Source organism: Delphinus delphis, chromosome 7 (genome assembly GCF_949987515.2).
Source record: "Delphinus delphis chromosome 7, mDelDel1.2, whole genome shotgun sequence".
Classification (NCBI taxonomy): Eukaryota; Metazoa; Chordata; class Mammalia; order Artiodactyla; family Delphinidae; genus Delphinus; species Delphinus delphis.
In genome coordinates, this window is record NC_082689.1 from 5,631,499 (window position 1) to 5,775,096 (window position 143,598).

A 143,598-nucleotide genomic window follows, 5' to 3' on the forward strand; every position below is an offset into this window, starting at 1 on the left:
TAGCTGGAGTCCATCCCTGTGCCCCTCACCATTCCAACAGGGACTCTGTATTGGAATCCCCTCAAACCGGTAGATGCCAAAAACTGGTAAAAAAACAAAATACACCAAATTCCAAAACATGTCCTTGATCAGGACCTGTAGCTCAAGAGAGTTTCTCGTGGCAGGGAACAGAAATGCCTGCCCTGTAGTTGTTCTACACGCTCCCCGTGGGTGAGGGGTGGGTGTGGCAGCAGTCACAACAGTGTTTCTCAAGTCTTTCTTTCCTACAAAGTCCCGCGGGGGATTTTCAACATTTTTCACAAAGATACCTGGATTACTAAGAAGATTTTTTACATTGTTTTCCTTTTAAAAAATCTTTCGGTAGCAGTGCCTCATAGCTCTGAGAATACCAACCACATTGCTCTATGTCACTGTTTAGTGGGGACAGGGTTCCCGAGGCGCAGACTAACTTGTGCTCATCCCAAGAGTCAGACAGATTTGGGCATGTCTCTGTGGCCTCTGGGCTGATGTCACCAAGGTCATGTTTGTTGAGAGCCTTGGAGCTTCCTGGGAGGTACGTCATCTGAAGGGGAAGAGCACAGGGTGACCCAAAGCCAACTCGGGAGGGGAGGGGCCACTGTGACCCAGGACAGTGTCTATTATACAAACTGCTCAAGGCCCAGCCCATACAGACTCATGCCTGTGTCTTAGAAAGAGAATCTGGAAATTAAGAAGTGAGCTAGGAATGAACAGACTTAACGTTCCACTAAACTTCTCCCATTCTGCAGTGTGGACCATGACAGGGACAGGATGTAGAATGGGTGGCTTTGTAGCCTGTCCATCAGTGAGCTGGAATCAGGGGCTGACATCTCATACCTACCTGTGGCTCAGAATGTGGAGACAATTCCTAGGAGCTGTGCATGGAATGGTTTCTGCATCAGGCAGTTCAAAGGGCTTGAGGAGAAGGGCAAGCCAAGGAATAGACCAGAGATGACCAAGGCCCAGCAAGGAGACCTGGCAAGGAGGCAGGGAGATGAATCATGGAGGACTCCCTTGACTCGAAAACTAAGCAACAAATAACACCAACCAACTAAAACAGACGGCTCTCATTTCTCAGCTGTCGAAGTGGCAAAGATAATTTAAAATGATCATTCCAAGGGGCAGCTAAAACCATTAGGGGAAGAGTTAACAGGCTGACAAGAGCTGATGCCTTTCATCTACCTTAATGTTGCCAAAAGTGGGGAAGCTAGACATCGTGTACCCCCTGAAGCTCTGCAATAGGAAGGTCTCAGACCCACCTGAGAAGTACTATTGCTTATAGATTGAACCTGAACCCAGTCGAGCCTTTAGACCTAACTGCCCATTCACAGCAAACGGGAAGTTGAGAAGAGATTTAAATGATGCCCCAATGCGTCAGCCAGCCAAAGCCAGAAGTGAGACATTCTGTTGGACAAGTGACCCGGAAAATGATCAGATTGTTTCTAAGAAATAACTGGCATGGAAAAACCAGAAGAGGAGGTAAACTGTTAAGATTACAAAAGAATTAAGAGTCATATTATCTGAAAGCAAAGAGTAGGGCAAATGAACCATAAAGGCACTTCTGAGACAATCAGGAAAATTAAAGGTAGATTGGTTATCAGGCAATATAAAGAAATTATTGCTAATCTTTTGGGTGTAATAATGGTATTTTGTGTGTGTGTTTAGCCTTGATCAACTATTTGGTAGAGATGAACACTGGAGTATTTATGAGTGGAATGATATGCTATCTGACATTTGTTTTCAATACTCCAGAGTTTTTTAAAAAGCTTTAAGAGGTCAAATGAAACACAAAGAGTAGAATTTGGGTGAAACGTTGACGTGAGTGATGAGCTCAGGGAGTATGTTTGAGATATTTTCATATTAAAAGATAAAAAGAAATTAGTTCCTCTGGATTGGCAAAGGCGTGGAGAATTTTTTTTTTCTTTTTTTTTTGCCGTACGCGGGCCTCTCACTGTTGTGGCCTCTCCCGTTGCGGAGCACAGGCTCCGGACACACAGGCTCAGCGGCCATGGCTCACGGGCCCAGCGCTCCGCGGCATGTGGGATCCTCCCAGACCGGGGCACGAACCCATGTCCCCTGCATCGGCAGGCGGACTCTCAACCACTGAGCCACCAGCGAAGCCCTATTTCAGATCTGTATTATCCAGCTTATCAGTTTCCTTTGGTTTTATCTTCTATTTCTCTCTTCATTATGTTCTTATTTTCCTTAAAATTCTTAAGCATATTTATAACAACTGTTTTAAAGTCCTTCTCTGCTAATTCCATCATTTCTTCATTATCTACATCATTTCTGGGTCTGTCTCCATGACTGATCTTCATCACGGTGATGTGTCACATTTTTTCACACCTTTGCATGTAGTGAATTTTGACTGGATATTGGACATTGTGACTATTGCATTATTGAATGTCCAGTTTTTTGGGGGTTTCTTTGGTCTTCCTTTAAATAGTATTGCAGGGTTTTTCGGCAGTCTGTTAAGTTATTTTTGAATCAGATTGATATTTTTGAGTCTTGCTGTTAAGTTTTTAATGCCAGGTTTAGAGTAGCCTTTACTGTCGGGCTAGTTTTATCTATGACTAATGCATGACCTTCCCGAGCTCTTTTCTGAATGCCTTGTACGTTCTGTGAGTTCTCTCCACTTGACTGGTTGGCACTGTGTGAGGTCTGGAAATGGTTAACCTTACAAACCCCCTAATAGTTGTTTCCCTGACCTTGGAGAGTTGGTCCTATGCAGGCACGTTATGATTTTCACCCAGAGACTCAAGGGCACGGAAGGAGGCTTCGCAAAGAGCGTTTTTTTCTGTGTAGCTCATTCCACTCCAGTGCTCTGCTCCACAAATTCTGGCCTCCTCGGCCTCTCTGAACTCCCATCCCTGATGCTCAAGTCAGCGAGATCTCTACGACCTGCTTGGATTCCCTCTCCCTGTGCTGTGGTCCAGAAAGTGCCTCCCGGTGGAAAGCTGGGGCCATGGTGGCATTCACCTCCTTTGTTTTCCTTCTCTCAATATCCTGCACTGACACACCGACTTTGGTCCAGTGTCTGAAAGCTGCCGTTTCCTGTATTTTGTCCAATTTTCTCGTTGTTTATGGTAGGTAGGCAAGTTCAGAGCTGGTTACACCTCCTGGCTAGAAACAAGAGTCCAACTTTATCATTTCTTTTAAAAAAGTCATATAACCAGTCTAGAAGCTTCTTCTACAAAATGAACCAAGACAGAAAGGAGATCTAGTCAAAAATAGAATCAGTGTTTTATGTCCAATATGAGGGACACCGAAGGGAAGAAGTGACCATGACTCATTATTTCTTCATGTGTTGTCTTTAGAGGAAGAAAAAAAAAAAGTGGACGAACGAAACAACAATAAACCAGAATAGGAGAGGGAATCAGTTCCTATATGCCTGAAAGACTTTTCAAGAATTCCATCCTTAGAATGAATAATCAACAAGCTCACTGGTTAAAAACAAAACCCAAAATAGAAACAGACGTATCCTTTGCTCCCCAGCCACTGACCAAGAGCAAGTCCGGAAGACTCGGTCTACTACCCACATATAATAGTATCTGGATTCAACACATTGCAAACTTGCATTGATCTCCACGGCAGGCACAGAGGGCTTTGAATTTCCAACAACAGTGCTTGAGTGGAGAGGTGTTGGTACAAAACCACTTTTACTAAGATTGTGAATTCAAAACCAATGAACCTGTTCGAGAGCAGTCAACAAGAAGGGAGGATGAACAGTGAAATGCCCACTCATTTTCTCTTTAGGAAACTCCCCACTCTCCTCTCTCTCTCTCCTCTCTCTCTCTCTCTCAAGCGCTCAGGTGCAGGGCAAAGCAGGCTTCTCTAAGTGCTGGGAGAGTGGTTGGCCTGGTGGAGATCACATCTGATCTTCCAGGGTGGAAGTGGGTTTTCTAGAATGTGGTTCAGGCCAGCCAGGGGGATACGAGCTAGCCACAGCCACCCATGTTCGCAGCTGCAGCTGTATCGCCAACATTCTGAGCTGACCTCCTCATGGACTTCCACTTGTAACACAAAGAATCAAGTGTTTTCCCTGATGTGAGGTTCAGGTTGACTTTGCAGAACTCAGGCAACATTTTGTCTTTCTTCATTTAACACTGGATGTGTATGGATAACTCAGGAGGAAAAAGCAGCAGTGGAAAATATTTGTTTTGCACAGCCAAAGGCTGGTAAGAGCAGTTAAAGTTCCTAAGTTTTTCCAGGAGACTAAAAGGAACTTCAGCTGAGCTCCTGTTGGTCTATGGCAGCCCCTCTATTTTGGTGAAGTTGAGCTGTAAAGTCACAGGCAATGGTATTCAAACCAGACGCCTGTAGGCAATTTTCAGAAACGTGCCGTACATTCAGATCTCTGGGTGTAAAATTATTTTTATAAAACGTGATGGCGGTTTCGTTCCTTTAAGCAACTCTAGGCACGACAGACGATGCTGCTTGAAAGCGACATTAAAAATGGTGCAGGAGCCGCAAGGAGGTTGGCCGAGTTCTCCAAACGAGGGAAATTCTTGCTCTCCGGCTGGCGGCGGCTGGCTGTCTGCCTTTGGATATAATCAAAGCACGCAGCCCAATTAATTCTGTGTTCAGTTCCAATTTTGAGCTCCGTAGGGGCTGTCAGACCAGACCATCCGTGCGGGAATTCGGGTGGCTCAGCAATGTGACCCCACCCCCGACCACCGCCCCACCCTGTCCCGTCCCCAGCAGCCCTCTCCCCTTCCCTTCCTTTCTTCCTCCACAAGTGTTTATTGTGCAGCCAGGGCTGCAGCGGGGAGCAGAGCCCCGAGTCTCATGGGGTGCAGACGTCACGGAAACAATCATATTAGAGAAGGTGTAATTACAAAGTGAGATCAGTTCTCTGGAGGAAAGGGTCATGGGTCTAACAACGGAAGCAACCAAGGCTAGGGATGGAAGAGCATCTCTAGGACACGCTGGGGAAGAAGCTCCCTGGGGGCGGGGCAGGAAGGAGACGATGGAGAGAGACCTGTCTCCAAGGAGGGGACCCCACGCATGCCAAGGAGGCGTCAGGGAACCGAGAGCAGCTCCCAGATGTGATTTTTCAGGTCTCAAATGTGACCCTCTGTTCATCCTGTCCCCAAAGAGTTCTCTGCTAAGGTATAGCACTCTATGGCCTGACAATGCGTTATTTGGGTCCTCCTGAGTCTGTCCAGATAAGGAAATTCTGGCTGTCTCTCATCGGAGAGACCGGAGCACCTTGAGGAGAAGCTATACCAGACACCCAGCACATGTTCGTGGGCTGACTTCGCCCATGGCACTCACGGCGCCTACATTTTTTTCCCGGGTATCTCTTTAGTTTCGTGTGCCGCTCCCACCGGGACATTTTAAAGATTCACAAGCTGTCGTAGAATGCTTCGAAGTACTCTTAAAGCATCAGACTACATGAAATCTACCTCTACAAAAACATTTTAGAGCCGTGATAAACAAAGAATATTTATGTTAAAGAAACAGGGATTTAAATTTATCCTCAGAAACTAAATGAAAGGCCTGACATTTCCCAAAATTACAGCTTTTGAATTACCTTACAGTTATTCCTTTGGGTGTAGAGAAAACATAAATCAAAGGTACTTCGGAAGACTTAAAACATACCAGCATGTGTCACCATGAAAGAGAAGCTATGATCTGAATTCGTTCTCCAATAATCTCTCTAAAAGGCTGAGCAAGTATCCATGTATTTTGAGTTTTCTCTTCTGGAAACAAAGACAATCTTACTCTTTTTTCTTAAGCTGTGGGGACTTCTGTAAGGATATTACACTCGGTATTTTTTCCCTCATGTGTTATATTTTGAGCCAGACACATCTACCATGTTCAGGACAACTATTATATAGTCATAAACAGGAGGGAAAATTTGAACACTGTATTTTCCAGTAGCATCTCTTTAAAATACAAGGTTTTCAAATGTAAAGAAAATGGAAGTTTCCCAAGGGAGAGAATGCTTTCAAGTTTATATTCATACTTAGTTTCTGGTGAAATGCTACCATTAATTAGTGGGTGCTTGGCCTTTGGAGAAACACCACATTGCAAAAGTTTCTTAACAAAACGTCCCCCAAAACAGAGAGAGAGACGGGCAATGGTAGGTGTGATCCCAGGAGGCTGGCTGTTATCCTGTGCGGAGAATGCTTTTAGTTAGAATTCGAGGCATCATCATAATGTCAGTATTATTTCCTTCAACTCAAATTCTGTATCACTGTCTGAACAGTCACTCTCTGTGCTTTTATACACCCGTTTGGTCATTTGGTCCAAGACCTACATCTCATCACTTCCGGCACCCAGTTTTCTTCCATCAAAATTCTTCGCGGGTGATCCACATCATTGCCGGCCCGAGCCCCAGGCGGAGGGTCCTAGCTCGGAGGCTCATGACATCTTTTGTTGATAACAGAGGTGCCCTGGAGAGTCTGCGCAGAATTGGAACTTTGGCTGAATCAGGCACAGGTGGTTGCTTCATTTACTCTTTTCTTGTAGGTCTTTTTTTTTTTTTTGCGGTGCGCGGGCCTCTCACTGCTGTGGCCTCTCCCGTTGCGGAGCACAGGCTCCGGATGCGCAGGCTCAGCGGCCATGGCTCACGGGCCCAGTTGCTCCGCGGCACGTGGGATCTTCCCGGACCAGGGCACGAACCCGTGTCCCCTGCATCGGCAGGCGGACTCTCAACCACTGCGCCGCCAGGGAAGCCCTGTAGGTCATTTTTATTAAAATGTATTTTGCATTAAACTTATAAGCTTAACTCGCTAAACTCATAAACCTTCAACTTAGACGGTGCTGTACGTCAATTATATCTCAATAAAACTGAAAAAGAAATGCAGTTTGCTTCCATCAGGAATTTTTCCCCACGTCCCAAGCTGTGTCATGCACTTTTGTTGGAGTTACATTGGAATAGTTTAAAATCATATGATATTCAGCTTTGACTCTAATGGCATTAACGGATGCAGGTCTGTAAGTTACAGCCCCAGGCTGTACTTTCACAATGAAAGTATGAGGCCGGTTTTCAGGCCCAACTGACCGAATAATGCATGCTTGCTACTTCACGGTGCAGGAATAGGTCCAGACACACACGCTCCCGTGCATATGTACGGGCTCCACTTGGGGTCGTGCAATTGGCACTGGTCCCTATTCCTCCATCCTATAACAGGATTTCTAGTTGGTTTATGGTTACACGACAACCAATTAGTGAACAGAATGCTCCCCGCACCAGGCTCCCTTATAGCTGGGCGGGGGGCTGTTTGAGTGTGCGATAATGAAACACAAAGGAATTCTACTGAGTGCAGTTGCCAGGAAGGTTCTTGTTTCCCTTGCGAGAAAAAGACAACCGGCAGATCCCATACCCTTTGCCCTCTCCCCCTCTTGCTGACTGGAAAATGGACCTGGTACCCAGAGATGCAGCATGAAGCCACAGCCTAAGGATGGTTGTGAAGGGAGATGAAAGTCTAGTTCCCTGAGCTTGTGCATCAGCCCTGGACCGTGCACTCAGCCTGGGAACTGGTCAGGTTAGAAAAATAAACCCCTTCTTCGGCATAGCCGCTTTCCGCCAGGTTTCAGCTGCATTCAGTCGAAAGTGGTCCCGGCAGACTGATCGAATGATGCATGTCATATATGTGATGTGCACGAGATGCACTTGCTAGAAACATCCGGGAAGGGCGTGCCCTGGGCGTGGGTGGGCTTCATTTGACCAAGGCCAGTACCTATGAGTCCCTCTCATACTCATTAATGCTCTGCATACGAGAGTCTTTTAAAAGGACATCGCCTTTTTTTCACAGCCTCTAGGCTAGTGGTTCTTGAACTTTGGAGGTCATGAACCTGTGTGAGAATCTAAAAAAGAAAACCTCCGGACATCCTCCTCGGAGGACACACAGACCAAAGTAAAGAAAAAATAAGCGCACCATTTGAGGGTTTCAGAGAACTTCCTAAAACCCATCGAGGGGTGCTGGCTGCAAACGTTCTGTTCTGTTCAATCAGTTTTGATGATCCCTCTCTAAAGGCTGACCGTGCTAATTAACAGGATGCTAATTAGGTACTTGTCTGATTTTTAATTTTGCAAATTGGGGTATTCGTTTTATTCCTTGCAATTTACTAATTCTAAATTATTCTCATTTCATAAATCATTATCTATAGCAAAAAAGAAAAAAAATCACTGGTACAGCGTAGGAAATCAAATGGCACAAAAACATATACAATGAAAACTGAGTTCTTCCCCCAAAGGCAGGACTCCAGGCCCTAGCAACCCCCTGACGGAGCTCCTTGGGTGTCATTCCAGGAATGTTTTGTGTGTGACTTCCATAAATGGGCGATTTTATAGTCACTGTTCTATTTTGTTTTCCACTTAGTGTATCTTGGAGATCCTTTCACACTAACTATTATAGATCTGCCTATTCCTTTTAATGGTCGAACAGTATTCCATTGTGTAAGCGTACTGTGATCTATTTAACCACCTTGGTACTAATGGACATTTCTGTTGAGGCAGATTTTAAAATCACTCTTGGTTCAGCAGGCTCTGTGCTGTCTCCATGCCAGCCATGGAAATATGTGGAGAGAATACAAACTAATTACATCTGCTTAACCGAAGGAAATTAAAGACAAAAAGCCTGTTACAAACCCCTCCCCACTTTTCATCACGTCCATGTAGAACATTCTGAAGTCAGAAATACAATTTTTGCTCTTTACCACTTTCAGTTATGCAAGTCCCCGTTTCCTCCTCTTGCTGGGGTTTTTGTCTCACAGGAAAACATCACCTGGGTATGGTAGGAATGGGGTTCAGCAAAGACCTTGGAGCCAGACTGCCTGGGTTTGAATCTCAGCTCCACACTTTGTAGCTATGTGACCTTGGGAAAGTTACTTAACCTCTCTGTGCCTTACTTTCTCATCTGTAAATGTGGATAATAATTTTACCGGTTGCACAGGGGTGTCAAGAGGATCAAATGAGTTACAATCTCTGAAGTTCTTAGGACTGTGACACACAGAGAAAGCGCGAAGTGTTGGCTGTTACTTGTCTAGGTGGCCGTGGAATAAAACTGAGGGGTCAGTGGCTTCTGCAGTGGTGGTGTTGCCCACGGTAAGGAATGCCTGGAGCCTGTCTCAGAAGCCTCCTTGACCTCTGGCGCAGAGGCCCACATGTGTGCTTGCACACTTGTGCACACACAAGTACACCCCACACACACCGCCCAGGCCCATCCGAGGTCTACTGAGCCAGGGATGGCGTGCAGGAGGGAGGGACTTCTGCAAAGTCCTCCTGGGGACCAGCATTAACCAAATGAGAGACTGTGCGTCTGCCTGCACGGTGCCTCCCACGGGGACGGGAAATCCCTACAGCCCTGGACATTAGCCCCTGAATGCAGAACACGGGGTAAGGCCCAAACCCCGGCCTGGCCTGGGGGGCACAGTGACCAGCGGGGAGAAACATCACTGCCCCTGATGAATAGGAGGTCTGAGAAGGCCCATGGCTGAGCACTGCCCCATTTATTCCTCCCATCGGGGCCAGTCCAACAAGCCCTAGAGACATCGTTCGTATCAGAGAAGCCTCCCTGAAAATAACTGCCTGGATTTTAATTAAGGTTCAGCAGGAGGTGACTGAAAAGTGGGCCAGTGAGGAGAAGCCAGGATGCCCAGGAGAGGAGTCTGGAGCCAAAGCTGGGAAATATTTAGAAATCACACAGCGAAATCCATACCCATCCCCTCCTACTCAGATATCATTTACATTTCTTTTCTGTCTACTGTTTTACCATGAAATGAAAAACTGAGCTTGTCCTCATGCTTCAGAGCACCCAAGAATCAGATGGAAAGCTTGGTAAATACAGATTTCCTGCACAGGTCCCACAGCATCTGACTCAAAAGCCCTGCGAAATCTTGGAATCTGCATTTTTAATACAGACGAAAATGCCTGCTGGAGAGGCCTATTCAGGTGGTCCGTGGATCACACATAAAAAATCAGGCCAGAGCTTCCCTGGTGGCGCAGTGGTTGAGGGTCCGCCTGCCGATGCAGCAGACACGGGTTCGTGCCCCGGTCCGGGAAGATCCCACATGCCGCGGAGCGGCTGGGCCCGTGAGCCATGGCCGCTGAGCCTGCGCGTCCGGAGCCTGTGCTCCGCAACGGGAGAGACCACAGCAGTGAGAGGCCCGCGTACCGCGGGAAAAAAAAAAAAAAAAAAAAAAAAATCAGGTCAGTGGTCACAGCAATTACGTTTTTAAAAATGTCCTTAAATAGTGGAGTTATTTCATTTTCTCAAGGTTACCAAGCTGGTACCCACTTCACTTCCTCCCAGAGTCGTGGATCCAAACCTATGGGAATCCCAAATAATAAGGATATTTTAGCTAGAGCTCTGTTCTGATCTGATTGACTTGCAAAATACCCAAATAAGAGTAAATATTATAAACCTTTGAATAATGTATATATTTTGAAGGCATTTTGAGAATACTTATACTACTAAACCACCTTGTTTGAAGCGAAATATATGAGTACTGTGCAAAGTTCTTTCTTTCAGGGACAGAGTGCTGCCTGACACATCCAAGGTATCCAATCATACTTCCCGCAGAATTTTGGAATATATCACGTCACAAACAGAAAATGGAGTCGCTTTTACTTGGATATGAATTTCGGAATGCAAAACCAATTTATTTTTGTTTTGACAGTTTTAGATACATTGTGCATGGCATCGTGACACCAGCCATCAGGACATCTCTATGCGTTTTCCACAAAGCTAATATTTGAAAAATGATCACTGTCGCCCAGGTCCTGGGAAAAATACATAAACCTCCAAGGTCTGTGTAAATTATTTCTAACTAGGTCAAGTGCCCTGAGTCCCTCAAGACACATTCAGCACCTTTTCTGTCTTTCATTTCTCAACTCATCTACCACCTAGAAAATGTGATAATTAGAAATATGTAAAGGTGTTTTGAAAAATGACTTGCAGAACTGGAATATGATTTTCCAAATTATTTTAACCCATAACTGTTTTCCTATTAATTCACTAGCGGCACAAAGAATACACCTTCCTACAGCACTTCCCTCCACGCGCAGGAGGTTGCATTTGTACATTTCAATCTCACATGTCATTAAGCTGACTTGGCAGCGAGGATTTTACTATAAATTCTGCAGATGTTGATTCTAACCAGGCTCCGGGTCAAAAATGAAAGTGACTCGGTTCTCCAGACCCCTTCTCTTCTAGGATTCCTCAGAGTTGCCAGGCAACCACCCTGCCTGCTTGACTCAGGTGACCGTCCAGGGAGGCGGCTCACCTGAGGCTGCAGGTGTTGGCCTTGTGTACCCACGCCTGCTATTCTCACCTAGGTGTGACCATCCACACCTTGGGTGTGAACTGGTTTTGCGCTTGGAGTGTAGAAAAATAGGCTGTTGTGTGAAAGATAAAACAAACACTCTTTTTTTTTTTTGTCCTAAAGTGTGAGCTTCCGCTGAGCTGACCATATGTAACGTTATAGTGGAAAGACCAGTGAACTAAAACAAGTAGAGATAGAACTTTCTAGAATAAAATCCAAAATGGACTCGCCACAAAACTTACATTTGTTTGTTTTTAAACATCATTACAATGACACACAGACCTGTTCAGGCACTTGGTACTTGGCCTCCATCCTCCCAAGAGAATCGGTCAGCAGTGGTCATTGGGAAGTTGTTTATTCAACAAGTCATTCATCCAAGAATGTATTGAGTGTGAGTGTACGTTTCTCGAGCGTGAGCTGGACACTGTCGCATCTTCCTTGCCCAGTGTACAGTCTGTGAGGGCACAACAAGCAAACACACGGCTCTAACACGGACAGATTCGGGTTATATTTGTGGTAAGGGCAGAGGGCTGGCACGTGGGCTTGCGTTTTCTGGGTTCCACGCAGAGCAAGCGTGTCCTCAAGAGGAGGACAAACGGACCACCTGGAAAGCATAATAAAGCCGCTAGCTCAGTGAGGTCGAAACAGCCACAAGAGCAAAGAGCCAAGGAAACAGATAGTTCACCTTGTATCTCCCTTATTTGTCCAACGATCTGAGTCGGGAGCGATGCACGGGTGTTTGTCATCAGCCAACATTGTACTTTGCAAGAAAGGCATTAAAACAACCACGACAATTTACTATCTTTATCAGTTGCCCAAATAAAGGACAGTTAACACTAAAAAGGCTTAATCTCAGCATGAGGGAGCATGATCTACTTTCTGTAAATCTGGCTTTCATGAAAGCCCTCCGGGCACTGTCCTCATTCCTCTCATTTTGGGGGGACAGGTGGAAGCTTAGCAGGGCCAACAGGAACCTGTGCGCCAGCACCTGGGAGACACCCCTTCATTGGCCGCAAGGGTGGGGGTTATGGGCATGGGTTTCTAGTTCACAAGGACCATGCTGGCGGCTGGGTGGAGGATGCGCTCAGGGGGCGGGGCTGGGGTTGCAGGTACAGGGAGAGGTGATGGTGGCCAGGACCAAGGTGGAGCCCCGGAGAGAGAGGAGAGGAAATGAGGGGGCGCGACCCAGAAGCCTTAGAGGTCCATGTGGTGGCACGGGTGTTGGGAGGGGAAGCCCTGTGGAGGGTGTCCGTTCAGGTTTCCACACTGTCTGCTCCAGCTTCTCACTGGCTTTTTTGGTCTAAAATATCTCAGTGACACCTTCCATTCTTCTGTTTGGAGCCTAGAACCGCTCACCCCTCACTGCTCCCCAAGACAGCCACGTCCTCCACAGCTTCCCTCCCCGACCACGATGCTTAACCAACCCCTCCCCACTTCCCAGTGAAGCCGTTCGTCGACGCCTGGGACCCCCCAGTCCTGACCCGCTGTGTTCTCAGACGCCCCTCTTGGCCTCGCTGCGCGATCAAAAGCCACACCGAGTCCATCTCCCCCTTCCGTCGCCCACACCCTCCGGCCCCTGACATCCAGGGCAGTGCAGGGGCTTGGGGACCCCGGGCTTCTCCGCGGCTAATCCGACCCACACCTCCTGTCCGGGTCTGTCACCTCCTCACCCCAATCCCCCAAAGCCTTCCCTTCCCTCTGGGTCTAACCTGGCATTAAGCCTGCACACGACCCTTCGTAGAGCAGCGTAAACCCCAGCGCCTCTGAACCCCTCGCTTGTCCCCAAACTTCGCCTCATCAGAGGCCTTCCAGGCCGTCCTGATCTACACCCGCTCCTTCCCCTAAGGTCACGGTTTTCTCAGTGTCCCTCATAGCGCTTAACCTCCACCTGACCTCACACTGAACATTGATCTAGTTTACCGGCTGTTTCCCCGCTAGCGCGTGGGCTCCATGGGGACACGGATTACACCCCCAGGGCCTGGAACAGTGCCGGGCAAACAGAAGGTACTCAATCAGCATCTCTTAGTAACCCCCTTCCCCTGCCCTTCCAGAATCTTTTCAGGATTTCCCCTCCACCTTGGGGTTTCTTCTCAGAACCCCCAAATATACAGCCACACTCTCATTCAAAGCCCCGTCACCCAACAGGCTCCCCGCTCCCTGGAATTCTTTCTTGGTCCACTCTCATGACAGTGCCTCAGTCTCCCTTGAGTGTTGAATATTTGCCCCTGCTCTGGGTTACAAACTCCTGGAAGCCCAGGAACTGACTCCTCTCCCTTGATGGGTCGCCCTTGAGCCTCTGCGTGCCCATGACGGCACCCAGACCACATATACCGACGAGCAGCCTGCTGGCCCTTCTGCCAAGCTGCCTGCATCCCGCTGGGGTCCATGCTGCTCCCTCAGTTTTGGTGGTTCTTTTGCTGTCCCCGAACTGGAAATTGCCTTGAAAATTGTACCATATACATATGACATGAACATAGATATTCTTGTATTGATAAAAAGTAAACCAATTGAAATAGAAAGTTGAGAAAAATGACTTGAGATATTAAAAAAGTCACAGACACAACCAGCTAATTTCTTCCAGTTTTTCTTCTCCCCTGTTAGGTACGCTATTGGCTCAGAGAAGCAAAGCTTTAAAAAGACTATTCTTGCCAACCTGGAGCAGAAAATATTAATACAAGCAATTCAAACAACAGGTATAGCAAATCTTGGTGATTCACTTTCCTTAGTAGGAGTTTTTTTTTTTTTTTAAATAAGGGAAAAAATTGCATCTTTATTTTCATGAACTTTTAACTGAACATTAGCATTTCCTTCAAGTATGCATGGAAGCAACGAACCTCTGTAATATTAGAAATTCCTGTGATTTTGTAAACAACTGCTAAATCTCAGATATTTTTATGCCCATTAATGTTTTTGCAGCTATTGAAATCCTCATCACTACCTGGAGCTTATGGGGGATACGAGACCTGCTACTAGACAGCGCTATTTGGCACATAAGGCACATCACAATTTTAAAAAATCTTTGGGTAACTGTGTGTAAGAATAATTGCTTTCATTTGTGATCCCAGGTCACGAATGCACATCACTTGATGCATTTATGTGATTCTGAGGTGTCTACAGACTTCAACAAACTGTCAAGGGGGTCATGGCACAAAAAGAGTTGAGAGCCCTGAATCTCACTCCCTAGTTTTCATAACCAGACCCTGGGGGTGCAGGGAACTGGAGCTATAACTTTTTTCTTTCACATTAAAAAAATTGTGGTAGGGCTTCTCTGGTGGCGCAGTGGTTGAGGGTCCGCCTGCCGATGCAGGGGACACAGGTTTGTGCCCCGGTCTGGGAGGATCCCACGTGCCGCGGAGCGGCTGGGCCCGTGAGCCATGGCCGCTGAGCCTGCGCGTCCGGAGCCTGTGCTCCGCAACGGGAGAGGCCACAGCGGTGAGAGGCCCGCGTACCGCAAAAACAAAAACAAAAAAAATTGTGGTGAAATGAACATAAATTTACCATCTTCCTGATTTTTAAGTGGTTCCCCCAGTTCAGCAGCGTCAAGCACACGCATATTGCTGTGTAACCCACCAAGGATGAGCTCTCGGGTGGAAACGACTGGGTCTTAAAAAAGGAAAACTTTGTCTGTATGTTCACTGTACCTCAATAAAGCTAAAATTCCAAAAACAAACCCAAAAGGGAAAACTTTGGCTAAGTGCAAATATTTTAAATACTCCTGATTTTAGGGAAACGGCCACAAAATAGTGATGCCCAGCGTGCACACACATCCCGCCAGAGATCTGTGAGGGCAGAGTGGAGACACCCGTCTAACCCTGACCCACAGCCAGGCTGTCAGTGAAACTGCCCCGGCTCTGGCTTTGGGCATTTGCTTCTCAAGCAATGGCCTTTACGCCGTTTCCTGCTTCTGATGTGGCACGGCTGGGGGTGGACAGAGCTGGGCGTTGGCCACTGGGCCAGCTGGGCCTGTTCGCTTTCCCTGAGTCTCAGGGTTCCCATTTGTGAAACCAAGGTGGTCCGGGGGGTTAAAGAGAACCAACCCTTCATAGAGCACTGGTGCTAAGCAAAGCCTGGGCACTTGGCATTCCCTTTTGCCCCAACATTCAGGTTACTTGACTATTTAGGATGAGGTCATTTCACTCTATTCTATGTAAAACTCAATTTTTATTACAGCAAAAACCAAGGTCCAAATATACGTTGCCCTTGCGCCAGGAAATGAATCACCAGGGCGTGTCATTGTTGCTGGCGTGCACTCCATTGAGTTCCAGCCCTGCCATGCTTTTCCCTTTGAACTCTTTTTATTTATTTATTTATTTTGCGGTGGTACGCGGGCCTCTCACTGCTGTGGCCTCTCCCGTTGCGGAGCACAGGCTCCGGACGCGCAGGCTCAGCGGCCATGGCTCACGGGCCCAGCCGCTCCGCGGCGTGTGGGATCTTCCCGGACCGGGGCACGCACCCGTGTCCCCTGCATTGGGAACGCGGAGTCTTAACCACTGGACCACCAGGGAAGTCCCTGAACTCTTTTTAAAATATGAACTGGGTTTGATGCCTTCACTGCTGGACAAGTTCCACTTATTGCTAACACTGGTTGTAAACCCAGCACTAAGCCCATCCTACGCTCCAGTAGCCAAAGTCATCCACGCTCTGAGACGCATTCTTATGGCAGAGATACGGGTAGCTCCCTCATGCAACACTCATTTATTGCACAAAGCTCTGGGGACTCAGAGACGAGTTTAGACACGGTCACTGCCCCAAGGAGCTCAGTGTGGCTGATGAAGGAAGGACAGGTGTTTCACCTCAAGAAGAGCCCAGGCAAAAGCAGGGAGCTCTGAGAAGGGGAGATAGTCAAGGGACCTCTGCAACTGGGGGTGGGGAAACCCAGAGCTGACTGCACAACGGGCACTAGGAGTGTCTCTGGGTCTTCCTTTGTGTCCCATGGAGCGGGGAGGAGCCTGGGCAGGTGGACTTAGGTGAGAGGGTGCTGGAGTAGCTTGGCCATAAAAAGGAATGAGAGCAGAGACACCAAGCAGAGGTCGTGAAGTCCAGGCATGGCAGTAGGAATGGTTGGAGGACCAACTATGGGCTGCGGGGATCTGCAGACCAGACCCCTGGAGGGGAGGGTCCCAGGACTAAAACGGGGCTTGGCGGCTGTGGCCAGGTGACCGGAGACTACCTGAGGGGTGAGGTCTTGGTGACCACAAAGCAAACGATCTGGTGCACGCCCCATCTGACGTGACTGCTCAACAGTCAGGCGAAGGCCAAGGCAGGAACTGACCACGCGCAAAGTGGCCCTTTTCCTGGGAAACCAGAGCACAGCTTTTTTCAACGAAGTCTTTCTTCTGAATATGTGGTCCTCAAAAACACCTACAAATACCATAACTGTATATGCCAATTATTACCATTATCAATGTCAAAATCAACATCAATAAAGGACTGGAAATTTTAACCAAGCTTCTTGGAGTAGCCTAGAGAATATTCAGTACAAGTAGAAAAGTCGTTCACGTTCAGACTAGTAGTGGCCAATTCCGGACGTGCGCAAGCCAAGGAAAGCTAGTGTGACTAAGTTCTCTTCATCTTTACCTGACATCATCCAGGTGTGAGCGGGATGTCGCCCTTTTAAGAGCAAACCCGTCACCCCTCCAGCTTTCCCGTTTACAGCAGTAATCTGGGAATACCGGGACCTGAGATTAAAGGGATGCTGGCCGCCATAACGCCACAGCCTCCAGGGCCTGGAGGTAAACTCTGGTTGCTGCAAGGAAAGCCTTCAAAGGGGTCATTCGGGGACCTGGGCTTTGCTGCCTGACTCTTCCTCACCTTTAGGTCCCTGGAATTCCTTCTGTTCAATTGGGACAGTGGAGGGCTGCCCGGAAGGTTCTATGGGACCGGCCTGATGGCGCCTGTATCACCAACACTCATGTGCCACTCGCTGAGTCACTCGGCCACACTTACTTGCAAGGGAAGTTGGAAAACACTTGAGCTGTTTGCTCAGGAAGAAAGTAGGTTTGGTGACCTAGCCAGTCCCATCCCAAGTAGTTTCCCCTTTTAAAGATTTACCTTCCTCTGCCCCTCTGACTTTTGCATTAACCTGGGCAGAGACCTCCAGATACTTCCAGCTGGATTCCTTCCCTACCTTCCCCCAAGCAAGCCACATGCAAAGGCCTTGGAGAAGGAGGCGGGGCTGTGAGTTGAACGCTGTCCTTCAAGATCTGTTGGAGGTCCCATCCCCCCAACCTGTGAATGTGACCTTATTTGGAAATAGTGTCTTTGTAGAAGTAATCAAGTTAAGATGAGGTCACACTCAATTCAGGTGGGCCCTCGTCCGTGACTGGGGTCCTTAAGAAAAGAGAGGTTTGGATGCAGACACAGGGCAGACGGCCAAGCGATGCCTCGATCTTGGATTTCTGGCCATCGGAACCTCAAGAAAATACACTTGTTATTTTACGCCACCCGGTATGTGGCACTTTGAGACAGCAGCTCTGGATTAAAACCTCCACTTCTGCCACTGGCCGTGCAAGTCAGTCAACTGCAAAATGGGTGTCAGGATACGGCTGGCGGGGCTGGAACTGAGAAGCACGGAGGGTACAGGTGCACCCCGAGGTTCTTGCTTGTACAACACGCCCCAGGCCCGTGGTGGGGAGGAGGTGAGCCTTTTGTGGTCCCTGTACTCTCTCTCGGTGCTGCAGACACCCTGTTCCCCAGGTCTGCCTGGTCTTGGGCTCACTGGTGCCTACTCAGCCTTTGGCCTTGGGTTCAAGTTACTTCTCAAGGGGGCTCTCCTTAGCCCCACTCCTCCCTGCCACCTGCAGGTGGGGCTGGTCTCCATCAGTTGCCCCCCTACCCTCATCCTGTTCTCTCCCTGGGCTTGGTGAGCGCAGGGCCCGTGGGAGTCCGGCCTGTTGTAACCTGATGAAGATGCCCGGCCCTGCCCGGCCCTCAGCTGTGGATTGTGGGTTTGGGATTGGCCAATTCCAGGTACACAGGACCAAGAAAAAGGAAAGCCACCCACTTGAACCCTTTGGGTGCTCTAGGCAACACTGATTCCCATTAGTTAGTTGATGACTGAGATCCCTATATTTCAAGAACAATTAAATCAATAGCAAGAAAACAGATACCCACTAAACCAACTGTCACACTGTCACCTAGGGGAGACCGGGTTGGGACGGAGCCATGGTTCTATGCAGATACTTACGCTAGGTTTTGTGTTTTATTAAAAGTCTGGGTGCGTACGGAAAAAAAACACACACACTTATGTTAAAATATCCAAAGAAAATTTACTGCAACTTTCGTAGAATTGAATTTGTGCTACAAGACATGTTGCATAGGAAACTATTTAAAGCCCCTGAGGAAAATAATCTCAGTATTTAAGGTGCGACTGGTTTTGTTTCTTCTTTGGGGAAGAGTGAGAGACGCTCTCTGGGAAGACTGAAGGCGGAGAGTGAAGAACCAGTACGTAAGGTGATTTCGTGTGATGATTTGGGGGAATTGTGTATCTTGGTTCTTGCAGCATAAAACGTGTAGTGTTTTTTTTTATTGTTGTTTTCTAGTCAGTTGTCCTTCCGTATTTGAATCAATAGATATATAAGGATGTTTTTTTTTTATTGTTGTTGTTTTCTAGTCAGCTGGCCTTCCGTATTTGAATCAATAGATATATAAGAATGTTTTTTTTTATTGTTGTTGTTCTTTTCTAGTCAGCTGGCCTTCCGTATTTGAATCAATAGATATATAAGAATGTTTTTTTTATTGTTGTTGTTGTTTTCTAGTCAGCTGGCCTTCCGTATTTGAATCAATAGATATATAAGAATGTTTTAGCCCAGTAAGGGATTTACATTGATTATACTAAGTAATTAGCATGTTTCCAGAAAGCAGATTTAGAGAATGAGATGCCAGAACCCCAGATGGCCCAGTATCACTCACGTAAGCACAGCGCATATCCTGGCCCCTTCCTGGGGATCAGCTCTATTGATCTGCCAGTATTTCTTCCTCCCTGTCCCTCACTCCCTTCCGAGATGCACGCACAACACAACTGTAGAATTCAGCGCAAGTTGATCTCCGACCATCAAGGTTATCAATGCAACAGTCCGCCAAGTCCCAGATTTTATGTGGGAAACATTTTCAGACGACCTTCATCCTGCACAGATAATCTTCATATTGTTTAAAAAAAAGAGATTCCTCTATGCTATTTATTTCCAAAGAGAGACGGGCACACCAGGAGGGGAGAGGGGTTACGTGTTAGGTGGAATGAAGTAGAGAGTTTGGCAAATGGCAGCAGGAACCTCTGGACGTCAGCGTAGGGTGTGCTTGTGGTGACGTTTTCTTCGTGCCCAGAGGAGAGGCTTCGAGCTCTGCAGCGAGCACTCCCCTGTCCCCGGGGAGAAGCAGGACCTCTCAGAGCTGCAGGGGCCGCCTCTCTCCACGTGGCGTAGCTCTTTTTTTGGATTAAGGGCACACAGGCAGGGGCCGTAGACAATGCCACCTGCCCGCCGCCTTCTCATCTCAAGCGCACCCAATCGCTCCTGCTGGATTTCACTCCTCCTGCTAAAGCTCAAAAACGCTTCCCCTGTGCTGTGGCCGTTCCTCTACTGCAACGCGAGGCCACGGTACAGAAGGTAATAAAAATCACAGGGAATCGCAGGCCTAGGACAGCCTCAGGGAGAAGGCGCACGGACCACACTCATTGACTGAAACACCACGTTTCCTATTTGATTTCTTTTCTTTTTTACAAGTACAGAGGCAAAAAGGTCCAACGTCTGAACGAGTGTCTTTCCGTGCTAAGTGTTGAAATGCAAAGAGAATCCGGCAATCAGAAATGCCCCCATGACCCTTAAATACATATATACATCTGTAACATAATTTAAAAAGGTCTTTATAGAACATAAAAACCTCAACAGTATCTGCCCCTATGAAGTATTTTCTTTTTCTTTTTTTTTTTTTTACCTTTATGGTCCATTAAAAAATTAGATACCACCTTTCTCGTACGCCCCCCCCATACTTTAAAAAAAAGTTATTTAAATTTATACTTAACAAATAGAAAGCTATTTGATTGGCAACAACCTGCAGTAGAAATTCCCTCCAGGTCTCTCCCGTGACAGAGGAGGCGGGTGGAACATCGCGTGTGCTCGGTCCTGGGTGTGGGTCCAGCCAGGAGGGACCCTGGGTCTGTCTGAGCTGACCTTCCCTCCCTCCCCAGTTCTAAGTGCCCGCCTGGGCATCCGGGGCAGACAGAGGGCACGCACCCCAGGGCAGCCCTCTGGGAGGGCGTCAGAAGGTCGCAGACCCGTTCAAATCACGAGGTCGTCGTGGTCCACGGGACTGAAAGCGGCCGCTCGCAGGATGTCCAGGGAGTTGACCATGATCAGGGTCCCTGTGAGGTGTTTCCAGCGCTTGGTGATGGGGTTTTTCATCTTATCCAGGCCAGTGTGCAGCTCCTGGATGACATCCCGGTAGCTGTCCCCGACCTGGTGGCTCCAGGTGAGTAGAAAGTCGTACGCAGGCTTCCACATGGCCTGGGTAGTGGAGTTGTCCAAAACCAAAAGAGAGAGAAAAGATTAGGGGACACTGAGAGACTGGGTCCTAGAACCTCTCCTACTACCAGTGTCTCTGTTCATCACTGACACAACTTTTTTTTTTCCAGTATGCGGGCCTCTCACTGTTGTGGCCTCTCCCGTTGCAGAGCACAGGCTCCGGACGCGCAGGCTCAGCGGCCATGGCTCACGGGCCCAGCCGCTCTGCGGCATGTGGGATCCTCCCGGACCGGGGCACGAACCCGCATCCCCTGCGTTGGCAGGCGGACTCTCAACCACTGCGCCACCAGGGAAGCCCCACTGATGCTACTTTTTAAAAGTTTATTTATTTTATTTTATTTATTTTTGTTTTGCGATACGCGGGCCTCTCACTGCTGTGGCCTCTCCCGCTGCGGAGCACAGGCTCCGGACGTGCAGGCTCAGCGGCCATGGCTCACGGGCCCAGCTGCTCTGCGGCATGTGGGATCCTGCCGGACGTGGGCACGAACCCGCGTCCCCTGCATTGGCAGGCGGACCCTCAACCACTGCGCCACCAGGGAAGCCCCCTGATGCTACTTTTTAAAGAGTGAAATGAACCCAAAGAAGCCGCCTCCGTCCCGGGCCAGCACATTTCAGAGGGAAGAACCACACGCCTTGTGTGAGAGCAGGTGTTTAGTACCAAGCAGTGACCGCACAGATAGAAAGGTTTCTCTCTCCTTCCAACCTCCCGCAGCACTTTCCGTTTATTTAGAAACTCCTCACATCCATCAAGGATGCCCTTATTCTTGGGACTCCAGCTTCCGAGGTCCTGCAAGCCTGACCGTCTTTCCAGAAACTTAAAGTGACCACCACTAGACAAGTGAGAAAACAAAGACTCCCTGAGCAGGAACCCAACCAGCCTTGGCCGAAGCTGACAGCATCCCAGGTATGCGTTTCACACCGTGTGGGGTGGAGCCCCAACCAGAACTGATCACGAAGGGCTCCGTCAAGCACCATCGGGCGGAAGGTAATTTAAGATCAGGACCAGGGACGGATGGGCAGCTCCGAGGATGCTGTTCCAATGCCCCACTTGACGGGAGAGTGGCCTTGCCGCCGCCAGGGCCCGGGCTCACAACTAAGGATCCCGGGAAGGATGAGACTTGCTCCCGCTCGGCGAGAGCCTGCTATGTGCCCAGCACCTGCCTTCACGTTTTACCTATGTTGTCCTCGTAAAAACGCTGTACAGTAGACATGGTCCTCACTGCATTTTACAGGTGGAGGGAAGGGCAGCCCCACTCACCTCGCTGTCCACCACCCCATTCCTGTCCCGGTGGGGAGACTCGTATGCGTCCATCTGCTGCTTGGACACCTTGGCGAGCTTCTCGGCCAGCTCCCTCCAGCGCTGGGCCACCTCGACCGCCGTGGTCAGAAGCACGAAGTCCTGGATGAGTCTGACCACCAGGCCCTGGCAGTCCATCTTCAGTAAGGCCTAAGGAGGAAGGAGCAGGCATGAGGCAAGACACAGGGCAGGCTCTGGTTTCACGGGAAGCCTGCACCGCAGAGACCACGAGCCAGCACCCTCAACACTGCAAGGCCTGAGCGCCAGCACTGCCGGGACTCCCAGGTGCAGGAAAAACCACGATCTGTGGGAGGTACTGGGTCCCCCGCCCACAAATTCTCGTCCTCCTGGAACCTCCCAACGTGACCGAATGTCAAAGTAGGGATCTTTGCAGATGTAATTAGCTAACATGAGGCCCCATCGGACTAGGGTGGGTCCCTCGTCCAATGACTGGTGTCCTCATAAAGAGAGAAACAGACATGCAGAGACAGAGAGAAGTAGTCCACGTAAAGATGGAGGGAGACATGGGGTGATGCAGCCACATCACTGGAGCCACCAGGAGCTGGGAGAGGGGCACGGGCCAGACCCCCTCAGAGCCTCCAGGAGGAGCCAGCCCTGCCGACACCTCCAGACCTGTCACAGGATAAACCTCTGCGGCTCAGAGCCTCCCAGCTTGCGGTACTTGGTCGCAGCAGCCCCGGGACGCTGACAGGCAGGGTGAGTGGGATGACAGCTGTTCATCTGTTCCCTCCCCGACTGGGGCACCTGGAGAGGTGATGCCCTTTGCCCAGACAGCCAGCTCGCCATGGCCTGGGGCTCAGGGCAGGACAAGCTGATGTCTGCAGGTGGGGAGCCCCAACGGGCAGGAGAGGTGCAGGTGAGGGCTCAGACCCAGGCCTCTCACGTTCTTGAGACACACGAAGGCCTCGCGTGGGGGGGAGGTTAACAGGACCATCAAGAAAGTCTCCAGGATTGATGGGACTGTTCCCTCGGCAAAGCTGCGAGAGGCTTCTAGTGTCTCTAGGATGGGGATCACTAACTATGGAGGGACAGGGGCTCAGGAGGGAAACAAACGCCCGTCAGCCAGGAAGGAGGCAACGGCCAGAGCCTTGCCCAAGTCCCGGCACGGCCCGAGCAGCACAGGGCCACCTTGGACTCGATCCCCCATCCAGGAAAGGGGCTGGTCAGTCAGGTGGGCTTCCAGCACAGCGCTCGACGTCCTGCGGGTTCTGAGTGGCCCCAGGCTGGAGGCTGTGTCACATTAGCATTTCTGGCTCAAGGAAACAAAGCCACATAAGCAGCACAGACCCGCAGCCCTCCTGTCCGCACGCATCACCCCAAGCTACGAGCTGCACGGACGGCTGCTGCGTGTTGGGCTGTGGGTCCGGTGAGAGCCGGTACAGTGAGTGTGCAGCTTTGGGCGGCCAGGATGGAGCCCCAGGCAGGGGGAGAAGGCGCGGTGAGAACCAGACCCTCATCTGCAGAGCCTCTGCCGTCCAGCACATCCTCGGGCTACAGCCTGACACCTGCAGAAGCGGACGTCGAGGATGCAACCAAAGAGATGCTGCTACCAGTCACCGGGCCCGGCCTTCTTTCTGTCCCTCTATGCTCTGTCCAAGCACCTGACGTCACTTCAAGGCTCCGAAGAGAAAGTGTTAAAAACAGCAACTGACCAAGCAGCAAGGCCCTCCCCAGCTGAGCCAAACGCACGGCTCACGCGCTCCCTCCAACATCCCGTGAGGACGCAGGCGGCCTGGCGTCTGCACAGCATCAGTCTGCGGGGCTGCTACTTGAAAGAACGCCGCTATTTCTGAGTATTCTCACCTGCGTTTTATGTTTATTTGGGGGGAACTTAACAAATGAAGAAATGGTGACTTTTGGGGGAGTCCCTGAATGCAGAGGCTGATGCCCCAGCATCTCAATCTTTGCCTTTAAAACATAGGATCAATCTGAGGCCGTCCTGGGTCCGAGGGGGCCATAAAGGTGGGAAGGCAGAAGGGAGCTTGAGGACCACATGGTCCTTTTCTGATTTTTGTTTTTGATTTTAAATAAACTACCTTCATTGAGTATCTCCAGTGAGCCGGGTGCAGGGCGCATCTACCTCTCAGAACCCCCAAGAAGGGAAGCCAAGCTCACCCCAATTTGCAGGTAAAATCGGAGGGAAAGGGAGGGGCTCCCATACCTGGTGAGGGGCTCCAGGCAGCCTGTCCCCAGCTGCTACCCACCATGTGGGTTGCACGGTGTCTGTTTTATAGACCCCGAAGAGGCTGAGTGGCTTGTCCAGGGTCCCACAGCTCGAGGGCACAGAAGTGGAGGCAGGCCCAGACCTCCCGGTGCTCAGGCCAATGGCCTTTCCAACTGTGTGGGCACCGCGTGACATCAGGAACCGAGCACGAGGCGTCATCTCAACGATTTACAGACTTCAGAAAATGGTCTCTGAACTTTGGTATCTTCAAGTGAAATTGTTTGAAAGAACTTAAATGTTTACTAGATTTGTGCTGCAGAAGATGTGAAGAGTATACAGGGGTGTGTGTGTGGTATGGGGGAGACGTGTGATAAACTGGTAGAATTCTGGATTGAAATTCTTTTGCCTGAATAAAAAACAACAACAAGGTCCTACTTATAGCACAGGGAACTACATTCAATATCCTGTGATAAACCATAACAGAAAAGGATATGAAAGCAATGTATATATATGCATAACCGAGCCCCTTTGCTGTACAGCAGAAATTAACACAACAATGTAATTCAACTCTACTTAAATAAATTAAAAAAAAAAAAGTTAAAAAAAAATTCTTTTGGCGTGGTGTGGTTTGAGCCCAGACACACAGGAGAGGCAGGGTGCCCTCCAGCCACGCCTGGTGGCCTGAGAAGGTGTCTGGCCAACCTCCCGTGACAATGGTCCCACCCAGGCTTCCTCACAGTGTCCCAGCAGTGTCTGTGTGCTCAGTTACCAGGCTCCGCAGGTGGCCTTGTTTTCTAGGTAACAGAACACTTCAGAGTCACCTGCTTCTGATTCGGGTATCCCTGGCGGGGGCGATCAAAGCTGCTCTCTCCCAGGACACCGGGTGCAGGCACAAAGGTCCTGAGAAACTCAAACCCTCTCTCTGGCCCCGAGCGGTCACAGCTGGGGCACAGCGCTGCCCACACCACCGCCAAGGGGTAGTTCATGCATTTTTTTGGTCTGAACGGCACATTCTGGGTGCCCACCAAGTCTCAGCAATAGAAAATTTCTCAGGGGCGGGGATACGGTGCTGGAACCTTTTCCCTGTAGCATCCTCTTTGATTTCTGCACACACACCGGTATACACAGGTGATACCAGGAATAAAGCACAAGGCTGGTTCCAGCTGGACTCTCGCGAGCTGGAGTGACCCATGACTTAAGTCAGGGTGGCCAAGTCTGTTCCAAGGGCAAGACAGGACCTATTTTTGGCTTTGTGGGCATGGCGTCTCTGCCTCAGCCCCTCGACTCTGCCAGTGGGGCGTGAGAACAGCACGACAACACTTGAACGAGTGGGCAGGGCTGCGTTCCAGTAGAATTTCATTTACAAAAGCAGGTGGCCCGCGGGCCAGTGTGTCAATCCCTGTTTGAAGAGACATTCTTATGAAAATACAACAAAACATCACTTTGCTGTATGTTCACTTCACCCCAGTCGTGCTCCCATTCCTGAGATGCTGAAACACCAGAAGGGCAGTCACCATGGCAACCCTGCTCCTCCCTGTAGTAGCAGCCTTGGGCTGTGGGACCACCTGGCAGGAAGTCCCCAGGAACCTCCCTAAGTGCACAGCAGGTAGTTAACTGTGTCCTCTTCTGAAGGATAAAGAGATTTTGCTCCTGATTCAGAGAATCCCTCCACACTGTCCTCTCCAGCCCTAGCTCTCCCCGATCTCAATCCCCCCTTATTTCCATTAGTTTTCAAGGTTCTCAGTGTTGATTTCACCCCGCACCTCACTCCTAAAGCAACCACCCACCTTGACTTATATCCTACAGTAACTTTCCCTTTTTCAGAGAAACTTCTCTGAGAGCCCAGAGCATCCATTCATCCTTCCTTCCTTCCTTCCTTCCTTCCTTCCTTCCTTCCTTCCCTCCCTCCCTCCCTCCCGGCCAGGAGGACAGACACTGTGCCTCTCGTAATCCCCAAAGTTGGGAATAATCTTACACTGAAAGCGTGTTGTTGAACAAAAATACTTCCAGTTCAAGGAGAGCTGGGTTCCTCAGGGTTCTGTCTGCCACCCTCCACACACACACACACACACACACACACACACACACACACACACACGAGATGGCCATCACCCAAATCCACGCAGCTCTACAGCACGAGCCAAATCCTCCTCTCTCCTCAGTGCTGAGTGTTGTCATTAAGTCCTGGTACAAACACATAGCAACGTCTTCTGCTTGGGCTTTCGACCACGCTCAGAAAACCCTTCCCCAAACCCACAAAGTGTATGAGAAGCAACATTAATGCCCTAAAAACAGAGGAACGTACTCTGTCGTTTCTTGCCTTCATGAAACAAAACAAAAACCGACATCGAAACCCAAGGCTCAGAGAGGGGAGGAGAGTTATACACACACCAGCAGGGCTATTCAGTCTGGTCGCTGCAGTGATAGCTCTTGACACCAGCAGGGCTGTTAAGGCATCCCCTGTCATTCTCAGGCCTTGCACGCCCCGAAGTGACACCCACTGCCGCGCCAACGCTGGCTCCTCCTGTCTCGGGAGGGCTCCTACAGCTTGCAGAATGTTGTCACGGAATGGACAGGGACAAGCGTGCAGAGCCACGGGGCCGGGACCCGGCTTGGAGCAGAGCTGGTAATGGTGAGACCAGGCACCGCTGCCCTACCGGAGACCGAGGACCAGAGCACCTGCCCGGCTGCGGGGCGCGCAGGCTCCACGCAGACACAGAGCCGCTTGTACATGCTCTCCGGGCGTGTACAGGATGCAGAATATGGACAGCGCAGGGCAAACTCCGGGGACTGAGGAATATCGGCAGTGTCTACACTGCAGACCACTAACACGGGCCGCCTCTGGGAGACGGGCCGGGCACTTCTGCTGCTGGCCCTCAGGACAGGCAAACAGCACCGCAGAAAGCAGCATCTGCTGTTTTCACAAACAGAAAAGTCAATGAGGATGATCTTCATTCCGGAAAAAAGCAAAACCCGGGGTGAGCCACGGCAGCGGGGCCGACCCCAGGACCCCAGGGGTTCTGACGGTCAGTACGCGTGCACGTGGCCTGGGAACTGCCACAACCCAGACCCAGGCCGTCGGCCATCCAATCCCCACCCGCCAGGGCAGGATGCAAGAACACCCCGGGCTACGGCACAGGGCGCCCTCTTGCTAAGGTCGGCCAGGTCTGAAGGCAGATGTGGGTAAAAGCCAAGGGATCCAGGCACAAGCGTGTGAGGGGCTCCCTGCCTCGCAGCACTTCCGTTTGACCTGTACTTTCCATCTCTGACCTCTGCTAAAAATGACCCGCCCACTCATTGCCTTAACAAGAGGAGAATCCAGGGGTGTGTGTGAAAATTAGATCCTCCACTGCCAGGTGTCCCGGTATTCTGAAAGAATGACACTCAGAGGGTGTGTGGGGGGGAGGGGAGACTGGCTGTCACCTGAGTGGCTCTGAGACTAGAAGGCAGCAAGGAGCAACACACCTGGGTAGATCCCCAAGGAGCAGGGACACACCTGGATCCCCAAGGAGCAGGGACACACCTGGATCCCCAAGGAGCAGCACACACCCGGATCCCCAAGGAGCAGGGACACACCTGGATCCCCAAGGAGCAGGGACACACCTGGATCCCCAAGGGGCAGGGACACACCTGGATCCCCAAGGAGAAGGACACACCCGGATCCCCAAGGAGCAGGGACACACCTGGATCCCCAAGGGGCAGGGACACACCTGGATCCCCAAGGAGCAGGGACACACCTGGATCCCCAAGGAGCAGGACGTACCTGGATCCCCAAGGGGCAGGGACACACCTGGATCCCCAAGGCGCAGGGACACACCTGGATCCCCAAGGCGCAGGGACACACCTGGATCCACCTGGCTCCCCTTCACGTCCCCTAAACACTTAACACCCCCCTCCCCAATGCCCACAGAATAAAGCACAAGCATTATCCAGCCCAGGTGGCTGCGTGCCTCCCTCCCATCCCCCCATGTATCATCATCTTGATTCAACCCAGCCTCCGGCCTCTCCCAGCCTCTGGCTCTACCCCATCCCGTTCCTCTGCACCCTTGGCCCTTGCCCATACTGTACTTTCAACCCGACAGCCCCTCCCTGTTGGATGGGATTCTGCACATCCCTCCCTCAGTCAGGGGGGATGTTTGCCTTTCCCTGGTCCACCCATGCCAAGGGGATCTTTTCTTCGGGGCCCATTACGAGTCTGTCTTGCACTCCTGTGGTTGTTCACTCGGCATCTCCCTCAGGGGAAGGCCCAGCACCCAGCACCCGCACTGAGCACGCAGTAGGCACCCAAGAAGTGCTGAATGAGTTTGGGGCGCAGACACCTGCCTGGCTGGCGGCGACGGCTCTTCCGAGCTCCGTCAGAAGCTGCAGCCGTATACCCGCCACCCGTTCTCGCTGTGCCCATTCCAACCCACAAGTCCCCCCAGCTAAGAGATCCCCAGGGATCAATGACCTCTAATGCCTGGGGACTCTGGGAGCTCTGTCCACCCTGGTCACTCTCTTTGGGGTCAGCCCAGCATCATGCCTCCCCCCATTTTCATTATAGTCGGGGGGGCATCATCGGTGTTGGGTGGCCATCCTCTGTCACAGACATGCATGGCTTCTACTGGAGAGCTGGGCGGACCGGGGACAGAGGGGCATTTTCCACGGTGGTCGCACCATGCGCGTGAGCAACGCAGCAGAGGCACAGCAGGAGGTCATACGGGTACATAAGATGCCTCTGGACCAGCTCTGAGATTGAAAACATGCACTAGAACAACAGAAAGAGGGGACGGAACCAGAGAACAGGAACGTGTCTGACCTCACGAGACTGCGTCCAGATCAGATTCTTAGCCTGCATCCGTTCATTCATTCACTCATTCATTCACTCATCAACCATCTGGTTGTTTCCTATGGGCCAGCATCCCTTCCCTCGTGGAGTTCATATCCAGTTAGGGTAATGACAAGAACCATGAATACAAGTAAACAAGACCATTTCGGATTCGAGAAAGCACCGTGAAGACAATGCTACAGTAACACAGACGGTCAGTGACCCAGAGACACAAGGTTGCTTTATCCAGGGTTGCAGGAAAGGTCTGACAAGAGGACATTTGAGCTGGAATCTGAAGGACTATAAAAAGCCACGACGTGAAACTGGGGGAAGATAATTCCAGGCAGAGGGAACAGCACGTGCAAAGGCCTGGGGCAGGGCAGCTGGGTGTGTCCAAGATACAGAGAAAAGGCCAGAGTGGCCGGTGTGCAGGGGCAGGCAGGGGCCCCCGGGCTGTGATAGGCGGGGCTGGGTCTGACAGGGCCTGTGGGGCGGAGGAAGGGGCTGGACCTTGTGCTGAGAGCAGTGGAGGGAGGGACAACTCAGTTCTTGATTCTTTCTTCCTTCCCATCTCCCTGCAAATTTACCATCCAAAACCTTCACCACTTCTAATTCGTTCAATCACTGCTTCCAAACCAAGGAGCCATACTAAACAGAAAACTACCTTCAGAACGAGAGCGGTGGGGAAGAGGTGGTCTGGCTGCGACACGGCCGGAGCGGGGGCGGGTTAGATCAGTGGCTGAGGCCCCAGGAAGCCCGAGTGCTCAGTGGTTTGTTACGTCCCTGGAAAAAAAACACCTGGTTTCCAGTGACTCCTGAGACACGCTGGGATAAATCAGCCTGTGGTTTCTAGAAGTCTGGCCAACCATTCAAATCTGCCAGCCCACAAGATGAAGAGATAGGAGAGGGGGTGGTGGGGTGGGGGGTGGGGGGGGAATGCTGCAAAACCGGTTTCACTTCTGTACCGCAAATCTAACCTGTCTCAGGGCCATGTTCCTGCCAAGGTCAAGGTTCATTTCCTCCTCTCTGGGAGTCCTGGTGGCTGTGGGCCTGGCGGGGGGTGGGGGTGGGGGGAGGGGGGGCAGGGAGATGGTCTTGGACGCACACAGACCCCCGTCCTCACACACAGTAACCCAAGGAAGCCACCTGAAAAACCTGCTCTCAGGGAAAGTTCTCCAAGTTGAATAAAACAAGATGGAAAGAAATGAGCAGGAAATGGAAGTGAGAGCCGCCTCTGTGCCGCCCAGGTTGATGCATCCTGCACCTCTGCCGGTTGCAGGTGAGCATCTTCTAGCTGTGACGAAGGAACGGTCGATACCCTTTATGTTCCATGAATGCACATCATTCCACCGTCCACGGAGGATCCCGGCTGGACGCTCACCCCGGCCCGCTGTGCGAGGTCCATCGCGAGGGCACCGGGCAGCTCGGGCTGCAAGCAAGCTCTGGGAATCGATCTCACAGGTGGGCCGGCGAGGCGAGCCCCTGAGGGGAGGGTCCTGGGGCCCAGCTGTGCGGGAGCCCCATCCAGCGCAGGGGTAGCTTCCTCTGCTGCCCATCCCCACCCCCGCCTCACCCCTCCCCATTGCCATGACAGCCGGCTTCCTCCCCACCTCCCCCAACTGAAGCTGTCATCGGCGACCCGTCAGCGATGGATGCCCCCAACGACCCCCTGGATGCCACCTCCAGTTCCCGTCTCCCTCCTCCGGGCAACGTCAGGTTCTCGCCTTGCTCCACGCATCCGGCACTTTCTAGTATCTTGGGGCCACCGACAAGGGGTCTTTCTTCATGCCCCGATCCCTTGCCGGACTGCAATGCATACTCCCTGCGGCAGGGGCCATGCCACCGTGGACCGTATTCCCTTCTGTCCCCCCAGCCCCACGGGGCAGCCCAGGACGTGCATGCAGTGATGACCCTCGGCTGTACGCCTCTGTCCACGCGTGCATCCTCACTCACGCAGACACGCCTGGCCCATCCGTTCCAACAGGCATTCACTCAGGATGGCAAGTGCTGGGGGGAAGGAGGGGAGTTGAAGCGGCAGAAGTTCAGGGGCGCTGGGAGTCACACCTCACAGAGATAAGGAGGCGAAAAGGACTGTGTGGGGTCGGAGGAACATGAGAGAAGAGCCTGTGACCGAGGCCTGGGGGTTTCCTGTGGGAACAAAAACTAGGGGCGTGTCCACATCACGAGGACCAGGGAGAGACCCGAGTCGGCTTCTATCACAGAAAGAAGTCGACAGAGAATGTCCAGCACAGATCTGACTAGGGATGCCCAGAGGACATTAGGCTTCTCCCAGGTATAACTCCTCCAAGGCCACCACAGCCGAACTGTGGTGAACAGTTAAGAGTGGACTACCTGAGGGCGTCATGACTGGCGCAGAGCCCAAGCCTGTTGGAGGCCGTGATCGGGTCCAGAAAGCTTCCCATTTGGCTTGCGGGCCGGCTGTGCCCAGCAGTGGGACTCCCCCCTCTTTACTTCTTAGGGTCCAAGTTCCCAGTTGTGCTGGCAAAACAGCGGCCGTCCTCACCCCAACTCCAACACACGCAAGAAGGAGGAAGAGGAAATGACACAGAGAGAGGGGAGAAACTTCAAGTAAGGCCTGGAGAGAAAATCTCACAACAAGATAAAGTCAGACTTTGGGGCGAGTCACAGGTCCCGCTGGGAATCTGATGAAAGGATGGATCTTGTCCCAAGAGATCTAAACAGGGGCAGGTGGCGCACAGGGTCCCCCCTTGCGTCCCCGACCGGGCAGGCAGAGATGCATGCCGGACCTCCAGAGGAGCTCACAAATCCAGCAGGAGGAGACCTGGACGACCCTCGCCGCAGTGGCTCCGAGCTGTTTGGGGGCCCCTACCGGTCCCACGTCAATGCCTATCCCCAGGCGTGTGTGAGTTTCAGGGAGGAGAACGGGGGCCCAGACCCCGGCCCACTGACTCCCGACACCACACCCGTTCGCACACGCGCAAGGGCAAGGCTGAGGCTGGATCGAGCCCCATCCTCTAGGAACCCAAGCCCCACCGGGCACTTACCATCATGAGCTCCTTCTGGAAGGATTTCCGGTCTTTGTTCTCCGTGCTGTTGCAGTCCTCCTTCAGCTTCTCCAGGACGGACGCCACCCGCTCGGGCTCGCTGTCCAGCTCGGCCCGGCAGAAGAAGGTGAGCGGCAGGTTCCCGTAGCCCAGGGCGTCGGCGAAGGAGCGCCAGCTGCTGATGTTCTCCATGAGCAGCGTGCGGACGGAGGCATAGATGTAGGTGAGGAACTTGCACGGGCGCAGGATCTGTTCCAGCAGCAGCGACGTGCTCAGCTCGGGCCCGGAGAGGAGGCTGGGCCGCGCCTTGCCCACCACCAGCACGTTCTTGGCGTGCACGAGGCCGACCCTGCCCTGGTGGTAGCCGATGTACCACTCCTTGGTCCACAGCTGCCCCTTCAGCCGGATCTTCTCCTCGCTGAGCAGGGCGATGGCGTCCCCCTTCTTGTACTCCAGCAGGTAGTGGTTCTTGCTCTGCCGCACCACCGTCTTGAGTAACTTGCCGAACTTGAGGCTGGACACAGGGCGGTCCTGAAAAGTCGGGTACTTGGTGGTGGCAGCAAACGGGGACAGGATGATCTTCCCGACCTCGTTCTTCTTGAGGAACCGTCTCTGCCCGGATGGCTTGACGACACTTTTCGGGGGTGGCTGTGGGGTCTGGACGCAAAACTGGGTCAGGATGGCCTCCTGGTCGTCTTTCACCTGGACCCGCAAGGTGAAGTCGGAGAGCTCGCTGGCGTTGTGGCAGCTGATGGAGAAGATGAGGCGGCTTACCTTGCCCAGCTTCACCTGGAAGCCTCTCACGGCCTTGGCCTGCTCGCTGGCTTTGACCTCGTAGTTGGTCATGTTGGAAAACATGCAGACTCGGAGATCCTGGGGCCTGGACAAGACGAACTGATGCTTGCCCCAGAGCTGCAGTGCCACTGGGGCCGGGCTCGGGGCCTGGCGGGTGACCTCGCTGACCAGTAGGGTCTTGGGGGCACAATCATGCCCGAAAATGGTCACCACCGTCTTGAAGGATGGGTGGATGTGTTTGGGGCCATAGAGACCCACGGTGACTTTCTTATTGATGAAGTCCCAGACCGTGGAAGGGTAGAGGATGTTCGGGCCGTGGGCAACGATGGCCAGATACATACAGGGCTCCAGGTCGTCCAGCTGGGCCTGGACCGTGTCCCCATAGCTGTAGGTGTGTGGGATGGGGACATAGGGCCCCTCCTTTGAGTCGCTCCTCAGGCACTGGAGGCCCACTGTGCTTTTGCTGAAAATGTCACTTTTCACCTCAGCTGAAACCTTCATCTCCAAGAGGATGTGGGTTTTCACCTCCAGGGTGCTCAGCTTCACCTCCAGCACCGGGCTGATGCAACTGCACCTGTCGCTGTTGAGCTCCAGCGGGGGGTCCAGCAGAGCCTTCATGGAGATCTGCTGCGTCTCCCCTGGAGCCACGTGGCCTTCGGGCACGTGGATGCTGATGCTGGTGTCGGGAAGCTGCACGGCGCCCCCCGAGCTCTCCAGCTTGCACACGATGTTCGTCTCCACCGCTTGGGTCTGGCCCCAGCCGGGACTTTGGCCCAGCAAGTCCAGGTCGTGGCAAGACCGGGCCAGCTTCCGGTGGCTCAGCCAGGCAGCCCGGAAGTCCTCCCGGCTCTGGAACTGCTCGGGGGCCGGCGATTTCAAGCCCGTGAAAAACCCCGAGGATGCGGGAGTGTCGGACTTGGCTTGGAGGACGGAGAGTTCCGAGAGGCTGTAGGAACGCTTGCTCCGGAAGAAAGGGTTGTCCCGCCTGACCGTCGGCTCCGCGTGAAGGCGGCTGGTGGCCGGCAGCTCGTCGAAGATGTTGGTCGTCGCTGAGCTGGACTCAGTGAACGAAGATGTGCCCGTATCAAAGAGGAGCAAGTCCACGGTGCTTTGGGGAGTCGGTAGGTCCACGCTGGGCAGCGCTGGCACATTCCCATTGAGAAACGGGTTTGTCTGGACACCGTTCCAGAAAGGATTATTACTGTAGGTTTTGCTCGACTCCCTCCTGTCATCTGTCCATCCTCCGAGCAAATCTAACTCCTTGGCTACTTCGTCCGGGCTGTCTGGAAGATTGTCGATCATCCCACTGTCACTTAAGGTGGAGTTCCGGTAGTTTAAGGGCTGCACGTAAGAGGAAGGGATGTAGCCCATCTCCGTGGTGTTGTGTGCGTACCACCACTCCCCACCTGACGTATCCAGGACGTAGAGGTGGTCGCCCTTGGAGAACTTGAGGGTGGTGAAGTTGGTTGGGCAGTAGTCCTTGATGGCGATCACTTCCTTTGCATTTCCAAAGGGCGTGGGATTGTCTACTAGCAAGGCACTGGGAGAAGGCACTGCGTAAACACAAAGAACAGGAGGTGAGGGTGGGCCCTCAGGGCGAGGCAGAGCATCGTCAAAACCAGGGAGAAGAGAGGTCTGGAAAACCATCACTCCCGACAGGGAGACAACGTGTCCGGCAAGTAAACGACAGAAACAAACCAAAGTAAAATCTGGTGGGCGATTCACCTGACAGACAGCCTAAATCGAGCGTTGTCTCCCCAGATTCTATCACATCCCAACGCACGGTCTGAGTCAGGTGGAAAGGCCACAGAGAGTCTCTCCACCATCCACAGAAACATGAATCAGCATAATGGGATTATCAATTATGTCCCAGGTTTTAAACATCTCATTTTGACCCAACTTTTCTTTACTGTTACTAACTTACCGGGACTGCTGCTAGGTCGAAAGAGAAGCTGAATGTGATTTACTTAGAAAACACAGTGATGCTGCGTTAAGTGACCCACTGCATGTAACCAGGGACTGGAAAAGACCTGCAACAGAATCTCTCGATGTCTAAGAGCTGATTCCATGTCCTGCCTTCAGCATAAAATACATAAACCAAGGGGAAGGTTCCCTTGACTATCAGGCCCGTTTCCTAGTTTCCAAGTTGAACCCATTCTTCATCAAACTGTTTATATGAAATAAGATTTTTGAGGTTGGTCTCTTTCAACCTCTTTTTTTTTTTTTTTTTTTTTTTTTGCGGTACGAGGGCTCCTCACTGTTGTGGCCTCTCCCGTTGCGGAGCACAGGCTCCGGACGCGCAGGCTCAGCGGCCATGGCTCACGGGCCCAGCCGCTCCGCGGCATGTGGGATCTTCCCGGACGGGGGCACGAACCCGTGTCCCCTGCATCGGCAGGCGGACTCTCAACCGCTGCGCCACCAGGGAAGCCCTCTTTCAACCTCTTTTAAACGATCATTCAGAACAACATGGAAATGGTCTCTCTGTTACCCCTTGAAAATCAAAGGTTTAGGTCTGGTTGTAATTCACATTCTTTTTGAACAACTCTTTAAGCAATCTGAAAAATGCCAACACTTTAAACAGCGACTCAAGCTAATTTATGGGTCTTGGCGTTCAACTGCGTGTTACCAAGGTAGACAGCAATTGGAACAGCAAAAAAAAAAAAAAAAAAAAAAAGTCATCTAAACAAGTAGGGTGTGTTTTGAAAAATAACAGATAATTAGAAACCTAAGTGTTTTCTCTCCCTCCCATACATAACAAAGTACATATACTCAGAGGATGAAGAAACTTCTTTCTGATGGAAATAAGCCCATATATTTCTCTCCAACCGCCCCATCCCAACTGTCCCTTGTTTTACGGTGTTTGCTGCCTTCCTGTAACAAACAAATGAAAGTAAACTTTTTTTAATTGCTTATGTAAACAAGCAAAGAAAGGACTACATTTTTAGTGGAAAGACACCTACATCTTGTCTAATATATGATTAAGTCAACAGACATCCTATTCTACCAAATTGGTCCTCCTCCCCCCCAAAAAATCATTTGCCAGTTTCCTTTTCCTTTAAAAGGAAACAATGAGGGGACTTCCCTGGTGGTCCAGTGGTTAAGACTTGGCCTTCTAATGCAGAGGTTGTGCGTTTGACCCCTGGTGGGGGAGCTAAGATCCCCCCCCCCACAAAACTCAAAACATAAAACAGAAGCAATATTGTAACAAATTCAAGAAACACTTAAAAAAATAAAAAAGGTCCACATTAAAAAAAGATCTTTAAAATTCAATAAAAGGAAATAATGAAAATTAAATTGCACGTCCTCAGCAAAGTCTCAGGCAATAGAGTAGGAAGCTTCTATTTATTTACACGAACTAAATTACAGAGATATGCTTCTTAGCAGGGTGTGAACCTGGGCCTCGAAGGCTGTCACCTACCACCCTGTCTGGGGTGTCGGGGAGAAGCTGGTACTGGGATCACCAGACCCGGGATTTGAATCCACACCCTTAGCAGCGGTGTGATCTCTGGAGCCTGACATTCTTCTCGGTGGATGAACCAACCACCTTCCCTCGACGGGCTCTGGCAAGGATTAAGCAAGACGATGGTGATGACGTGATTAGCACAGCGATGCTTAGTACAAGGTAAAGACTCACACAATGTTATGTTTAAAGAGACATCTCCGGCCCCCTCCTAATTTAATTTTTCTCCACAGCATTGGTCATGAACCAATATAAAATGTACCATACACATCTGCGTTGGTTTTGCCGGGGAGGGCGCCATTGCCCCACTAGGGGGTAAGCTCTGTTCGGGTATGTTTTGCTCGCAGTGGTGTCCTTGGAACAGGGCCTGTGTCACGTAGCAGGTGCCCAATAAACACCCGTGGAATGAATGCTCATCCTGTGCGCTTACAACAGAGACGCCATATCCGTGTTCCTGGGACAAGGTGTTGTCCAAAGGCTAAGTTAGAATCCCCCTGGGCTGTGCCCTTCTGCTATAAAATCACACTTGACCCTGAAGGGGGGCAGTGACTAAAAACAGCCAAGTCAGAGATAATGGCTTCGAGGGGAGGTGGCAGAAGGCAGATGGGTCAGCTGGGGTCAGGGGATAATATAAGATTTCCGCCCCCACTTTGTTTTCCAGTCACAGGCTCCAGTTTCCTGGACACATCTCATGAAAATGTCACGTCAAAATTAAAACCAAATGAAAGTCAAAGAAAGCTGGCCAGCTACTAAAATCTTGTTAGAATTCCTCAAAAGTTATATCCCTATTGTGTTCCTCCAGAATAGTTCCCTTACAGTAATATTTTTTAAATTAAAAACCAAAGCTATTAGGCAGGCTGTGTACATAACCTGAGAAAACGTATCAGTGCCAATGATCACTTTAGTCTTCTTACCAGACCAGAGAATAAAACTGGTTTTACTCAAAATTGCAAGCACTCTCCTTAGGAGAGGAGCAGTAATAGATATGTCACTCAAGGATGAGGCTTGTCTGATGGGAGACGGCGCCCCTTCCTGTTGTGCCCCCCGTGGGAGTGGACCGCGGCGTGAGCTCCCTTCCAAGACCAGCCCTCTGTCAGACAAGGGCCACACAGACACCTGGGGTGTACACAAGGCTGGGGCTTCCGGCCAATCAAATGCAGGAAAATCCGTATCGAATTCCATCTTAATGAATTCTGAGAGTGTTGCCAGATTCCCAGGTACCTTGATTTTAATACAAGAAAAATATGCCTGGGTGTCAGGAGGTTCAGTTCGCTGAATAATACATTTCCTACCCTCTGCCTCGGGTCTTATGCAGGAAAAACACTCATTAGGGCAGAAAATTCTGCAGCAGATATTCTGGTTGGAATAGATTCCCGCCTTGAAGCCGTTTTTACCGTCGGCACGTGTGGGGAGCAGCTGGGCCGAAATGCTGCCTGGGCCACAGCCTGCCCCTCGGCAGTGGAGTCAGGGGGTCTCCCCCCCCGACCCCCCCGCAAGCTAACCAGCCCCTCCTCAGCCTTCCTCCCCTAGCTGCAGTGTTCTTTGAGGAATAACAGCTCCTCCTAGATCAACATCATCATCTTTTAAAATTCAGCTCTCTGCCCCTCGTTTCAAAATCCAGCCCAAACGGCATGACTTGAGCTCCCAGTTTCCCACTTCAACCATGACTAGCTGGGTTACAAGTAAGAAAACAATGCCCATCACCAGACTACGAAAAACAAACGGCGCGATTATTCACAGCAACACCCAGTAGGTCCGCTGCTCTTATTAATAAAACCTCATGATTCCCTTGCTAGGCTTTTGTTTAAAAGAACATTTTAAGCGATGCTCAGGGCCACAAGCCTAAAGGACAGACAGGAAAGAAGGGGAAGTTGAGGATAACGGGAAGAGAGAAGAAGAAAGGCAGAAACAGGCACGGTATGAATTTAGTACATCGGGGTCGTGCATCATGATTTTATCTGGGAGGCAGCAGATTAGCTCCGGAAATATTTATTTAGCACCGATTTTGTGCCAGGGGCTAACGATACAAAGGCAAAGCGAAAGCTCTTGCCGTTGAGCTGTCTGTGGGCAGCGCAATGGATCATTTCAACAGAATTCGGTGAACGCGGTGGGAAAGTCAACTGACGGTGGTGATGGTGATGAGGGCGATGAAGTACAAGATGCCAGGAAGCTCAGGGGAGACACTGACCGTGGCCAGTGAGGGCAGGATGGACTCTAGAAGGAAAATGACCCGCTGGCATCCACCTCGGTGTCCAAAAGATAGGCTTTATCACCAGCCCAGTTTTACGCGGCTGTTAGGGAAACCCTGGGGCCACCTCTAAACCAGGGCTTGGCAAACTCTGGCCCCTGGGCCAAATTCAGCCGGCCGTTTCTGTAAAGTTCTGCTGGAACACAGCCATGCCCGTGACTGCTTTCTCGTTACAATCTCGGAGTTAAATAGCTGTGACAGAGGCCGTAGGGCCTACACAGATTCAAGTATTCACTCTCTGACCTTCTGCAGAGAAAGCGTGCTGACCCCTGTCCCCGGACCCCCTTTTATTCTGCAGTGGCTCTCAGGACCTCATCGACTTAGTACACTTTCCTTCCCCCTACTTTTGTACGCCACCAAGCTCTTACCTTAATGTCACCAAAACTCATGGAAAGAGAAACAAAGTCTGCATTAACAAGAAGTTTCATTACAAAGAGGAAAATTCAAAACAACCTCCCAACCCATCAAAACAAAACAAGTGGGTATTGTTCCAGGGCTGAATTCATAACATGATGAAGTTTAGAGAGCTAAGATTTAATTCTCTGAACGTGAACTTGGCAGCCTGTAAGTAGAGGAGTCCTTGGGTCTTAGAGCTCTTGCAAACCCCAGCCAGTGCTATTCCCAGGAGCTCACCTTTGACATCATTAAAGCTTGTTTCTGAAAACCCTTCACTCAGGTCAATCAAGGTCCCCTCGGACTTGCACCGCGGGAGGCCGCTGGAGTTGGCAGCTCGGATGCGCTGAGCTGCCATCTTGAAACTCTCTTGCCGGGTGAACGGCTAAGGTTTCATATTTCCCCTCCAGTTATTCCAGCAATTGCTGAAGCTTCTGTCTCAGGCAACCATGCTGCGCTACGGCATCAGCTCTGCAACGTGCTTCTTCCTGTGAGCAGGGGAAGAAGAAAGGAATTTCCCTTGAGCAAGTGAAACACGGTTAAAGAGTAAACTGATGGCAAGTGGGAATCCTCTTTCTTGCAGAGGCCGTGTCACTTTTCCTGGCCCGAGGGAGCAGAGCAGGGCTCACTCCCCGGATTCTATGCCCACTTTATGCCCGTCTCATCTGTTCTGTCGCTGCACACAGCCCCGGCAGTGTTCCCTATCCTGCTGTTTGCACTCCCTCTTCCTGGGGCACAATGAGGCTTGTGAGATCTGCTTGAGCGCCTGGCCGGCCCTTTCATTAGTCAAAGAGGAGGACAAAACAGGATCTGTCCACACCGCGAGTTCCAGGGTTCAGGGAAGGGGAACTAAATCTCCTTCTGCCCAGAAAGTGGTTGGTCCCATCGTAGGAACAGCCACCGCTGGGCAAGCAGCACTTGGCATCGCTGCAGTGGGTTTGAGGGGACGGCTCCCTAAATCCTCCCTGGACCCCAAATAAACAAACACAAATAAGACACACGTGGCCACTTGTGGATATAAGGTATTCTTGTGTGACTTCTGCAGACGAAACGTGGTATATTCACTGGATCACTGTGCTGTTACCAAGCCAGCAAAGGAAATGTTTGTGGGAAAGAACGCAGATTCTCTCCTTAGGCCTCGGTTTCTCTGGGAAACGGGCACCCGGGCATGTGGCGGGTTCTGGAGGTGAACAAGGTGACTGGCTCCAAGCAGACCTCTCACCAGGGCCAACGGATAGGAAAGGACCTGCCAGGAGCCAATTTCAGAGCAGGGAACTTCACATGCTCTCCCAGAGCGGACCTGGGCAGGCAACGCTCCAGCTGGCCACAGCTGGCCACAGCTGGGCCACAGCACTCGGAGCAGGGGGGTACCCAAGGGCAGGTGAATTTCACCCCAGTATGGCTGGGTTCACGTAACCTGTCCTCAGGTCCCTTGTTCTTTGACTGCTGTCCACAGGCAGCTGGAAATTCGTCTTCTGACACAGGTGGGTGGCCCTCCTCATGTGAGGGACCTGGGGGCCCAGCGCCACCCTCTGCAGCTTCTGCAGCGGGGATGACACAGCCCGGCCCCAGGCTCTGCGTGCAGTAACCATGCAGCAAGCAGACGGAGTTTGCATCCACGCTCTGTGTCTCCCAGGGATGACCCTGAGGTAAACAGCTTACACAAGATTCACTTTCATCTTTGTAACATGGGATAGTAACAGCACTGTTCTGATTTGATTTGCGTGAAGGAGAAAAAGAGAACCCAGGCAAGGCGCTGAGAACAAGGGGCAGGGCTCAGTGACTACGGGAACCCCCCCACCGCCTCGGCCAACGCAGGCGCGCATCAGCAGCCCCAGTCCTGGCTCTGAGGGGCCCGCTGGCAGTGGCTCCAAGGTGGATTCCATGTCATCCCGAGGCCACAGAGGCCGCATTCCTGCACCTGAACACCCTGGAGAGAAGACCTGGGTTATGGGCTGAGCGCGTCCCCCTCCAAATTCATTTGTTAAAGTTCTAACACCCAGTGTGGTTATATTTGGAGGAGAGGTCTTTGCCGGGGGGCGGGGAGGGATGAGGTTAGATGAGGTGGGTGGAATCAGGGCTCTTACAGGAGGAGGCACCAGAGAGCTCGCTTCTCTCTCTGCTGTTTGCCAGGTGAGGACACAGCAAGAAGGCAGCCGTCTGCAAGCCAGGAATCGGGCCCTCACCCAAGATCTAAATCAGCACCTTGGTCCTGGGCTTCGCAAACTCCAGAAATGTGAGGAAATAAATTTCCATTGTGTAAGCCCCCCATCCTACGGCATTTTGTTACAGCAGCCCTAGCTGACTCATGCTGCGTGTGCGGAGGGCAGAAGGGGAGAGCAAGGGCCCTGTCATCCTCAGGGCCAGGGGGCCTAGACACACATGCAAAGGAGGCGGGACAGCAGTGGCTGCCTCTCTGGGGAGGGAGCAAAGGTGGGCCCGGGGGTGACACGTCCCTTAAATACATGCCCAACCTGCGCCCAGACCGCCGTTCCTCCCACCCACATCCCATCCTGGAGTTCTCCAGTCCATCCGGAACACCCCCCGCAAAATAGACACACACACACACACACACACACACACACACAGATACACACAGACACACACAGACACAGACACACACACACACACACACACAGATACACACAGACACAGACACACACACACAGATACACACAGACACACACACACACAGATACACAGAGACACACAGATACACACACACACAGATACACAGACACACACAGACACAGACACACACAGACACACACACACACACACACACACACACACACACTTCTATTTGTGACTCACGGATCAGCACTCACAAACATGCCAGTTATTTGAAGGAAGGGGTGAAGCACCTGGATGGTTTCCCCAGCTGAGTGGGATCCCAGATTACTTCCATGCCTGCCCTGTGCCGTTACAACGGATGTGACCACGCGCTCGGACTCCCTTTCCCGCCCCCGGGCTCCTCTTTGCACAGAACTGTGCACAGAGCTGGGCCTCCAGGAGAGCACAGCACTGACCCAGCTGGAGGCAGAGGCAGCTGTGGCCAGGAAGTGCTGCCCGGCGTTGTCTCCCGGTCCCCACGCAGTTGCATGGCTCCTCCGCATGCAGGGTCCACCCTCTAGCCGGGGACACCGGCCCCCACCCATCAGCCGCGGTGGCCGCACGGCTCTGTCCGCACAGGCTGTGTCGGAGCCAGACCAGATACCTGGTCACCGGGCTGTCACGGCTCTGCCCCGACCAGGCAGCCTGTGGCCGCGTGTGGAGCTGTTTACTGAGACGAGAGAATGTGAAAATACTTCGGATCCAAAAGATGAAGACTCGTTTCCTGGCGGGAATCAACGCAGAGGATAAAATGGGATTCGTGGGTGGGCGGGCGGGGAGGAGAGCTTTATGATGGTTTTGAGCCCGCAGCCTGTGTGTGACGGCTGGGCTGTCACATTAATGACAATTCCTACCTGAGATTCTGGGTCTGACCGGGCCTCTTGGGAGGCGGCAGCCGGACACAGGGGAAGGAGCTGGGAGGCGGCACAGGGGAAGGAGCTGTGGGTTACGGCCAGGGGATGCAGTTAGCTGCGGGATCTGACGGTCCCCGCCCAGGCCAGGCTGCTCCCGGGACTGGGACTGAGAGGCACGCCCAGAGAGGGGACCACCCTTCCTGCTGCACGTCCTCCAGGCCCCCCACCCCACAGGCTCCTGCTCAGGACACGGGAACCCCAGCAGCGGGGCGTGTCAGGACACAGGACGCCAGGGCTCTCCCAGGGCAGCGCATCCTGACCACGCTTCGAGAGATGGAGAGAACGAGGCCCCGGTCCTGGCCCCCACCGCCCTTGGGAGTGTTACCGAGTCCCACTCAACATGGGGGTGCGGAGCACCTAGTGGAGGGTTTTAGAAGAAGCCCAGACGGGCGCAGTGTCGAGGCCTTACTGCACAGCCCTGCTCCCGAGGACCCCAAGGCCTGCTGTAGCAGCGAGGCTCCGCAGAACCGGGCCAGTTGCCCAGAGGAGGTGAGGTGCGCCTGGGTTCTAAGCGGGGTGGGCGGGGGGCATAGCCAGGCAGAGCAGGGCACGCAGGCCTGGAGGACACGGCGGGCCGAGCACAGCAGAAGCTGGAGGGCAGGGGCCAGATCGTGACGGCCAAGGGTCTGGCCTCGGCCCTGGACGCTCCGGGAAGCCCCAGGAGGCTTCTGATGACATAAATGGAAGCAGCAATGCCGTTCTGTCTTTGAAAACTACTGACACAGTTTAGGAGAAGCTGCTGAGAGAGCTGGTGGAGGGGAGAGACACAGGTGGACATGCCAACGGAGAGGGGACATCCAGACGAGCCCCCGCCCGCCTCAAAGCCCCGCACAGACGGCCACGTCCTCAACAGAGGAGCTGGCTGAAGTCCAGATGGGGTGGATTTGACCCAGGGCTGGGAGAGCGATAGCCGAGAACTCAGCTGAGGCCCCTACAGGACACCGGGACAGCTTGCCAAGGGCGGCCAAGGAAAACGGAAATTAACATTTAAGAGCGATCAGATTCCTGCCGCCCCTGCCAACAAGGCAGGAGGGCTGGGGGCGAGGGGGGGGAGGGCCGCGGAAAGCAGGGCCTCAGGGCTGGGCAGGGAGAACAGAGCACAGACCACCACTGGGACTCTGGGAGACAGATCCTTGTTTCTGTTTTGTCACTGATGGGGGACACAGTGATTACCCTGAGCCGCTGTGTGTTAGCAGCTGCATAAAGAGATGTGCAGTCCTTTTAAAACACAGATACACGCACTGAGCTTGCCATTCAAGGAAGGTGGAAGCCACTAACTGCACGGCCCTGACAACGTCGCCACTTACCAGCCGGCGACTGAAGTCTGAGTCTGATTCCCGGACCACCAGGAGCCTCGTTCACAGAAGCTTCAATGCGCCCATTCACTCTCTCTTCCTCGGGACCAGGACCCTTTTGTCCCGTGATGCTCAATGCCCCGTGGGCTGCCCAGAATGGCAACTTTTCCCAGGGGCAGGGGGAGACCGTCCTTGGAGCCAGTCCTGACATCCACCAATACATTTGCAGAGAGTGCAGACACCAACCTTCGCCTCGGGCATGTTATTTTATAGCAGAGAAAGACAGGCAGGCAGCCTGGCTGGGCCACGCCTGGGGGCTCGCCCCTCCTGGCACCTCCGTGAGCTGACACCCTCAGGGTGAGGGCTCAGGGCTGAGGCTCTCTGTCTCCGCCTCCTCCAGACCCCAACGGAGGCGCAGCTACAAGATGCTGTCAGCTTCCCGCCCTGCTTCACAGAGCTCACCACACCTTTGCGGCTGCCTGTGGCAGTCAGATCCCTGAATACTCCCTCCCTGGTGCAATCCATATGTGACCTTAATTTTCTCAAAGGTCCCTCCTGCAGCTCAAAACCCTCCAGGTGTGACTTGCTTTTAAAGGTGGACATCCCGCCCTGGCACTCAGAGCCCTCCACTGCTAGGCTCACCTGGGCACCCAGGTTTATCACTTACCTCCACCCCCATGTGAACCAGGGACACACTTCTCAAGCATGTGTGTTTCACCTTCCGGAGCTCGCTGCCCTCACCTGTGGCACCAGGAAAAGCGCCTTCTCTCTCCCCACCCTCTTTCTGCTCCGCCCTCCTCCCCGCAGCCCTGCAAGCTCCAGGTTGACTCAATGTGCTGACCTCAGCTCTGTAGCCAGTATCCTGCAGCCTCAAATTCAAGCGGCCCAAGTTCAAGGCCACGCCACTTGAATTAATCCCTGCTTCATTAGAAAATAATGTGGGAAACTGAGTTATTTGTAGTGAGGTGGATGGACCCAGAGTCTGTCATACAGAGTGAAGTAAGTCAGAAAGAGAAAAACAAGTATCATGTGCTAACACATATATATGGAATCTAAAAAAAAAATGGTTCTGAAGAACCTAGGGGCAGGGCAGGAATAAAGACGCAGACGTAGAGAATGGACTTGAGGACGCGGGGAGGGGGAAGGGGAAGCTGGGATGAAGTGAGAGAGTGGCATGGACATATACACACTACCAAATGTAAAATAGATAGCTAGTGGGAAGCAGCCGCATAGCACAGAGAGATCAGCTCGGTGTTTTGTGACCACCTAGAGGGGTGGGATAGGGAGGGTGGGAGGGAGACCCAAGAGGGAGGAGATATGGGGACATATGTATATGTATAGCTGACTCGCTTTGTTATACAGCAGCAACTAACACACCATTGTAAAGCAGTTATACTCCATTAGAGATGTAAAAAAAAGAAAAGAAAAGAACGTGGGGGTAGACGACCTGATGCTCTGATCTGCTCTACAATGAGCTCACAAAGGTTCACTAACACTGCATTTTACTGCATGTTATACTACTAGTATATATTGCTATACGCTATGCTGTTTTTTCTATTTTTTAACCATTTCTCTATTTTCTTATTTAATTTTTATTATTATTACTTTCATTATTAATTATTTTTACCATTTTCTTATTTATGTACATATTTCAAAATGTTCACAACAAAAAATTTTTAAATTAGGAAAGTAATACCAGGAAAACTTCATCACCTGCCTTTCCACGAGGGACGCGTCAGGAATGAAGGTGTGTGTGTGTCTGTGTGTCTTCTATTGACTGGGAAAAACTCTACGGAGCCCTAAACCCAAATGCCCAGGCGGCCTGAGCCCCCTCACAGCACAGGTGGCCGTGGCTGGGCTCCCACTCACCGACAAGTGACCCTTGAACGCCAGATTCAATCACCGAGGGCTCCCCTTTAGGACTGATGGACATCCAGCACCTCCCAGGTCCAAACCCAACTTGGGGTTTGCCCCAAACCTCCTCCCCAACTTCACCATCTCAGCCCACAGGTGAAGGGCTCACTCAGCCGGCCCCAAAGCCCATGTCCCTCCCCAGCGGCCCCTCCCTTACCCCCTCTCCGTGGAGGGTGTGCACTGCCTGTGTGCACGCCACCACGGGCAGCTCCGGCTGAGCTCCCCTCAGCACCTCCACGCCACTGTCACCTCTCAACTCATCAATCAGCTCCCTTCCACCAGGTCTCACGTGTCCAGCTCTGCCTTCCCACAGCCCACCCCTCCATTAGCAGTCCGGACTTTAAAAAAAGCCAGTCGGGACTCTGTTCAAAACCCTCCAAAGCTCCTTAGTCTTCGTGCTTACGGTGCCCTCGAGGCCAGCATCCTGGGTCCCGCTGGCTCTTTGGTCCCGTTTCTTGAAGTTCTCTCCCTCCCACTGCAGGGCCTTTGCACATGCTGTTCCTGCATCCTGGGAGGCCCCTGCCTATTATTCGCCAGACTGGATCCCTCACTGCGTTCAAGCGTCTGCAACAGCAACACCCCTCAGCCCACCCTCTTCCCCCACTTTCCTTTTTAACACTAGATATACCCTGTGCTCTTCGCTTTCTAGCCTGATTTCTCCAAGAGAACGTAAGCTCCCCGAGGCCACGGGACTCAGCCTGTTTCCTCGCTCCCTGGGTTGTGACAGGCCTGTACAGAGCAGGCTCTCAAACGTGAATGAGCGAATGAACTCCATTTAAATAAAGAATACAGCTTTGGAGCTATCTGGTAGGTATCCCTGGGATAATCTCCTTGAAAGAGCCCAGATCCCCCAAAGTGTCAAATGTCCCCCCAGATGGCTGATGTGACTTAACTATACTCAGCAGGCTAAATTTAGGAATCTTACCCTCTCTTGGAAATCCAAGTTATACATTTCTGAAACACTGGCGGGTTAGCTGCGTGGGCACCTGGGATGTACCTGGGCAGCTTGGCCTACAAGTTTGGCCACCCTCCACTAGGGTCTGGACTTCACCCACGGGCCCCAGGAGCCACCACCTCTCCGGGACAGCCCGCAGCTGCATGCACTCTCGGCCAGGGCGGCCGGCACTGGACCTCAGGACAGCTCAGAAGGGTAGGCTGTGGAAGCCCCTGCATCCCCCATCCCCGAAGCCACGCCTCGACTTGGGAAGCCTCCACTCCCCCCTTCACCTCCACGTGGTAGGAGTCAGGTCTAAGAAGTCGGGACGCTAAAGCTTACTAATGTCTGAGTCACAACTAATGAGCTTTTCTTATCTTTAGTATAAAGGCCAATTCACTTAGAGAGAAAAGAGCCTGCTGCCAGCTCCTCCCTGGTAACTATGAGGCTGGCCTCTGAACAGACAACACCGTTGTACAAGGACAGACTTACTTACAGATTCCGGTGGCAAACTCGCGACCCCGCACACAGCCCCTCAGCTACCCCTGTGGATCTGCCGCTCCCCAGATCCTAGAATCCCAGAATATTCTTGTGGGGGCCTGTATGCCAACGTTCTGCCCGAGGAACAATTTAAAAACAAACCAACCAAGAAAAATAACGGGACACGAGCATCTGCAGGATGGAGAACACCCTGGTCAGGACCCCAGCGTGTGCACAGCCAAGCGCCAGGTCCTCCGGGTGGCCCAGACCCAGGAAGGTGCAGAAGGAAGGCGCTGGGCCTGGACCCCTCCCGCAGGAGGGCATCGCGCATCGAGACTGCCTTCGGCTACTCCCTGGAGAATTCTGTTCGTGCCTTGTTTAAGATGACTCATTCTCCACATTTGACTTTAATTTCTGGAGTAGGAGTTTCATGTTGATTTCATCATCTTTCCTCCGGGTTAAAAAGAAAGCATGAGTTTCTACCCGCTCCGGGGGATGTCAGTCACCAGGCTCTGTGGACAGGCACTCCATCCCATCTGTCCCCACCTCACTCTCTCCCCAAGAAAGAACATGTTCCCAAGGATGAAAGTAATCCAGAGATACCCTCCCTCCCAAGCTGATCTGCTTCCTTTGAGCAACTGCCCGAAACCCAACGCCCTGGGCTCCCAACCCAACGGGCTGCCACGGAGAAGCCGACATGCCCGGTCAGGCTGCAGGGATGGACCAGGGACATCTGGTTTCACACCCCCCCACGTTGAGGAAGAGCCCGCGAGGAAGGTGAGCTGGTGGTGACCCAGCGGGGTGACAGTGAGCCTATCTGCGCGCCTGTGGACATCTACGACATCTTTTTCCCTCTAAAGCAAACTGCCCTGGAGGGAGGCCCATCCCACAGACTCCAAACAGCACCCCAGCTCCCCCCGCCTCCTGATCTTTGACCCGACCGGTCTGGGCAACGGCCCAAGTGGAAAGGCAAAACGTGACTGGTGTCCCCTTTCCAGGCTCTCCTCTCTTGGCAGGGAAGGCACAGGCTCCGGTTTCGAGAGCACGGTCCTACACAGCGAAATTCGAACCTTCCCATTGCGGTGGCGGGACACTTCCTCCCACCTACAGGAGCCTGATCTCCAGAACCCTTCTGTATCCACCTGGAGCAGAGCCGAAAGCGCTGCCCGGTGGCCTGGAGGAGGGCTGCCTCCTTTGGGGGGAAAGCGCATGGCCCCATCGGAGAGAGGGGACCACAGGGAATCAGCTGGCCGTTCCAGTGTTTGGGATGTATTTCACTTTGGTTCAACTGTGACCTCAATTGATGAGCAGCAGCTATTGGAGGCCTCCAGCCGGCCATCTGGGCAGAGTGATGAGGTTCGCGGGCAGAATCGTGTGTCCTGGTCCCCGGGCGCCTCCCGAGCAGGGGACCACATTGCCTGGGTGAGCAGCCCACGAGAGCTGCACCTACTTCTAGGAACAGGCTCTTGTGTGCAGGCGCTGGGCTGGCAACATGCACATGTTCAAGGCCTTCTCTGTCCACGCAAAGCTGGTGACTCAAGCTCAACACCCCCTCAGGCTCTACGGGGTGCGTGGGAGGGGACCCCGCACTTGTGGGTGCCCCCTTCTCACTTGCTGCTTTTATGGTGTAAAGTGTGATCATTGGAGAGAGCTGGCCCAATAACTCGGGGTGTTTTCACCAGCCAGTGACAAAGTAAGAAAATCAGCCTGGAGAATCACGGGTTGTGGGTAAGGGTCAGGGAGGGGAAGGGGTGGCCAAGCTCCTCTCCACCGCCTCTGCGGGGCCTGCGCCTCTTACGCCCTGGCTTCTTGTCTCCAGCAGACTTGATGCCCAGTGGCGAGACTGTGCTTCAGGGTGGGCTGGACCAACCCCATCATTTTCTTGGGTAAAAACAACAAACTCAGACTTCCCTGGTGGCACAGTGGTTAAGAATCCGCCTGCCAATTCAGGGGACACAGTTCGATCCCTGTTCTGGGAAGCTCTCACATGCCACGGAGCAAATAAGCCCGCGAGCCACAACTACTGAGCCCACGTGCCACAACTACTGAAGCTCACACGCCTAGAGCCCGTGCTCCGCAACAAGAGAAGCCACTGCAATGAGAAGCCCGTGCACTGCAACAAAGAGTGGCCCCTGCTCGCCGCAACTAGAGAAAGCCCGCGCACAGCAACGAAGACCCAAAGCAGCCAAAAATAAAATAAAATAAAAAATAAATTAATTAAAAAAACAAAACAACAACAATCTCAGCCTCTTCAGAGGCTCCTACAGTCTGCAGACGTCAATCCAAACCTGGCTCGTCTTTCCAGACCCTCCTTGCACTAACTCACCCTCCATGTCCGCGTCACACTCTCGTTTGGATGCCCTGAGCTCGCCAAGCACAGCGACTGTTTCTTTCACTCTGGTCCAAACACCCCCACCATCCCCCGACCTTAAGCCTCCATCTCTCTCCGCACCCCACTGACCTGAAGACCCAACAGTGCCCCCAGTTTCTGCTACGTTAGAACCTACCCATTTGAGAGAGACCCCCGTCAAACAGTGCCTTTGCAGATGGAATCCTACCTCTTCTCTGAGCTCTCTGGGGACTCATCCGTCATCTTCTCTGGACACTTAACTGCTTGCAATCTGGGCATCACAGCTGTGATTCTGCACGTGATTTCTTAGTTCCCTGACAAACTACCCTCGTTTCCTCGAAAGCCAACTGGATACCTGGCTCCTCTGTCATCCTCCAGCAGCAAGCACAGTGCCCGGCCCAAGCTGGTGTGTGGTGTCGTCTGTTAAAGGACAAATGCTCCACCCAAACATTGATTCAGCATCACCGTGCAGCGGGGACCACCAAAGACACAAGTGGATGGAGACCTGGTCTTCTCCCTCAACTGCTGATCATTTAGTTGGGATGACAATGTGTGTGAAACTGACCCCAAGAGGAGGGGGAGGGGTGATGCCTCCACCACACCTTCCGGGCCTGCTCGGGACCTTCTGGGCCTGCATGGGGCTGGAAGCCCAGACACCTTGGTTTGCCCAACACACCGTGTGTGCTATGTGGATGCCTTCCACCCACATGTCCTCCTGTCCCATCACCCTGCTGCTGACAAACAATGGCAAGGAGTTCAAAGATGACCCGACACGTGCATGTCAAGTGCTCCCCAAGCATGGGGTTTAGGAGGTCTGGTGGGGTGGGGTCAGCCTCCCCGAGTCACATGGGAAGAGCTGCAGCAGACAGGCTGGGAAGTAAAATCTTGTGATCAGCCCGGACTAGAAAAACTTCCCCACTCTGGTCCCCAGCCAGCGACCAGAAAGAAAAAGCACGATTATCTCTGCAGATGTTACAAAAGACATGAGAAGAGAGGCCCATTCACTTGATGGGCTGGTTGGGGGTAGACTCAGATTCCTGACCCCCGTTTGATGAGTTCAACAAAACTGCAAAACACAAGCACTGGAAGGACTTGTGGTTTCCAAACATTAACCATTGATCTACTGTCTTCCTTCAAAAAAAAATCAAATTACTGGGCTTCCCTGGTGGTCCAGTGGTTAAGACTCCGTGCTCCCAATTCAGGGGGCCCGGGTTCGATCCCTGGTCAGGGAACTAGATCCCGCACGCCAGAACTAAGACCCGGAGCAGCTAGCTAGCTAGCTAAATAAACAGATAGATAGATAGATAAATAGATAAATAAATAAATGTTTTAAAAAATCAAATTATTTAATACTTCTCTTTAAACCAACCTACTTTAACAATGTAAGTTTATTCAAGAAAGTTATTTTAAAGGCAGCTTTCTATATCTTTAAAAAGGAAGCTTCTATCCTCTAAAAAGAAAGGTCTTCCTTAGATATACTGATAAATCTTTTCTAGTATATATTAACTTAAAACATTTTTTTAAAGTTCATCTTAGCTACCATTCTGGGGAACACAAAGTAGCTGGTGCCACTCATTTTACAGGTGAGGAAACTGACGGTTTTTATTGAAAGAGGTTTTCCCCGGGGTTCATTTCTGAGACTCAGATGAAAATGCCGGGTTCAGACAAGCTAGCTTGCCTGGGGAGGCAGCTCCTAAGGCTTCATGATGCCCCCAAATCTATTGATGGTTCTCATTAGTGATACATGTGCCACATCTGAGGCTCAAGTTTAAGTGAAGACGGGGGAGGAGGCAGGAGTTGCAGAGACCAAAGTGGTAGGGGGGTGGGGGGCGGGTGATGAGCAGGGTGAGAACACTCCCCAGGCAGAGACCAGAGCCACGCCCACCAGACGGTACCACTGGAAACAACCAGCAAATACAGTGAGAGCCTGTCGATGGGCCCCCAGAGCTGGGAGAGAGACGGCTACGTGCGGCCCAGCTCCTGAGGACCGAGGCGAGGTCAGTGCTCAGCTGACTGGTTCACTGCTGCCTCTCAGCCACACCCTCCCCTGGATGGAAGAACTGTTCCAGTTTTATCCACCCATTTATCGAGGATCTGGCATCTAGCCCAGCAAGCAACCAAAGAAACTCATGGAATGAACGAATTTCTTGACAGAAGTTCTATGGTGTCCATGAACTACGAACTGAGATATCCAGGGTAATAAACCAATCACTGATCTATATACTTCATCAATATTTATTAAGGGAAGGAGAGAGGACAGGATTCTTCTTGTCTCCCATCCCAATACCCCTCAAACGATCTGTCCTTGGGAAATCAAAGACGTAGGTGAAGTGACTTATGTACAGCACTGTTTACAGTGATCCAGGCGGGGTTCTACCTCCAGGACGGGTTACGCAGTTGTTAAAATTTGTTTTCTAATACTCAACAGAATGGAAAACGCACACGACAGAACGCTGAGAAAAATGAAATCCACAAACTTCACAATAAAACTCATTCCACTTTGTTCTCAGAAATGTATATTTACTAGAAAAAAGAAGAGTAATGTTCACACCACATGCTGACAGCAACCACGCCCAGGTATGCCAGTCATATGGCTCATTTTGTTCTTTATTTTTCCTAAGTCTTCTACTTTTTGTAATTAAAAAAAAAAAACACACACATTTTATAAAATCAACTTCCAGTCTCCTTCCCAAACACCATGTGTCCAGCAGGTTCTTTCCAGCCTTGAAAGGCCATTTTCTGAGCATGTATAACAGTATGCCATCTGTGGGGTTAATTCCGAACACTTTCCAACACTTGACTGAGCGCCTAGAACGATGTATTAATCCCAGTGGATCTAAATCCAGCCTTCCCAATTCCAGCTCCATGACTTGGGGAAAGTCATTTTCCCAATAACTGAAAAAAATGCACTCCTATTCCTCCTGGCCTCATGATTCTACTAACTAGGAAACAGAGGATACCCGACTGTGATATTGTGATTTATAGTATATAATATATATAGTAAATAAATAAATATATATATTATATTATATATATATATATGTCTGTGTTCTATTTCTGGCACAGAGCTCCCAAAACCCTGGGGGATTTCTTAAGCAAATAGAGCAGTTAAAGTATCTTTTGTTATGTTAATGAGGTGACTTTGGGGCCGCCCCCAGGTAACCTAAGGATGGGGGCTTTCAGTCCTGCCCTCTGGCTTCTGCGGAGGGGAGAGAGGCTGCACAGCTGCATAGATTACAGGTGGCCAATGATTTAATCAATCATGTCTGTATAATGAGCCCCCGGTAAAGTCCCAAGGCTGGAGTTCTGAACGCCTCTGGGCTGGTGAACACACGGAGATTTGGGGCGGGGTTGCTAGGAGAGGGCGTGGAAGCTCCCCACTCTTTCTCTATGCCTTGCCTTCCGTGTCTCTCCCATCTGGCTGTTCCAGAGTTATATCCTGTTATACTAAACCTGTAATCTAATTAGTAAAATGTTTGACTTCTGTGAGCTGCTCTGGCAAATTAATCAAACCCAAGGAGGGAGGGTCACGGCAAGCCCCAATCTATAGCCAGTTGGTCAGAAGCACAGGTGACAACCTGGACTTGTCATGGGCGTCTGAAGCGGGGAGGTGGGGGGCAGTCTTGTGGGACTGAGCCCTCAACCTGTGGGACCAGACTTCATCTCCAGGTAGAGAGTGTCCGAATTGAGCTGACCGGCTGGACAGCCAGTGTCTGAGAACTGGCAGTCGTTTTTGGCAGGAGAAAGCCCTTTGCAGGAAAGAGCTCTCTGCAGGAGGCCCCTCCGTCCTGTCACTAACCTTAAACCAGGTGCCCCCATGCACTACTCACCTCTGGCCCTAGCACACCTTTCAAATCTTTTGATCACGAAATACTCTGCCTAACCTGTTGGTTCCTTCCGTAGATGGAAGAAGTAGAAATGAAGAATAAGTAATTAACGGAAGACGAGATCTCTTCCCTAGCTCCCCCTTCAGTAATTTCGCCAACAAACTGTGAACAAAATAGTATCTAAAGATAGACCAGGAGGAGCTGACAAGCCTGTACACAAGCCTGCATGCAAGCCTGCACACAGTGGGGGATGGCCACAGCGCTGACCCCCCTACCTCAGTGACTAACTGAGATGACTTCCCTGTTTCCCTTCAAAAGCTTTCATGGCTAAGCAGAATCTCTGGAGGTGGTTTTGGGGGGACGCTGAGTCCACCATCCCCCCAGACTGCCAGCACTCCGATTAAGGGCATCTTTGCTTTCTACCAACACTTGTGAGCACTGATTTCGTATGCGGCGAGCAGCGGGACCTGATTCAAGAACAGAATCATTCCTGATGGAAAGTCATCACTAAAGCTCCGACCAGCGGGGCTCGTTTTCAGGTCTGAGGAGGGGGGGCACCCTGACCTGCTGCTCACAGAAGGCTCCTAACTTTCCACCACTATAAACGGCAGGGTGGTTGGCGGCCATCTTTATCCCTAATCTTCCTCTGAATTGTGGATTCTTTTCTTAAGATGACTTTCTAGTAGGGGACAAAGCATTGCCAAATGCTTTCCTGGAAAGCTGCAGACATTTATCCTCGCAACAGCACCAGGGGTCCCTTTTCACCCTTCTGCCAGCCATTTGAGAAAACCTTCCCTAATATGACAACTGGGCAACGAAATACCAAGTTTAAATTCACATTCCTTTGACCATCGGTCAGAAACTTTCAAATATGGACGACGTCTTATTTCCTGCTTCGTGACTATCATTTTGCATCCTATGCTTGATTAGAGTCTGAAATTTCATATCAGTTTCAAGTATCTTCCCCACTGTTGCTCACGCACACCCATCCATTTGCTAACTCTAGGTAAAGTCTCAGTTCTCTGACCCTATCAATCCTTCCTTTGTAATTTCACCCTGAAGCACAGAAAAGGCTCCCCTAATGAAAAATTTGATAAACATTTCACATCTATTTTCCTCTATTTAAAAAAAAAATGGTGTGTGGACTGACATCAACGTACAAAGAATTTATTTTGCTGCTCAGCAAGGAGCTTTACAAAATTAATTAGCAAACAGCTAAGCGATTACTCCTTTATCGGTTCCCGAACAATCTGTCCCCTCCGTGATGTCATCTTAATGCTTTTTAAATGTGTATAGAGACACCAGGGTTTGAATCTGGCCAATTCCATGTCATGAGTCTGCCTATTTTTATAACAACACCAGCCCTTATGTAACTCCGGGAGCTTTACCAAGTTTGGCCATCTGGAAGGACCAGCCCCCAAGAACCATTCTATTTCAAAGTCTCCTCCTATCAGTTATTTGAACCTGTTTTTTTTCCCTCCAAATGAACCTGGGAGTAATTAAGTGATATGTCTTCCCACCTCTTCATTCCTTCAAAAAAGTTACCCCACTGGGTTTTTGTTTCTGTTGGCACAGCAATGGTAAGAAGTGACATCTTTATACTATTGTATCTTTTCTTCCAGAAATATGGTGGGTCTCTGTTTATTTAAAAATGAGTGCCAGGGGGCTTCCCTGGTGGCGCGGTGGTTGGGAGTCTGCCTGCTAGTGCAGGGGATGCGGGTTCAAGCCCTGGTCTGGGAGGATCCCACACGCCGTGGAGCAACTAGGCCCGTGAGCCGCAACTACTGAGCCTGCGCGTCTGGAGCCTGTGCTCCGCAACGAGAGGCCGTGATAGTAAGAGGCCCGCGCACCGCGATGAAGAGTGGCCCCCGCTTGCCACAACTAGAGAAAGCCCTTGCACAGAAACGAAGACCCAACACAGCCCAAAATAAATAAATTAATAAAAAAGAAAAAATGAGTGCCAGGACAGTGTATAGGGACTGGCACACTCTTCCTGTAAAGGGGCAGAGTATAAATTACGCTCTGGGAACCATACGGACTCTGTCAAAACCCCTCAAAAATCCAGGCAGTTCCACAAGTCCAAGCGATTCCACCTCCGAAGTATGTGGATCTGACTTCTGCTCTCTGCTCTCTGCTCCCAGCTGAGCATCTCATCTCTCTCTGGACTCACCTCAGCAGCCTCCCACCTGGTCTCCCTGCTCCTCCGACCCCCAAAACACACCACGAAACCATTCTCCTTAGAGCAGCTGGGCCCCTCAGCAAAGTAAGTCTCTCCAGGGGCATTTCCCTGCAGTCTCGAACCTCCTTATTGGGACTACGTGACTATGGCCCCACCTGCTCTTCCACGGCCCCGTTTCCTTCTAGCGCACTCAGTTTCTGAATTTAACTCATTTCTGTCCCAGGACCCTTGCACCGGCAGTTCCCTCTGGCTGGCAAGCTCTGTCCTGCAAACTTCACTTGCTGACAACTCTTGCCACTCAGGTTGACTCAGGTCAAGGTCACACTTCAGAAGAAACCCACCTGACCACTCACCAACGTAGCCATGCTCAGTCTGACCTTTGTGCCTCACTGTTCCCAAGTGCAAGAGGACCAGAGAGAGAGCTTGCACGTGGGAATCACGTGTGCACACACAGGGCACGGGGGCCCCCAGGCACGGTACACACCCCCACAGAGTTTGTGGTCATGCTGTTTACACTGACCCAGTTCACGCATAAGCCCTGTACTTTTCACCAAGTTCGAGACACACCTGTTTTTTTACACACCACCGTGGTCTGGAATGCTGTGAGTTTCACTGCAGCAAAGAACTAAACTTCCTTGGCTCACAGGTGCTTTACTAAATGAGGTAGTATAGTTTCTTTATAAACCACTAATCACTCCATAAATTCTATCTCCATTGCTAGTTACAACAACTGTGGGTTGTGGGTCGTGAAAGTTCAGTATCACTGTACCTTATTTCCATTTGCTTGAGCTATTTCAGGCCCGACCACGGGGTTCAGGTCAAGCACTTAAGCAAGCATCTTTTGGCTAAAACCTAAAAGCCACCAGGTTGGGGAGAGGACGGCACTGAGAAGTCACATATGGTCACGTTTTTCTAATACCCTCTTGTTATGAGTTGAACTGTGTCCCCCGCAAAGGATACTGAAGTCCTAACTTCCATACCTGCAAATACAACCTTGTTTGGAAACAGGGTCTTTGCGGATGACCACGTTCAGATAAAGTGCTACGGGTGGGCCCTCCTCCAATAGGACAGGTGTCCTCACAAAATGGGGAAATGTGGGCACAGGGTGAAGATGACATGGAGACAGGGAGAAGGCGGCCGTCTGCAAGCCAAGGAGAGAGGCCCGGGACAGCCTCTCCCTCGCGGCCTCAGAAGGAGCCAGCCCTACCGACACCTCAATCCTGGACTTCAGGCCTCCAGAGCCAGGAGGGAATGAATTTCGGTTGTGTTGAGTGACCCAGTTTGTAGCAGTTTGTTCTGGCGGTCTCAGGAAAGTCACACACCCTCCTAGGGGTGTGGACACAGATTCGGCTTCTCAGACCTTCCTTCACTCTCCTTGGCCGGCGTGGCCTCCTGCCCCCAGCGAACTTTTCCCCGGCTTCCTCTCTTTCTGTCACATCTAACAAATGGAACTCCGCGAAGCAAATGAAAGTCAAGACCCCAAAACAGAGTCCCGGCCTCTGCAAAGTGTGGTCTTGCCTCCACACTTCCGGAACACTCTCTCCTACGATCCCAAACTACCTGGCCATCGCCCAACCGCCACTCACCTCACATTCCTGACAGCTGAGTCTGATGCCGGGGGCAATCGGACCTCTATATCCCGAGTGCTACTGTGGGAAATCTTGCTAAGTCACCGCAAGCGCCCCGCAGAGGCATTTCTCGGTGGCAACCAAGTAAGTCGGGGTGTGCAACAAGCTACTCTCACCAAGATTCCGGAGCTCTCCGAACATTTCGACTCACTGAGAACACACTAGAACCATTAGAAAATAGGAGGCCAGTGCCCCCTAAGCTGCGGGGAGAACCGGGGACAGCCCCCTGCCCCGGGCTCCACCGCAGGGGCTCCGAGGCCACGAGATCAGGTTCCTTCTGAGGGGGCCCAACCGGTCTGCAGCAGGACATGAGCCAAAGGAACAAATATTTAGTAACACAGAAAGACACCCAACGTAGTGACAGTGAAGAGGCACAACCCCGACAGAAATTTCCAGCTGCTTAGAAGCCGAGTGGGAAAGCAGCTGAGGGTGACAGATAAGCCTGCAAGGGGCACTCGGGCTCCCCAGGGACATGGAGACGGAGCGGGCAGGGGAGCACAGCTCCGGATACAACAGAGATTCGATGGGACCCGCTGTCCGGAGAAAGGCCGGCTGAGGGAGTGACAGGCCGGCGGGGAGGGCAGAGGCCTGCAGGCCAGACAGCCTGCTGATGGGCATTTAGGGCGTTAATATGTCTTCTGGCACAAGCCGGATCCCACCTTCCCTCATTCCTCGACTTACAAGAATACTGGGAAAACACCAGGGAGGAAAAGGCTGCTTTGGAAACGTTTGTTGTGAGCGGATACAAGCTCATCCTCTCCCCCCAGGCCAACCGTCTCTACAGCCTAGGAGATAAGCAGTTCCTTTCATCCGGCACCACAAAGGGGAGACAATGCAGGTTTGCACGCTCAGCACCTTGCCTCCAGCCTGGATGTGGAAAGGCCCAGCTCTGTTCCCTGAGGCCCTGCTTGGCCTTCTAGCGTTCCTCACCTGATCCTTTATCACCAGAGTCTTCCTCCTCCGACTCCTCCCCTGTAGGCGGGACTAAATTAAGGCTGACAGCATCCTCCAAAGAAGGAAGAAACACAGGGTTTTGGGGCCAGATCAGAGTGTGACCAGCAGCTCCAGCTGTGTGCTCTTGGACAAGTGACTTAACCTCTCTGAGCGTCTATCTGTATCACCTGCAGCAGGAAGAGAGTAAAATCTGGCTCACCAGGTGAGCGCATAGGAGGCGCTCAGTAAGGACCATTCCTCGTCATCGTGCCTGGAGATGGAACGCCGGCCGGCCCAGCACTGATGTCCCCAAAGAGGGATGTACCAGGGACTCGAACCAACTTACAAAGTCTCCTGCACACCACAAAGTCTCTGCATTTTCACTTGGAGGCGTTGGCATTTACTCAAAACCCAGGTCACCACCCGCTCACCTTCGATGACCTCCCCTTCATCCCTGGTGGAAGCCCTCAGATGGGCGTAACTTAACTTCCTGGGGCCTCCACTTCCTTGTCTATAACTTGGGGAAAATTACACTCTTGACCTCTTCAGAGCATGTGGATAAAATCTGCTGGTTCATGCCGCGTGCTTAGGGAAGAGCCGGCACACAGCTCTCCCCAAGGCAGGGTTTCCTGCTCTTGGTGCCAGAAACACTCTGGGTGGGACCGTGCTCTGCGGGGGACCGCCCTGCCCACTGCAGGATGCCTGGCAGCACCCCTGGCCTCCACCCGCCAGAAGCTCGGGGCATCCCCACTCCCAGACAACCCAAATGTCTCCAGGCACTGCCAAGTGTCCCCCAATATCGCCCCTCTGATAACCACTGTCCTCAGTGAGGGCTATTGTTATTAATGTTATTTATCCTCTTCCTTTACCTTTAAGTCTGAGCCCCGCTGGTGTGTTGACACCTCTTCTCTCTGGCTCCCTTCCATTTCCAATCTCCACCTCCCACGCTCCACCCCATGGTCACACCCGGCACCCCTGCACCCCAAAGGGCTCCTCTTAACAGTTTCCCCACCCTGGATGCCAATGCCAACCACCTGGAGAGGCTTTTGAATAACACGGTCCCACCCTGGAGATTCAGCAGTATTTTTAAAAAGCTCTTCCGGAATTCTAATGCACACACAGGGCAGAGAATCACTGTGCAGCCCGGACTCACTCACCAGCCACCAAAGAACCTACAGCAGTCCTTTCACTTAGAACCCAGGCCCCATTGCCTCAACTTCAAATGGTGGTCCGAGGTGCCCCCCGACCTCTTGGAAAAAAGCCCACTTGTTCAACGCCCTGCTTCATTCCCACCCAACCCCCAGCTACAAGGGTCCCGAAGGCCAGCTAACAGGTCCCCTCCCCAAATTCGGCACACTCAGCTCGGCATGCTACTCACCTTACCTGGAAGGTTCCCTCTGGCTCCTCTAACCCTGGCCAAACCCATCTACCCTTCAACAAATCCTTCCCGGACGGCTCTGCTGTCACTGATCCCACACCTCCACCCATCACAAAACCACCCAAGGGCAGTTTCTGGGTCTTACACACAAGGTCCTGGGTCAACACACCCAGGGAACTAAAGTCCTGGAGGCAAGTTCTGCAGACATACACGAGGCACAGACACAGGGACGCTCCAGAGGGATGACTCATCCCCACAGGGCACAAGCCCGTGACGTAAGCTCTGCGAATCCATGGGCCGCTGTGCCCTAGAAAACATTTGACCTTGAAGGGATCAACATGTGTTTTTATTTTTAAAAATTAATTAATTAATTTATTTTTGGCTGTGTTGGGTCTTCGTTTCCGCGAGGGCTTTCTCTAGTTGCGGCAAGCGGGGGCCACTCCTCATGGCGGTGCGCGGGCCTCTCACTGCGGTGGCCTCTCCTGCTGCGGAGCACAGGCTCCAGACGCGCAGGCTCAGTAGTTGTGGCTCACGGGCCTAGTTGCTCCGCGGCATGTGGGACATTCCCAGACCTGGGCTCGAACCCGTGTCCCCTGCACTGGCAGGCAGATTCTCAACCACTGCACCACCAGGGAAGCCCTCCACATGTGTTTTCACAGGTAAGTGACGGCTGGAGGCCAGACAGAGGGCCCAGTACGGAGCAGCCTGATGTGGCCTCAGGAATGCCAGGACCTCTTCATGGCCTTCAACCCCAATTCGTGGTGTCAGTGTTGCTGCCTCCAGAACAGATCCAACCGCATTTCGCTGGGCGTCGAGTCTGAACTGAAGCAGATGACAGGAATACCAAGCACCTGGGAGAACTCCCCGCATCAGAAGGGCCCCGGGAGCATCGAGGTTTTATTTTTAGAAGCAGGACACATTCTTCAAAGAAAATCTTTGCAGAAACCTTGAGCCAGAACTAGGTAAATACGAAGCAGCTCTGTCAGAAGGGCGGAAAGGGGAGGCGTGAGAACAGGTCTGGGGAGGAGACGGGTCCACCCGCTAGCCCACCTGCTGCCTGCCCAGCCCCATCACTTCCTACCCCAGATGGAGGAATCATTCACTGACCATCCACCTGCACGAAGGGCAGCATGAACACTTTACATGCACCAGACATAGCCATTCCACCCCAGGCACACGCACTCAAGGGAAAAGGAAGTGGATGTCCACAGAAGGGCTCGCGTACAGATGTTTGGACTGGATTCATTTTTCATAATGGCCCCAAACTGGAAACAACAGTGACGTCCAGCAATAGGATAAAATAAACCAACGGCGGCACATTCATACGGCACCACCGATAGGAAATACACGTCCACGCCACACCGAGGTGGCCCACAGCCATGAAGGTGAACACGGAAGCCAAACCCAGGAGCACGCGTCTTATAGGATGTATGAGAACAGGCAGGTGGACCCTCAGACGTCAGCAAGAGTGGATGGCAGGAGGAGGCGGGGCCAGAGGGGGAGGGGCACAGGGAGCCACTGGGTGATGGGAACGCAGCTTGAAGGAGTGTGGGTGACGCAGGCGTCAAACCTCAAGGATGTATGACGTATGGAAGTGCAACGATGACATGACACGCCTTTCAGAGTATAAAGAAGTATAAAGAAGCAACCGAAGCAGAAACGTGGGGTTTCTGCCTGCAGTTCGGGAGCTAATCACAGAGCTGGGCTGAGAACCAGGCCTCCGGGGAGCCTCCACGGACTGGAGGGTTTCACTGCGCCGGACGGAATTGTCTGGCATCACCTGCGGCCGAAGCCCCAAGCCTGGCCCCCACGTGCCTACACGCACCAGGGTCTTCGATGACCTGTTTCCCATCCACACAGACAAAGGCCTACCTGACCGCCCCTCCCCCTCCCTCCCCCTCCCCACGTGGCCGCTCTGAGTCCCCAGGGGCCCCCGGGATGTGCTGTGCTGGCTAACACCTCGCCAAGGTGCCCTGGGGTCAGCGAGGCCTCGGACGGGCTGGTTCCCAAGCTGCTGTAACAAGTCACCCCAAATTTGCTGGCTTAAAACAAAGAAACCGTTCTCTCCCACCTCTGGATGCTGGAGGTCTGCAGTCAAGGTCTCTGCAGGGCCCTGCGCCCAAAGGCTCGGGAAGAATGGGATCCAGGCCTCTCTCCTGGCTCGTGGCGTCACAGGCAAGCCTTGTCTTTCCTTGGCTTGCAGGTGCCCCCAAATCTGCCTCCATCTCACGTGGCCTTCTGCCCTGTGTCTCCACGTGGCTGTCTTCTGAGGACACCAGTCATGGGATTAGGGTCCACTCACTTTGACTAAGCCAGTTACATCTGCAAAGGCCCTATTTCCACAAAAGGTCACATTCCGAGGTGCCAGTAGACGTGACCTTCCGGGGACACGATAGCACTTGGACATCGAGTAACAAGGGAAGGCAGGTCGGGGGAAGGCCAGGCAAGAGGCAGGCGGCGGGCTGGTTCCTGCCCAGAGCAGCCCCGCGGGGACTTCGGCCCAGCCGGCCGGGCAGGTGAGACCTGAGCCCTTGTGAGAGCGGCCTGGGACTTTGTGGGACGCTGGCTGGGAGTTAAGGGAACGTCCCTCTTGTCTAGTGAAGTGGTCACAATCCCAGTCAGACGCAGAGGTGTCAACCCCTTTGGGGCCTTCTTTACCTAAGACATGCACATAAGGGAATCCAGTAACAATACGGGTGAAAACTTGGCAGGTAACTTGGGTTTCACCCTCAGCTCCAGTTAAAAGAACTTCAAGGAGCACGTTCTTAACTGTTACGCTTCTCACCGGGGCAAACAGAGCCTACTCCGATGACAGACTGTCTGGCGAAGATGCTGGGTCAGTCGCTGCGTCAGTCACTAAACTTCGCCGTACCGCGGGGGCCCGCGGGACCCGTGGGCAGGTGCAGGGACGTTCCCGTCCCCTGTGTGCCCATGCTAGGGCAAACAGGGAGCCTGCCAGAGTCTGAGGGACGTCCCAAGTCCTTAAAGCAATAGGCTGCCCTCTGCCAACACCACATCTGTGGTCACCAGCCCTGGCACCCCGGGCTCCCCTACAACAGGACCTAATCGCGTGACTCTAACTGCTCATTTAGTTGTGTGTCTCTCCAACCAGGCCGTGAGCTCGAGATCAGCAAGGACCTCCAGCGTCCCTGGCACACAGCAACAACCTCTCAATGAGTAGCACTTACACCAACCAAGGGCTTACAGGTTGCTCCAATCTCACAGTATATGAACGGGGCGGCTTCTCCAAAGCAAGATTTCTTATGTTCATAGCCTTCTTCACGTCTGTCCTGAAAACCTGAAGGTTATCAGAAGTGGAGTCCTTTTTTTTTTTTTTTTTGCGGTACGCGGGCCTCTCCCGTTGCGGAGCACAGGCTCCGGACGCGCAGGCTCAGCGGCCATGGCTCACGGGCCCAGCCGCTCCGCGGCATGTGGGATCTTCCCGGACCAGGGCACGAACCCGTGTCCCCTGCATCGGCAGGCGGACTCTCAACCACTGTGCCACCAGGGAAGCCCAGTGGAGTCCTCTTTAATTTAAGTCACTACAGGGGTGCTAAGCACTTGTCATGCACCTTGTTAGCTGCTACAAGAACACAAGGAAAAGCAAGACCACCCTGCTCTTAGCAGGCTCGCGGAAATGATGAAGACACAGACGTGAACTACAACAGAAACCATAATACAGGTAAAACAGCCAACCCCATCCACTGCTGTCAGCTGAATGGTGTCCCCCCAAAAAAGATATGCTCGAATCCTAAATCACGGACAAGCCCTAAATCAATCACTGGTGTCCCTATAAGACACTGGGATACAGAGACACAGACACACAGAGAGAAGATGGCCACGTGACGATGGAGACAGAGATGGAAGTGACGCAGCTCAAGCCAGAGGGCGTCAAGATGATGCGTAAGCGACCAGAGCTGGAAGGAGGCCAGGAGGAGTCCTCCTTGAGCCCTCAGGGGGAACCTGCAGACATCTTGACTTCAGACTTGCAGCCTCCAGATTGGAGAGGATCCATTTCTGTTGTTCCAAGCCATGCAGTTTATGGTCATTTGTTATGCAGCCCTGGGAAACTACAGGTAGACCTCCGAGATAACACAGGTTCGGTTCCAGACCACTGCAATAAAGCACATATCAAGATAAAGCGAGTCACATGAATTTTTGGTTTCCTGGTGCACAGAAAAGTTACTCTACACCTGTACTGTAGTCTACTGACTGTGCAACAGCATTGCCTAAAAAATGTGCAGGGGCTTCCCTGGTGGCGCAGCGGTTAGGAATCCGCCTGCCAATGCAGGGGACATGGGTTCAAGCCCTGGTTCGGGAAGACCCACATGTCGCGGAGCAACTAAGCCCGTGAGCCACAACTACTGAGCCTGCGCTCTAGAGCCCACGCGGCACAACTACCGAAGCCCGTGTGCCTAGAGCCCATGTTCCGCTCCAAGAAAAGCCAACGCAATGAGAAGCCTGTGCACCGCAACGAAGAGCAGCCCCTGCTCGCCACGAGAGAAAGCCCGTGTGCAGCCACGAAGACCCAACGCAGCCAAAAATAAAATAAATAGAATAAGTACGTGTATTAAAAAATAAAAATAAATTAAAAAATGTGCAGGCCTTTATTAAAAAAATACTTTATTGCTAAAAAATGTTAACCATCATCTGAGCCTTCAGTGAACCGTGTTTTTGCCACAGTCACATCAAAGATCACTGATCATGGCTCCCCAGCACAAATACAATAGTTATTATGTGAAATAGTTAAATAAATATTTATTTTAAAAAGTAACAAAAAGTTTGAAATAGTTGAAGAATTACTGACACGTGACTCAGAGACACAGAGTGAGGAACTTTCGCTGGAAAAAGGACGCCAACAGACTTGCTCGATGTGCGGTCGTCACAAACATTCAATTTGTTAAAAAAAAAGTATCTGCGAAGTGCAATAAAACGAGGTGTGCCTGTCGCCCCGCCCTACCCCCACAGCGTTTGTTGCTCGTGTGTCAGGCACTATTCTAAGTGCTTCTTAGAATCAGGCACTGATTTACATGTCACAGCCACCCCATGACACAGACCGTTGATCATTCCCTCCAACCACAGTCGAGAAAACCGAGGTGCAGAGAAGCTAGGTCACTGGTCCAACGTTTCCCAGCTGGGTGGCCGCAGGGCCTGCTGCGTGAGCCCGAGGCTGGTGTGAGCCCAGCACAAAGATGGCAGGGTTGGAGCAGCTCCTTTCTAGACCATTCTGAGACCACCAGCTGCTCCTCCCCTGTCCGCTGGGCCAACAGCAGCCCGGCTCCTGGAGACCAGAGCAGGACCCCCAAGCTGGGCTGCTGGGCAGAGCTAGCAGGATAGTCTAAGTGTCTGCTCTGTGGTTTTGTTCTGTTTTTGTCATCAATGCATAAATTAACAAACCTGGCGTGAAATCACTCCCTGTTTTTCTGCAGAGCCTCTGCTACAAGTCTGTACCAGGCAGAGATGAAATGGAATCCAACCGACCTGACAGGTTTCCTGCGGGGAGGGTGAGTTCACCAGAGGCCCTGGAATCCAGGTCCCTGGCCTTTTGATAATCAGCTAATTTCCTTCCAGTTCTGAGGATGACACAGGAGAGGCGCTTGGCCAGGGAGAAAGTGTGACCTGGTTCCAGAGGGCAGTCGGAGAAGCTTTCCTTTTGCCTCCAACTAAGAAGTGCCCGGGGATGATTATTTTATACAGAGGGTAAGAAAAAGGATCAGGGGAAGAAAGAAATGACCCACAGTAGAAAGGGGCTTCTCCTCAACCGTTCCGTCCTCTGCTTTGTTTTGTCACCATTCATACCCAGCCGTCTAGCGGCATCTTCTCCCTGCTGCCACCCCTCCCCCATCCTTCCTCCTCCTCCTGGTCCGCAGGAAGGCTGTGCCCTCTGTCACCCAGAGCCTCGGCTGGGATCAGAGCCCCGGGCAGCACCGGCAGCTGGCTCGAGCCCAGGGCTCATTTCTGCATGGCCCCTGAGCTGCTGCTCTCCTCCCCTCACCTCCCCCGAGGCGGCTCCTGCCCCAAGCCTTGGACACACTGCTCCCATTGGGGTTGGTGACGAGGCCACCAGAGCCCCAGGTCCTGAGGGCATTTTCCTACGTGCGTCTCACCGGGCCGCTTTCTAACCACTGACCTCTCCATGGCCTCCCAGGGTGACGGCCCTCTCCTTCTTCTCTGAGCTGGCCTTTGAGGCTTGTCTTGCAGGTGTCTCCCCAGCACCTGCATGGCTGGTCCTTCCCCCTTCCTTCCGAGATTTCCCCTCCTCTGTCTGCCTTCAAGTGTCCAATGTCCTTGTCCTTCTGCTCTTGTCGCTTGCAGCATTCTCCTTAGGGGGCCGAGCCACCCCAGGGAACAGGGCGGGGATGGGACCACCTAGTCCCTGCTGATGCCCAAAGCCTGGTCTGCCTGGCAGCCCTGTCTCTGCAGCACCTCCCACATGCCCTCAGGATGGCGACCTCAGGGCCAGCATGCCTGTCTCATCTTCCCCCACCCGAGCCTGCCCCATTTCCCGCATCCCCATTCCAACAAAAGCACCGCCCACCTCCCCCGAACCAGTCCGTTCTCTAGTTGAAACAGGAATTCTTTTTTCTGGAAAGCATCGTTTCTCAACCTTGGCACTACTGACATTTGGGGCCGGATCATGTTTTGCTGTGGGACCCGTCCTGTGCACGGCACGTGGCCAGCAGCACACCTGCCTCCACCTCCCAGATGCCAGGAGCTGCCCCCAGCCTCAGCTGTGACAAGCAAAAATGTCTCCAGACGCTGCCAATGTCCCGTGGGGACACCACTGCTGCAAAGGGCCAGACAGGGAAGATCGTGGGCTTCGTGGGCCACTTGGCCTCAACTCCAGCCACTCAGCTCTGCCCCTGAAAGGCAAAGACGGCCAAGACGGTGAGTGCGCATGGCTGGGTCCCGATCAAACCTTACTGACAAAAGCAGGGTGCATGCAGGATTTGGTCCTGAGGCCACAAGCCACTGGCCCCTACTCCGGGCGTCACCTGCTCTCTGGCCGGCTCCCATCCCCTCCGTGCCTTCTTTGGGGCACTACCCATGCCTCACCTGGACACCCACGTCCTTCAAGTTGCCTGCCACCTGGACCCCCTACTCAATTACTCAGGTACGAGCCCACCCTGACCCTATAAAAACAGAAATCGTTTGAATCCTAACTAGGAAGGTAACACCCTTTATCGTGGGCCAGGCCCTGTGCCACAGGCTTTATCAACTAATTTAAATCTCCAAAGCGGATCCGGTGAGTAGAGATAACGAAGCAGATGTGGAGAACTAACTTGTCCCAGGACACACAGATACCGCGTGGACCCCACACCTTCATCCTACCTGGATCCCACGTGGACAATTCGCTGCTGTCACTGCCCGACACTGCCCCCCCACGGTGCCCTCCTCCCCCATCTCCTGTCTCAGCCCCTCTGGGTCCACAGGCAGGGCCACGGGACCGAGGGGTGGCGCTGGAGGCCCGCGGCAGCACAGACCAACACTCGCATCCTTGGACGGACGGGCTCATGCCCTCCTGGGGACACGGGCCCAGCAGATATCCAGGCCGGCAGCCGCGGGCAGCATCTCAGAGTGAGACCCATGGTTCTCAGCAACCGGTGGTCCTGGCTACCTCTGTCCAGCTGGTTTCCTTTCTGGGAGGTTTGTATTACACTTAAAAATCATTAAAAATGGAAAAGAATATACTTTGTTTCCCATAAAAATGCTAAGCCAGAGGTTTCTGGTTGATCTCTTCTTTATCAAAACCTAGGAATGTCAGGTACAGTACTCCCGAAGCAGCAAGTCGTCCTTATGAGGTTTTCTGAACGTGCCCAGGCCCAAAGGAAAAGAAACAAGAAAAGAAACGAAGCAGCAGCTCCCTATGGGAAGAAAGCAGGAAGAGATGGGGGCGGGGGCGAGCCTGAGCCCCCCCCACATGCCGTCCTTTCTCTGTTTCGCGCCCCCCGCAGTTAGAGAGCAGGCTCCCAGCACAGCTTCCCAGTACAGAGAGGGCAGCTTTCTCGGGTGCCCCCGCTCGGCCAGCCCAGGACAGGATTAGGGTCAGAGCCAGAGGGCTGGAGCCGGACAGCGGCAGGGACTCTACCCACTCCCCACCCATCCACCCGGAGGTCAAAACCCCTCCCTCGCAGGATACAGGCTCCTGGGCCCACCTTGAGGTTCTCGCTGGGTAGGGACAAACAGGCTGAGCTGTCACTCAGATTAGCACCATTTGAGTTGAGTTTAGTAAAGGGACAATGACAGCAAGGTGGGAGGTTGCAGGAATGCCCTAGGGTAGTGGCAGCAGGGGGGTGGTGGAGGGGGAGGAAGGTACTGGAATCTGGGGAGACAGGGAAGGGCTGCTCCAACCTCCCCACCCCCCGCCCGCCTTTCTACTGGAGGCAAGGGAGCCCACCTGATGCACTGATTTCAGATGAACCCCTCGGGCCAACACCCCCACTCCCCCGCAGGTGTGGAAAGAGCACGAGGGGCAGCCCCAAGGCAGTCACCGCATGCGAGGCCCAGGAGGCTGCTTTCTCGCAACAAGTCTCCCTGCGGTCCTGATGCAGGCGACCGAGGGGCCACATCTGGAGAGACGCCTGGCCTGATGCCCCTCACTCAGTAAAGCAGCCCTTCCCGGCACTGCCGTGTTAGCTCACAGATGGGTGAATCCACAGGACCTGCCACCGCATGACAGTGACCCAAGCCAGTCCATGCCAAGGGCGACTTCAAGTCCAGGGCAAGCCCTGGCTCTTGGAGACCCATAAGATGCCAGGGACAGGCGTGCAGGTGGAGGGACAGGGCTGGTGGGGGCAGGGAGCCGGAGTCTAAAACTAGGGTCTCGACAAGAACTTGGAAATGAGAGAAGATGGCTCTTAAAATTAAGTCAGAACATCACAGGGCGATGGATCCTAGCAGCGCTATTCACAACAGCCCAAAGGGAGAAACAACGCGAGCATCCGGTGACAGATGAACAGACCCACACAGCGGGGTCCCTCCATACGGTGAATATCACTCAGTGCGAAAAGGAAGGACGTTCTGACACATGCCGCAATGTGGGTGAACCTTGAACACACTACGCTAAATGGAAGAAGACAGTCACAAAAAGTCACGTATTGTACGGTCCCGCTTATAAGAAATACCCGGAAGAGGTAAATCAAGAGAGACAGAAAGCAGGTCAGTGGCTGCCAGCAGCGATGGGAGGGATGCCCCGTGGCTGTTCCCAGGTCTCCTGTTGGGTTGATAAAAGGCTTTGGAACTAGAGGTGGTGGTGGTGCAACTTCGTGAATACACTAAGTACCACCACATCGGGACACCTGAAAACGTGCCCACCAGAAACCCAATTCGGGCTAAAGTGTGTGTGTGCACGGAAAATAGTCTGCAAAGATACCTTTACTTAAAACATTGTATACGTTGAGATATAGCTTTGTTATAAGCGGGGTAAACTACTAAGGGATGGAGAAAAAAACCCTACATGTGGTCAGGAGGGAGGCTGGCCCAGCAAAGGGAAGAAGCCATAACAGGAGGAACCAAGGCGAACTGCACCCCAGTTACGGCCAGGAGGCAGCCGCTGGTCAAGGGTGCTGACCCAGAGCCCCCAGGCAGTGTGGTCCCACTGGTGCAAGGCATCCCCAGTAGGGACAGGTGCGGGGAATCGGGGGGGGGGCGGCGGGGTGGGTTGAGGACTCTGAACACGCAACTCAAACGCGCTCAGCAAAGATGGGAACAGACTGGGGCAGTCAAAGCCAGCTGCGGGAGGACGGGATGGGGGCCTGGAGGCACCTGGATGCAGAGACTCAGGCCTCCCAGCCTGCGGGCCCTCGTCCTCACCCCTGTGGGTTCACCTTCATGACACCAGATCCACTGCTCCACCACGATGTGGGAGCGAACTGTGAAGGCACCGCCCTCCCCTAACTGCAGCCCCCATCCCCATTCTGCAGAAGAGCAAACTGAGGCACCACTGAGGGCCGGTGGGCAGAGCCACACAGCTTTAGTGACTGAGATCTGCATGCGGACGGGCTTGTTTCAGAGTCCAGGCCACACCCTGTGGCCAGGACCCCATCAACCGGAGCTTAGTGAGATTCACTGTGAGGCCCACTCTTGAGTGGTACCCTGAAGAATGTCTACCAAAACTTAGCATCCCAAGGAGAGCAAACTACTTCCTAGCGACATATGCAAACCTGCCTCGTGACAAATATTTATGCCCAAGCAGATGGAGGCCTGGTTCTCAAGTTACATTAGGTCCACTGGGAATCCAGAGATCCCTGGGGTGTCCTCTGATGGAGCCCGATGGTCTGGGCCTTGGCCATTGAACACAGTCTTCATCAGTAACAGGCGTGTCCCCGTGGGGTTTATGGACCTCTAGCTGTCAGTCCATTTAGAGGGTCCTCAAGACCCCAAAATGATAGGTACAACTTTACAGGTATAGCTGATTTTCTAAAGGGAAAGCCCATAGCCCTTATCAGAGTCCTCAAATGATTTTTGCCCTCGAAACCCCTGACTTGGAGGAAGGCCTAAGACCGCCTTGGAGATAAGGTGACCGGGAGATAAGCCCGTGTTGGGTCTGACTGAGGGCCTGGAGGTCTGCCCTTGACCAAGAGTGTTCAGCCCAAGCCCAGATGAAACTCTTCTTTCCTTTATCTGGTTATTATTTCTGTTGCTTTTTGTTCAGTCCCAATGATATTTGCTCCTTTACAGAATGGGGAGGACCTGGCTTATGAAAATCACCTTTGGACTGTAGCTGACCTGGGTTTGCTCTGATTCATACCTGAAAATCGGAGATGCTGTGCGGGAGGTCAACAGGGGCAACTGAGCCCGCGCGTGCTGCCACTACTGAGCCCTCGAGCCACCTCCTCACTCTCCCGGGAGTTTCACTGCCCGGTCCAGGCACACCCCCAGCCTGGACACCCCATGGCCCCGTCCCCTCCGATGGGTCAGCAGCAGACACCACGTATAGGTGAACCAACCCACTGTCTGCCTCAAAAGGGTCAGTGGGGCCCGACCCACTTCTAAGAGCAGGGAGCTGAGAAAGTCAGAAGTGGCCCAGGGGCACGTCCTGCACGGGACGTGCTGGCTGGTGGGCGTTCCTAGGCCAGGTGCTCACTGGCTGAGCAGCAGAGGCCGGGTGACAGGGGAACGTGCAATTCAATTCTTGAAGAGCAGTTTCACTTCTCAAATCCCGGCTCCCAGGTCTTCTGTGATCTGGGGGCTTGATCTCTGGATCTTTCCAACAATCCTCCCACTTTTTCTCTTGAGCAAGTTTCGAGTGCATATTCGATTCCTTTTTATCTCTGAGAACCTTCTGAGACTGGCTCCATCTTTACAGATGAGGAAACCGAGGACAAGGAAATTAATTTATGCAGAATGCTTATGTGCTCCTAATTGAAATCTGTCTCTGCTTGGAAAAGACCAACGCGATAAGCTCTCTGCATAGACATTTTTCTGACCCAAGAATGAAATACAGTCACTCAGTCCCTCCTAAATTGCAGCCAGCCCAGTCAACTTTAAATAATGAACAAAAGGGGAAAACTCCAGCCAGAGATAGGGAAACTGCGGTTTTCTGATTAGATTGGGAAGTTCTTTGTAGTCTAAGCAGGTTTCATCGAGAGACTGGAAGGCTCTGGGAATAAACAACAGTGGAATCTTTCTTTGACTCACCTCTTTTATCTCCAGAGCCTCAAGTATGTTAAAAATGTCTCAGCAGTCCTAATGACACGCCTGCTTTTAAGAAGGGTGAAGAGGCAGGCCGGCGATGAGATTAAAACACAAGACCTGTAAGGATGCAGACGCCGTTTCTGGGGGAGCGCGTGGGTTTCTCACCCACCCGCATTCTCCAGGCTTCACTCCGTGGCACCTGACCTCACAGTCAACTGCAGCCTTTATTTAATGAGGCAGCACTTACGTGAGGCTTATTCATACAGAGGTTTTGAAAGAGGCTGAGCGCTGCCCTACATTCAGGCAATGCGTGGCCGGGTCCCCATCCCCCCAGTGGATCACCTGCCGACCACTGTGATGTCAGACCTCACCTCCAGAGGGGCCCTGCAGGCCTGGGAGGCCAGCCTTGGTTGCTCTGTCCTGAGGACACCTGAAAGCCAGGATCTCCCTTACATACAGACCGGCCCCCGATTCAAACCTCAAAAGTAAACCAGTTAGTGGTGGCCAGGGCATGGGGACAGGGGGCAATGGTAGTAGTTACTTAACGGGGCGGGCGGTCTTCTTCTGGGGTGATGAAAATGTTTTGAGACCAGAGACAGGTGGTGGTCACACAACACTGTGAATGTGCGCGCTACATGCCAACCAATCTGTACCCTTTTAAATGGTCAGTTGAATGCTGTGTGAATTTCAGATCAAAAAACAAGACAAACTCACACAATCAGAAACTGCGGAGATCCCGGGTCTGAAAAGTAACCCCTGCAGAGCAAGAATTTGTCAGTGACTGTACATGTGGTCCAGACGGTGCCGGGCCAGAGTCCCCTGACAGGAAGCGTGGACAAGTCCAGACAGCTGGACAGCACCAGCCTTTGAGATCAGCCAGCTTACTTCCTAACTGTATCCTGTTCGAAGGAAATGTACCGTTCTAAGAGAAAAACTTTAATTCCATCTGTTTATTTTGACTCTAAAAATTACCTACGTGGCTCACGTTTCTGACTCACAGTTGACAGCTACCGGCCGGAGTGGGACTCGGGGATACTGGCCCACGTAGCTCATGTGTCCTCCCAACAAGGAAGGATGACTTGGGGCACATACACAGGCTTATTAATAACTCTCGGAACTTGAACTTGAATGAGACACTCTCTGAGCCTCACTTCTTGTCTGTAAAATGGGCAGGACATATGGAGTGTTCCTGGGCTGGAGGAGATACGACAGAGGAGGGTGAGCGGAGGCTGGAGCTCCCGCTTCCACGGCCACTGGCAGGATCACGGGAACCAGCCTTGACCTCCGTCTCCCCACAGAGCTCCTCCTTGGCTGGCACACCCCCCCAAGGAGCGGTCGGGCCAAGTTGTTACTTGCCGGTTACACTGGTCCTTCACAGGGGTCTTAAAGTGACGGGAACTGGAGCCAGGCATCTTTCCTGCTCCCTCACCTGGTCCATCACCTTGAATAGCAGCTTCCACCGGCCCTTCAATAAACTACTCCTGACAGTGATAACAGAGGGGGAATTATATTCAAATCACAAAATTAGGCACCAGCAAAACCCTGGGAAGCTCTGCCTCACAATGAACTTGAGATAAATCAGATCTTGAATGTTAAGAAGCAAAGAGGAAACACTGCATTTATGTTTCTGGAGGAAAAAAAGCCACACAAATCGGCCAGATGTCAAGATCCCATTTTGGTCACAGCCAGTGGGTGGTCTCTTTAAATGCTGGGAGACACATGCCCACTCCCCTAAATTCCGCACAGGGCCCATCTGTCATCTCCAAGGCAAGCAGAGGTGATCCGCCAGACTCCCAGGAACCCCTTAAGGACAAGAGGAGAACAGCGGGCACTGCTCCAGCTCATCTTGAGATGGAAGGCTGTCCACCTCAACCTCCTGTTTCCTCTTCCCAGAGGTCCTGCTGCCCCGGGTATCCTGGCTCAGTGCCGGAAAAAGCAAACCACATAAATGACACCCAGGGGAGTGCCAGAGCCAGAGAGGGGTCCCAGGTGGGGCCCCACTGACCTCCTTTTCTGCTTTGCTCAGGAGGGGGTCTGCACCAGACCCCCAATGCAAACGCAGAGGTGGGATCCTGTGGGGGTCAGGCAGGGAGCCCTGCCGCACCACCGCTGGCATCTATCACGTTTATCTACAGAAAAGAACCCAGCTGCATACTTGCTTTGCTGGACTTCAGAAACCCCAGCGTTCAGGCCCATGCCAGTCCAAAAGAATGTGAGGAATGTGGATGCCTTCACTGGGTTTCACTGCAACCCAAACAGACCACAGCCTCCAGGGCTGCTTCCTGGGCAGAAATATTTTAAGTCTCTAAGACCTCAGCGGGGTGAGGATTAGCCCTGGGACAAGAACACCCCTGAATTCCTCACTCACCATTAAAAGTCCCTGGGTCACAACCTGCAAATGTCCCCAAACATTCTTTCGGTCCTAAAACACAGGCTGATACCGGAAAACAAAGACATGTGATATAAAAGGTGGGGAGGGAAGAAAGTTGAACCAAAGCCAATCATCTTCCCCCAGGTGAACAGAAGGCGCCCAGGACGTAAAGAATAACCTTTACTAATTCAAGCACTTTATTTGGAACGGCTTTTATCATTCAAACCTGACCCTGAAAGGAAGCAGCCTCTGAGCTGTTCCGTCTCAACTCCCCTCTTCACCCCGGGTCTGCAAATGACCCCTTTAATTTATACCCACTCCTTTCACCTGGAGAGGAAAGTCTCATTTTTTTTAAACACATGAAGTCTGCACTGTATTATGTAGATGATCTTACTCAACTGATTTTACAAAAGATGGCTTTTCCTACTCGTATTGCCAGCCGCAGGAATAAAGATCAAAAACGGCTGAGAACGTATCCCCGAACATTCTACCCGGCCACCCTTTACGCTCCCTTCTGCTGGGAGTTGCCGGATGCCTCCCATTCTTACTCCTGAACACGGGCTAATGCTTCCTGTTAACATTTTCTGCCATCGCACTCCTTCCCAGGACTAACCTCTCCCAGACCCACACAGCCAAACGCGCGCACCTCGTCACTGGTGGCCATTGTTCGGGAAACTCAGAACCTCTTAGGTTTTAAGAATAACTCCTTTGTGTAAACACACAGGACAGCCAACCTGGGCTCCTCCGTCCCCAGGCTGTTCCGGGAGGAGGACAAGCTGCCCGGCTGGTTTCTGGGGAGAGCGAGAACGTTCCACCGGTGGCCACAGAGAGGAACGTCGCGGAGGTAAACAGAAACCAGGGGCTGTTCTGGGAAATCGCCGGTGCCAGGCACACCGGCGACATCTGACCTTCCCACGTGGGGACACGGACAGCTGACGAGGATGTGAAGACAGGGCTGCAGAGCCGGGAAGGGCTGAGAAGGGTCATGGGGAAGGGACCTCTCCCTCTCGAAGCTCTGCGGGCACACGGGGCCCGTCTCCCAACACGGGTCTGTGCCTCTCGGTCACGACACAGCCACCTCCATGCGGCAGGCCCCGGTCCGGCTGCTCATCAGACGCCTTGCAACCGGGCCCAGCGACGTCAGAGGACCAGTCCCAGGGCCTGGCCTTCTGTCCAGAGGAGGAAGATGCTACCAGACAAAAGGGGGAAACATGACTAAGATTTAGAGTCTCGTTCAGCTGAAGAACTCATTTCCACCTCTTCCCTCCAAGACTCTTCCACACCAAGAGTAGATTATGTTCTAAACTGCATTTATCGGGAAGGTGAGGACGGCAGTGGATGGCTGGGATGGGGCACCGGGACCCCTTTGCACCCCGGCTGCTGGGAGTGTGGCCGGCTTCCCAGAACTGCCTCCTGGAAAGAGGCACTCCTCCCCCCAGATCATGGCCCCGCCCTGGGGCGGCTACGAAGGGGTGAAAGGTTGCCCGCCACCCCTCTCCCAACCCGGACGAGTGGGAAGTGCAGTCCCAGGGCCGGAGTGTCTGTGGGGTCTCCAAGGGCTTCCCTCTGCCCCCAACCCCCAGTCTCTTCCAAGGGGGCCGACCCCAAGAGGGCGTCACAGTAAACCTGCATGGTGGCCTGTGTCACCGTTGGCTTCTGGGAGCCCAGCTTGCCACAAGGGCTTTTTTTTGCTTGTGTCTCCCCGATGCTGCACCGTCTTCCCTCACCTGCTGTTACTTCTGCTGCAGAGACGGGCAGTGTTGGCTCAACAGAATAATCTTATCAGCTGAACCCAAAAGATGTATTCCTGGTGCCTTCCCAGCAGGGGGGTTTCCTCCCCACTTGCTGGTCATTTAGGAGGCGGTTACTAACAAGTAACCATGGAGGCCACGTCTGTGACAGATTCCTTAAACAAGGATGCTGATGGATGGTGGAACTGAAGGTACCAGCAGCGCATGGCAGCCCCCCGCCACCCCAATGTTCTGGACGGCAGTAACAGAGCTGCTCCGAGCTTTACAGGAACCCTGCACCTGGCCAGACTGTGAAACAGGAGGAAATTTCATCCTGGATACCTTCCCTAAATCACTGTCCTTGCCAGAACAGACAGCCCAGAACAGACCCTCGGCTGCATAAATGATTAACATGCAATTACAAGGAGCATCACCAGAGGGCAAGAATTACCCCCTGCAATGCCGGGGCCGCTGGCCCGTCCTCAGAACATCGTTTCCCCTTGGGACTTCCACGGTTCAATGAATTCCAGATGTACTGAAAGCCCAGAGGGAGGGAGAGGGAGGCACGGAAGGAAACCAACCAGAAGCAAAGAGAAAATCCGGCAGGTGTACAGTTAACTCTCGAAGTAGAGACCGACCTAAGCGCACAAGCAATGTACGAAACCACAAAGGCAAAAGCAAAAACTCCAGTGAAATCGATGAACGCCACGAAAAAGGCAGCAACGACCGAGGAAATATATTGAAATGTGACAAGAGGTTTAGATCCTGAGAAGATGAGAAAATGCGGGAATGAGGGAGAATGTTCAGGACTCAGAGGCCGCTGTCCACCCATCGCGTGGATTTTGGATGTGTCCGCCACACTGCTCTCGGGTCCAAGGACCGCGGGGTATCATCAGATGACTCGCGGTACCCCAAAGACTGTCAAGACAGAGCAGGTGGGAACCTCGTTGTATTAAGGGGGCGGAGGCACTGAAAAGGCCCGGGGCAGGTGAAACATTGCAGAGGTAGCCTCTCGGAAGTGGGTTCACGGTTTTTGTCTGCTTTTTCTGACTTCTCTAAGCTTTCCACTTTGTTCTATGGTGGGAATAGTATGCATCTATTGTATTCTTTTTTGTTTTCAAGTCACTATACCAGCCTAAAAGCTTGGATGTCTCCTTTCCTTTATAAACCCCAAAGCCCCCGTATCTAGGCTGGGGGATGGGACTTTCTATCTACCCTACATCCCGACCAGGGGCCCACACTGCTGGGCCTCTGACCCCTGCACGGGTCCATCTGCAGGCCCTTCAGGAAGGGCGAGAAGTGGCTGGGGGCTGGCGAGGCCACAGGGTCTCCCTGCAAAGAGCATCTCTGTGCAGCTAACGGCCTCGGCCTCTGGCATCCACGTTACTGCTCACGCTAAAGCCCATCTCCCAGACACAGAGCGTGACCGTACACTCTGCGGAACCAGAGCAGACCGCCACCAGGTCTTTCGGAAGAGAAAAGTATGTTTCCCCTCTCAGTCCTCTTGCAGCATCCTCATTCACTGCGGCTTTAGGCGCCGGGCCGCTCAGCACCTGGGGCAAGGCCCTAGGGAGCCACTGGGCTTTTCTCTTGTCTACTCCAGCAGGCTCCTGGGTACAGAGCTTCTGTTTACAGCCCAACGGCCCTGAAGCTGAGCTCTATTCCCTCAAATGGACCCTGGCAGGTTCCTGGATGGGCCATGGGCAGGTACGAGTGCACACCTGGAGCGCTCTACCCTCTCGGTGTTCACAACTCTGGCCGTGAACAGTCATGCCGATGAGGTCCAGGGTCGGGGGGATTAGGTGAACAGGACCAGCTGGCCCCTTTCCACCTCCCCAGCTCCAGGCTCTACCTCTCTGGAAGCCCCAGGCTTCTGCACAAAGACCAGCTTTCCTGACAGGAGAGGGGTGTGGTCCTTCGCCCAAAGAGGGAGCCGCCAGTCACCAGGGGGCCCATCAGTCCCCACGGCCCCCAAAAGAAAACACGGGACTTACTGTATGTGGACCAAGTTAGCCCAAAGCTCTGGAGTGTAGAACATGCCTAATTCCCCGATTTTTCTCGTTTGTTTCCAGACACATCAGTGCTTTTATTAGCCGAAGTTTGGGGGAAATCTCCGAGAACCAAAGAGCTGTAAAAAGCAATGCTGAGAAGACTCTGTTGTCTTCCAGAGCCTCCAAGCAGGAGTACGGTCCAGTGAGAACAGCACTGAGGGCACCCTCACGCATCACTTAGCAGCTGTTTTAGCCACAGCTTACAATCTCGGCTGACGATGTACCTACAGAGTTAATCCTACCTGAGGAAGTCTGGAAAGCTCCGTAGGTAAACTTAGAGGTTCAAGAAACGTAGACAGTAGACTCTATTCCAACAAAGACAGAGATGACGGCCCTGTCTTCAATTCTCACCCCAGGACAGGCCCCAACAAGACACTCAGCCATTCTCTCCACTTGCCCTGTGTCATGAATCAAATTATGCCCCCCAGCCCACGCCTATGTTGAAGCCCTGACCCCCAGACCCTCAGAATGTGACCATATTTGGAGAAAGGGTCTTTATAGAGGTCATCAAGTTATAATGAGGTCGTTAGGGTGACTCTAAACCCAATATGACTGGTGTCTTTACAAAGGGGTAAACTTGGAGGCAGATACACACACACAGGGAAAACTCCACATGAAGGCAGGGGTCAGGGTGATGCCAAGGGTTGCCAGCAAACCACCAGAAGCCGGAGAGAGGCCTGGGACAGCTTCAGAAGGAACCAACCCCGCGGACACTCAGTCTTAGAGTTCCAGCCTCCAGAACTGGGAGACAATATATTTCCGGTGTTTAAGCACCCCCGCTGTGGTCATTTGTTACAGCACCCTGGCAAACTAATACAACCTATCTGCAAAACGGGATTAGGAATTCTCACCATGCTGCCTGTCTTCAGAGCTGAAAGTGACGGATTCAAAAATGCTCCGTAACCCCGGATCCACCTGGACCGACAGCTTGGCCTGTGCTAACCCCACGAGAGCCGTCCGTGCTGCAGGACCAAGGCTCTCGGGGCAGGACCTACGTGGTCCTTTGATGTCAGTGAACACCCACACCTGCGTGCTTTGTTCCTACGATCCCAGTATGCGCTCAGTGGCCCTATATCCACGCAGACGCCCAACACAGTTCTTCAAAGCTGGAGGGGAAGCGTTTCCAGGGGGGTTTTGGGGAGACTGGAAAACCAGGAAGCGTTTTCCTTAGGTTTCCAACCGTCACGATGGAGACAGACGGATCCACCAACCAAAGCATCCTTTCCATCCCGCATCTGACAATAGCTAGACTAGGATCTCTCCGCGGCAGGGCTCGGTTCTCGCCCACCCCGACCCACCACACCTGGAAACACCAAAGTAGCAGCGCTAAAGCACACAGCAGAGGCCAAACCCAGCGCGACACACGTCTCTGCCCGTGAATGAAGAACAGTTTTCAACAGCTGGAGGAGAAAATCAACACTATTTCATGACATAAAAACTATATGAAATTCAGGTCGCAGGGTCCAGAAATATAATATTATTGAACACAGGCACACCCGTCATTCCTTTACGGTTTGCCTGTGGTTCTTTTGTGTGTCAATGACCGAAACACTTACCGCCTGGCTTTTTACAGTAGAAGTGTGCCGGCCCCTGCTCTACACCAGCCCTACACAGGCCACGGGGCAGAGGGCCAGGCCGGGGTAGGCGCAAGCCACGGAGAAGTGGGCAGCACCCGCGGCGGGTGCATAGCCGAATGGCCGAGGGCTGGCCAAGTAGCGGAAACGGGAATGGCCCAAAGGTACACTCATCCACTGGAAACTGTTTACTGGAGCTGGCTCCAACCTCCAGTGAGGAGGGTTCCCGGGCCCCAGCCCTGAGCGCAGGTTAGCACCACTGTAGCACTATGGGATGCTCAAGGCACGTCGGGGTCCTGGGGCCTGGCCATGGACTTCACCCTCGGTTTTTCATTGTTTATGGAAGAAACTACAAGGCCACCAATTGACAAAACTGAGAAAAATCACGCTTCTGCAGACTGACCTTTGTATTTAATGCTAACAAAATAAACACTAGTAGAACTGTTCACTGAAACGGTATTTAGGTACGTGGTGGGTGATGCGGCCGAGTGAAATCGTGCCTGATCTACGGGGCAGAATCTTCTTACACAGAATACGGAACTGGTTCACCTACCTCTCCTAAAATTTCACCACATTTCAAATGGTATAGATGGTGCGGTAAGGAATACCCTTTCCTCTCTCGTGTATGAAACCAATATTGAATATGAAGCACAAAGGGGGTATTACTGAGACACACATCAACCAGACGCCCACAGTGGTTTCACCCTGTACATCTGTGGGTTCCCACCTGGTGCCTGACATGGTATCAAGTGGGTGGTTTAGTTCATTGTGCGCGGCCGGCGTTTCTGAGCATCCTTCCTCCCTGGCAGGGCGGGGAAGAGGTCTCTCAGGTATGTGGACGCCCACACCTGTGGCCAGAAGGCTGCAGTCTCCTCCTCCTTTAGGCTTCTGCTCCCACTGGATGGAGCTGGTGGGCCTTGTTACGGACATTTTACTGGATTTAATTATCACATAAATAATTATGTGAGATGAGCAGTTTCCAGGACTCATCAGGTGGAATATTTTGTAAAAGACTCGATAATGGGGAATCGCTTAAAAACAGGCTGGTAAACTAGACCACGTTAAACATTTAAGGAAAAAACAATAAAACTCCAGAAGAACTCTGGACTCAGACAGCTTTGCCAGCCTTTGTGTTGTCACTTAACTTTAAATGGGGAATCAAGAGGATGTACTAGGTTGTGGTCCATGCCAGACACAGCCATGAAACGCACACTCGGAGAAAGACCTTCACCCCATATAGGAAGACCGGAAGATCCACATACACTGGCTTTTTCCATTAAAAAAAAAAAAAATTCTATTTCTTCCAGGCTTAGACTAACTACTTCTTCTACTCACTGACCAATGACTTAGGGACTTCTACAATCTGACCCGGGTCACAGTTCTGGGCTCCCAGCTGGGCTGGAGGCTTAAATCCAATGTCTTGATGATCACCACTTAAAAGCTGATGAGGGGGCTTCCCTGGTGGCGCAGTGGTTGAGAGTCCTCCTGCCGATGCAGGGGACACGGGTTCGTGCCCCGGTCCGGGAAGATCCCACATGCTGCGGAGCGGCTGGGCCCGTGAGCCATGGCCGCTGAGCCTGCACGTCCAGAGCCTCTGCAACGGGAGAGGCCACAGCAGTGAGAGGCTCTCGTACGGCAAAAAAAATGCTGCCGGGGTAAGTTCTAGGGTTTTTTTTTGTTTGTTTTTTACATCTTTATTGGAGTATAATTGCTTTACAATAGTGTGTTAGTTTCTGCCTTATAACAAAGTGAATCAGTTGTACATATACATATGTTCCCATATCTCTTCCCTCTTGCGTCTCCCTCCCTCCCACCCTCCCTATCCCACCCCTCTAGGTGGTCACAAAGCACCGAGCTGATCTCCCTGTGCTATGCGGCTGCTTCCCACTAGCTATCTACCTTACGTCTGGTGGTGCATATGTGTCCATGTCACTCTCTCACTTTGTCACAGCTTACCCTTCCCCCTCCCCATAGCCTCAAGTCCATTTTCTAGTAGGTCTGCGTCTTTATTACCGTCTTGCCCCTAGGTTCTTCGTGACATTTTTTTTTTCTTAGATTCCATATATATGTGTTTGATGCTGACCGTAACCTCCTCCTTTGAATAATCGGGGAGCCGGCGCCAGCCCGGGGCTGGGTGTGGGAGCTTCCACCTGAAGAAAGGCAGCCTGGAAACGGAGGCTTCTGAGATGGTCCCCATCTCAGAAAAGCAAAGGGTATTTATATCCCGACTGACATTTTTACATTAAAAACGTATAAAGGCACTGCGGCTCACAGGTGGGCTCACAGGTCAGCGCCGCCCTTCACTGGCCTGATGACCTTTGCTCCATGACCTAAGTTGACTCTGGGCCTTGGCTTCCTCAAGTGTAAAAGGGCTCTCATATCACGTGAGAGATTACTCTTTTCTCTCTTTTTTCCTACTTTATCATCTTTTTTCTCCGTATCACATGAGAGTATACTCTTTCCTTCTCTTCTACTAGCCTATGGACCACCTCGAGGGCAGGGACCCTGCCTTTCTCTTCCTTGAAACATAAAAGTCCAGAGATTTAAGCCAAATACACAGCGGAAAACTCACGAAATGCTTATGGCATAAATGGCTGAGAACTTAACTTCTTACACGTGAACAAAGCAGTGGTTCTCAAACACGGGCACGTATCAGACTCACCTAGAGGGTTTGTTCAGACCCAGACTGCCGGTCTCCACCCGCCGAGGCCTGAGCCGGGCCTGAGAATATACATTTCTAACTTGCACCCAGGTGCTGCTGGTGCAGCTGGTCCCTCGACCACACTGTGAAAACCACTGATATCATGCACGGTAGCTGACAAGGTGCTTCTCCATCTGGCCTCCTGGTGGTTGGAGGTGGGCAAGGCCGGCATCACCGTGTCCTTTTCCGCAGACGAGGGAACTGAGGTTCAACAAGGGTTTCAATGACTGATCGAGGTCAAGAAGTGGGAAGCTGGGATCATAACCCCCGGTGCAAAGCAGCCCCCATGACCTTGAGGAACAGACTAACAGTCCAGTGCAGAGAAAACAAAGGCAGAAAAAGGAGACTGCAGGGACTTCCCTGGCAGTCCAGCGGTTAAGACTCTGCGCTTTCCATGTAGGAGGCGCGGGTTCGATCCCTGACCAGGGAACTAGGGTCCCACATGTCACGTGGCTTGGCCAAAAAATACAAAAAGAAAATATTAAAAAAGAAAAAGACAAAGCAGGCTGCAGTCAGAGCAGATGTCTCCACGTGAGGGTATAACATGCCGGCCTGGGTTCCAACACTGAACGCCTTCCTTCTTTCCTTCTTCCAAGACAGCAATTAGAACCACACGCCCCCTTCCCAAGTCTACTAAAGTAGGAAGAAGTGCAGTATCCTGCCTGATATGAGCCACAGGAAGGGAGTTTCTGTGCCAGTCCCGGGAGATGGCACAGAGAGAGCCTCCCGGCACACGCAGAAGAGGCTGAAAATCCCGGGACAAGTCGGTGGTGGAAGCTCAGCCTCTGTTGGAACAGGGCCTCAGATCCCAGCTCGGCCCCTGAACGTGTGACCCCGGGACGTGCGCCCTTGTTCCTCGGTGCCGGGTGGGGCGGGGAATTACCCGGCCTGTGTGAGTGGCAGCCTCGGCCCCTGCACACGTGGTGTCCAGCGCTGGTCCCTTTCTGCCAGAATCCCAACAGCTACCTCCTTCCTCAAAGCTGCCCTCCTGCTGGCTCACCCCTGCTGACCTCGGGCAGAGCTGGGCAGAGCTGTCACGATGAGGACCACCCACCCTCTGACCTATTGGATTCTTCTTCCTGGGGACCTTCACCCAGGCAACCTCTCACCTTAGCAACTGTGAAAGAGGCCGGAGGGGGGAATTGCAGCTGGAGCCTCCCTAGCGGGCCTTTCCAGCCGACCCAAATTCCCCTCCACGCCCGACTCACCCAGAATAAGGCCCCCGAGAGGCCCCTTCCCCGCTGAGCTTTGCAAAGAGGGCTAATTTCAGTTCCATAAGCCTAGTCGAAGCGGTGGAGAAAGGGCGGAATACCTGCTTTATAAGAGCATCGAGTGATTGGTCATTCGTTAATCCGCTATGTATTGCAATATCACAGACCACCCCCTACTTTTAGATAACAAGTCCTGCTCTCAAAGACAGGTAGAAACTGGGTCAGAAACAGAATCACTGCAACAAACATTTTCGGAAGCCCGAGACCTGATTCTGGTTATAAGAGGACCATTCTGTATTTTTATTTTTTTCCCCCAAAGTGAATCCTCAGCTTCTTAATCACTTCTTTGAGATAAGCACAATGTTACGCAGAAATGCAAGGCAGTCCCCAACCTCGGAATATCCTACTTTTTGAACGAGACTTTTTAAAAAAAATGCAATCTTCCCCAAAAAAGTTTAAAAAAAAAAACAAAACAACTTGAAGAAGCCATTTCAATGGCCGGCTCTCCACTGGAGTGGTGGGCATTTGGGCAGATGCTTGCATTAGTGGACACAGGGCTGGGGGACCACACTTCCCCACCACCAGCAAGGCTGGGCAAAGGGCGCAGCTCCATGGGGTCATATCTCTCCGATCCCCCAGCTCCTAACTACAGGCTAGAACGCGTGCGCAAGTGTGGAATCAGGTCCTGGTCAGAACCCTCCAGCCCAGGTAGTTATTATGCGACATGAGAGGTGGGTCGTGTTTACCATCCCTCACTCCCCGCCAGAGCCATCTGAAGCTCTATGATGAGTCTCTCCTCCCACTGACTGCTCTGCATACCTACTTATCTTTACCTTCGTCACAAGCAACCACCAGTTAGGTGTAAAAGGATAACACCACTTTAAACACAGTTCAAGCTCTCCTGGCTGGTGCTCGTTTGGTTTTGAGGGACATGAGGTTAGAGTGTCAACAGATCCCTCCGCCGTCTCCCAAATCCTCACTCCGGCTCTGTTCCTTGCAAGCTACAGAGGGATGGACAACATAAATACAACACGTGGGTCCTGCGCTCTAAAATGGAAGTTTAAGAGAAAGCAGGTACCTAAGGCTGAAAACAGAAGATGCCAGGACGTAAAGCTGCTGGTGTGAGTACAGAACTAGATGGAGAGAGAACCCCTGGGTGGAGAAGGGGTTCCTGGGACATGGAGGGGGTACCATCTGGGCCGACTGGGCTCCAAACAGGTATCGAGAGGATGCTACGCACAGGGGTCAAAAGTCCTTCTGCGGGTGAGGTGCCCGGTACCTCTGGGTCCCCATCACTCCCCACACACACCCGAAATTTCTCCGATGATCTTCTGAACACCCTTTGCTTTGCTGGTGACTGACAGTCGTGAGGACAGACCTTGGAGGCTGCCTCAGCTCTCGCTGGGCGGGGCTGAAATACCTGCCTTTCTCACGACCCACAGGGAACAGTCAAGCCTGGATTTCGTGGAGGCCACACCGTACTGGACTTGTGTGCAATCAGTTACCCCCTTGCTGTGCTGTCAAGATGCCCTCCAAATGGGCGGCTACAACCCCTCCACAGCAGCCAGGCCCACAGCCCTCACTCAGCCTGCAGGGACACGCTCCCCAGGACAGCCCCTGTCCTCCAGAGGGACGACGCTAAGGTTCCTCAGGAGCGTCCCCAGCAGTCACGGGGACCACGAGCTCAAGCAGTAACTCACCCTGCACTTGCTTCCCCAACTTCCTTATGTCGCCCTCCTGCATCCCATTCCTGCTTCTGGGGACCACCTCTCCCCAGAATACCAATCCCCAAGTCCTCGCCTCAGGCTCTGCATTCGAGGGTCCCAAACGAGAACAGACGGCCAACGTCAAGCTCGCACTAGGCCACTGGGGGCCTTCTGGTCAAGACACAAGCCCAGCTGAGCGATGCGTGTGCACATCCCTGGTCATTTCTGGTCAAAGCCGGTGGGCTATTTCTCACTGTTAGAAATTCCCGATTTAGAAAGCCAAGGAAATATTTGGTTCCATTAATAAGATACACTTACACTCAGCTAAAACTGGAGAAAAGCAAAGGGTATTTATATCCCGACTGACATTTTTACATTAAAAACGTATAAAGGCACTGCGGCTCACGCAGGTCCAGGCTGGAGGCCATCGGAGTTCATGGTTCCCAAGGAACTTCTGACTCTAAGCTGGGCCTGTATCCCGGTTCAGGCCCCGTGGTCCCAGCGCACAGGTCAGCAGGGAAGCCCACCCCCACCTTCTGAAAGCATCATGAGTGAGGACCTTCGGTCACCCACACCTAGGGCTCTGCTCGAATGTCACCTCCTCAAACCCCCAGGCTTCTGTGTTACTTTCCTAGGCTACTGTTACGAACTGCCACAAACTTGGTGACTTAAGAACAATTTATTCTTACCGTCTGGAGGCCAGAAATCTGAAACCAGTTTCACTGGGCGAAAGTCAAGGTATTGCTGGGTCTGGTGCTTTGTGGAGGCTCTAAAGGGAGAAGCCGTTTCCCTGCTGGCATCCTAGCGGCCACCTGGATTCCCGGCGGGTGGCCCCTTCCTCCATCTTCAAAGCCCATCACTCTGTCTCTGTCTCATCACATGGCCTTCTGCTCCGTAATCACATCTCCCTCTGCCTCTCTCATAAAATGACAACGGTCATTACGTTACATTCAGGGCCCCTCCGGATATACGGGGTAATCTCTCGTCTCAAGATCCTTAAATTATCACACCTGCCAAGTCCTTTTTGCCATCTAAAGTCACATGCACAGGTTCTGGGAATTAGCATGTGACTATCCCTGGGGGGCCATTATTCAGCCTACTACACACCCTCTCAAAACAACACAGCTTTTCCGCCCATGCCTCCACCTGGCTTCAGGGATCACTTCCAACATTCTTTGTTTATCATCTGTTTATTTCCTTTCTCCTCCACCAGAGAAAATGCTCCTTGAAGGCAAGGACTCCATGCTGTACATCCGGAACCACCTGGAACACAGCAGGCACTCAGCAAATTGCTACAGAATCCTCTCGAGGAATCAGCATCTGTATCTTTCACGAGCTCATCTGTAGGGTCCATGGGCAGGAATCCACCCTCCTGACTCAGTGTTGCATCCCAGCCGCTGCACGGAGCACGAGGTAAGATGCTCTGAGTCCCTGCTGCCTGAACATAAAAGAAAAGTCCCCCCAGGTACCTGTGATCTGCACCCCAGTTTTGGAGCAAATGATCAGCTATCTCCCGGATGGTCCCAGCCGCACCTACACCATCCATACTCCGGCTCCCTCACCTTCAGCGATTATTCCCCTACCCATGAACACAAAGTGCCCTTCTGCCTCCTGCCACCACCCCACCTGGGGGCCAGGCTTCTCTGCCCCGGCTTAAGCTCTCCCCAGCTTGGCCCCATCCCACCAACCTCCTTAGCACCCACGGCCAATTCCCTTCACTCCGGCCAGATCAGCCGCCCACCAGAAAACTCCTACACACACATCCCACCCCCTCCTTCAAGGCCCAGTGGCTAGCCAGGGCTCCCACAAAGAGACCTGTCATTCCAGGTCTTGGTGACACGCATGCCACCCCCCCCACCCCCCCGTTAAGGGACGGCACTTCCGGGCAGTCCGGTGCAGGTGAGCTTGTGATGCCTCTGGTTCCCTGGGTGTGAGCCTCTGATGAGCACTTCTGTTCTCCACGGAAGATGACGCTCCGTTTCTCCTGTGGCCTCCAGCTTCTGGGCTTCGAGTGACAAAGCAGGAGGACTCTGACGTTTCTGAGCTACTCGAGTCGTCCGGCACGCCCTCCGTCCATAAAATGGGCGCAGCGCGATCCACGACCGCCTGACCGCAAGCTTTACCCCAGCAGGTGAGAGCGACCGGCCCAGCGCTGGCACGAATAAGTGTCCAACACAAAAGGGACAACCCTGGAAAAGCCACAGGTGCCACCAGCCAGCCAAGAGCAGGCGACATCCCTCCTCATCTGGGAGAGACCAAGAGAGACCAAGCCCGAGAACCACAAGGTATCACCGGGGGTGAGGTGGGGGAGGTGTTAGGGCCTCCAGATAAAATCCAGGACGCCCAGTTAAATTTGAATTTCAGATACACAACAAATAATTTTATTACTCTAAGTATGTCCCAAAGAGTCAAACATACTGGGATGTAGTACATTTTTACTTGCTAAACCTGGAGGAAGGGGGGTGTGAGGGTGGGCCCCCAGGCTGTGCCAATCAGAGGGGGCCCCCCAAGAAGTCCAACCTCAAGGGGAGAAGAGGTGGGAGGTGGCCACCCTGGAAGGGGGCAGGGTGAGCCAAGCCCCCATGGGTCCAGGTCCTCTCCTTCCAGAGTTCACTGACAAAGAGATGCACTCCACGGTATCAACTTCCCATTAAAGAGCTTTCTCAAAAAAGAAAACCTTTCTTGCTAGCTATAAAAAGGAGTTGTTTCAAGCATATTTTTTCATCCTGGCATAATTCTACAAGAAACCACAAACAAAGCCGTGATTCTGACAACAAAGATTGCCATGGAAACGAATCACCTCCATCCTGAAAATCATGACTTCACCTCGCATTCCACCAGAAACCGACCCCAGATTGTTACCAGAAGAATCCTTGTGCAAACAAACACCAGCCAACTGTGGCTGAATGGCAGGAAGTGTAGCCGCTTTTTCTAATTTTAACTTCCTCCAGGAATGCATTCGTTCTAAACAGGCTGCGCCCAGGCTCCCCAGACCCCGCGTTCCTTCAGTAAAAACACCCACCTCCAGGGGCCACAGTGAAATGCAGATTTAAAGCTGCAGGGCCGGGAGGAAGTGCACCCCGCGCCCGCCCGACGTCCAGTGCTGACTCAGATTTTCTCCAAAAATGACTAAGAGACTAAAGCAAGCAGTTGGAGCAGGAAAGCCTCCCAGACCAGAGGGTGAGCCAAGAGGGGAACAGAAAGGGAGAGACGCCTTGCGAAGGCAGCAACAAATAATTGCAATAAGTGGGACCTAATCTCCCAGCCGCGACGCCTTGGCCAAGACCGAGGACCCATGGGCCAGAACTGGAAACGCCTGGAAAACAGTTCTGCAAATTATCGCCCAGGACTGGATTCGGGAAGTGCCTCGCTGGATTTCTGAAGCCCGTGTGGGCAAGTAAACTGGGAGGCAATGTTTGCAATGCTCACAGCCAAGAAAGGCTTATCTTCCAGAAAATTCAAAGAACTACGATACGGTAAGAAAAATAGGAAAAACCATGAAAACGATCTTCAGATCAGAAGAAACTGGAGCGGCCAATAAACATTAGTTTATGGCTGATAATGAAGAAAGCATAAATTAAAAGCCCTCTCACCTCCGTCAGGCCTCCTCCCAAAACGAACAGTCAGACAACGTCAGGGATGGAGGGACGGTGAGGACGTGGCACCACATGAATGACCTGGAATGTGGCTGGTGGGACGTGAAGGGGACACCCTCCATCCCATGGCCAGATTTGTCCCATAGATGGGTACAGAGATGCTGTGCTGAAAAGGTGACTTGTAACAGCAAAGTGCTGAAAAGAGCTCTGATCCCCAAGAGCAGAAGGAATAAGGAAACTGAGGTCCAGTACACGGAAAACCATGTCAGAGAACTGCAGCTGTGGACCTCAAGAACACGCGAGCCAGGAGGGAACACTCAGAAGGGCGTCCATCAGTTACCTACTGCTGGGTAACAAAAGACCACAAACAGGAACCCAGGTGTGACTTAGCTGGGTCCTTGGCTTCAGGCTGCGGTCAACGCCTAGGCCGGGCTGGGGTCTCACTGAAGGCTCGACTGGGGAAGGTTCTCCTCCTACACTCCCATGCTTCATGGCAGCGCTCGGTCCCTGGCTGGCTGTTGGACTGAGGGCCTCAGCTCCTTGCCATGTGGGCCCCTCTATATGGAAGCTTGCTTCGCCAAAGCTAGCCAGAGAGAAAGTCCGTTCTCAAGAAGGACGTTATAATCTTACGTAGCCTGTTCGGGGCAGGGACACCCATCACTTTGGACGAATTCCGTCAGTTAGAAGCAGGTTGCTAGGCTGGCCACATCCCGGGGAGGATGACACAAGGCTGTGAATGCCTGCAGGCGGGGACCACAGGGGCCACGTTAGGGATGGCCAGCCACAGACAGAGAGCGCGTGGCTCCATTTACATAAATGAGAAGATGTGAAAAACAAACGATATTGCTTAAGGAGACGATGCTAGCTAGCTATGCTGTACAACTATAAATAGCAAGGGAATGACAACCACAAAAATCCTGAGGGACTACTTTGAACACCTATATGGCATATCAGATAAAACACATTCGGAAGGGGGCAGGTGAGAGGGTGTCGGGATTGGGGAGGGGCAACAGAACTCCAAAGTCAAGGGTAAAGTTCCACTTCTTGGCCTTGGTAGAGGCTATACCAGTCTATACGAGTGTTCACTGTTTCTGCAATTTGCTATTCATCCCAGATATTTAAGTTTTATTTGTATCTATTCAAGATTTAGGGACCACATGGCTTGGCCCCTGATACCCCACGGAATAGAAGGGGCAAAGCACTGCAGGGCTGGGATTGAGCCACTGCTTCCCGTTCGCCTCGCCCTGCGGAGAAACAGACCAGCTGTGACCTGAAGTAGGGCCCCACCTAGAAGTCCTCCTCCCAAACCAAACTCACAGGCCTCCAGCTTCACCTGGAAGCCATGTCCTCCTGGGCTGGATTAGGACTCTCAGAATTCACCCCACCTCTTCCCACTCACTCCCCTGCAATTAAAGGCGCAGGTCCTAGACGCTGCTGAGCTGGGCTCTTCACTAATCCAGGGCTCCCCACAGGGCCCTGAAATGCCCTGTGATTGTGGGGTTTGTCCCTCTTCAGGCAGCAGAAAACAAGAACCTTTGGTTGCTGGAAGTTGGGAGTGACCCAGACCACATCCTGTTTGGCTACGGCATGGATTCAATCATGGCAATATCATGGAACAAAAGAACTTTCTACGCGGGCTGATGGGCGAGACTGCAGCCTGCAGCAGGGAAGGAGCCCAGCCAGAGGTCAGCGCACAGGGTGACCCTGTTCGGTGAGCACACACGGCCAAGTAAGTGCACGCCAGCTGGGCCTGGGGGGTCGTGAGGTGCAGGGAAAGGGTATCTGGTCCCTGCTGCCCACGGACGGAAAGCAGACTGTACAGGGAGCCCTGCCCTTTGCCCACGCCCTACACCCCCGGACGCAGCGGGCTCTCAAATACTTGTTGAATGAATGAGTGACAAAGCATGTTCCAGATGGAGTGAGGAAGGAAGGTGAAGCTGCTCTTGGCCGTGAGAGCAAAGCCCGAGGACCACGGCAAGGCGGCCACCCTGCTCCTGGGGCTCCTGTCCCACAGCCGGCAGAGGCACAGGGAACATTCAGTACCGAAAAATCAGGCTCTCTGTAAAAATCCTCCACAAGCTGCACAGCCTGCTTGCACTGAAGAGCTGAAAAGCCCAGAAAAGGTGTTTTCACAGCACACCCGAAGCGTGTAAGGAATCTGGAGGAGTTTCTTCCAGGAAGGCCTGGGGAATGTGGTGGTATTATCTCAAACGGGGGATGAGATCGGCACACCTGAGTTTGGGAAGCAAAGAGTGAAGAGAGAACCTTTGGGAAAGCCCAGACAGCAAGGAAGAGGCCCCTGGTGGGGTCAGAACACCGAAGCGGCCATCCCGGCTCTACGTCCATTACGTACGTGAGCCTCCGGACCCAGCGCTCGTCTGAGAGAAGGGTGACCCCAGAAGTTCCCAGGACCCGGAGCTCACCCAGTGCAGGGACCCTAAGCTCCGGTTTGATGCTCGTCCGTGTAAACACATCGGCTGGGAAACCCCACCTGAGCAGGTGCCGGGCTGGGTGGGTTGCCCGGGGTCCAGAGGCGCAGCTCCTACCCTCGTCCCACCAGTGGGACTAAAGCAAGGAGCAGACCTGCCCTCATCTCTAAAAAGGTGCGAAAGGGGCCTCCCTGGCAGTCCAGTGGTTAGGATTCTGCGCTTCCACTGCAGGCGGCACGAGTTCGATCCCTGATCAGGGAACTGAGATCCCTCATGCTGCACGGCATGGCAAAAAAATTAATTAAAATAAATAAATAAAAAGGCGCAAAAACGGCATCCAAATGGACATCCAACTCGCAGGCTGCTGCGGGGAGCGCATGGTACACGTGAAGCGCTTAGAACAGCTCCGGGTCCTCGGTCGACACTACACAGGCGCTCGCGGTTTTACTCTCTGATGAGGGACCACGTGTGCACACAAGGGCCGCCCAGGACGGCTGCCATCTCTCCTGCTCTCCCACCTGCCAGCCCCTGGTCGCTTGCCAGCTGAATCTCATCCCTGTTCTCACGTTCAGGCTTACCTCCCGATGTATCCACCTGAAAACATTGCAGTCCCGGCCCCCAAGGAGAAGCACGAACCCCACTCCTTGCAGAAGTCACCCCCCACCAGCCCAGACTGAGCCTCTGCCACTCAGAGTGCGGTCCCCACGCCGGCCACCTCCTTCCTGTCACTCGGGAGCTGGTCAGGAACGCCCGGGCGATTCCTGGGCACGTAAGATTGGCCGGAGGACGGCAGGTCCAGCTGGAGATGTGGACATTTGTCCCCACGCCGTCCTGGAGCTCGGTCCTCTAGGAAAGCCTTCTGGCCTAAGAAGATTCCAAGCTCCAGGGCATGCAGGGGCCCTGTGCCCGCGTGCGTGTGTATGCGTGTGCATGTGCGTTCAGTGACTTTCCCAGTGCTGGGCGTGTAACAGCGCTCACTCCCTGAGCCCTGACTCACCGCATCAGCAGAGAATATCTAAAGGAGCAGATGCCTCGATGCAGCCGTGCATGCTTTAACCAGCCATCTTCGGAGGAGAGACACTCTCACCATCTCATGCCATTTTCCATGTATCAACCCCTGAGCCGCTAACAGGATTAGGGGGACCCTCGGTCACCACTGCAACTCCCACCGCCAGCCTAATGCTCCACATTCTGAATTTGAGAGCAGTTTATACACAGGCCCATTGTCCCCGCTGCTCTGCTGCCTTTCTCAAGTTCACCTGGCAGAGATGACCCGTGTTTGTGTTTGGAAGCCGGCTGCCTCGCTGGCTGGGAGAGCAGCTCACCGTTCAAAGTCTGGTCCAGGAGAGAACAAAGAACACGCTGGCCGGAAGAGACAGGCCATGGCCTGACCTCGAGGGGGCTGGGCACCATGTTTGGCAGAAAAGGCAGCTACTAGCCCGGGTGTGGAGGCCTGGGCTTCTCCCTGGCAGGGGGCGGCCGGTACCACTGGCCGGCGCTGCAGGGCACCCTCCGGACACCAGCTGCGGTCACTGTGCAAAGCAGATGCAAGAGCAGAGGGCCATTCCTGGCCTGAGAGCCGTGCCATGGAACCCCTGCCACCCACTGGCCTTCCCTTCCGCTGCTTTGTCTCTTTTCTAAAATAAACTTTCTTTCAGAATAGGTTTAGATTTACAGAAAAGATAGCACAGGGCATTCCCATACGCCAACCAACACCTAATTTCCCAATGATTAAATCGTGCACTAGGACAGCCCGTTCGCCAACCAATGAGGATGACACGTTATTACGATCTAAAGTCCGTCCTTTGTTCAGATTCCCTTAGTTTCTCCCTAATGTCCTTCTTCTGCTCCAGGATCCCATCCAAGTGCCACATGACATTCAGCCCTGTCTCCTGAGGCTCCTCTGGGCTGTGACAATTCCATAGACGCTCTTTGTTTTCAACGACCTTGACAGTTTTGAGCAGGACCAGGCAGGTAGCTTGTAAGTGTCCCTCAGCTGGAATGTGTCTGATGGTTTTTTTCATGGTGAGACTAGGTTTGTGGATTCAGGGGACGAAGGGGGCAGAGGTGAAGTACCCTCATCACACCATATCAAGGGCACGTACTGTCAACAGGACTTGATACTGGTGATGTTGACCTTGGTCACCTGGCCTGGCCTCTACGAGCCCCCTTCTCCAGGTCCCTCCCTCCTTCTGCGCTGAAAGTCCCCCTACATCCATTGCCAGCCAGAAGGGCCAAAAATACAAGCTTTTCTATTTATTATAAAACAAGCAACAGAAGTGCTCAGCCCAAGTGCAAGAGAACAAAAGCCTAGCACGGCTGCAGGAAGCTCTATGAAAAGGCTTCTCAACCACACACACACTGCCCTCCGCTCTCCTGAGGATTTAAGCTGGCGACTCAGAACTTTCAGCTGACTATAACATCAACAGGAAGTCACAACCTGAGAGGCCTGGATAAATAAATAGAGGTGAAAACCAGGCCCGTATTTATAAAAAAGCAATTTCTAGGAGAAGGGCCCAAATACCACCTGTCCTGTTTGGGCCTTTATACATACCGGGCCAGGTGACCTGGAGGGCCCCCCTGCACGGATGGATGGATTACCTGATGAGGTCCCTCAAGTCTGTGGGCGTCCTTCAGAGGGGTCACTGGATGAGAGCTGGGCCCCGAACCCTAGGAGACGCCGGCACGTATGGGGACATACACCGTCCCTGACACTGAACTCTGCCCCAGACCCCTGTGCTCTGGAGTCATCAATCAGTTTAGAAAATTGCTCAGCGTCTGTGTGCGACCTGGAAACTTTGGGTGGAGGAGCCCCGAGGATGAGACGGGAGGAAAGAAACACATCCTCTTTTAGCTCCTTTCTGGAAGAGAAGCAGCAAAGTGGCTGGGGGGTGGGGAGGGAAGAGAGAAGCCTCCAAGTCAAACCACTTTTGTTCGATTTTTGACCCTCAAAGTTTGGGGGAACTTCTTGATGCCTCGGTTTCCCCAAACGCTGCATGAAGAGGCTCACAGTGCCTGCTTCCTAGGTAGGATTCTAGAACCAGGCATGAGCCTCCAGGCAAAGGAAGGTAAAAGCTGGTTACAGGATGGAACTCAGGCCCTGGATGGAAGGGGCCCCAAGCTCGGGGGCAGCAGGACGTCTGGGTTCAGATCTGCCACGGTGGCCTTGGCACGTGACTGAACTTCCCCAGGGAAGTTTTTCCAACTGTGAAAGTGACAAGGGGCAGCAGCTGCGGGCAGAGGGCTCAGTACTGCGCTGTCCCAGAGCTCACAGGCCGGAAGGATTCCTGTTGGGGAAAACAACTCAACCCAAACCAAGCTCCTTTCTCCCGAAGAGCTCTCCACAACAGAGCTGCTGGACACTGGCAGGCACGGCCAGCTCTGCACCAAGCCAGTCCCAAGGAATCACCGTACCCCCAGCCAACACACACCCACGTCCCTGCCCTGTCTCCTCGGGGGGCCAGGCCGCTACCAGCTGGGCTGAGATGTGAGCCAGGCACACTCCATACGCGCCTGTGATCGGGGTTAAGTTTTACGATTATCCCCATCACAAATCACCACGTGTCTCGGGCAGCAGGCCTGAGCGGCTAAGGATGAGCTGCATGCCCCGGGGTGGGCACACAGACTGGCTCAGAGCCACCTCAGTCCTGCCGCTCCTCCCACCCAGCGGCCAAAAGCAACCCAGTACCTGCCAGTGAATGGGGAAGCTGGTGGGGGGGCTACAGAGAAGCCGGAGCAGCTGTGCTGGGCACGAACCCCTCACTCTTTCTGAGCTAAGGAAGCTGGTCCACGCAGCGAGGGAGCAGAGCTCCAGCCTCGCGGAGCAGCTGAAGGGCCAGCCCATCAAGGCAGGAGCCTCAGGGCCAAGTGGAGCTAAAGATTCCAGAAGCTTCTGGGCTCCCAGCAGGCCTGGCAAACCCAGTTGCACTTCAGGTTAACTGTTAGCCAAGGGCTGCGAGTCCACAGGGCCGCCCACCCTACCCGCCCCCCACACTGCACATTTTAGGGGGCAGCAAAGGATCCAGTTCACGCCTTTCCTGAATCTCCAACTGACCCTCCCCCAGGTGAGGAGCTGACCCACTGAGGCAAGTGAAAACATTCCTTCTCGAAGGTTCCAAACCACACCTACCAAAGTGGACGCAGGAAAAAGACTTCCAGATTGGCTCGCACTCGGGTGGGCAGTGCGAGCTACAGTCCCCAAATTCAGGCTTCAGAAAAAGGAGGGGTCTCTGGGAAGCGTCCAGCTGAAGGGGCGAGGCAGCCTCCCTGTCCCAGAGGGTGTGTAACGTGCATTTCTTCTCCGGAAGCTGGAATCACTTTCAGCCTGGTGCCACCGCAGAACAGGCAGTGATGAGATAGCTCCTTGCCGGCTCCGTTTCGGAACAGAGCACCGAAACTACCAACCTGCAGCTCATCCTGCAGAGAAGCGAAGGGAAGGTGCTTCTCCTGCCGGAGGACGCCTGCTACAATTCCACCTTAGGCAGCGAGGCTGGGAGGGAGATGTCCAAACTGGAATGCACAGGAGTGGGTGAGCTACTGCTTTCAATCAATGCAGGGGTCGTGAAGAAGTGCTGACGTCACCTCCTCAGACCATGGCACTCAACTCGTCCCAGGGACGGCTAAGGAGCCGCGTGGCATGGGTGACACTGGTGTGGCCGGAGAACGCTGTTCCGCACAGCTGCCGAGTGAAAAAAGGCTGCAGGAGTGAGCACGAATGACCCCGTTCCTAACACCACGTCCGTGTGACAGTGAGGGGTGACAGGCAGTCAGATGACTTTTCATTTCTCCTGCAGGCTGTATTTTCCAAATCTGTGATAAGCATGGATTACTTGTAAAGAAACAGAGAAGACAACCGATGGCCCCTCTTTCAGAGGCACTGGGTGGCTTCAATTCTTACATTTCAAGTCTACAGGGTGACAGTCGTCACAACACACTTGAACTATATCGACTCTTTAAACAACCCGCAAAGGGGAACGTGGCTTTCTGGGATGAATGCGGGGAAGGGGGGGTGGGGGCGGGGGTGTGCCCACTTTTCACAAGGAACTCCCCCTTCTAAATGGTCTATTCAGAAATAAGCTCCCCCAGCACATGTACGTGGGAGAATCCCTCAAACTCTGCATCAATCCACTTGAGTTTTCATTTTTACCACAAGTACCTATAAAGAAAAAGGCGCCTCAAAAACGCTGTAAAGAAAATCTAACTAAATACTGTTTAAAAGGGGCAGGCTAAGCCAATAAGCGTAGGAAAAGATGCTCGGTACATGAATCTTTAGAGAATGCAAATCAAAACCATGGGCCGTCACCTCACACCCCTTAGGCTGGCTACGGGCAAAAAACGGAAACTGACAAGTGTGGACGAGCATGGAGAAACTGGAACCCTTGTGCGGCGTTGGTGGGAATGTAAACTGGTACAACCGCCGTGGAAAATGGTATGGAGGATCCTCAGAAAGTTAAACATAAAACTATCCTATGATAAAGTAACCCCACCTCGGGGTATCTGTCCAAAGGAAGTGGAAGCAGCATCTCAAAGAGATATCCGCCCACCCACATTCACAGTAGCGTGATTCGCAATGGCCGAGAGGTACAAAACAAATGTCCAAGAACAGAGGGATGGATAAACAAACTGTGGTCTCTCCATATAACAGAATAGCTTTCAGCCTTAAGAAGGAAGGCAGTTGTCACGTGCTACAACCTGGATGAACCTTGAGGACATTATAAGTGAAACAAACACCAGTCACAAAAAGACAAATACTATATGATTCCACTTACATGGGCTGTGTAAGAGTCAAATTCACAGAAACAGAAAGTAGAACGGTGGTTAGTTAGCAGGTGGTGCTAGGGGAGAGGGGGAAATGGGGAAAAGTTTAATGGGTAAGTTTCAGTTTTCCAAGACGAAAAAGTTTTAAAGACCTGTTGTACCACCATGTGAATACAATTTACACTACTCAACTGTACACTTTAAAGAACTGTTAAGATGGTAATTTTTTTTACTAGGTTTTTTTTTTTTAAACCACAATTCAAAATAAATAAAATTTTTAAAAAGAGAGGGAGGGGGCTTCCCTGGTGGCACAGTGGTTGAGAGTCCGCCTGCCAATGCAGGGGACACGGGTTCGTGCCCCGGTCCAGGAAGATCCCACATGCCGTGGAGCGGCTGGGCTCGTGAGCCATGGCCGCTGAGCCTGCGCGTCCGGAGCCTGTGCTCCGCAACGGGAGAGGCCACAGCAGTGAGAGGCCCGCGTACCGCAAAAAAAAAAAAAAAAAAGCAAGATAAATGCGCTAATATCAATATGATTAAAACATGAATATAAATTTGGAAGATCAATCATTATAGCACTGGGGTTTAAAATAATAGATAAGCAGGGACTTGCCTGGTAGTGCAGTGGTCAACGCTCTGCACTCCCAACGCAGTGGGCCCAGGCTTCGATCCCTGGTCAGGGAACTAGATCCTGCATGCCGCAACTAAGAGTTTGCATGCCGCAACTAAGGAGCTGGCGAGCTGCAACTAAGACCCGGTGCAACCAAATAAGTAAGTAAATAATTAACTAATTAATTAATTAAAAACAAAACAAAAGCCCACTTTGAAGAGGGCTTAAGGAACAGAAAAATAGAAAATGAAAAAGAGGGGAGTAGGAAACCTTTGCTTTTAAGGCTGGAGAATTTCCAGAGAATTTCTCTTTCAAAGAGTTGTGGGTGGGGCTTCCCTGGTGGCGCAGTGGTTGAGAGTCCGCCTGCCGATGCAGGGGACACGGGTTCGTGCCCCGATCCGGGAAGATCCCACGTGCCGCGGAGCGGCTGGGCCCGTGAGCCATGGCCGCTGAGCCTGCGCTTCCGGAGCCTGTGCTCCGCAACGGGAGAGGCCACAACAGTGAGAGGCCCACGTACCGCAAAAAAAAAAAAAAGAAAAGAAAAGAGAGGGAGGTCCTATACAGTAGCCTATTTTGTTTTCTTCACGTAGTTTCTGGAATTTCAGTCTGGCAACGCCCCGCGGCAGCACACATGGAACTCCTCTCCACTGGGGCCTGGGGGCCCCACAAGACAGGTCCAAAGCAGTTTAAAAAAAAGTCTCCTTGCCAATCGCTTTACGAGGCAAAAAGTGATCCTGACCCCTAAAGCTAACAAACCAGAAAGGAAACTATACCTAAGCCCCGCTTGGGAATAGACTCGGAAACCTGAGCGATACAGGTCGGCAGAAGAATCCACAACACAATGGAATTGGCCCTAGGAAGGTGGTTAAAAGCAGAGACACAGCCTGCTCCAGTGGGGACGAGTGACTCACTTTTCACTTGCCAGGTGTCGGTAATATTTGGAATTGTCACAAAAGCACTCTATTCTGACGATAAAACAATTTAATAAGCACCGTGACATTTTGAAAAAGCATCATCTAAGGAATGGTGCCATTCAAGACATGGGTTCCAATGGGGGTCGCTCTAAGCTGGGCATAGAGTCACCTAGGATGCTTTTAAAACGAAGGACGCAAGGGGCCCCTCCCAAGGCCAACTGACTGTAAGGGAGGGACCTGAGCAACCCTCACAGGTGAGTGTGATGCTCGGAGCACGAGAGAAGCCCAGCTGAGGTACAGAGGTTCACCAAGACCCCCCCTTAAGTTCAGGAGCAAAGGAAGGATGGCATGCAGGCCAGTCCTCAATACCAATGACTGCGACGGTTGTGACCAACGTAGCTGGAGCTAACACAGGAAGACATTAGGGGTTACAGTGAGTGAGAGAGAGAGAGAGAGAGAGAGAGAGGGAGAGAGAGAGGGAGAGAGAGAGGGAGAGAGAGGGAGTGTGTGTGTGTCTGTGTGTGTGTGTGTGTGACATTTAGCCTGAAGGCCTGAGGAGGAGGGTCCACACGCATCAGGTTGGGGACCACTGTGGCGTCTCAGGGACCAGCGGGCAGCTGCAGAGACGGGCAGGCCAGACAGAAAGCTCGAAGGCCGGCCTTCCAGACCCAACGCCGTGCTGAAGAGCTCAGGCTTACTCTGTGAAACCAGGAAGGCCTCGGAGTGTGCAGGTCAGGAAGAAACACGATCAGCTTGTGTTCTCAGTTCTTGGCAAAGGGCAAAGGTCATGGCTGAACCGTGCCCAGCACGCTGAAGCCGCCAGGCGTGTCTGCTGAGGGAACCAAGGAATGAGCAGCAAGGACGGGGTGGGGTGGGGGTCGGCCTCCCAGGCAAAGGCAGGTCACAGAGCCACGCCAGGCACAACCGAGGCCAGCACCCAGCGCCATGTGACCACGGGGTCCCACCGAAACCCTGTCCACGTGACAACACACAACCTCCCAGACGCACAGAAGGGACCGAGCGCTGGGGAGGGGGCCCCGAAAGTCTACAGGCCAGGCTCTGACTGCACCTCAGTCATCCCCAGATCCAAGTGTTACAGAAAATCCAAGCACACTCAAGACTGCAAACCCCAACTGATTAGAGAACCAGAGAACTCGGCAGCATCACCGATGCAACGTCACAGGAGGAAAACGGCGCCCGTGGACCCTGGGAAGAGGGGACCTGGGGGAGGAAGCCTGGCTGAAACGCTCACTTTGTCCGGGGAGCAGCAGACCCGAGTCCTGACACGGCTCTCAACACGCCCCAAGCACTTACAGCAGGAATTTCTCCTTTTCAATGAATGTAACTAAGCCACGGGCCACGGGTCTGCCTTCCAAACCACAGTCAGCAAGAGGACACGAGAAGCAAGCCCTTCAAGGAACAGGGCAGCAATGGAACCGAGCGTACGAGTTAGTACAACAAACGTGAATCACCCAGGAAGGGGCTCTAACCCAGTGAGGAGAAGCATTTGTCTCTGCGTGAAACACACCTGAAAATGACCCAGAAGGGGTGACAGTAAAGCGGTATCAGAAAAGGTGAAATTCAGGCCACAAACACTGAATACACACACAAGAGCATTTTTTGATTGACAAAATGGTGAAGCGATCAAAAGATCCAATTATGCTGAAAGAACAACTAACACGTACGAAGGAGAAGCTGCTAGAGTTGATCCAGAGAACTTGACAAAACCGCAGTCACGTCGGGAAACAGGAGCCCGACCCTCGACTCTGACAGCGCAGCAGACAGAGCATCATCTGGTTACAACGTGAAACATAACATAATCAACGAGCATAATTTAAATGATCCACACCCACCTCCACGTCCTGGAGAAGATGCAAAAGGCCGTGTGAGTATCCAAGGAACACTTGCAAACACTCAGAAGCATTCTTGACACCCGAAAAACTCTCCAAATTAGAAAACTGTATGGGACAGCCCCTGGCCCCAGTGCAGTCAAACCAGAAGTTAACTAGAAAGTAAGAGGGAGGAAAAAGGGGAAAATAGACAAGGAAAAAATAAATACTTAAACAAATAACTCTTGGGTTAAAGAGGATATTAAAATAGAAACGAGAGATGCCTTAGAAAACAACAAAGACGGCACTGGGGTCCACCTGGCACCAGGCACTCAGGTGATTCTCCAGAGTACCATAGCACGGAAACACCACTGCAAACCCACCCACCCCACGGCCCACCAACGGTTCTACTGATGTTGCTACTTCCAAATATTCCCCCATGAGTTCAAGCGGCCAAAGAGGCAAGATCTGGAACCTTTCATCAGTCATCACTGTGGTCACCAAGGTAACCGGGGTCCCAGATCCCTTGGTGGACCAAAGCCCACCTTTCATCCCGTCAGCCGTGGATGCATGGGTCCCAGAGGACCAGACGGCCACCCTCGCTTGACGGAGGGAAGTCCAGTGCGGCTCCTCCGTGGCTGGCAGGCAGGAAAACCGGAGGCACCATGACGGTAAGCAGGGAGCTTCCCATACTGCACTAATTCTTAGTTGAACACGTCATGGCTAATCAGAAAAGCACCATAAAACAGAGTTACTTGAGTACAAGCTCTTTAGGTACAAAGATTTACCTCTAAAACATTTGCCACGCAGAGTCATGAAGACACCTTGACCGAATGTCTGGCACAAGGCCTGATGGGCGCAGATCTTGATAAACGACAGCTTTGAAGGAGGCAGGAGAGGACTGGGCCACAGCAGGAGGGCTCACATGTGTGCCGAGTGTGACAGTGCAGTGGGGGGGGTGGATTGAGACCCCCCCCTTCCTGCCCAGCTCCCCTGCCGCCCCCCAGCATTAAGGTCTCTCCTGTGCTCAAGCCTTGGCTCCGGCTGGGGGTCGGGAATCGTCCCCGTCAGACGAGCCACCTGGCTGTTACCTGCCCATCCTCATCTCACCTGAGACCTCACGTTCCCTGACCCGTCCGCCTCCCGCCCCCGGCCTGGTTCCCATAAGCACCTTGTTGGCCCCAGGATTTCCCCGCCTGGGGGAGACCTGGCCCCCGGTGCGGAGCAGAACAGGTAAAAGTTGATGGCTCAGACCCAAATCCTGGCTTCTGCACTCATGGGTCAGACAAGTCCCTTCCCCTTTGGCACCCTAGCTTCCCTGTGATCCAGACATGCTAAGTGTCCCTCCCATCATAGGATGGAAAGATGAATCGTTTAGAGGTAAAATGCTGAAGACGTTGGCTGGCATACGGCATATGCTACTGGTGTCCTAATTATTACCGTCGTTATGAGCACAGCATAAAGGTGCTACGCAAGAACGCCAGACAAGGACCCAAAGGAGAGCGGATACGAAAACACAGTTTGTTAGCAAAGTGGGATTACGTATCTTTGTACTACTCCTATTATCAAGGGTAATGTCAGCTTCGTTAAGGAGAGCATGTATGCTTTCTCCACGGACAGGCAATGTCTACATTAGTTTGATACGGGCACCATTTGCCATCAATGAAAAGAACTATTTCCGAGGTTTCTGATCCTTGTAATTCAGAGGAAGATGAGAGAGTCAAGGCACAGGCATCCTCAAATGCAGGATGTGAGAAAGAGTCGATATAACATTAAAAACAAGATGCCGCTGTCTAAGACGGGCCCACAGGGGCGAGAAGTGGGAGGCGTGTGGCAGCGCTGATCTGACAGGTGCTCGTGAATGAATACCCTCCAGGGCAACGTCTGGTTCTGTGTCATTTTCAATGCACTTAATCCTCCCACTCCAATAGTCCACGTATCCACAGTGGGACGGCTGCATGTACGGCCTGGCATTCATGTTTTGGGTAAATAACCCCCTCAGTGAATATCCAGGCATAGAGACCACATAAAAGTTTACTCCCTGGTATATTCTGATACTTGCTGTGTCCATGGACACAATAACTATCCTCTTGGTTTCAGTTTCATCATCGGTTAAGACGTGAACAATGCCACCTACCCCTCTGCGTTTTGGGAGGATCTCATGTGTAAGTGAGAGGACCTGGTACACTGACTGCCTGTAGGTCTTTTACAAATATTAGCCGTCATTTCTCCTTTTTCTCCCCAAAGCATGTTAAATTTACAGTTTACTTTGTTTTGTTAAAGACAACGGAGGGGCTTGCGGTTGGGTGGGAGATGACAGCCCCAGACCTGCCCACCAATTTTCACACCCAAACCACTGTTATTTCTGTTCACTCCCTTCCAGCCCTGTGTGCAAGCTCTACAGAGCTGCCCGTCTGCAAATTCCCAGCACTAAAACCTGAAGGCAAAGGACAACCGCAAACAACCTGACATATTCAAAGTCACACACGCTCAAGTTTTCCCCTTCTGCCTAATTTACAGTCATCTGCTAAGCCGTAACGGCGTGTCCTGAATGCCTTACTCACCTGTTACTCTCAGGCTGCCAACACCGGACCCCCAAGGGAATCACTGCTAGTCTTTCCACGTTCCTGCTCATCAAAATAACCCCGCTTCTTTCCAGAACAATAATGACCCTCAATTTAGCAAGCAGCCAACTTCTTGACAATTTCACTAATGACAGAAAAAGCGGTGTTTATGACATCATTTTCCAGCTTTCAGTTCTGTTCCTTTTAACCTTGATAAAGTCACGGTGTTACCCCGAGCAAGTTGAGGACAGCTGGTTGTCCGACTGGAGCAGAAGTTTTTCCCCAGAAGTAGACACAGGATTAGCCAGGTTAATGTGGGTTAGACACAGAAATCCTCCACAAGGCCAGCAAACTCTGCAGCGACCAACTCAAGTGGGGTAGAGAAGGGGGATGTCAGGAGGGGAATGACTGCCCGGCCTGGTGAGGTTTGCAACCTGACAAGGAAAACCAGGACTCGCCCTGCCTGTGCTCCCGAGCCGTGTCCTGGGGGGACAGCCACGCTCAGAGACCGCCAGGGACTCAACTGACCAGGGCAACAGAGCCGTGTCCTGGGGGGACAGCCACGCTCAGAGACCGCCAGGGACTCAATTGACCAGGGCAAGGTGCTCTCATCTGTCTCACTGGGTCCCTCTGATGTTGTTTTATCTGGAAAATCTCCACACCTTCATCAGTACCTTTTCCTTTCTGGAATATAAGATGCTGGGACTCTTTTAACGACCCGACAGTTGGCTCAGTTTCTAAGTATCATTTTGGGTAAGAAGCGTAACTCTTAAAACTGAACACGTTGGTCATTTAATCAATCGGATGATTCTGTGAGACTCTCACAGCAGGTCAGGAGGGAGAGGTGCCCCGTGTGGGTTGCAGAGTGGGGCGCCAGGAGCCCCAGGAGGGGAACCCAAGGCGGCTGTGGGGCATCAGGGCTGTGAGAGGAAGGCACGGTCATCAGCTCACGTCCCGGGCCCCTTGCAAGTCAGGCTCACACGTGTAATCGTCTTCCTGGTGGCCTGAGATAAAAGTTCAAAGCTGACTGAAGCCCAGAAGGACCTGCCCTTCCAGCCACCTGCCGCCTGCCTCTCACATCTCCACCCGGTACTCCCAGAAAGCCGGCACCCCTATCGGTTCCTGGCACTCACTCAACCACCCGCTGCCCCCAAGTCCCCCCTGTGGGCACCACCCAATTCCTTCCAGTCCCCCTACTTAGTAGGGCTTCTTTGGGGAGCCAGTCCCGAACCCCAGCACACCCGGGGAAACTTGACCTCCTCTCCTGGGGCACTGGTGGCCGATTCCCTGCACAGAGGCTGTCCCTGGTGGTCTCTCCATCCCCCCAATCCCCCACAGCCCATCTGGCACACACTGGATTCGGAGTGAGGGAGGGAATGAATGAGTTCAAGTCAAACACGAGCTAACGGGGGGCGGGGGGGGGGGCTAGGGCAACGTCCCAGAGAGTTACAAGAGGGCCTGGCTCTCAAGCCCCCCAAAACTCCATGAGGTGGACCTGGCACCCAGAGCAAACAGCCAGCACGAAAGGACAGCCCGAAAAGTGCCGCCTCATCTACCACCAGTGAACAATGACTCATGGATACCTCGGAGCCAGGACAGAGGAGGCAGCCAGGCCCCCTGCAGAACCACACGCAGGACACAGGCCAACAAATATTCCGCCCGTAACTCAGCCTCCCTCTCCTGCCAGAATGAAGAAGTCCTGTGACACCAGACCACAGCTAGAAATCAAAATTACAGCCTTACCATCAGCAGAAGGTACTAAGTACTTTCTCCTCTTACTGAACCCAAAGGTCTCAAAAAGCAAGTCTGTGCCGTCACCGCGTGCCAAATCAAACTGCAGCTCATCAAGGGACGCAGCTCCAGGAATCACTCAACACCCACAGTGACAGGACCCTGGGGAGCTTGGAGTGCCAGTTCCTGAAGCTGAACGCGTGGAAATCGGACTCGTCCGCTTCTGGGAAGGAAATCGGACTCGTCCGCTTCTGGGAAGGAGTGAGCCCTGAAGACGCCCCCCAGAAACATCTCCTAGGTTTTAGGACACACGGTTTCCCCCATATGTTACTGTTTCTGAAAGTGGCATGTATGTGCTCTCCCTAAAATTGAGATGTGCACTTCCAACCCCTGCCCACGAAGCTCACGATGCAGAGAACATTAGCACTCTTGATGATCAGAAATCAGTTCCCCCCAAAGGAGTCCCAGCAAGGCTAAGACTGGTCTCAAAGTTCACCAAGTCTTCTTCAAAGTACTTAATACCTTCCACTGACGGAACTTTCCTGACTATCACTACCTTTGGACATGCTTTTCTGAGCAGCAATTATACGGTTCACTCAACCATTAATATAGTTACAAGTTCTTTATACATTTTAAGGATAAAAGAACAAAACTCATTGGAAGAAGAAGCTTGCATGTATTGAAAGATGTTCACTGCAGTGCTGTTTATAATTTCAAAGTCACTGGAAACTGCCCATGAATGCAGACTTGTTAAAGAGGGTGCATCCCCGAACAAATGTGACGCAAAGTACAGGATGCAAACCTGTACTTATTGATCTGGAGATATGTCAACAATTTTCAATAAAAAGCATAATGTTCATTCAACAATGAATGATTGATTGAAGGATTACTACACATCAGGTATCTAGTGAACTAAAAACAAGTTCCCACTCCACCATCCTGTTTTGTTTGGAAGAGTCTAGATTTACATGTGAAAATACCTGAAAGACACAAAAATGCCCAGAGCAGTTACCGTGAGTGGCAGAATTCCACTGATGAAACTTTTTTCTCCTTTTGCATTTTCTAAGGTTTCTAAGATGAACATACGATTACTTGAGTAACTGTGGGGGGGTGGGGGGGACTTAAGCAGACAGGGTTTTTTTAAGAAAAGAATGAAAAATCACAGCAAACTCTTCCCCTCTTCCCATACAATTCATATATCTAGAAAGGACGTATGTTGAACACAAGATGCTTCACCTCCCTCCTCCACCCCCCAAGGTAGCTAGGGCAGGTAAGGCCTTCTTGCAAAGAGGCACAGAGGCCTCCAGCCACTGGCTGCTGGTCCCCCCAGCCTACCAGCCAGGGCCATTCTGGATCCCAGGTCTCGGACTGGGGTGTCACTTGCTGACTCCACCCCTCTCCTCACTTGTCACCTTCCAGTCCGTGAAAACTTATTTCAGCTATTTCTGTTCCCTGACGATGCATTGGGTACAAACAACAGTGTTTAGAAGAACACGATGGATGGTTAGTCACTTAATTCTTGAATCACCTACAATGAATTTCAGTTGTGCAAATCATGTTGCTTCATATTTGATTGACGGAAAAGAAAGAGCCATGTGCAGAAGACTCCAACACGGGCCTGAAATGTGACCAAAATTTGAAACGTTGGTTTCCTAATCCAGCACATAAAAGTGAGGGAGCCAAAAGGCTGCCGACCGGCACAAAACCAGAATAGAGCTGTCCTCCTAGAAATGTCGGAAACGCTGACTTCCGAAGCCACAAGGGGGAAAAACCCACAACTTCTGCAAGAGGATATTTGGGACGGGATGATGGGGAGGAAAAGTGAGACCAGACCACAGTAGGTGACTGCTTTTACACCATCACTACCGCCACCACAGGCTGCCCAGGGGCCCTGGATCACAGGCCCTGGCCCAGCCCTTCACATGAATTACTTATATGTGCTGTCAATACACCAGCTCCAACCATTATTCCCAGTTAAATTCAAACACGGACCTTTATTTTCTACTTCTGTAAGGGACATATACAAATATTTGACACCACTTGTCAAAACGACGCTTCTCAGGGTAATTTTAAAACGCTTAAAGGTACCTGCATTTTTCAGATACTCCATTTACAGATGGTCCCTGACTTACATCTCTTGACTTTACGAGGGTGTGAAAGCAACATGCGTTCAGTAGAAATAGTACTTCGAATTTTGAATTTTGCCCTTTTCTGGAAGCTAGCGTATGTGGGTTTGACGCTTTCCCATGATGCTGGGCAGGGCAGGGAGTGATCACCGGGGCCAGGAACCGACACACCTAAAATGATTCTGCACCCCGACAATCATTCTGTTTTTCACTTTCTGTACAATATTCAATCAATTACGTGAGATATTCAAAACTCGATTACCAAACAGGTTTTGTGTTCGATGATTCTGCCCAACTGTCGGCTACTCTAAGCGTTTGGAGAACGTTTAAGTTAGAGAAGGCCAAACTATGATGTTGGGTAGTTTAGGTGTAATTAAATGCACTTTCAAATGACGATATTTTCAGCGTACGATGGATTTATCGGGACACGACCCCATCCTAAGTTGAGGAAGAGCTGTATTTCTCTGTATCCGAAAGCTATAAACATTAAAATCCTTCCCAAAAGGGCCACAGCATGAACGGGTAAAAAAGGCGGGAAGCCGGACTCAATGAAACGGTAAAGGGCAGAGCTGCAAGGGGGCCACTGGACAGCGTTTACAAGTCAGCTGATCATCATTCACAGAAATTACTTCTATCCTTTAGCGTCATTTTTAGCTGTGAAGATGTCTAAGAAGGCTCTCGGCGCTGCGGCTGTCCGGTCCCTTGGTGGGGCACCACCCTCGGTCTTCATCCTGGCTGGTCCCTCTTCACTCACCGAATGTGCTGTCTGTGCAGCGAGGATGCAGAGATAAAGACGCAGCCCCATGCCTAGCAGAGCCCCGCCTAGGGGGACAACGGACAGGTGAGGAAGCAGCGGTCAGCTCCTGGCCTGGGCAGTCAGGAAAGCCTTCCTTGAGGAGCCTCAGGGAGCTGGGACTCAGGGGCAAATGAGGCCCCCAGCCAACCCCCAAAAAAGGCTGGTGAAAAGGCACGGGGGCGAGGGAGTCGTCTAACCAGTTGCTCCCAATGACAACCACTCACACCCACCTCTATCCCTGACAGTCCCCAGGGCCGCCCACACCCCCTCACTGGACCCTCCATCGCTCCGCACTGGTCCTAACACCCCGTCAGCCCCCAGCCAGGCCTCCGCAGCCCGGAGCATCCCAGGCCCTCTGACTCAGCTCTGGGTCCTTCCTGCCTTGATATCCTCAAAAGACAGTCCTTTTTCTTTTATCACTAACTCAGTGGCCTATACCCCTTGTCCTTGGTTTTCTAGAAGCTTCCCCACTACCACAGTCACATGGCCCTAACAAGCCAAACCCAGTGGCCCCTAGACTTCCGGGGGTTAATTCTCTGATGATTTGTAACCAGAACTGTCCTGTTTGCACGGAGCTCCCTTCCCCCACCCCCCAACCTTCTCCTCGGCTTCAGGGACACGCGGCACACATTCTCCCACCTCCAGCTGCTTCTTTCCCCCGCCCCCTTGGCCTTCCCGCCCCATCTTCATGGGGTGACTGAGAAGCGTGCTCCCAGGCCCACTCCACACTCAAGGCTGCGGTGAGCTCTTCCACGATCACGGGTTCGGCTCTAAGGAAGTGAGGCCCGAGCCAGCCCTCTCTCACACGGGTGACCCCTGACCAGCAGGGCGGACACTGCGTGTGTACAACCCAAGGGTGATGCCTCCTTAAGTCTGCACCTGAGGGCCTGGCTGGCCCCTTCCTGCTCACAAGCCTGGCTCAGAAGTTCAGTGACACTCCCCTTCCCACGCGCCTGCTGCCTCTCAAGGAAGTGCTTACATTTTAAATAATTGGTCTGCTAATTATGACAGAGAAAAAGTAATCAGCTTACGTGAGCAACCAAGCTCAGACGCGTGAAGAGCCCTCAGCCGTTGAGCTTCTCCTTTCTTCACTTGGACGGTCCTGGGAAGCTCCTCTAGACGCCGGCTCTCTGCTGCGACATCCGAGGTCAACTCACCAAACCCACCCAAGGAGCCATCTCCCCAAGGAGCGCTCTCTCACTTCATCCTGAACCCCCCCTTCCTCCGCAAAGACCCGTCTCCGTTCCAGACCAGCAGAAGCAACCAAGGCAAAACAATGTCGTCCGTCACCACGGAGGAGCCACCGGAGTCAGACTGGCGACTGGCAACTGGGAACATGTGGGCCCTTCCTCCACTCCGAGGCTTCTGCTGGAAAACCTTCCCTCACCCCGCACGGAAAACGTTCAACTCCTTGGCCTCAAATACAGGGTCTGCCATGCCTAATCTCAAACCACACCTCTAATTTTCTTCTTACGCAAATTCCCTACATCCGTGGAGTTCAACCCTGGATACACACAGAATGCCGATTCCACTGGGCAGCTTTTAAAATACCCCAGGTGATTTTAACGTGGAGTCTGAGTTCTGAAGCACTCTACTCTTGCTGGCCAAACTAGGCTACTCGATGACATCCAAATCCTCTCAGTACGTATAGCTCCTGGGCAGCCATGGCCCAAGCAGAAGCCCAGGCAACCATTCCATCCATTCTACAAGGGGGGCTGAGCTGCTGAGCTCAGTGCGATGAAAGGCAAGCTGCAGCCCACTCTAACTGGCCACACAGATTGTCAAATACTCAGTAATATTGCCAGACCCGACTGGCAGCTTGAAATCAGCCATGGTGGGAGGATTTACACCAGGGCAGTTGACGGATGCTACCATCAAGACGCTTTGTTTTTTTCCGGGGAGCAGGTTGCCCAGCACACTTCGGGCTCAGGGACCTGCAACGTGGAAAAAGCCACGAAAGGGAACGTGTGAATTCCTTCCAGGCCTACAGAGCTTAGGAGGCTTCCCTGTTTCATAAGAACAGGGCAGGGTTTTCCTCAGTGAGGCAGACTGGGAGAACAGGGAAGGGGAGAGAGATGGGAGGGAGATCTAGTAAGAATATGGAACCACAAAAATCCTTTCTCGGAAAGGATTCTTTTCAATTTGTTCAGAAGAGTTGGGCTACCAGGCATCAGCTCTGAGAGTTCCCCAAAGACCTAGCTTTAATGGAGCAGGTAGGAATAATCTCATTAGTATATCCTTTATTTGATTGTAAAGTGGAAGGCAGACCCTTAGCTTACATTTACTCAACAGCCTTTCCATAACCTTAATCTTATTCTAGTAACCTCATCTGCCCAGAATACCCTCTTTTCATGGTACAAGGACAAACTTCAGAGCAGATTCTGTCTGAGTTGTCCCACCTCCAAAATCGCAATCTTCCAAATACATCAAACTTTACCTTGCAGACCGGGCACAAGGGCACGGCTCCCGGGGAGCAAAGGTGCCAACGGGTTACTTTCCGTTTAGACGACGAAGATTCCTAGGGTTTAAAGATTTCATCACCTTTTTTTGGTCATTGTGTAAGGGAGGCAGGCACTCTGCTATCTCCATCCCTGTGTCTTCACGCTTCCGAAGTTGTGACCTGTTTCTTTCGTTCTGGCACACTGGGAGTTAGGATGAAGGACTCTGGGCCCAGGCAGGTCCAGAATCAAATCAAGCACTTACTGGGACGATTAGATTGGAGCAACGACTTCAATTCTAGCTTCCCTGTAAAATGGAACCCCTAGCTGTTTCTGCAAGGATAAAAGTGTGCACACCGGGGCTTCCCTGGTGGCGCAGTGGTTGAGAGTCCGCCTGCCGATGCAGGGGACACGGGTTCGTGCCCCGGTCCGGGAAGATCCCACATGCCGCGGAGCGGCTGGGCCCGTGAGCCATGGCCACTGAGCCTGCGCGTCCGGAGCCTGTGCTCCGCAACGAGAGAAGCCACAACAGTGAAAGGCCCGCGTACCGCAAAAAAAAAAGTGTGCACACCGGACCTGGTCTATCACAAACCCTCAGCAAGCTATGCCCGTTAAAAAACAGCCCGAATCTCGACTTAAGTTAGTTGAACTCAGTACACCGTTCTATTCCCACGAGCCCATATTTTCTTACTGAAGGTTTGGGAAGCTACTTTCTACACCTGGTGCATGGGAAGCAGTGAGGCACGATAAGGAATTTCACCCTTCCTAGAAACACATCACACACCCTGTTTCTAAAATACCTTCGGCATTCTCTTGCCTTCTAAAGGCTGAACACCGCGACACCCTTTCCCCTGAGACGCTGATACTCATGGCATCAGACACGTGGTCCAGGAACACACGATGCCCTCGGGGCCCACGGAGAAGCAAGCTCGGGCTCCCCGGAAGACCCTGAGTAAGTAGCTGGATGGTTCCCTTGTGTGTGAGGGCTGGCTGAACTGTTTTTTTGTTACTCTCCAGGGTGTGATGGGAGAACATGGGACTTCTATTGTGCAAACAGCTGGGGAGGCGGGGGACCCAGCTCGCTGGAAGCCCAGTGCAACACTGGATGGCCCCCGGGTTCCCCTCCGGGCCACGCAGTCACAGTGAAGTCTACTTAGCTGCACGGTGACCCTTCCTAGTTCCTGGTTATCAGGCAGTGACCTCAGGGCAAAGAAGTCCTAGTGTCCATCTCCAGGGCCTTAGGAAATATCCCAGGGGCCTGAATCCAATTCTCAGAAGAAAAACTGCAACGTGGTCCAATTCGGGTGTCGAATTTGAAAATAACAAAGCTAAGGGAAACCCACGTGGATGGAGCAAGGCCCACTGGCTGAACAACGGCTTCTCCTCAGTTGAGTACCGGGCAGGCACATGGCTGGTTCCTCAAACACAGAGCCATGGAGGTTTGCCCCGAGCATGGGGTGAGGTCAGCCAGGGCCCAGCACAGCGGTTAACTCCTAACCTTGTTCGGGCCAAGGGCTCCCCTTAAGAAGCTGAGGGAAGCCAGCTGGCCTCCTCCCCGGGAAGAAGGAAGCGCACACACCCTCCCACACTTCACAGGCCTGAGTGCCAGGATTTAAACTCAAGAGTGGCCTCCCAGAACCCGGGGTGCAAACCCCATTGACGTTAGCAAGTCTTATCCTCACACTAGAACCATTAGAATAAGAAAAAGGTCTGTTGAAGCAGCCGGCAGGAAAACAATTCCAGGCTGCTGGGTAACCAGAAATCCAGTTAGCAAACAGCAGCAGAGAAGAAAATCCAGGAAGACTCCCCCTTTCCCCCCTACGCGGAGAAAATTCGGGGCACAGTACTGAGAGCTGACGAGCCCCGGAAGGACACTTATTAGCAACTTGCCCAGACCATTTTCTGGGTCCCCCCTGTGTCTGGGCTGTGGTCAGCTACTAGACATTGGGCAGAACAGAGTGCTGGTGGGAGCGACAATAAAAAAAAATGAAACTATCAAATGACAACTGGAGCCCTGGAGACCTGCTAAAGAAAGAGGAGCTTCCTTCACGGCGGCTTTGCAAGGGGAACAAAAGGCAACCTGTGTGGCACCTCCGGCTTTCGGTATCAGACGTTAACAAATGATACGAGTTTCTCCCAATTGTTTAAAAAGCCCCGTAAAGCACGATGCCAGAGGCTTGGGACAACAGGAAAAAAATTAAAGCTCACAGAAGCTTCTCAGGCACCGCAGATCTGAGCTAGTCATTGTTCATTTCGTAAACAAGGGAGCCATAAAACAAATGCCTAGGAAGCCAGGGCTGCTCGCAGCCTGAGCCCTGCTCCCAGGACTAACTGTTCCCTCTCGGATCAGCAGGCCTCAGCATTCTGGATGGCCGGGCATCAGGCCTGTGAATCCTGGGGCCCGTCTGAACGTCAAAGCCCCCTTACACATCTGCCCACGTGCAGAAAGCAGACAGGCAAGGTGGATTGGGGAGTTCTGTCTCCTTCCAAGCCCCCCATTTTCTGAGGGGCTTAGCCTGGGCCGACTGTACTGAGCAGGGAACCAGGAACCTTCTCCAGACCCCACCAGTCACTCCTGGCGCCCGTTTCCTGGTCAGGATGGCCAAGTAGGAGATAGACTGTTTTATTTGATGACGAAAGCAAGGGACACTCCCAGCCCCGCAAAGTACAGCGGCTGTCCACCCAAGGGTGTCAAAACGCTTTGCAAACCACCCATTAACTTTTATGGTGCTCTGAGCAGCGGACTGAGAATCATTACCTTCATTCTTTCAAGGCAAGGAACCAAAACCACAGCCGATCCAGTCTGAGCCAGTGGTCTAGCCGACTGCTGGCTTCTCTCTCCACGACTCCAGCCTACAGAAGGCATGGAGAACACCACACACTGGCAAGGGGACTCAGCCTGAGAAGGGAGCCTGGCCGATACACCCAAACTTTGGTGCTCGGAGACAAACCCATTTAGAAGGGTGGGAAGGGGAGAGTTGCACAAAGGGATTGCTTTCATTTAGTCAAGAGAGGCTCCACTGGTAAACTTATCGATTAGATCGGCAAGCCTGTGAAATGTGACTATCAAAGAGTGTAAATACTGAGGCCGGTAGGAACTGTGGGATCAATGATGGTTTGTTTTACTGTTTATACTTCTGATTTCTACCCAGAGAATATATTGCTTTTGTGATAGGAACAAAAGTTATGCGAACTTCTTACTACTGACAAAGCACACGGTACCGATCTGCTGCACTAACTTGGAAAGAATAAGCACGGATAAAATCCAGCCCGGCGTTCCCTTTTTAAATCTCATTGACCGGTGAGGCTCCACCGGCCTCTCCGCACGCAGGAAGCCCGGCCGCCGTCCCGCTGCGCCCCCCTGGCGGCACCGCCGGCCGCCCAACACCCCGGGGAAGGGCCAGCGCGGCCTGGTCCCACTGGCTGCACGACCGGCCCCGGGCTAGGAGTCGCCGCACTCCAAGGCAGGGATCCTACAGACCACCAATCCGCACCGCGGAGCGGGCTTCCCGGGAAACACCACTCAGCAACGTGCGTCTCTGCCGGCCGTCCCCACCCGCCCGCCGCCGGCGCTGTCACCTCGCGGCTGCTCGGTCCCCGGACGGCTAAGCCAGAAATCGGGGTTTTCATTTCCATCCTAAAATGAAAGGTCTCCGAAGAAGTTGAAATATGCATTGTCACCAAGTTTAACCCGGGACCGCGCGCCCTTCCCTCCTCCCCAGGGCCGCGCCAGAGGAAGCCCCGGTCCCTCCAGCCCTCAGAGCGCCCAAGACCCCCGAGCCGAGCGCCCCGAGGACGCGTCCGGTCGCCGAGGCGGGTCACCCTTCAGGGCCAGCCTCGGGAACTGCAAGGGCCAGGAGAGAGGGATCCCCCGGGCGTACGCGGGGGCCATGAGTGCCGCTCCGGGTCCGGAACCCCGGCTCGCCCGCCTGCGCCGGGGTGACTAGGTCCCCCAGGAGCACGAGGGGCGCGAGAGGCTTCCCGAAGCCGTCCGGCGCCAGCCGCGCCCGGGCACGCCGGAGCCCCGAACTCAGGCGGCAGGGGAACGAGCAGCGCCCGCGAGGCGTGCAAACCCGCCGAGCCCCAGCAGGCGCCGCGGGAGAGAGGCTGGGAGCGGGGCTGGAGCGGCCCGCAGGGGACAGCCCGGGGTGCAGCCTGCCTACCTGGCTCGCATTGCGTCCCACGGGTTCCTGCGGCTCGCCTCGCGGTCTGAGAGCTCTCCCGGCCGGCGGCGCGCGCGGATCCGCGGGAACCACCGCGCGGCGGCGGTGGCGGCGAAGGGCCGGGACAGCCGAGAGTGCCCCGAGCGCTTTGCCCCCGCCTCCGCGGGCGGAGGGTGGTCCCCGCACCGGGGCGGGGCCGCGGGGGCGGGGGCGGGGCGCGGGAGACCAGGACCAGGGAGCCAGCTGCAGGGGTGGTCTCCCGACCCGGGCGGGGTCCAGGGGGCGGGGGTTCGGAGGCGGGGCCGCGGGCGAGGGGTGGTCCTGCGCCGGCGCTGGGCCTTGGGCGGCGGGGGCAGAGTCTGAGCCGAGCCCCCTGGGGAGACTGGGGTGGGAGGAAAACCTGGAGAAGGAGGTGACGGGTCCTAGCCTGGGCCTCCGGGAGGCAGGGGCGGAGTGTGGACTAGCAGGGGGAGGGGCAAGCTCAGAGGGGGCGGGGTCTAGAAGGCGGCCGAAAGGCGGGGCGGGGTGTGAATAATTAGCGGGCGAGGCTATAGTGGAGGGGCGGGGCCTATCTGAAGCTGCCGAGGGGAGGGCGGGGGTGAGGGGTGGAAAAGCAGGGGGTGGGGCCGAGCCTTTGTCGCCTGGAGGCTGGGGGAGGGGCAAGCGGCGACGCCTGTTGGCGGGGGTGGGGTGTGGTCCGCGGGGGCGGGGCGAGGGCTGAGGGGCGTGGCCGAGCCGGGGCGCGCGGGGAGGCCGGGCGGGGTAGCGCGCGCAGGCTAGGTCTGGCGCCGCGTCTCCCCGAGCCCCGGCGGGGATCCGGCCTGGGCGTCTCCTCCTCTTCCTCCTTTAGGCGCCGGCAAGGGAGCGAGGTCCAGGCGGCCGGGCGCCCCCGGGATCGTGGTCCTTGATACCGAGCAAATCTAGAAGTGGCTGTTGCATATCGACATTTTGGCAGCGCTCATAAGCCCCTGGCATCTCCATCCTCCCACTCCTTCACTGGGAGCCCCAAGCGGAGACCCCTGGGTGAGGTTTGGATCCGCAAGCTGGCGTTGACCAGGCCGCGGACGGTGGCGCCTAATTCTCAAAATCCTTCTTACAATACACTTGTCTAGGACCGTGGAAAAAAAGCAGGTGCGAGACGGCGGACCAGCGCAAAGTTTAAGAAGTAAGAACTAGAAAAAGGCAGTCGCATCGAGAATTACAAAGAACTTCCTGCGAAGCAGATCGCAAATGGAATACATAGCGTCTAGCCATTTACACTTTCAATGGCCGGTACACCGCTGGGTCACCAGCGCTTAGAACATGCCTGGCACGTAGCAGGTACTCAATAAATGCTCTGTGAATGAACGCACCACTTACTGTGTGGCAAGCACTTTCCATGGACTGGAACATTTAATCCTCAAGAAATCCCACACTTGGCTACCCTCCTTAGTCCATTTCACACATGAGTAGCCTGAACCTTGGAGAATTAATTTGACAGCAACAAACTGGTAGAACCAGAATTTGACCCGAGGCCACTCCAGAGGTTGGGCTCTAACCACTTCGGGGACCACCAACTACCCTACTGCAGGCCTGGAAGCCCCCTGCAACGCAGAAACCAGAGGGAAGCACAGGTCTTTAGCAGGAGAAACGCCAACATTTGTTGTTCCGTGGCCAGAACTAGACACTCCTTGAGTCATTCATCACCATTACCTAGCAAAGCCAAGAGTATTACTATTCCCATTTTGTAGGTGACTTTAGACCTATGTACTGTGTCATGATCCCTTGGGGCATGAGTCTAAATTTAAACCCAGTATTTTCTGGATCCCAAGCCCTTGCAGCTCCGTTGGTCTTGGAGACCTCCCTTTACCTCAGGGATCTGGTTTTCTACCACCTCAACTTGAAGTCCGTGTTGAATTTTCAGAAGGAGACACAGGAAGATAGAGACATGGATCTGGAAGGGTGGAGACTGGTGTTCTGATTTGGGTGTCATCTATGTGTTAGGACAATTGAATTTCTGAAAATGGATACAATTAGCCCTAAAATATATGTTGCAGATTTCAAAAGGAAGCAGTCACCCTGAAAGGACAGGTAGAAAAACCTCGGAGAGGAGAAGGGTGTCTAGGGTGTGTGAGGGCCCAGGATGTCCTTAGTGGTATAAGAACACGTTTGGAGCACTAACCTGGGAGCCAGACTGCTGGGCTTGAATCTCTGTGACTGAGGTTCCGAAATGAGAATGAAAATTCAGTGGAGCATGCAAAGCGCGCGGCAGAGGGCCTGGCGCAGAGGAGCGTTCGGTATGCTGTAGCGACCATCACCACTGCTTTTCCCAGCGACTCATAGCCTTACTGTGTAAAAATGCCTGTAAAGCGCTGAACAAGACGGGCCAGTAGAGAATGGACAAAGGGTATGAAAAGACAATTCCCAGAAGCACACAAATGGCCCAACGCATGGAAAAGTTTGCAAGGGCAAAACACAAAAACAATCAAATAAGAAAGTCAAGGTCCAGTCTGGGAAAAGCTGAGTTCACTGATCCGTGAGGGAGGAAGAGGTGTTAAAATTCACAAAGAACAAATTGCGGTACAAATGCAGGGTACAGTGCAAATAAGCAAAGCACCTGCTCCATTCACCTTGAGGGACAAAGAGCAAGTCTCATGGTGTCCACAGCTGTCCCGACCCAGCACTTGGTATTGTGGTGCCATGAGCATCTTCAAACCAGTCGGCATCCTTCGAGAGGATGAATTTATGGAAGTCAGAATGTTTTGTTTGTTTTTGCTTTTTGCGGTACGCGGGCCTCTCACCGCTGTGGCCTCTCCCGTTGCGGAGCACAGGCTCCGGACGCGCAGGCTCAGCGGCCATGGCTCACGGGCCCAGCCGCTCCGCGGCATGTGGGATCCTCCCGGACCGGGGCACGAACCCGCGTCCCCTGCATCGGCAGACGGACTCTCAACCACTGCGCCACCAGGGAAGCCCTGGAAGTCAGAATGTTTAAAGAGAGTTGCGGAAAAGACGTGAACAGATTCTCTTGTACTCTCTTACTGCCGAAGATCTTGGATTTGAGGCAGGAATGAGCTGGAGAGACAGTGTCCCATGGCCAGGGGTAAGTTGTCTGTGGACTGTTCTGTCTTTGGTGTTCTGGAAGGCAAGGAGGTCTCAAGATGCTGCTCCTGTTAACTTTATGCTTTCTCATCCTGCCAGTTTTTCCTACTTGCCCTTCCAAAGGCAAAAGAAAAGAAAAAAACATGAGCCATACTTAACATTCAGTGACTCAGTAAGCATTTCTAGTGGAGACATTCAGCAAAATCGATAACTTGGTTTTTTAAGTACAGAAATAATCCATGTTTGTTTCAAAGGATTCAAATGATTAGAGGGGTAGGGTAACAAGTAGGCATCGACCCCCAATTTCATACCCTTTCCCCCAGTTAACAGAGTACTGTGTCCACCCAGAAACTTTTCTTAAGCATTTACATATATGTTAGCATGTGTGTATGTATATATGATACATGTGTGTGATGTGTGTGTGTGCACATATACATATAGGAGTGTACATACGCACAAATAAATAGAGTACTGAAATCAAGCTGCCCGGGGTCGAATGCCAGCCCCACCACTTAATGGCTGGGTGTTTTCTCATCTTGAGATGGGCACAATACTTGCAAGGATGAAATGAAATATTCTGTGAAGATTGCTCAGCGTAGAGCGTACAGCATTTATAAATATAAGCTATTGTTACCATGTTCACACACACACACTTACAAGTTATTCTTTCATTCCTGGTTTTTTATCAGCCGTACATAGACATACCTTTTTGCCAGCCACCTTAGTTCCCAAGGAGCCGACCTCATTACCCTGAGGGAAAAGTGTTGATGAGAGAGTCCAAGACAGTGACCTTCAGACTTCACAAAATGACTTCACCTGCCAAATTTCTCCAGGAGTGTGGGCTCCTCTATTACGGCATGTACTCAGTGTATCGGAGAAAATGCCGTTTTAGGAAGTCTCCTGTGTGTAGGAAAGTGAAGTTAGAGGAGGCTGGAGTGGATTTGGGCCGTCAACATGGCGGCGCTTTTCTTTAAGGCAGCGGTGGTGTGGCCAACCATCACCACCAAAGATTCATTCCTGGGGCTTCCCGAAGTACATACAGTACAGCCAGAAATAGCAGCTCAAACAAGAATAACTCCTAAGGGATATATACTGCCCTGAACTCTACCAAAGCTTGCTAACGTTGCAGCATTCTAGCCACCTGTAAAAATATTCTTCACATTAGGAAGTAACTACTCAGAAATCTCAGGTGGGCTCATGGTGAAAGTATCTTTCTATGTACAAGGACATTCTCACAAGGAAATCCAAAGAATAATGTTCTTTTGGTGAAGTGAAATCAGTAATGACCAAATGGCCACGTCATGGGGAAAAGAGAATAAAAAGATACAAAACACACCAGCTAAGGGAGAAAAGACGAGCGTGAGGCATAAGGTATTTTTCCAGTGGAATCTATATCATCAACGTGGCCGAATGGAATTTCAAATTTGCTGTCTCTGACTCCGAATGTGAAGAGGGGGTCCTTGGGAAAACCCTAGCCTGGCTGAGTACCCTCTGTGGATTTCAGTTGAGGGAGAAGATGCTCCCGGCATGAGCCACGAGCCTAAAGAGTGACAGTTGTGCACTTGAGAAATATTTATTGAACACCTGTGTGCTAGGCCCTGGGCTCAGCCCTGAGAATCGGAGGTTGGGCGAGACAGCAACAGCTCTGCTCTCTCGGTGCTGAGAGTCCAGTGGTGGTTTGAGACAGAAGGAGAGGGACAGGCCTGTGGGTGGCACATGCTCTAAAGGACATCACTTGAGCCAAGAGATAATGAGACGCCTGACTTAGGTAGGACAGCTAGAGAGGGCCCTCAGGGGAGGGGACATCAGACCCAAAGTGAAAGAAATCAGGGAGGGGCACGCCAGGCAGAGAGAACAGCATATGCGAAGACTCTGAGGTGTCGATGGAAAAAAATGCACAACCTAAAAGCTGAGTGTTATGTTTTATTTGGCAGACATTCCGAGGACTTCAAGCCCAGGACGCAGCAGCTCAGATGACGCTAAGAAACTGTTCTGACGAGGCAAGGGCGGTGGAGGGAGCCAGGATATATAGGAGTTTTTGCAACAAAGACCAGGTAGTCGGAACATCAAAAGATTACTGTTAATAAAGGAAAACCAGCTATCTCAAGTCAAGGAGCGTAGCGCATTTTTACGTATGGGAAGGTGCAAGAGTCTGGGCGTACTGAAGTCATTCCTTTGATACGCACCTCAGCTATCTGGGGCCAGCATCCTGTGCTCTCTTATCCTGAGTCTCCTCGGGTGCACCGTGCGTGGGATGGGTGGCTGCAGCCTGATGATTCGATGGGGGGGGGGCATCCTGCCTCCATTCAGAGTTCCCTCGGGGCTCACCATCAGGGCAGCGTTAATGTGATGGCTTGATGACTGCAACGTCCTTTGTTTACTGATACAACAGGCAGTATTTTAGTTCACAGAGGCGAGAAAAAGCTTCATGCCCTCTGGAACTGCCATGACGGCAGTGCAGTTGGAATGAAAGAGTGAGATGGAGAACCGTGAGAGGTGTCGGTGGAGAGGTTCACAGGTGCTGGGCCCCCAGCGACTGTGCAGGGATGCGGGGAATCAAGGGGCGTTCAGATGCTGCTCCATCCTCAGCTGCTCCCCGACTCAGCTCAGAATTCAACAAGTCACGAGCTGCAAGAGTGTCTCTGTTTGGTCAGAAAATGTTGGGTGACCTATTTGCCGTTCTCGGAAGCCTCTATCCTTCGCACCCTAAAATGCTGTGACACTGAGCCCTCCATCCTGCTGGGTGTCCTTAATGAATTCATACGCACAGGGGCATGACTAGGATGTCACAGGTGCATGTGCAGAATCCAGAAGGGAGATAGCCAAAAAGTCAGCTGAAAGGAGTTCTGTGGCTTTCCGGAAACTTCTAGAAATACTTCTAAATAAATATTCATTTCCTTCCTCATTTATTCAGTTACTTATTTAACAAATATGTCTAGAATTCTTATTATATAGCAGGCGGTGTGCTAGGAGCCCGGGATAAGAACATAAGTACAACCTAGATCCTTTTATCTAAGAATCAGACAGCCGTGGGAACAAGAAATTACTCTGTAGGGTGTTAAGCAGTCAGTTAGGTGTCAGGGTGCACACAGGACAGCCACCTGACCCAGCCTGGACCCAGGTCGGGGTGGGCACCCTCAGGGCTGGATTGCAAAGGGCAAGTATAATTTGTCTTAGGCTTAGAAGCCGGGAAGAGGGGCAGAGTCCCAAGCAGAACCTGCTCTGGGAAGGAAACAAGCTGTCTACTGGGTGTCGTGCCAGGTGGGATGTGTGACCCCAGGGACGCTGTGGCTGGACAGACAGGCTAGCTCCAATCCTGGGGTGTCCTGCACAGCACAGAACCCCAATTGCATAAGGCTGTCCTCACCACAGTGAATATTTCAATGTCAAACTATGAGAGTTTAACAAAATTCAGTCAGTTTGAGAATTTAAGGGTGAGGTCAGTTTGGGAATTGCAAGCGGTGCTTAGGAAGCAGCACGAAGAGCAGAAAAGTCTGCCTGGAGGTCTGAGATTTGCCTGGACTTGTCCCTATTGTGTGCACATGGCTTTCCACGTGACCAGGAGCATGCTGGTTTCTTCTTTTTCAAAAAAAATCAGTTCCTACTGGTCATATCAACATGAGTTTAAATATGGGTTCAAATTGGGATTAGAATTTTCCAGAACCAGTGAAAATTGTTGCACTGCTGCTGTAGGGAGTGCTGATTCCTTTTCGCAGTGCCCTTGCAGTAAAACACATAGTCCACTGCTTTCTGTTCAGGAGTCCTTTGGGAAAGACCCTTGGGTGGATTTCAAATATGTCAGCATGGCGGGAAGGAAAGCCTTAGAATCCTTAGAATCCTAGGTGTCTAAAACCTTCCAGGGGGAAGTCATTGTTTATAAGAATTCATTGTTTGTACGAAAAAGAGAATTACACTGGAAAATAGTACCTTGGTCCAAAACCCACCAAGTCTTTCATAAAACTCAACTATCAACATACATTTTTCAATTTTTATAGAGTGTGAACGGCCACAAGCAGCATTAGACTCTCTTCCTAATGACAGAGAATTGATGTGGACACAGATTCCTTAGCAAAGTTTTTCTTCTGTTTTGCTGTTATGTCTCCTGGTGGAGTGGGTTTTTCTATGCATAAGATTTTAAGAAGAGCATTCTTCTCCTTCCCTCCCTCCCTCCCTCCTTTCCTTCCTTCTTCTTTCCTTTCTCTTTTTCTCTTCTGTGATAAGAAGCTTTTCTTCACATTGTACCCATCTTAGCCACATTTTTGTTTTCATAGTCTTTTTTTGGGGTCAGAGAGAAAAATGGACTTGAGGTGACTATTTAAATAGAATGTTTCTCACTGGATAAAGTTCTGGTCATCATGTGGTTTTTAACCCTTCAAAAGTTAACAACAGCCATTTGAACTACTGGCTTCTAGTGTGTGCTTGGATTATCTTATCTACCATCTAAACCCCCTCAGCTTCTTTCAGGGAATCATACTCTCATATGTGTGCTTCTAGTAGGGCTCACCCCACCCCCAGCTCCAGGCCCTGCCAATCAGAACTTCCAAATCCGGGGCTTCCCTGGTGGCGCAGTGGTTGAGAATCTGCCTGCCAATGCAGGGGACATGAGTTCGAGCCCTGGTCCGGGAAGATCCCACATGCCGCAGAGTGACCAAGCCCGCAAGCCACAACTACTGAGCGCGTGAGCTGCAACTACTGATGCCTGTGCGCCTAGAGCCCGTGCTCCGCAGCAAGAGAAGCCACCACAGTGAGAAGACTGCACACCACAACGAAGAGTAGCCCCCACTCGCCACAACTAGGGAAAGCCCACGTGCAGCAAAGAAGACCCAACACAGCCAAAAATAAATAAATAAAATAAATTAAAAAAAAAAAAAAAAACACTCCAAATCTTAGGTATGGACACAGAACAAGTCAGCCAACAGGACATAAACCTGTCACTTTTTCTGGAAGCGTGGCCCTGGGATGTAGAGGTTTTCAGGTAATAAAGATGGTAATAATTGCCACAGTGTATCAGTCCTGGCAGGGGCCTCGTGCCAGCACCTTAGGTGGGTGACTATGCTCAGTCCCCACAGCAGCCCTAGAAGGTGGGCATAATCCTCATCCTCCCCACGCTGAAGTTATGGAAACTGTTTTCAGGGTACCCAGGATTTGTCCTAATCATGTATGCTAGGACATGCAGATGCGGAAGTGACAAAGACAAAGAAGCCTATTATACTCACAGTTCCCTAGAAACAGGAGACGTGGCACACAGGGCCATATGGAGAGGCACCAGGCTTTGGTGGGAGGCAGAGGGAGTAGGGGGATGTGGGCAAGAAAGCTGTACTGTGCTTTCCAAGGAAAGAATGGGCACGGCAGGGTAAGCAGGCTTGGACTGGCTATTTTGAATAACTGCAGCAGGTTCTGGGGCATAGAGCTGCCCCTTGCTGTCTGCTATCTGGCCCTAGTGTGATTAGGGCAGGTGGATAATAGCCTGGAATGTGAGGGCCTAATAAATGAGGTGGTCGAGTGTGAACTCTGGACTGGTTGCTCTGCATTTGAAAAGCATGCTTCAGGGCAAGTTGTTTACTATGTCGAGGAATTGGCCCCAGGTGTCAAAGTACCACATGGTTAATCCAGAAACAGAGACTCAGAGAATTTGAATGACTCGACGAAGAAGAAGAATAGACATAGACTTTGACTCTGGGTCTGCCCCACTCTAAAATCTGAGATTCCAGCCACTGACGAGTGCACGGGCCCTATTTCTCCAGTCCACTTGGCATCAAGGGGAGGTCATGCTCATTGGGCCTCCACAACAGTCTCAGTCTTTTCTTTTTTGCGGTTCGCGGGCCTCTCACTGTTGCAGCCTCTCCCGTTGCGGAGCACAGGCTCCGGACGCGCAGACTCAGCGGCCATGGGTCATGGTTCCAGCCGCTCCGCGGCACGTGGGATCCTCCCGGACCGGGACACGAACCTGCGTCCCCTGCATTGGCAGGCGGACTCTCAACCACTGCGCCACCCGGGAAGCCTTCAGTCTTGACTTCATGATTCATTCTTCCCCAGACACCAGCAGACCTTATTGCTTATCTGAACGTCCTGGAAGTGCATCTGGAAGCTGTCAGGCAGACTTTCCGTCTGGTCAGCAGCAAGTCCAGCATCCTCGGAACCACTACACAGGAGGAGAGGATGGTGCTGGGAGGTGGCCTGCTCTGGCTTGGCCCTGGGGTGACCCCCATCCGGGCTCCAGTGCCTCCCTTTGAGCTGATTGTTCAGCGTATCAGCCTGAGGGACTTCAGCCACTGTCCCCCAGACAAGGCCAAATTAGGGTTAGGGGAGGGCGGAGGGCAAGCGGCAGTTGATCTGCTGTCTCTCCAGATAACCAGGTATGTTCAGAGAGAACCGTCATGAGACAGCAGTCAGATAGATTCTCTGTCCAGATGCACTTAGAAAGAGGGCCCGTGGGGCTTTTTTGTTTCCACTCTGAGCATAAGAATCTAAACTTTCAGAGATGGGGGAGGGGAGCCATCTGTTTCTGAGTCGAATATGTTAGAGACTCTTTTAGACAGCAACAAAAGCACTTGCTCTTGAAGTATGGATCAAGAACTGTCACATGTTATAAGTGTATAACCATATACTGCACACACAAAAAGATGCCCAGGTGTCTGGTACCCATTTCTGGTTCTTCCTCCTAGAGGCCAGGGTGTGGCCTTAAGGGAGCCAGATGCTGGTTCCTGTGTTGTTTCTTAGTTCTTTGCTGAGCTGATCTATTTTTTGTTGTTGTTTTTTTGTTTTGCGGTACGCGGGCCTCTCACTGTTGTGGCCTCTCCCGTTGCGGAGCACAGGCTCCGGACGCGCAGGCTCAGTGGCCATGGCCCACGGGCCCAGCCGCTCCGCGGCGTGTGGGATCTTCCCGGACCGGGGCACGAACCCGTGTGCCCCGCATCGGCAGGCGGACTCTCAACCATGGCGCCACCAGAGAAGCCCTGAGCTGATCTATTTCATCTGCACTAGGACCCTGTGGCTAGGTCCTTGGTACTACATCTCTCAGATGAGGACTCTTAGGCCCAGGTGATTGGCACTCTGTTTACACACTTGCTCAGAATCCAGCTTTGGATTCCAAGTCTTTATCAGTTGTTTCCATGGGAAGCTCCTCCTGCCGTTTATTCTGCTCTGCACCGTGCAGGTGGACCACCTAGCCTGAGCTTGGGGGCTCTCTGATCCCCTCACCTCTGGGTCTAGCTTCACAGGCAGCTGCAAAAAGAGTCAAAGGCACAGATGATCTCCATCATCATAGGATCCCGAGCATGCTTTCCAAGGCAGTTCTTCCCCAAGAAACACTGAGTCAAACTTAACTCACAGTTCTTGAGCGCTTCTAGCAGGCCAGATGTTATGCTACCTGCTTGACCTCATATGATCTTCATTTTTACAAAAGTCATTCTAAATGATTAAATAGGTGCTCAAGATCACACATAGCTAGAAAGTGGCACAGTGGAGACTTGAACCCAGGTCTGCTTAACATCAGATGTTCTTCACCAGCCACTGTTGCACCTGCTACTGCTTCCTAGCAAGTGAGGCCTGTAGTCCTAGGTGTGGCCACCACGGCCTCTGTGACCATGAATGGTTGACTTTTCCTCTCTAAGTTTGGGTCAAATAAGCAGATGGCCCAGACCATCTCTGACGTCCCCTCAAGCTCCAAGATTCTAGCTTCATTTATTCACTTAACAAATATTGAAGAGCTGTATGGGCTGAATTGTGTCCCCCATGCACCATATTCCCAAGTTGTAGCCCTAACTGACTGTATTTGGTGACAGAGACTTTAGGGAGTTAATTAAGGTTAAATGAGGTCATGAGGGTGGGGCCCTAATCTAAGAGGATTGGTGTCCTTATAAGAAGAAGAAGAGACACCAGAAAGCTCTCCCTTTCCAAGCCAAGGAAAGGCCATGTGAAGACACAGTGAGAAGGTGACCGTCTGCAAGCCAGGAAGAGAGCTCTCACAAGAAACCACATTTTCCACACCTTGATCTTGGACTTCCAACCTCCAGAACTGTGAGAAAATAAACACCTCTTATTGAAGCAACCCAGTCTTTGATATTTTGCATGACAGCCCAGCGGATTAATAGAAGAGCTTTCTATGTGCCAGGGGTTGTTGTAACCATGGGGAATATAGCCAGGGGTATGCACTCACAGCATTAAAAATCTGGTAGAGGAAACAAACAATAAGTAACTACATTAAAAAGTCTAGGTTGGTTGTTTTTCTTTCTCCTTTCCCCAAACATGTCAACCATTGCAAAAGAAGATCATCAATGGTTCAGAGGGAAGAAAGAACAGTTCAGAACAAGGGGTGGCTACCATCAACAGGGGTGCCCTGGGCTGCAGGTAAGCCCCCATCAGGGGCTGGACACACCTGAAAAGGTGTGATGGAAAGAAGGGAGATCTTCCTTCAGGCTTATTTTTCATGCTCATGTGTCTCCCAAAGGATTTAGACAGTTTATGATAAATAATACATAGACCGTAAAGCGATTAAAAGGAAAATAAATGTTTAAGAGTCTTGAAATATTATTTAAAGATGGAAGTAGTTTTTCCCCTAGCAAAACTTGACCGATCAGAGTGCCTGCAATTGAGTCTAGAATTGAACTCTGTGCTCCCTGGCAACCAAAGAGAAGGGAAAACCCAGGAAACCATGCATAAGTAAGTTATCTATTAACAAGAACTTTATCACTTCATCCAGAGAGACCAACGGTTTTTACATCTAATGTGCAGAGCCCATCTTATGGATGTATATTTTTTCTCTCTCTCAATGTACTTAGAAACTTCTTTGTTTCTAGATTGTGAAATTTCTTGAGCTCTCTCTTGATGTTTTTCATCTATTCTGGTTTGTGATGGATAATTTAACAGCCCTTTCAATCTGGAAACACATATCTTTAAATTGTGGGAAATTTTTCTGAATTTTTTTCTTTAATAAACCGATAAATAGTCACTCCATTTTCTCTTTCAGGAGCTCCTATTATTCAGATGTTTGACTTCCTGGATTGATGCCCTGTTTTTCTTATATTTTACCCCCACCTATTTTCTATCTCTTTGTCCTTTTGCTCTGTTTTTTTCTCTTTTTGTGTGTGTGTGTGGCTTTTATTCTTTTTTTTTTAACATCTTTATTGGAGTATAATTGCTTTACAATGTTGTGTTAGTTTCTGCTGTATAACAAAGTGAATCAGCTAGACATGTACATATATCCCCGTATCCCCTCCCTCTTGTGTGCTCTGTTTTTAAAAGATATCACCTCCATTTTCTTTTTCAAATATTTTACCAAATTATCTTTACTTCTGCTATTGTATTTCTAATATTCTTTTTTTGCCCACAAATGATAGCATCCCATGCACAACATTCTGCAGCTTGCTTTTTTGCATAAACAGAATATCCTACAGATGCTTCTGAAGCAGTTTACAGAGCTCTGCCTCCTTCTGTTTAATGAGAATAGTGTTTCTTTATATGGATGTGCCGGCATTTACTTAACCAGCTGGGGATGTATTTTGAAGAATGATAGGCATAAATTAATTGAAGAGGTTCCAGGGATTATAAGCAGAGGAACAAGGGAGGCGGGTGGGGGAAGGCATGGGGATACAGAACAGCAAGAGATAAAGCCAGGGCTCACTGGTGACTCAGGGGTGGGATGGAAGAGTGTGTGTGCGTGTGCGTGTGTGTGTGCTGGGGAGGAGTACACTTAAGAGTCAAATAATGGACAGATCCCCTTTCCAAGTGATTTGGACTAAAAACTCTAGACTTAAAGCAGGGTAGGAATATAGTGAAATCAGTTCTTCAAATGTCTCCTCTGTCAGGCATATACAGGAGGGACCAGAAGAGGATCAGATTTAGGTCAGAAGAACAGTTAACTGATTGTTACATTTGTGGCGAGAAGCGCTGAGTACTAGGACCAGGATGGTGACATTGTAACAAGGCAGAGGGCACAGGTGGAGGTGGTAGATCTAAAGGAGCAGAAACTATACAGTTTGGTGGTTGCGTGGGGGGGATGAGGGAGGAGGGATCTGGAGAGAGGCCTCAAGTTGAGCCTGGTGGCCTTAGTGGACCATGACTCCTTTCCTGGCACAGCAAATCCTGGATGAGGAGAAGTTCTGGGGGGAAATGATGTAATCAGGTTTGGACATGTTGAGTCTGAGATGCCTATGGCACATCTGAGTAGAGCTGCCTTAACTAGGATCTGATTCTTCACTGAGAAGTTTGAGCTGGAGTAGACTTGGCTTCACTGGGATGAAGGTGGTAATGGAAGTTCTAGGCTTGGATGATGTCCCTCTCTGAAAATATACAGAGAAAAAAGACTAATGGCAGCTCCCTGGAGAGCACTGGCCTTCCTCCTTGGTGTGCATGTGCCTTTGTCATTTACCCCTGGACACCTTGGCTTTCACTTTCCCTCTCATCTTCCTTCTCCCACCATATTCCCCCTGCTGCTCTTGGAACATGCCTAATAGACACCTACCTTAGCATCTTTGGACTTGCTGTTCTATTTTCCAGATGCACGGTCCCCCAGGTCTTCACATTGGTCACTCGCTCCCATTATTCCAGCTCTGAGGAAGTGTCTCCTTGGAGAGGTCTTCTCTGATCACCTTAATCCAATGAAAGACCCCATCCCACTGTTACCCTCTATTAGCTTTGCCTTGATTTATTTTGCTGCCTAGAACTTATGACCCTTTGACATCAGATGACATACTTACTCATTCATCACTCACTCCTTGCTCTTCCTCCCTCCCCCCACATCAGATTGTAAGTTCCACTAGAGAAGAGACTATTGTCACTGCTCTATCCACCGGCCAATAGTTGGTGCTCCATAAATATTTGTTGAGTGAATGAATGAGTAACCAAAGAGTAGTTAAGAGAAGCCTAAGAATGGACAGACAAAGTCATTGAAAGGAAGTCAGGGTAGATAAGGGTCTCTCAAGGAAAATAGTGAAAATATTTCTAGTAAGAGAAAGGGTTTGGCAGTGTCAAATGTCAGAGAGATGACTAAAAAGATGAATGCAGGAAAACATTGGCTTGGCCACGGGAAGATCATGGGTCACTTTAGTGATGGCCTGGCAGAGCGACAGGGGGGAAGAGGGCAGACTGCAGGGGATTGGGCAAGGCCTTCACTTCTTCACAAGAAGTGAAGGCGGGTGACAGTGCTCAGGACTTTCTCAAGAAATTGGACTGAATGAATAAGGACACGGGGACACTAACAAGAGGGTGACCAAATTTTTTCAACTTGCTGTATGTTGGTTTTAGGGGCAGCAGCCAGACAGATGAGAGGGTGCAGTCTGAATGGGAGTCTGGGGGCACCATTTCAGAGGTGGAAGCATTTGGGATGGTGGTCACAAAGGTGGGTGATGGAGGGACCATGGTGGCTCTGCCTCTGCTTTCTTCAATATTCATCCCTCTGAGGTCAAGTCAGGATTAGAGTCTCCTCCTGCTTCAGCCCTTCTGCTGCTCCTGATTTCCTTTTAAGTGGTATGCTGACAAAATTGACTTCTGTAAATATCTATTTTCTGCCAGGGACAGTGCTGCTAGAAGCAAATAGAAGAAGCACAGCCCATTGTCTTATAAAGGGGAGTGTAAGTGTATGTTTTTGTCCCCCTAAAATTCATATGTTGAAACCTTAACCCACAAGGTGATGGTATTTGGAGATGGGGGCTTTGGGAGGTCATTAGGTCATGAGGGTGGAGCCCTCATTGTGGGATTAGTGCCCTTATAAGAGATACCCTAGAGGGCTTCCTCATCTCTCCGCTCTCCACCATGTGCAGACACAGTGAGGAGGTGGCCATCTGCAAACCAGGAAGAGGGTTCACACCTCACCTGACAGAGCTGGTTCCATGATCTCAGACTTCCAGCCTCCAGAACTGTGAGACATAAAAGTCTATTGTTTAAGTCACCTAGTCTGTGGTATTTGTCAGAGTAGCCTGAGCTGACTAAACTAAGAGAGAAAGAAAAACTATATGAAGGACAGCTCTAAAGATTACAGATCATAGCCTTTCAGAAAGAGAGTGCAGAATGGAGATGGAGCAAAACCAATAATTAAAGAAGTAATGGAATTAAAGAAATTTAAAAAATAGTGGAATAAAATAAAAATCAGCCCTAAAATAGAACTCAAAATTGAGGAAATCATGGCTGGAAAGAGCAGAGGGTGAGCAGAGTTAAATACTGAAATAAAGGTAATTTTTAAACAAACCCACTGCCTTCCTCAAGGGATATTACAATGTCTGCCTACCTGCTGACTTTGGTGGCTGGTTTCCCTTAAGGTTAAGAATGAATTTTAACTGCATTTTAAAAATCTATGATGTGACAATTAACGGAGTTAAAAGGCTATTTGCCCTACAGATCACAAAGTTTAGTATCACAAAAGAAAAAAAAGGAAACACAAAAACCTATCCAAACAAAATAGACTAGAAAGCAAACAATCAGAAAACAAAGAAAAGAGCATAAAACAAGAAGACAGAAGCAAGTTGGAGTATAAATGATGATGCTGAGTAAAAATGGGTTATTTCTCTAAGTTAAAGAGGACAATTGAATTAAAAAACCAAAAAAAACATGATATGCTCCTTACAAAATCAGGCCTAAAATATGATGATGAAAGAAGTGGTACATAGAGGCAAACACATATCAGGTAAACTGCAACTAAAAAGGAAGTGAGGGAAGATATGTTAGTAACTGTCAACAAGTTTCATGTGAGAAGCATCCCCAGGAAAGTGGAGGTCAGTTCACTTTGATGAGAGAGTACTCACCTTCTCTCCCTGCACCTAGTTCATTATCAGTCATGTGCTAACCACCCCTAATTTACACCTCAGGCCCGGATCCATCCTATCCACTCCATACAATTGTCTGCTCACCACCCCTTCCCAGCAGTGGCCACTCCTACCTGCTAGGTGACCAACCAATTTCCAGTTTGCCCGGGACTGAGTGACTTTTGGCACTGAACTGGGACAGTCTCAGGCAAACCAGGATGGTCAGTCAGCCTGAGTCCCTCCATCACAAGATGTCACAAGAAGGGAGACGTCTTGCCACTTTCCTCAGAGTTGCTCACCAGATTGTTTTCGCTCCAGGCTTACTTCTGTTTCCTTGTCTCTAAGTTCAGGAGGGCAAAGCCTGTGCTTGGGTGTGTTTGCCTTTGTGTGCCACCCTCTGTCACAGTGTCTGATGCTCAGTCAGTCCTGGTTGGATGAGAGAATATATGAATGATGGCATTATAGTCAGGAACCTTCCTGTGCTACATAACAGCATCAGAACATGCAAGGCAACTTCCAAATAATTTGCTCATTGAAATACATTTCTAAACAACAGTACAAAATGACAAAACATAACTGCGTGTGTGTGTGTGTGTGTGTGTGTGTGTGTGTGTGTGTATTCCATTTGGCCATCTTCTCTCACAGAGATCATTCTGGAACACTTCTGTCTCCACAAAACCCATCCCCTGCCCTTCAGTTGTCTGCATCCCTTTGTTTTGCTTCCCCAAAGCTTAACTTTTGCAGGCATTTTAGTTTCCTAAGATTTTGGAATGTCTTCCACTTTGTGTAAGTTCGGATTCCCAAAATCAAGAATTAAAATAGATTCACCGCTTATTACCAACTAAAGATTTTCCTCTTGACGTAAGAATTGCTCATCTTCGTACCATTTACAGAAACACTTTCACTTCCCTAAATATTTATTAATGAAATATTTTTATCGGCCAATATGCCTTCTAAATATTTACTTCTTAGGAATCCTCTTACAATGCTCTGTTTAGAAAAGTGCTCGGAACAGGCGAGAGCAACTCTGCGTTCACGGGACCGGAGTGACTTTGACAACCGAGGTGAAAGTTTGTTTGGCTGTTGGCTTCGCTGCTATTTTCTGAGTAGATCTGATGCGGTCATGTTTTGTGCAGTTGTTCCAATGTTTAGAAATACTTATCCAAGAATAGATGCACGCAGATTCTCTGGAGGGGCTCTCCTGTTAGTCCCAAAGAGGAGAGTGAAACGTGAGACTCAGGACTGGGGACTCTAATTTTTGGTTCACAGCAGTGCAGGCTGGTGGACACAGCCCCGTGCTGCCTCGCCAGGCACAAAGACGCACCTACCACGCACACCTCATGCTCACGTGGATCGGGCAGCTCCCTCCATTCTTCTCTGGGTCTCTTTCCATCCCTAACTGTCCACTTCTGTCCCCATTTGGGCTGAGCATCTCAGTGCTTCCCTGACTTCACCCCATCTTAGATTTTACAGGACCATCTTGAATTTAAATATTTAGTCTGTTTTTTGACCATCTGCAGCAGATGTGTTCCAATCTGGGGCTTGGAAAATGTGATCTTCCCAGAGCTGGGTGCCTTTCAGTACTGTACTTGGTAAAAGAGAAGAAATTCTTCAGTGTGCCTATCCCCAACTCCCTAGGAGACGTTGGGCTTAGATTTAATGTGTTTAGTTGCTTGTAAAATAACTGCCTTTTTTTGGAGTGTGTCACTTAAGATGACGAGGTTGTTTTATTCTATACTCTGGGTCAGCTCGTTTCATCTGGGCTGTTGCAACACGCGGGGGTAGCCTGCCTGCCTGGTGTACTCCAAGTCATTTGTTACAGGCAACGTGTAAAGGACTAATGTTGGTGAATGACTTAACTTTACAACAAGTCAGAGATGCTACTTCCAGGATGGAATCCTCACTGACTCACATGTGTTTTGCTTTATTGGAAGGGGAGGAGTGTCGGAATGACAGCCAGCAAGCAGGGTCTTGCTCCTACACCCGGGCAAAGCCCCGGGACTGTGTCAGTGACTGTGTCACTGTGTTCACGCCTGTGAGCGTCATCTGGTCAGTGTACCTGGGGGAACCAAGCTTGAGGACGCCTGCATTATGTCACTTGTTTTCCAGAAATGCTTCCAGCTCTTTTCTTTCTCTTTGAGGTGAAGGAGGCAGTTCTGGGAAAGGTGCTGGATGTCTGATTGGAAATGGAAACCTTTAAGCAGAGCTAAGGAAATCGTTGATTACAAGATTCATAATAGTTTCGATGTACTTTATACAACTAAATCATTTGTGCTAATGGAGGAGGTAACGAGAAGACAATGCAAAATGGGTGCAAAACCTAACGGTCTTTATTTTTAGCTTTAGGTTGCCTCTCTGTGTGTCTCCAACCAATTGTCCTGCCCAATTCTATTTTCTTAGGTCAGTGTTACACTGAACGGGCATTCCCACTTGTGGTGAGCAAGCTGTAGCCAATCACAAGAAATGTGTCCAAAATGGCTATACAAGGAAACCTAGAACTTAATGTTCATTATAGAAATCCACGAATTGGATACTCTGCACTCCCTTAGTTGCGTGTTAGTTAAAAACAGACAGGGGTGAGGGGCTGGGAGGGATAAATTAGGAGCTTGGGAGTAACAGATACACACCACTATATATGAAATTGATAAACAACAAAGACCTACTGTCTGGCACAGAGACTATATTGAATATCTTGTAATAACCTGTAATGGAAAATAATCTGCAAAAGAATATAATGTATATAAAACCGCATCACGTTGCTGTACACCTGAAGCTAACACAACATTGTAAATCAACTATACTTCAATTAAAAACAACAAAACAGACAAACAGAAACCAGCACTGTGTCCAAGTAAATGGAAATGTAATAATTTATGAAGGCTCTAATAATGAGTGATGTCATCAAGATCTAGTGAAACTAACCACTAAATGAATTTATCCTAATTACGCATTCTGCTGAAAAATATGTCTTCTAGATGTCTATAGGAGTATGTCTAAAATTCAGTATTCTTCAAATAGCAATTTTATCTTTAAAATTCACCTAGCAATTATTCCTCAACTGCCATAGGGTATCCACCCAATTGTTTAGCCGCTATTTAGAATTTTAATTATTCAACTTTTCTCATGCTTTCTTTTCATCTGTTCAGTATTAGGGATTGTTTTAGTAACCAGAACCCTCTGAAGGGCCGAGAACAATGTCTACACGGGGTAAAGTTCCAGCCAATTTTAATTCGATTTGCTTCTCTCCTCTCAGAGCACAAGGTCTCCTCTCCTTTCAAGGTCACGTGTTCACAGAGAATGTTAAATACCATCTCTTTACACAGACAGGACTCACCCCAGACGTGGGGTTCAGAAAGCATCACCTCAGGGCTGGAGAGCGGACCACAGGGTACACTGTGTTAATGGAGCACCTGTGTGGTTGATGTTGTTTTTAGCTTCGGCCACTTTGAGGATGTTGTTGAGAAACCTGGATGATTCTCCGTCTCGCAGCCCCGTGGGGGGTTGAGAACCACCCGCTGCCCTCCATTGCTTGGCCCTAAAGCTGAGCTCCTTGTGGGCGCCCACCATCAGCTCAGTTGTCTTTCTTCACTGCCTTTGTCTCTGAACAACGGTGAGCCGTGGAGTTTCACTGTAAATGCTTTGTCCCAGTGATGTGCTCTTGACCCAGCTGTATATCCAGGATCTGATATGGGCAGGCCAGACAGACCGGGCAGCTCTCACTGATGGAAGAGCTGGCTCCTTGAGTTTTCCCTGGGAATTACAGGTTTTCCAGCAGGTCATGGGGAGCGTGTCTTTTGTGCCCCAGTCTGGCATGGGACTCGAACACGTTTCCCAGTGTGCCCAGCTCGGTCGTGAAGGACTAGCCGGAGAACTCCTGAGGCCACCTGTGGACACTTGAGATCTACTTTTCTTGTCTTCTTTTTAATTCCCCCATGACAAAATTCATACAGATGAATGCATTTTCTAGAAAAATGGAAAACACACCAGGAACAAATTACAAAATGCTCATGATTCCTCCTACTTTGTTTCCTAAATTAGACTGAATATAAAACGATGTATATTGGAGTCTTGTTGTTCTAGTAACAGAATTTATGACTCGAGATTATGTTGAGAAGCAAGTCTTAAATATGTCTCCCCTGGTATTTCCAGGAATTTGCCCTCTAAAATGGACTTGAGGGACTTCCCAGGTGGTCCAGTGGTTAAGACTTGACACTTCCAATGCAGGGGCCTCCGGTTCCATCCCTGGTCGGGGAACTAAGATCCCATATGCCGCGTGGCGTGGCCAAAAAAAAAAAAAAAATAATAGTAGATAAAATGGACTTTGAGATGGAGGCTGTTTATACCACCCTGTTTTACTGTGGATGACTCTGAGTGAGCCCTGAAGAGTGCTAACCCTGCATTCCTATTTTCTGAATATTTAACATCCCACAAATGTGTTTAATGTACCATCTGAATGCATAACCATTTATCTTTCACTGTAAAATGCATGGTCAAAATGATGTACTGTTCACTGAGCTGTGTGTGTGTCAAAGATTTGATATCAAACGTCTTAGTCCAATTATAAGGGATCTCAAACAGGCAGGTATGGCTGGAGGTACTATATCACCATAGAAACTGGAAGCTTCTAACAGAAAGTGAAATAATTAACATCATGTTATCCTGAAATCTTGAAAATTCATTATTGTTAAGGAAAGTCTACATCTCCATCTATCTATCATCTATCTATCTATCTATCTATCTATCTATCTATCTATCTATCTATCTATCATCCTCCATACCTGTAGGAAGGTGTAAATTTTACTAGCTTAAGAATTAGGACTAGAATTTTTCTTGGGAAAATAGCTGCCTGTTGAAGAAAATAGTGTGATAAGCCACTTGAAAATCTAAAACCCTGAGAGTATTGGATGGTAAAGTACAGAGAGACAAAAAGTTAGCTAATCTGCTTCATTTTAAAACAATATGCAGGAAAAAATGGATGAGAGGACTAAGGGGAGGTGAGTGATGTAGGCAACTATGCTAGAATCTAAGTTGTGAAAATAGGTAGAGGACTTCTAAGAATTGGCACATTGGCCGTTAAATTTTTAAAAACGAATTTAATATTATAAAAATATACATACATAAATATTTGTAATAAGTCTTGAAATCAGGTAGTGTTAGCTCTTCAACCCATTCTTTTTTCAATATTGTTTTGGCTATTCTAGATTCTTTGCATTTCAAAATAAATTGTAGAATTGGCTTGTAGAATTGTAGAATCCCAGCTCCCAAAATGCTTGCTGGGGTTTTGGTTGGGATTGCATTAAATCTATAGATCACTCTGGGGACGTTTGACATTTTAACAGTATTGGATTATCCAGTTCATTAACTTGATATACCTCTTTATTTATTTCGGTCTCTTTTAATTATTTGCAGCAGCACTTTGTAATTTCCAGCGTAGAGATCTTGCACGTAGTTTGTTAAATTTCTCCCTCAGTATTCCATAGTTTTTTGATGCTCTTGTAAATGGTGTTGTTTTTGTTTCAAATTTTATTTTCCAATTATTTGTTGCTAGTATATAGAAATTCAATTGCTTTTCATATACGTATTGTTACTTTATCCTGTGATCTTGCTAAATTCACTTAGTAGTTTTAATAGCTTTGTTATCATCAGATCCTTTGGACTTTCCCTATGAATGATCTGCAAACAAAACAGCTTTACTTCTTCTTTTCCAATTTTTTTTTTTTTTTTTTTTTTTTTGCGGTACGTGGGCCTTTCACTGTTGTGGCCTCTCCTGTTGCGGGGCACAGGCTCCGGACGCGCAGGCTCAGCGGCCATGACTCACGGGCCCAGCCGCTCCGCAGCATGTGGGATCTTCCCGGTCCGGGGCACGAACCCGTGTCCCCTGCCTCAGCAGGCGGGCTCTCAACCACTGTGCCACCAGGGAAGCCCTTCTTTTCCAATTTTATACTTTTATTTCATTTTATTTTCTTGTTGCATTGGCTAGAAACTCAAGGACAAAACGGAACAAGACTGGTGATAGTGAAAACACTTGCCTTGTTCCCAGTATAAGGGGAAAGCGTCCAGTTTCTCACCATTAAGTACAGTGTGAGCTGTAGCTTTTAATAGATGCCCTTTATCAGCTTGGGAAGGGATGCTTCTATTCTCAGTTTGTTGAGGGTGCTTTTTATGTGTTTTTTTTAAATAAATTTATTTATTTTTATTTATTTATTTTTGGCTGTGTTGGGTCTTCGTTTCTGTGCGAGGGCTTTCTCTAGTTGCGGCGAGCGGGGGCCACTCTTCATGGCGGTGCGCGGGCCTCTCACTGTCACGGCCTCTCTTCTTGTGGAGCACAGCCTCCAGATGCGCAGGCTCAGTAGTTGTGGCTCACAGGCCCAGTTGCCCCGTGGCATGTGGGGTCTTCCCAGACCTGGGCTCGAACCCGTGTCCCCTTCACTGGCAGGCAGATTCTCAACCACTGCGCCACCAGGGAAGCCCGAGGGTATTTTTTTAAAATCATGAATGAGTATTAGATTGTGTTAAATTCTTTTTATTTCTTTTGCCTCTCTTCAATTTATTCTGAATGTATTCAGAATATTTTATTCTGTTAATAAATTATGTTGATTGATTTTAAAATGTTAAATCAACCTTTCATTCCTGGAATAAACCCAACTGATCATGATGTAGTTTCCTTGTTACTGGGTTCAATTTGCTAACAAAGATGGTTGTATCTATGTTCCTAAAGGATATATGTCTGTAATTTTCCTTTTTTTAATGTCTTTTTTGGTTTTGGTATGAGGGTAACACAAGCCTCACAAAGTGAGTTGGGGAATGTTTACTATTTTTCTATTTTCCAAACAAATGTATGGAGCTGGTCTTATTTCCTTCCTAAAGTTTCTCTAACATTCAGCAATAAAGCCATTTGTCTGGTGTTTTCTTTATGGAAATAATTTTTATTGCTTTGAACTCAATCTCTTTTTTTTTTTTTTCTTTTTTGCGGTACGCGGGCCTCTCACCGTTGTGGCCTTTCCCGTTGCGGAGCACAGGCTCCGGACGCGCAGGCTCAGCGGCCATGGCTCACGGGCCCAGCCGCTCCGCGGCATGTGGGATCTTCCCAGACCGGGGCACGAACCCGCGTCCCCTGCATCGGCAGGTGGACTCTCAACCACTGCGCCACCAGGGGAGCCCTCAATCTCTTTAATAGATATAGAGCTACTCAGATTTTATATTTTTTATTTTGTCAGTTTTGGTTATTTGTGTTTTTCAAGGAATTTATCTAAGTTATTATTGGCATGAAAATGTTCATGATATTTCCTTATTATTCTTTTAATATCTCTAATATCTATAGCAATGTCTTCTTTGTTATTTCTGATATTAATTTGTATGTTTTTGTTTTCTTAATGACTTTAGCTAAGGTTTATCCATTTTAATAATTCTTTTTCAAAAATCAGCTTTTAGTTTTATCAGTATTCCCTGTTATTTATCTGTTTGCAATTTTATTCATTTTTACTCATTTTTTAATTTCTTCTACTTACTTTGGTTCTAATGCTCTTAATTTTTCCCTTATGTTGGAAGATTAAATAATTGTTATTAGACTTAAACTTTTCTAATATAAGCATTTAAGCTATAAATTCCTTTATAAGTGCAGTTTTGACATATTGTATTTTTATTTTCATTCATTTGGAAATATTTTCTTGTATCTCTTCTTTTTCCTTAAACCAATGGGTTATTTAAAAATGTGTTATTTAACTTCCACATGTTTGGAAGTTTTCCAGATTTCTTTTTCTGATGGATTTCTAATTTAATTCCATCATGTTTAGAGAACATACTCTGTGTGATTTCAGTCCTTCTGTATTTATTAAGGCTTGCTTTATGGACAGCACAAGGTTTTTCTTGGTGAATGCTGTATTCATTTGTAAAGAATGTTTTGTAAATAATTGTGAAGAATGTAAAGAACTGCATTTTGGGGGTGGACTTTTCTAGCAAAGTCAATTATGTTATGTTGGTTTACAGTGTTGTTCAGGTCTCCTATATTTTTACTCATTTTCTGTCTATTTGTTCTATCAGTATCACTTTTTAAGTTGCTAGCACTGCCACAACATCACTATTTCCATCTTCCTTAACACAAATGCCTTTTCTAAATGTTTTATGGACTAATCCAATTTAAAAGGCTGAAGTTCAATGCAATCAGAAGAGAGACAGCCCAAGGAGCATGGAGACAAGGGACCAAAATTGAATTGTTGGAAATCCCAGAGGGTAAGAACCAGAAGTATCCATGGAATATCTAGACCTCCCTAGAAAACCTGGAGAAGGCTTGGGGGAGGAGGGGTCATTGGACTATCATATAATATATGGAGAGTGATTTAAAGCAGCTCTATCTGGAATCCAAGAGACGGAGGGACACTAACGTCTATACATCAAGCCAGTGTTTTTTAATTGTGCACTTACTATGTTGCAAATACTATTCTGGGCTTTGAGTCACAGTAGTGAAGAGAGTAGTTACTCCCTTTCCTAGTACAGATTCCATTTTAGTGGAGAAGACATCTATTAAGCAAATAATTAGATGTATAAAGTACAGGTGATAACAAACCTATGAGGACAGATGAAGCAGAATATGAATATGGAGAGTAATGGGCACATGTGCTTTTAGACATGTGATTGTGGAAGACCACCCTAAGGAGGTAACCTTGTGTGGAGGTCTGAACATAGACCATGTGAAGGTTTGAAAGCAGAGAGACTATTTCAGAAAGAGCAGCTAGTGCAGAGGGCCTGAGGTGGCAGCTTGCTTGAAGGAGAGTTATAGTTTGGTTATTGCAATACCACCAGAAGAGGGAAACTTCTGTGTCCTGATAGAGGTTGCAGGAGAAGATGAGGATGGAGTTCTCATGGTGGTGGGGCATACATACTGATTTTGAATGAGGGGTAAGGCTGTTCCATGAAGGAGATACCTTCTCTTTGGAATACTCTGAGGCCTTTGGAAAAAAAGCTAGGAAAGGCCTCCCACCATGAACCCAGGGTCTCTAAAGCAGGGAAGAAGGACACAAAAAATGCAGGTATGGTGACTAGTTTTCTTGTTTGCCCAAAACTAAGTCAGTTCTCAGGACACGTCCTGGGCAAACCAGGACCAGTTGGTCACTCTGGGAGCAGATCCAGGCTATGGGCTGAACCTTCTTGTCCCCTGAGGCACAGTCCTCTGCTAGGGATCCTGGCTCAGGATACTCCACGCTTGAGGTTCTTTACAACTGGGTGGAGCTGAGCTCCGTGGCAAGGAGCCTGCTTTTTGCACAGACCATGGCTGATGCAAGGGGTCTCACGAGGCCCCAGTGACGTCTCTTAAGGGAATCGCCTGCTCAGCCAAACCTTGTTGAAGAGTTAGGAAAGCTGGGAGCTGATGCCAGGAGGGCTACTGAGAGCCCATTGCAAAGATTGCCCCTTATCCCACCTCTCCAAGCAAAAAAGGATCCTTGGGCCAGGAAAGAAACATTGGCAAAGGACAGCAAAGTTTTACTCAGGAAGGGGAACCATGGAACCTCAACTTGAATGTGAGTTTGTCTATCCATGGCTGGACACTTAGCTGCACATCACCATGGAGACCAGACTCTGTCTGTCCGACGTTTCCATTGGGGGATTCCCAGCAATGACGGGGGGGTGAGGTGGGCTGGGAGCTGACATAGCAGACAGTGGCCAGAACAACAACAAATTCTATGAATGATCATTATTGGGATCAGAAACTTCTCTCCAGGGTGGTGTTATCTGGATCCCTTACCTGTGTAGCTCTTTGTCATTCATGATGCTGAGTCATTCGCCATACTACAGTGGACATGTGCCAGAAGCTCTTATTTGCTCTTCACCACATTTTTGCGTCAGTGAAGAGTACTCTAAGTGTGACACCTACAATTAGAGATCAAAAGGAACAGCAAAAGAAGCAGAAAGGAGAAGGACCCCGACTTCACGGCTTCCGCTGGATGTGGCTGCAGGCGTATGTCAAACGGGACTTGGAAAGACAGCTCTGGGTTAGAGGGGCTGCCGTTAATCCAGGTAGAAATACGCACTCCACCAGACAAGGGAAAATGAGACCCATCTGCTGGTTAGCATTTCCCTATTTAATGACTCCTTCTTTATGGAAGATTTAAGGCCTGTTAAGAAGCGAGTCGTAAAAGATACACAGGTTCTAGGACCAGGAATTTTGGGGCTCGAGGGACAATTTAAACTTATGACAGTGAACTTTCCTCTATAAGGTGTGATTTTTCCTAGGTTAGGTTAGTGAATATGCTGAAAATATGACTCTCCTTAAAGAGTTGTTTGAAAGTATATTTCACGTTGATTCATGAGGCAAAGGGAAAGGAATAAAAAAAGGGAGGCTGCTCATCTGAACCATGAATACAGAAGTGACTGGACATTTTTCTCATGGAAAAAAAAGAAAGATAGTAAATGAAGCCAAGATAGAATTATGCATAAAGACTCTGAGAACTTTGCGGTGTGTGAGGGATGTGGTTATGCACCTCCGCAGGTCTGTGTGCTTGCCGTGCTTTCTGATGAGAGTGGCCCTGGCAATGAGGGGATCCAGGCCACTGTCACCTTAGGGACCACTGAGGTGGTTGCTCCAATCCTTCGTGTGGCCTGAGGGCAGGATTGGACAGTGCCCCTTGTCACACCCAATATCTCATCTCCTGTCTCTGGGCATCCCTGTTGTCACCAAGGATGGACCATGGGGGAACCACCAGTGTCATGCGTGCCCCAACCCGAAAGTTCAGGGCCGTGATGCTCTGATGAACAAGTTTTGACCAACAGGGGTGGAGGCTGGAGGATCCATTTTTCTCCACGCCTCCCTCTGGTTGGACAGTTTGGATCTGCAGTCACTCTTCAGAGTACATATAGCTGATTCATTTTGTTGTACAGCAGAAACCAACACAACGTTGTAAAGCAAATATACTCCAATAAAAAAAAAGAGTCTCTCTAAAACTGTCCCGTGAGACACTCAGTCATCTTGTCCCAAAGCGGTGGCCAGCTGGGTAACAGGATCTTTACACCCACTGCTCCCCTTCTCTGCCAAGTTAAATCTGGACCGCTAAGTACTCAATGAGGTTTGAAAATAAATAATTTTTAAAAATTTCATAGGGGGTGCCTTCAAGATGGTGGAGGAGTAAGACGTGGAGATCACCTTCCTCCCCACCGGTACATCAAAACTACATCTACATAGGGAACAACTCCTACAGAACACCTACTGAGTGCTGGCAGAAGACCTCAGACATCCCAAAAGACGCCCTCCGGGGACCTACACGCAGAGGCGGGGCCAAATCCAAGCTGAGCCCCAGGAGCTTTGTGAACAAAGAAGAGAAAGGGAAATCTCTCCCAGCAGCCTCAGGAGCAGCGGATTAAATCTCCACAATCAACTTGATGTACCTGCATCTGTGGAATACATGAATAGACAACAAATCATCCCAAAATTGAGGCGGTGGACTTTGGGAGCAACTGTAGACGTGGGGTTTGCCTTCTGCATCTAACTTGTTTCTGGTTTTATGTTTATCTTAGTTTAGTATTTAGAGCTTATTATCATTGGTAGATTTGTTTATTAATTTGGTTGCTCTCTTCCTTTTTAAATTTTTTTTATATATATTTTTTCTTTTTGCTCTTTTTGTGAATGTGTATGTGTATACTTCTTTGTGTGATTTTGTCTGTATAGCTTTGCTTTTGCCATTTGTCCTAGGGTTCTGACTGTCCGTTTTTTGTGGGGTTTTTTTTAGTATAGTTTTTAGTGTTTTTTATCATTGGTGGATTTGTTTTTTGGTTTGGTTGCTCTCTTCTTTCTCTCCTTTTTTTAAATTACTTTTAAATTTTTTTATTTTTAATAATTTTTTTCTATTTTAAGAACTTTATTTTATTTATTTATTTTCTTTCTTTCTTCCTCCCTTTTCTTCTGAGCTGCGTGGCTGACAGGGTCTTGGTGTTCTGGCTGGTGTCAGGCCTGAGCCTCTGAGGTGGGAGAGCCGAGTTCAGGACATTGGTCCACCAGACACCTCCTGGTCCCATGTAATATCAAACAGCGAAAGCTCTCCCAGAGATGTCCATCTCAATGCTAAGACCCAGCTCCACTCAACGATCAGCAAGCTACAGTGCTGGACACCCTATGCCAAATTCATTCTACAAGGCCACCATCACCCTGATACCAAAACCAGACAAAGATGCCACAAAAAAAGAAAACTACAGGCTAATATCACTGATGAACATAGATGCAAAAATCCTCAACAAAATACTAGCAAACAGAATCCAACAGAACATTAAAAGGATCATACACCATGATCAAGTGGGGTTTATCCCAGGAATGAAAGGATTCTTCAATATACGCAAGTCAATCAATGTGATACACCATATTAACAAATTGAAGGAGGGAAACCATATGATCATCTCACTAGATGCAGAAAAAGCTTTTGACAAAATTCAATACCCATTTATGATAAAAACCCTGCAGAAAGTAGGCATAGAGGGAACTTACCTCAACATAATAAAGGCCATATATGACAAACCCACAGCCAACATTGTTCTCAGTGGTGAAAAACTGAAATCATTTCCACTAAGATCAGGAACAAGATAAGGTTGCCCACTCTCACCACTATTATTCAACACAGTTTTGGAAGCTTTAGCCACAGCAATCAGAGAAGAAAAAGAAATAAAAAGAATCCAAATCAGAAAAGAAGGAGTAAAACTGTCACTGTTTGCAGATGACATGATACTACACATAGAGAATCCTAAAGATGCCACCAGAAAACTACTAGAGGTAGTCAATGAATTTGGTAAAGTAGCAGGATACAAAATTAATGCACAGAAATCTCTTGCATTCTTATACACTAATGATGAAAAATCTGAAAGAGAAATTAAGGAAACACTCTCATTTACCACAGCAAAAAAAAGAATAAAATATCTAGGAATAAACCTACCTAAGGAGACAAAAGACCTGTATGCAGAAAACTGTAAGACAGTGATGAAAGAAATTAAAGATGATACAAACAGATGGAGAGATACACAATGTTCTTGGATTGGAAGAATCAACATTGTGAAAATGACTCTACTACCCAAAGCAATCTACAGATTCAATGCAATCCCTATCAAACTACCAATGGCATTTTTCATAGAACTAGAACAAAAAATTTCACAATTTGTATAGAAACACAAAAGACCCTGAATAGCCAAAGCAATCTTGAGAAAGAAAAATGGAGCTGGAGGAATCAGGCTCCCTGACTTCAGACTATACTACAAAGCTACAGTAATCAAGACAGTATGGTACTGGCACAAAAACAGAGATATAGATCAATGGAACAGGATAGAAAGCCCAGGGATAAACCCACACACATATGGTCACCTTATCTTTGATAAAGGAGGCAATAATATACAATGGAGAAAAGACAGCCTCTTCAGTAAGTGGTGCTGGGAAAACTGGACAGCTACATAGAAAGAATGAAATTAAAACACTCCCTAACACCATATACAAAAACAAACTCAAAATGGATTAAAGACCTAAATGTAAGGCCAGACACTATAAAACTCTTAGAGGAAAACATAGGCAGAACACTCCATGACATACACCTCAGCAAGATCCTTATTGACTCCCCTTCCAGAGAAATGGAAATAAAAACAAAAATAAACAAATGGGGCCTAATTAAACTTAAAAGCTTTTGCACAGCAAAGGAGACCATAAACGAGACAAAAAGCCAACACTCAGAATGGGAGAAAATATTTGCAAATGAAGCAATTGACAAAGGATTAACGTCCAAAATATACAAGCAGCTCATGCAGCTCAATATCAAAAAAACAAACAACCCAATCCAAAATGGGCAGAAGACCTAAATAGACATTTATCCAGAGAAGATATACAGATTGCTAACAAACACGTGAAAGGATGCTCAACATCACTAATCATTAGAGAAATGCAAATCAAAACTACAATGAGATATCACCTCACACCAGTCAGAATGGCCATCATCAAAAAATCTAGAAACAATAAATGCTGGAGAGGGTGTGGAGAAAAGGGAACTCTCTTGCACTGTTGGTGGGAATGTAAGTTGATACATCACTATGGAGAACAGTATGGAGGTTTCTTAAAAAACTAAAAATAGAACTACCATACGACCCAGCAATCCCAGTACTGGGCACATACCCTAAGAAAACCATATTTCAAAAAGAGTCATGTACCACAATGTTCACTGCAGCTCTATTTACAATAGCCAGGACATGGAAGCAACCTAAGTGTCCATCGACAGATGAATGGATAAAGAAGATGTGGCACATATATACAATGGAATATTTCTCAGCCATAAAATGAAACAAAATTGAGTTATTTGTAGTGAGGTGGCTGGACCTAGAGACTGTCATACAGAGTGAAGTAAGTCAGAAAGAGAAAAACAAATACCATATG

The 143,598-nt window shown here is 50.9% G+C and overlaps 1 protein-coding gene and 1 long non-coding RNA gene across 5 annotated transcripts; one reads left to right on the forward strand and one right to left on the reverse strand.

Annotated features, from left to right (window-relative positions):
* Window positions 1-18,561: 18,561 nt before the first annotated feature.
* Window positions 18,562-113,503, reverse strand: SH3BP4 (SH3 domain binding protein 4). 3 transcript variants are annotated; one of them, XM_060015880.1, is made up of 5 exons: window positions 113,401-113,503; window positions 39,265-39,512; window positions 32,129-34,476; window positions 22,072-22,260; window positions 18,562-20,795 (listed from the first exon to the last, which is right to left on the reverse strand). In XM_060015880.1, exons 2-5 carry the CDS (start codon window positions 39,380-39,382, stop codon window positions 20,571-20,573), a joined length of 2,880 nt encoding a protein of 959 aa, XP_059871863.1. In that variant the 5' UTR covers window positions 39,383-39,512; window positions 113,401-113,503; the 3' UTR covers window positions 18,562-20,570. The 3 variants fall into 3 exon arrangements, with proteins under 3 accessions (XP_059871863.1, XP_059871865.1, XP_059871864.1); XM_060015882.1 differs by lacking the exon at window positions 113,401-113,503 and adding an exon at window positions 99,607-99,682; XM_060015881.1 differs by lacking the exon at window positions 113,401-113,503 and adding an exon at window positions 59,470-59,486.
* On the forward strand, window positions 64,890-67,110 carry LOC132428279 (uncharacterized). Of its 2 annotated transcripts, none has more exons than XR_009520094.1 (4): window positions 64,890-64,973; window positions 65,041-65,169; window positions 66,063-66,357; window positions 66,903-67,110. It is a non-coding gene; the product is annotated as an uncharacterized lncRNA (long non-coding RNA). The 2 variants fall into 2 exon arrangements; XR_011246535.1 differs by having other exon boundaries at window positions 64,902-64,957.
* Window positions 113,504-143,598: the final 30,095 nt, after the last annotated feature.

Coding starts and splice junctions, on each gene's coding strand:
- SH3BP4 (XM_060015880.1), bottom strand. CDS start 39,382: ATGGCAGCTCAGCGCATCCGAGCTGCCAACTCCAGCGGCCTCCCGCGG. Junction 22,261..32,128: donor TCCAGAAGGAGCTCATGATG/GTAAGTGCCCGG, acceptor CTTCCTCCTTAG/GCCTTACTGAAGATGGACTG. Junction 20,796..22,071: donor ATGGGGTGGTGGACAGCGAG/GTGAGTGGGGCT, acceptor TCCACTACCCAG/GCCATGTGGAAGCCTGCGTA.